Source organism: Corvus hawaiiensis, chromosome Z (genome assembly GCF_020740725.1).
Source record: "Corvus hawaiiensis isolate bCorHaw1 chromosome Z, bCorHaw1.pri.cur, whole genome shotgun sequence".
Lineage (NCBI taxonomy): Eukaryota > Metazoa > Chordata > Aves > Passeriformes > Corvidae > Corvus > Corvus hawaiiensis.
Window position 1 is genome coordinate 11,046,690 of NC_063255.1, and position 126,052 is coordinate 11,172,741.

Genomic DNA, 126,052 nt, shown 5'->3' on the forward strand with positions numbered 1-126,052 from the left:
TTAAGTTTCTCTTTTCCACAGCAGCAGAAATTGGAAATCTGTTGCTTCACACACGCAAGAAAGAATATTTTAGTGAGGTCTGTATGTCTGTGTGCAGATTCCTGCAGAATTCTTTCGCTTTTCATTGTGTTGTCTGGCTGAGCCCCTACTAACCTCCAGAGGGCCTGGAGCCAACGTGAAGAAGAGTAGACACTGCACATTATAACACAGTCATGTTCTGACCTGTCCAGCCCTTGCAAAAATTCATGTTAAAGCAGCTGGTTTGTGGACAGGACAGGGAATATTTATTTCTATAAAGTACTGCTTTTCTCTATTGCCCTTAAAACTTGTAACTAGAAGACTGAGTATGTGAAAAAAACCCCAGAACAAGTCAGATTTATATTAAGGCAAAGTGATGGTACGCTGAGTTCAGTCTATGTGTCAAGCAAAGGAGCTGCCCAGCACTGTTGTGGGAACCACTGGGGCTTTGTTTTGTCATCGGGGTGATGCTCTGGATTTGCAAGTGAGCCTTGAAACTCAGACTCCACTTTTGATGAGAAATCCTTGTCCCTTAAAAAAATACAGTAGATGACCCATAGTGCTTGCAGTGGTTGTTGTGGGGATAAGGCAGACACAGCCATGCTTCCAGCCCCACACTAGTCTTGTTGGCAAGGGTGCAAGCACTGTTGTTTCCTCCAGCTGCTCATCTTGAATGGCCTCATCCCTCCCTCTGTTGTGCTGCTGGGATCTGTCCTCCCTGTTACCTATTTGACTCAGTTCATGGCCAAAGACTTTTAGTTTGGTCAATGTGTATATTTCAACAGGACTCAGGACGTCAGGGAAGTGCAACCATACTTTAAGGTCTTGAAGTCAAAAAAGCAGGTGCTGAAACCTTCTTTGTTAGACTATAACCACAGTAGGTGTTTCAGTGGATGAAGGCATTATTCTGATTACTAAGCTACTGCATCCGATGAAAAAGGGTAAAAAATTTTTTAAATGAGAAAACACTGCTAAGATACTGTCAGGTTGTCAGAAGCAATGTATTAAAGCCGCAGCCTTTATGAGCAGCTGGAATCCTGCAGCATATGCAACACATAGGAGGGTGAATTGCAGGCTCTCCTGCCTGCTCATGAGCAGAAGAAGGAGGCTGGCCAGAGAAAGACTGCTCCCTCTGTCCTTTGCATTGGTTTATGGTGCCTGGGGAGACGCGTCTGATCCTATTTAATCCCTCAGCCTATTTAATCCTGATTTTTTCTCCAAGAAACTTGGGAAAATACTTTATGGCCTAGAAGCTAAAATGTTTGACTTTGTATTGCAAAGAATAATGAATTTTAGTCTTAAGGGGATTGTACTCCTATTAGGAATTCCTGATATCTTTTATTCACTCAGTTCATATGGATCATTACAAACTTAATTATCTTGGTAATCCTGAGCTGTGCTGCATTTAATGAAACTGTTTTTAACAAGAAGAAAGTCGCGATGAACAGCAACTAGGGCCCAATCCTGCTGGCAGAGAATTCTTTCAGAAACTGATGTCTGATTTCCAATCCCTAGCTAGAAATATTTACAGACTTTTGGGATGGTTCACTAGGTACAGTGCAGACATGAAATTAAGGTCTTAGGTGCATAATTTAATTTGCCATGAAGGCCAAGGGTGAGGCAGCAATTCAAAGCAGAGAGATGTGGAGATGAGTCCAGAAAAACCAGAAGGAGTTAGATGGCAGCAGAACAGACACTCTCTAAAGGAAAAGCAAGACCAGCTCCTCCACCCCATTGTCCCAGAGAATGGATGTTCAGGGGCAGAGATAAATCCCAGAACCTGGTTTCTACACTCGGATTCCTTTCCTTTCTTTGTTACCACCCACATTTTCCGTTCTATTGTTCTATCTCCTCTCTCACCCTATGTTCTTGTCCTAGAAGAAAAAAAATCCCTGGTTTCAGCTAAGAAGTTTTATGTTGTTGGACCTTGAGTAATGACCACATAGTGTTGCATCACATCACAAAGTGGAGTGGAGAAATGTAGACCATGCAAACGCTGACTTCTCACACATAATTGTCATTTCTCTTTCTCTAGCGTTTGTGCCAACCTCATCCTGCCTCTTGCCCTACAGAAGTCAGATGCACCACCCTTTTGTTTGGGGCTGAGACACTGCCCTGTACCCTGTACTACCCAACCTGCAAATGCCAGGCTGAAATAACTGCACTGCTCACAGTGATCATGGGTGCGTGTAATTAAAAAGGAACATGACCTCTCATCCACTGAGCAGGCACTGACTGCAGCCTGTGAAATGTGGCTGGCATACTGATTTGAGTCATGTGCTAAGATCTCATTAGTCCTGCTGACTATTTTCAACACCTTTTGAGAGTGCTTCATTACCATGCAAACAGCAAGAGCTTGTTTGGAAAGCCTCATCCGGGATGCAGACATGCATCTTTCATGAAACATGACTCCAGTTGCCAAAAGTAGTGATACACAGGACTCCTTTAAACACAGGACTCCTTTAACATATGAAACATAGAACTCTTTTAACATTAGCGCTTTAGTATAAAGTATAGATTAATAAAAGTTGGCTGTTGGCTGCTATACTCGACCGCAACTGCTTTTGCAAGACAAGAAGCCTGGCCCTGGAGGGGGCTGTGACAATAACTGAATAGGAGATGCTATGCCTAACACTAACTGCTCTTGAAAAAAAACAAACCCGAGTGGACTAGGATGATAAGGGACTGGAATGCGAGCTAATGGGTTTGTCTCACCGCTTGTCTGCAGAGCAAGGGCCTAACCCCTACAGGCTAAGAGACAAGGAGGAAGACGCATGCTAACTGCTGTTTTAATGGCAAATATAAGAACTGTCACAAAAGGGTAGAAAAATGTAATAGGAGAGTAGGAATATAATCAATACACAATTATAAATGAAGTATAACAAATATAGCAACAAAGTGTGTAATAGTAAAACTAAGTGTGTATTAGCAAAATAGATGTGATAAATGTATTAAGAATAGCGTACTGTGTTTGTAACTCTAAGATAAGGAAACCAGTCATGTGAGACCCCTTAGGGCTGTAACTTTAAATAAATGACCAAAACAAGGGCAGATTATGAACTGGTAAATGTATAATTACAAACTTGTAAACATATAAAAAACCTCTTTAAGATGACCATGGTGAACACGCACATGGAGGTGTTAACCCCTGCATGCTCCTGGCCTGACCAATAAAGGTGTGCTTTACTTTATAGTACCTTGCTATGGAGTAGATTCCTTTGAATCAGGAGAACTGACCACTGCTAACACTCTGGAGTTCCTGTTGGAAAGTCTCTGAGTCATCCATCATCTTTTCTATTTAAAAATAGAAAATACTTTTCATCTCCAGTGGCTTAGAATATAAGTAGGTGCATCAGCTATTAACCAACCAATACCAGTTTTGCATCCAGTGGATGCAAATTTGGTGGAGTATTTTCATCATCTCACTGATTTTGGACTATTCTTCAACAGGCACAGAAATAAAAATACTTAATTATTGCCTAATATGATTGCCTAATACTTAATAAGCCTAATACGCTTAAGCAGTCATTATACTTCTATTTGCTTTCACTATTTTCTGATTTAATGCAGTTCCCATTTCTTTAAGCATGTTTTAAAAAATGTTTACTACAGAGCATGAACTGTTTCATTTATTCTTTTAAAACTAATCATACAGCAAAGAGATGGGAACTATGTAATAGTACGTATGTGCTGCTAGCCATATCAATTACAAAATGCCACTCTAAATATCTTGATGGTAAACAAACTGTTGTAAAACCTGAGAGTTTCTTTTTATAGGAATTAATTTCCATACCTCGACAAATTAAAAAATACTTTAATATCTATTTAGAAACACTATTTTCCTCTTTTCTCTCAGTTTCTAAATACCGTGCATGGTAGTTCTGAACTACATCCTAAACGGCTTACACATACAAGCAGATTGCATCTTCTGTTTCTGGTGGTCCATTCTAAAATCCCGCAAGCACTATCCACTTCTGATTATCTCATCCATTTAATTCCTGCTATTTTCATTGATTTTTCTGTGTATGGACTTGTTTTTATTTACCACTATGTGATAGCCTAATAAATAGTCAATGAAAATAACTTTTTTATTTCACTTGATTTTTTCTTGCATTTTTAACAGTTTTTACCCTGCCTTGAACATTCCTAATCTGTCTGTGCTGGTTACAACCCAAGGGAGATCAGACATCATCTGGACAATCTTCTGGAATGTTTTGTCTATTATTACTTTTTAGTGAAGATTTTAGTTAGACTAAAATTTTCTATTCATACAAAGGGCTGTATTTTCTGACAAAACTAAGTAGTCATGGGAATATCCAACTGCCTCAAAAACATCACATACTTTTTTGATAGGGCTAGAAAACACAGGAGGGGAGAGGTTGGTTTGGGTCTTTCAATTATTTTTTTTAACCAGAGTAGATATTTTCATATGGATAAAGTCTTTTTTAATCATGTCAGCACTATTTTGGGAGGTTACAAGGATTATGATCAGCACTGAAGCTTCCTTCTGCATTGCCAGTGGTAAGCCCACCGCTAAACTATCTTGTTTAGCTTTTGTTTTCAATAAAACAACAGTTTTCTACCAAGAGAATGTGCTCAAACTCAAATGCTTAAATCAAGATTTCTCTGCAAATTCTTAACCATGTCAAACATGGGACCTTCAAGCCTCAGAGATGCTTATTCATGACAAAATGTTCATGACCTTCTATAGAAACCTTTTAAATGTCATCAGGTTGGTCTAGAAATAAAAAGCAATCCCTTTCTCACCTTTCCCTGTACCAAATTTGCTGACTTTGCTGTGATCTTATAGCACTGGCTATGAGAAAATAGGGTTTTTCATGTTCTGCCACTTCTGCTTTTGGTAATGCCAACACAACCAAACTTGCTTGTTTTTAACCAGGTAAAAAAGTAGCCACTGGTGTGCCTTTAAGCAAGTATTTTGGGTGAGACACAGCAGGATTCTGCTTGACAAAGTTAAAAAAGAAAAAAAGATAAAACAAACCTTCTTCCAGAAACCTGAAAAATACTCTTCAGAAAGAAGTAGCTAAGGTGAAACTGATTTTCACCAGAGGACTGGATACAAAGACTCGAATTTGCCTTTTATCCTGTTTATTTCAAGTTTCCAGAATTTCATTAACCATAACAAACTGTCTTGTCAAACACTTTAATTATTGTATTTTCTGTATATTTTTGTAATGTCTTTGCTTTAGTTATAAAGTATACAAGTAAAAACATGTGCTGTACCTTTATATTAACCCATCATCTTCACAGTCATTGTAATTTACCACAAGAGAGTTGGGATAATATTAACATCAACCTGACTTTTGTCAGCTGCTCAGAGCAAATATTGTTTCTTCTCAGATTCATTATTGGCACAAGCAAGGATGCTCAGGTTTTCTTAGTAAAGAATAACAAATCAGAATGCAGAATAAACCACATTTTCTTCTGCTTGAAATTCAGAAACGTTTATTCTTTCAGAAAAAAATGAAGCAAATATTATTTTCCTGTTTGCACAAGGTTTCTCACTAGTGAGGAATTTTGTAATCTGACAGGACAAATACTGCTAAACAGAAATTGCTTAATAAATGCAGGGTGAGATTGTCACAGTAGCCAGGCAAAGTATGAAATGACAACAAAATACCTGTCACGACTTCTATTCACCCATATGGATATTGATTAAATTATCTCATTCGATCAATATACTTTGACTCCTTGAGATTTTTCATGCTTTTCCTACTTATTATACCTCTTAGCCATGAGAAGTAGCAAAATTGAGAATATCATGGATCCACTGTGTTCTCAAGTAACAAGAATATAATTGGGAACCCAGCTGCAAACAACTGGAAGGGCTTTACAGCCCAAATGTTACTGATACAGTCCCTGAGAGCCTTGAGAATTGCAAACATGGGATGGCAGCCAAGATTTGTTCTGAGAAACTTCTATAACAATAATAGAAATGGGTAGTAAGAAGAAGGAAGAAACCAAACTTCAGAAGAAGAATCCACTGAAAAAGTTCAAGTAGTTAAACAATATTAATTCTTCAGTTCAAAGCCTCATTTTGAATTCATTAACAATAAATTTAAAGTAAATACATCAGATGTAATAGGAAAATCACAGAAATACAATGCCCCATTAAGTATTTTTTTCTTTTACCTTTCAGAATGGAATGTACTTTATGGAATTTACAGGAAAAGATCCTGTTAGTCCTTTGTTATTCACATGATTAAAATAGATGCCAAGAACATATGAAAAAGCAAAGTATCTGACTGTTGAAATGAAAAAGTGTAACAGTGAATGTATACTGTTAAAATGTTATTTTTTTAGGAGAATAAAAACAACAGTAAGTCTTTTTTAATGGTGTAATTAATTTTGAATGCTGAAGGAACATTCCTACTGGCTAAATTACTCTTTTGCCATTCCAGGGAAGCAGAGGTGTCTCTATTAATCCATACTGCAGACTGGAGAGAACACAATACATGATGAACAGATAGCACAACTTCAATTTTCCATCTCTTCATGGCATCTTCAATGAGCTCAGCATTGCTGTGAATAAAAGAGCAAAGATGGTAATTTTTTGCATCTTGGCTCTGCTTTTAATTTTCATTTTACTTGGTATTTTTAAGCTCTTAGATTATTTGATTCCTGGAAGCTACTTTCTTTAACAGTTCGGACTTGTTATGTATAAAGATTTCAGTAATATATCTGAAAATGTGATTTTTTGTTTTTCACTGTTTTTAAACGGGAACAGAAGTTTTTATGGACACTCTGACTTTGATTTACAGGCCGCCATTATTTATAAATCAGTGAAAATTAGTAAAATGGCAGGTTCAAACTAAACCACAATGAGCTGCTCTTCAACCAAGATAAACGGTTTGCTTTTTTTTAATTAAACAAGCAGATACAAAGACAAATGCTGAAGTCTCATACCACCAAAAAGCTAAAAAAATTACCTAATTATTTGAAGTCAAAGCTTCAAAGTCAGTGTTTCTTAGTTTGCTTGATATTTCTGACTTTCTGTCCCATAGAAGCCTTCTTTCCTATTCCACTTCCTTCCAAATTATTTAAGCCTGTGATTCCCAAATTCATAGAGACACAATGACAGATTGTTATGCAGTTACATTGCATTAGGAACACAGGCAAACCTCTTAGAACACGATTAGTGTGAGACGTGTTAGAGTGGACGAGCTTTTATGAAGCAGAGTATCCATGGTTTGAAAATTCAGACGATGAAGAATCTTACTTTGGGCATTAAGAAAAAAGAAGATACAAAAGCTCTAATTACTTGAGAAAGAAAATGCAAACGAGTTTCTAGTCAGCACAGAGAAGGATATTTACAGTTCTTCAGCAGAGTAGAAAGCATTATTGAAAGGTTTTTTTAGATATTATTATACATATTAATACATTTTAAAGTGACAATGAGCTTGCTGGTATTTGTTTTATTTTCCTCTGAGGTATACCCAAAGCTTCAGAGACCATAAGAGATCAACAACAGCATTAACAACATGTTTAACCTTTCAAAAAGATGTATACTTCAGTTTTCTCTCAGAAAAGGTAGGCCACATAGTGAAATGGACGAAAATTTAGCAGCAATTTTCCAGAAAACCAGTGCAATCCATGAATCACTTTGCCCCTTAAATAAAAAACCTGAGTTTATTCAAATGTGTTGATAGAAATATTCATTGCTTCTTACTGGAATGCTCTTCAGAAATCTTGAAATTTTTACTAAAATGTCTTCCTGTTCTTAGAAGATGATGTAATATAACATCTTCCACCTTCACGTGAGTAACATCTTCCGCGTTTTTAGCGAGGTCTATGTCTTCATATCCAAAATATGGATTTGTCTTTTTTTTTTCTTCATGTTTGCTAGTACCAGTGATTTTAGGGCAGATTTACATCTTCGTACACAGGATGCAATACTGCAAAAACCTGACAGGCCTTGGTGACTGTTTGCGGTCTCCTTCCCCTTTTTAATGTATTGTTCAAATCAGACTCAACATCGCCCCCAAGGTCAACCATCTGATCACATTTCCCCAGTCAAATCCCACCTTAAGAGCTTTTTTTTATTGCAAAAAGCGAGTCAGCAAAATTTCCTTCATTTAAATACCTCAGAAACAGTCACTCAATTTCCAAGAAATCGTGGCTGAAGGAAGAGCTTCTCATCATACTTGCTATGGAAACTTAAGACACAAAGAGAAGGGAGGGCTGTTATTACTCCTTCCCTGAAGTTTTATTTTCAAAGCCAGCTATTATAGAAGCATTTGAGTAAGAACACAAGCTACAGGACCAGAGCTGACCCTCATAAGAATTCAAGGTGAACTGATAAATTGAACCTGTCTCAATTACGGCTCTCTCCAGGCACTGCTTTTGACAGCTCTACCATGTGAACCTCTACACATTTATAAACAACTTTCACGAAAATGGGTGACGCTAAAGTTGAAAAGACCAGGCTAGTTCTAACAGTTCAAAATGGTTCACATAGCTTTATCAGGTTCATTCATTCATCCATCTGGAGGCAGCCACACAAATACTTCATTACTGCCAACACTAAGATGTTTCTCCAAAGTCAGGCTGGGGATGAGAATAGAAGATACTACTTTGGATCGTCTTCAAAGAAGAATAAAAAATTATTGCCAAAAAATTAGATTTCCATGGCGTGCTCAACTAAGGCGCACAGTTTTTTTTTTTCATGTGAGCGACCCATTGCAAAAAGAGACGTTCTTAGCAAAGGCAGATGAAGCTGGCAGGGATGCGAGGGATGCCGGGTCCAGACGCGGGGCACTCAGCCGAACCATCGCCAAGGTCAGGGAGATTCTGCTGAGGCCCAGGGACACCAGCCGCCAGCTGGGGCCCCGAGCGCCATCCCAGGCACGGACGCCCGGCCAGCGCCAGCCCCGCGCTCCCGGGGGGTTCTGCTGCCGCCCCTGGCCCGGGCCGGGATGGTGGGGCCGGAGCGCTGCGACCCCGGGGTGCCCGGGGCCGGGGCGGTGCGGACCCGCCACGGCCGGGCCGTGACGCCGCTCCCTCCCCAGCCCCGCGGTAGTCGGGGCGGGATCGCCAGCCGAGTGCCCGGGCCGAGCCCGCCGCCGCCGTCCGGCCGCGCAGCGCCCGGTACCGGCCCCGAGGGCTCTCACGCCGCGCCGCGGGGAGGCGGCGGGGGCTCGGCGGGGCGGGGGGAGGCGGTGCCAGGCGGGCGGGGCCCGGGCTCGGCGGGGCTGTGGCAGTGGCAGTGGCCGGGACTGGGCGAGTTGGAGCGAGAGGCGGCGGTGGCACAGCTGCGGCGGCAGCATGGCTTCGTCGCAGGGGAAGAACGAGCTGCTCTTCGCCGACTGGATGGCAGCGCTTCCCGGCAGCCTGCACAGCACCCCGCTCACCAACCTGGCCATCCCCGGTGGGTGCTCCCGGCTCCCCGCCCCGCGGCCGCCCTGCGCCTGGAAGGGGAAGCGGTCGGCGCGGTTCAGTGCTCCACGCCGCTGGGGAGGCGGCGCGCCCCGGCCGTGCTGCCACGGGGCTCCGCGGAGATCTCTACCGCGCTGCCGCGGGGCTCCGTGCCCGTCCTTTGCCGCGCTGCCGCGCGCTGCCTGTGCGAGGGGGGTGGGAGCGAGCCGGGCAGGTGCGGACACAGGCGCCGGCGGGACGCGGCTCCCGCAGCCCCGCGCTCTGAGCGGCTGGGGGCGGCGGGTGCGGAGTGCGTGGCTGTACCTGGTGTCGGGGTGAGAAGGGGGCCTGTTCCTTCCTGTACCGCCGAATTGGCCGATCAGTAAACCTCCCCTGACTTAAATGCCACATACTGCCCTTTTCCCCGTAAAGTTGTGCGGCGAGGTCGGTCGGAGCGGGAACGGACGCAGGGCTGCGGCTGCGGGAGGGGAGGCAGGCTGCGGCAGTGTGCGGCTTCATGTCATGTCGCTGTCAGAAAACGCTCGATCTCAACACAATTTTAAATAAGATCAGGGATGGCAGGTGATGATGCTCAGACTATGAACTCTTTCCTGCCCTCTCAGCATTTCTTTTTTTTTTTTTTTTTAAGATATTAACTACGGTTGTAGACTTAGGCAAAACACATGTTAGAATGCAAACCAGTAATTAATTCAGATGATCTCTGGTTTGAGGGAGCACCTCAAGGTTTTGCAAGACCTCTTTACCAGCATCCTTCCTCTCTGAGGTGTCTTACTGGAATGAGGTTTTGGAGATGCTGAAGCTCTAGTGTCTTTTAAGCTTCTTATGAGAACGTTCACTTCTTGCAAGTTTTGTGTAGTAGCTGCTCATGTTACACCAGTTTTACAACGCTAAAGATACTTTAAGACAATGTAGCTGATATTTGCAAAAATGTGTTTTCTACAGTTGCATTTAGACACAGGTGTGCCCTTCTAAAATTGCCTCTTAGTTTCTTGCAGTTCACACAAGCTGTGTCTAGCATTTTACTTGCTACACGGAGTGCTGCTGTTGGTTGAATAAATCCTGTATAAAATTCTGTCCCTCCAAGGCATAGGAACCCAGCATCTGCAATTGTTACATCAAATTCTATTGGATCAAAATCTTTTAGTTTTAATAACTTTTCATTAGCCCACACACTGCAGAATGCTCTTATGGAATATTGGCACGATGAGAAATGAATCTCTTTCAGATGCATGGTGGCTTTTCAGGTTAAATGTATTGTTTTAGAGACTTTTTCCTGGTTTGAGGAGATATGATGAAACATAACTTGCTTCCAGATGCAAAAATTGCCTTTTTAATGCATCACCGTTAAGTGGCTTCCTCTGCTGAAGGAAGCATCAGGAGGCTGTTACAGGTACATCCATCTCACCAAGATCTCTCAGTTACTTTCTCACAGCCTCTTTCTAAAAACTGTGCACAGTTTTTTGCAGTGGACATTTCTCAGAGCTTTCACAATAATAATACAACCTTTCACACCTTGTTAACATGTTTAAATTAAAAACAAACAGACCAACATAGAGCAGGCTGGGCCAGTTAATCCTAATATAGCATTATGCAGTGGGCAACTTGTGCAGGCTGTAAGTGCAGAGACTGATCCCACGGCAGCATGATTTTGTTCATGTAACAGCCACACACACAGTCTTGCCTTTGGTGAAATTAGCAGAAAAACTTACATGATTTGAGTGGCATAGTGTTAAGACCTTTGAAAATTGTCCTTCTATTAGTGTAAATTGACACAGACCTCTTACCTACCTGTCTCACTTTTTAAATGCCAGGTTTGGCAAGTAGAGTCTTATGGGGAGGGTGGCAATATAGCCCATATGAATTTGTCAGCTAGGGAGCATGGCACACAGATTATAGGTAGTAGTGCAGTTTAAATACTACCTTTTAACATCATTATTATTATTATTATTTTAACATTATTATTATGTTCAGCATACAATGTAGACATACACAATATTAGGTACAAGGGCTAACATGGGATTGATTTAATCCTTTAAGAAGAAATAACCTTTCAGACATTCATAATATTTATTTGAAAGTTTTCTCCCATATGTCTACAGGTGAGCATCAATGATGTGTGCATCATAGCTGTTAACATATAACTAGAATTCAAGAGGTTAATGCAAGGACTGTGTGTAATCCAAACCTTCATGTGTCAAATCTTCATAGTTTTAACTTGTGAATTTTTCACTGTTTTTGAAGCTAGTGTTTAACTACTAATGTATTCATAGAAATACTGTCATATCATGCGAACAGCATTTTATTTACATTGCCTTTTATTTCGCTTTACCAGAAGAAGTTAACAGTGCATTCTTTATTTTTTTTTTCCAGCAGGATTTAAACTTCCCTTGCACAGTAGGAATACTGATTTTGACCTTAATTCAGCTGGATGAAATTCAGTTCTGGAGCCAGAGCTAACAGTCAGTCCAATGCTAATGTTGAAGAAAACAAACTCTTAGCTTGAAAATGTTAGAATGAATTTTCCTTTACAAAGGGTGATCCACTGTATTAGGGGAGAAAAGTTTTATTAGAAATCATCAGTACATTTCTCATTGTCTAGAAGGAATGCTTGGAACTGAGGTGATACTCTCTGTTGTCTTTGCACGGATATGCTTGTATCATTGTAACTGTTGCAAAGAGAAGCAAAAACCCCCATAATATTCTGTCATGACTGTATTTAAACAATATTGTTGAAGGAATGTTCTGTTCATAATATTTTTTAAAACATTGATCACACCCTTTTATTGTTCAGTTGCTAAGCTTATGCAGGTACAAATTTATACTACTTACCACCCCTTATACTTTCGTAAATAACAAATCTGTGCTGGATTTTGCTAGTATTTCAGTTAAGTTCTTCTACTCATTTCATTCTCCACAGTTCAAGCTAGGTCCTTTTGTTTTCCCAACTTCAGGAACCCGCTAGATGAGACAGAAATCTCTAATATAACATGTGCCAGCTTTGTCTGTCAGAAACTTTTCCATTTGAATTTCTTCCAAATATGAGGATGATGCATATTCTATGAGGTTTTCTTCTTTCTTTGAGCTGACTGTGTCTGTGTTCTCTATGCTGCAGGTTTTCCTCAAGTGATAATAGTAGCAAATAACACCATACACTTTTTAGAAATAAAATAATCTGTTAGTTTCCAGAAAATGCCACACATATTTAATCTTCTATTGCTATGACAATTAGAATAATTAAAGGATATATTCTTAGGACTTTGGGCCAAGGTGTATGTCTTCTAGTGTTTGCAAACTGCCTCTTATGTTGAAGGCTCTGCCTGGCTAGGCTCTCAACTGTTTGGCTAATAAAAGATGGAGGACTGTGGATTCTGGTCTTTGCAGGGGGGATGTCTTTCAGTAGTTGGTAAAATGGGCTTTGTCGGTGCCTGTGACACTTTGACCAAGATAAGAAATAGGTTTTCGTAGATACTGCATGTTTATAGGACTGAAATCTTTGTGCCCCCAAGTTCTGCCCCCAGGTTGAGGCTAAAAGGTGAGGTATGGAGAACCTGTGTATTCTGCTGTGTCAATGCACTCTCCTAATCTGAGCTGAGCATATCAGTTACATGCAGTGCAGTAAATAGACATCAGTAGGCAGTATTTCCTTATGAATTGTTCCACTTACTGGTCAATAAACTTTCTTATTGACAGTCTTTAAATATATGTCTAGTTTAATATCAGAGTTTTTGTACAAATAATTTGCGTAATCTTTGTTGCCTTTTCTCCTGGTGCTAATATTCCAAGATTCTGAGAAGTCCATAAGAATAATTTATGATGGAAAAGAGTATTTTCTCCCTCAAGTAATTCATCCCTCAACCAAAACTGGTGCTAGCCTAAGATCAGACGTATGAGCAGTCTTGATGCATGCTAGGGACATGTCTGCCCTACATATAGTGTAGTTAAAATCTTCTAAATGGATTAAAGACCCAGAATATCTCTTGAGTGCATAACTTCGAAGAGCTGTGATGCTTCAGGCATTTGTTTCATAGGAGAGTTTCTGATATCCTTGTGCAGGTGCGACCTCTGACTTCAGCAGATGTTCTTGTCACTCAAGGGTGCAAGATGAACAGTACAATTTTCATGAAAATTATTTGCACAGGACCTCATTGGCTTTCGTTGTTTTTCAGATGAGTTTTGGGGGTTTTTTTGCATTTTGACATATGAAGTTCTTTGTCCATCAGCTGGAAAGCAATTTCTAGACATAGCAAAACTACCTTGGCTCATCTTTAAGAAGCAGTTGTCAAGTGAAAATTTTAACATTATCTCTCTTTAGAAGGAGACTTTGAGGCTTGACATTTGTATTTCCCACTATCATCACACTTTGAAAAGAAAGAGCAAGACCTCATAGGGAGTTACTTTACAAAGAGGAGGATGTGTTTTAGTGTCAAATGTCAAAGATGTATTGGGATATTGAACATGGTATGGAGAGACTTGGGAAAAGCAAGTTAATGCAGTTGGAATATTTTAGCCATTTTTGTGAATGATAGCACTGCTGCATTACCGTAACAGCTCTGTTTCAAATATTTTAACTTCCACTGTAATAGCTTGCAAATGTTCAAGTGATAATTTTGTTTCTTGGACAGGCATGTCTCATTTTCAGCCCCATGGGGAAATTCTTTCATCTTAAAAAAGGCTAGAAGTTCTTCCTTGTTGGTTATGCAGATGCACAGCATTTTCACTGTTTAAATGTTCTTAGGAAACTCTTTAATTTTGAGCTTGAATAACCGATGATTTGGACTTGGTTTAAGAGTGAAGGGTGATTGTCTTTGAGAAGTGGGACCTCTTTCACCCTTGTCTTTCTGCTAGCGGTCAGCAGAATACCTCTGCTTCACTTGCCTGGGTCTAATTCTGTACAAAATTAGCTTTGCCTAGAACTGTAAATGAATGATGCAGGTAAACTTATAAATAAAACTATAATGCAAGTTGCCCATTAGCTTTTGACATGTGTATGTACCTAGGAGAGTTCTTTCTTTTTCTGCTGTGCCTTCCATTCCATTTTCAGTGCTCTTCTACCAGAAATAAGTACCTTATGCTTTCTTTTCTGATCAGAAAATGAGCAAATATCCTTATAACTGACCTTCTTTTAGGATAGCTCTTTTTAAATTTGTTGATGGTCTTCTTTTTTACATCAATCACTTTTATCCACGAAACAGTTTCTCACTGGCCTTGCACATGCTAATGTGTCATTTTCAACCCCTTCAGAAACATTTCTGTGTGATACAGTTTCCTGTGGCATTTGCCATTAATTTCTCCTGCTGTGACACGTTTCTAGCACACACAAAATAAAACTGTTTGGTTACTCACACTGCCGTAAGAATCAAACAGTTCAAGCCCTTTGGTTACTTGCCCATCTGCTACCAGAGGTAATTCGAAACTGCCTTTGCTTGGTTTCCCAACAGGGTCTGTTTATTAATCCAGCAGTCTCTGTCTACTGTGTCTCCCGTGGCTCAGTTCCAGCAGAACTGCCTTCTCCGACCTGCCTTGCATCCTGCCACTGTGGCAGGTGTGGCAGAGGGAACAGCTTTGTTGCCATCTGGAATTATTTCTGTCTTTCCAACTCAATGAACTGCTGGGTTTTTTTCTCTCATCTGAACATTTCTTGACTGTTCTGTGTATCCAAACTGCCCTTACCTTCTGACAGTCTCTAACTTTGTGCTTGGTGTGTGTTTTATGTTTGGTAACTTCCTACAGTTCTTACTATAGTGCAACTTGAACTCCTGTCTTTCACGCAGAATGGATCTTCCTTTGAAGATGCTCAACTGTGAGACACACTCAACTGTGTAAGTAGTTTAAAATGCAGGTCCCAAGTAGACAGAGTTATGCAGACTGCAACTTTAAGTCCCTAAGAGTGCTATGCAATCTCTTCTACAGTTCTGTATAGAAAAAAAAATGAAAATGTTCACTACTTTTTTAGAAATTAATTGTATATAATTTATAAATACCATTCAGATTTAGTAGACAGATTTGTGTTTAATTGCTCTACTCCTCAAAGAGCAGCCAGTTCCAGGGAAAATGACTTTCGTTCCCATTTTGTCCTTTCTTCAAAGCAGGTTTGAATTATAGGTGCTTAATTTGTGAACATACCTCCTTGTGCAATCTCTACAGTATAGCCCATGGGACACTGCAAACAGTATAATTGGGAAGAAATGTGGTTCAAAACTTGAAGTTTTGGATTTTAATCTAAACTTTTGCAAAGTTGAATGGTTTTTCATTTGACCTACTGTAGCAAACCTTGGTTTAATCTTTTCCATTATTTTTAACAGCTATATAGTGTCAGCTAATAACTGTACAGAAAGGCTGAAATATATTATTTCATTTTAGAAAGTCCAGGTTTCTATTTTTCTGTCTATTTTAATACCATCTCAGTTTTCACCATAATCTAATTTGAAACAAATTGCTAAAACAGTTTTCAGATGCTTTGCTGTCCTTTAAAATGTCTCTGTTCATATTAAATAAAGTTCCTCTAATCTCTTACCTGGTTAGCTCATATACCTCATGCTTAAATACTTAGTGTTTCAACTGAGAAAATAAAATACTGCAGAATAGCTGAAAAAAGATAGAGGATGGAAAGAAGAAATGGATTTCCATTGTTGTGGTTCCAGGCTTTGCTCTCCTCTGTGTGTGTCACTTAGGGTGTTTCAGATGATTGGAGATACATGACACGTGCTGCTGCCATCAAGGCAAAAACCTATCCATGAAGTCTGCTGGATTATGAATTTTGCTTGTAATTTAAAAAAGCCCAGATAAAGGGCACTGAACTAATGTAGCCTTCAATAAATTCTGTAGCCTTTTTTTTTTAACAAAACAAACTCCAGTGAGATGAATACTATACTTCATGCTTTACCTTGTTGTCATGCTATCATCCATAGTGTTTTTGTGTTTGAATAGAAGATTTTTAAAAATCCTATTAAACATTTGGCTTTTATTTATACATTGGCAGACATGCAGCTTGGTTTTATAATTATGAAAGATTACCAAACTGTGATTTAAGTTAGAGTGGGAAAAATGTAGAATAGATGAATTATGTGTAGTGCTGTGCAATCAAATTGATGCTTTAGAGCTTCCAAGGTTATTAGTTTGTTAGTTTTGCTAAATCCTTCTGTTAGAACTTGAACCTTCAAAATACACCCTTCAAAAACACATGCTTCAGGCTAGTCTGGGTGTTCACACCAAAACCAAATGGCATGTTTGTACATCTCCTGAACCACCATGTGAATGGAACTGTCTTCTGCTATTTCACTCAGATGCCTGCCATTAAAAGAGAAATGGAAAAGTTTGACACATTTTCATTAACTGTGAAGCTGCTGAATGATCTTAAGACAGCTGCTAGAAATCTCTGCCATGTTTTCTGATTTGTAGACTGGGTCTGGTAATCTCAAGGAGACCACTGATACGGAGGCTGGCCTTGCTCTTAGGAGGAGAGCTGGGTTAGGAAGTCTGCTCAGTGAGTTACGGAAGATTTCACTGACCCCTGGACTGTGCTTTGGAAGAAAAGGTGCTGTTTTACACTTCTCAAGCTCTAAAAGCTTTTGGTGGAGTATTGCTTTCCATCCATTGTGAATGCTACCCAAAAGTTGCTTTGTCAACATAGAAGTTTGAGCAGGTACTCATTCTAGGTGCTAGAACAGGAATTGCAGGAGATTTGCTATTTTGGGATTAGTCTTCTTTCTTTCTGTTGAAACCCTAAAATTTTGCAAGACTGTTCTAATTGCATAGATCATGTTCACAAATACTGTATCAGAAGCCATGCAAACTGGGGTAGTGGTGTCCCTTCTGTTTCATTTGTGAGGATGCATGTTCCCATCATGTGATCCAAAAATGTGAGACGCTTGGATGGGTTCCCTCAGACTTGAAGTGCCAGCATCTCCAGAGGGGCTCATCTGTGTGTGGTGGCCAGATCAGGAGATCACTTTGCAGCTCCTGCAGGAGGCACGTGCCAGTTGCTTTTTCCATTGCTGGAAAGCAATGAAGGCTGTGTTGGCACTCTGCATGGCACTGCAGTAGCCCAGAATCATTCACTGGGGTAAACAGGGATTGGATGAACCTGGTTTTGAACAGGAATTCTGCAGTCACTCCAAGCCACAAAAAGGAGGAGGAGGGTATTGATTGGAAGAGGCAAAAATCTAGCTTGGACACTGAGTAGTGGATGTTGTCATTGTTTGTATTCATCTGTATCCTCAGTGCACTAAAAAAAAACCCTTTTAGGGGGGTTGCATTAGTATGTTTTTCGTATAGAAAAGACTTGTATGTTTAAATTCAGAACACCTATACCATGTATGTGTATCCAAATCTGGAATTGTCTGTTTTGGGCCATGTTTGTGTATTTGTTTGTTTGTTTTGTTTTGTTTTGTTTTGTTTTTAATTCTTCAACTTCTATAGTTCCACCTTGTATAGTTCTCTCACCATTTCCATGGTTAAAGCAAAACTTTGCCAGTAGTAGGGAAATATTCAGTTTTGATGAACTGAAATCTGCAAAGCATTGCTCAGTGGGAGTTCCGGCTTCCTCTGCTTCTGGTGCAAAATGGACAGCCGTTCTTTCAAGTGGAGAGATCACCTCAAAACAGCTGCTGTCCAGGATGGGAATGGGGAACACATGTCTAGACATGCTTCAAGGCTTATCTAGGAGTGCAGGCTCTTGCTGTGAGAGGGAGCTGGACGCATGCTGCTAGCCAAGTGTTATTTAGTGCATGTGCCTAGTGAGTATTTTGAGAAACATTTTATAAGTTGACAATACATAAGGAGAAAACAAGCCAGCTTCAGTAATTTTTGGATGTAGCTGTATTATAGGGGAAACAAGCCAAGGGACACTGTGAAGGACATGTACAGCACACGTACAAATGAATGCTGTTGCTTCTAGTGTGCATGAGGCAGGATTTCCTTTAGAAATTGTAGTGTGAAATATGGAGAAAACTGGGATTTCTAAGACCAGTTTTAATGAACTGGCTGGGAATGCTTCAGACTCTTCTCTCTGAAAATAGAGTATGAACCAATAAAATGAACACTGACTTCTTTGAGAGCTTAGGATGATGTGCTGGTGGTACTGCAAAGAAATGATTGGCTTTTGTGCCATTGTGTATTTGGCCCTGCCACATCCTCCTGCCCTGCAGGGGTCAGAACAAGTCACTGTAGAGTTGGGTGGTCTGGTCCATGTTAGGATTTCAGTTCCTAGCTGCTTGTTAATATGCTTTGTACCACAGAATTCTTACAGTTTCCTTGGAGGCTGCATCCTTCACAAAACCAAAAGTAATCTCTGCTATTGGAAAGTGACTTCAGTTTGCGGGCAAGCCCTGTTTGTACCTGGATAAATAAACACAAAGAGGATTGAAACAGGGTTAAATTCGGTGATGTGAAGGTGGAGGTCTAGGGCCAGGGGGAGAAGTGTTGTGCTGAAGGGCGATCAATGGTGCAGTTAGTTCAGTGCCCTAGCTCTGGTGTCATCTCTGATCTGTATCATGGAAAAGGCTCAAGGCCAAGGTGAGAAAAAATGAATATTCCCCCCTATGTGTATACATTTACTCTTCTGGCCTGTGTAGTTTTCAGAACTGGATTTTATCTTTATTTGGCATTGCTTTGCCAGATGTACTAAGAGAGACAACATTTCTTAATCTTCAAACCATCTACCCTAGGCTGTGAATTAGCTTGAATTTTCCTTCCAAGAAGGAAGATGATGGTGTTTTGTTGTCATTTTTAGGTTTAATTAATTGTTTTTGTATTTCAGAAGGTATTCAGAAGTGCTGATAAAGAAACTAAATTCCTTGAAAGCAGCTTCTCCAAGTCAAGTGAGAGATAATAGCTTTTCATTTTGAAATTGCTATTGTCTACAATAGCATGCTGTTCCTGCAATGCAGAAGCCAAGAAGGAAAATGCAATCCCTTTTACATCTCACTTTCCATCAGGTGTTACTTCAGCTCTGTCTTAAGTGTGGGATACAGGCCAGAAATAGTTAGGGGATTTATAAAACCAATAGAGACATGGAGAAGTATTCTATGTGGAAATCGCATTTGAAAGTAAGTAGGGACAGGCTAACAGACCTGGCTTTCTGCCTGCTACATTAAAACAGTGCTTACAAGTTACTATGTAAGACAAAGTAATGTGTTTTAAAAATTCACTCCAACTTACAGGCAAACCAGGAAAGATCCAGGAGGAGAGAAGGGAAATACTATGTTTAAAGTGAACTTTTTTCCCTAAGTTCTACTAAGTTCATTGTTCTGCTGGGTTCTTTTCCTCTAGTTTGGTTCTCAGCAGTTTATTGGATAACAGGATTTACTCAGTGAGAGGAGAAGTTTTAACAGGAATCTAACTGAGTCTGGTTTCCCACTGCCATATACCATGTGTAAATGCAGATCTGTATGAAATGTCACTAAATCAGAGCAGGAATGGTATTTTTACTTTGTACACTATGCAGGGTGGAATTGAATCTCCCTCAGTTAGCTCTTGATGAATAAATTGCTCTGAGCAGCTGAAGAAAGCAATGCGGACTAGATGATGAACTTAAACATGGCCCTCTAAACCACCCAATGTAATGCATTTGTCAGAAAGAAGAGTACCAGTTTATGTTGCTTATAGTTTTTAAGTGAACCATGATTAAATAGCTACATGAAAGAAAAAATAATCTATCTTCAGAGTGAAAAAACCACAAGCTTTATAGTTCAGCTTTATCCAAAAATTCCATTGTCTTTGCTTATGATCTAAATATAAATCAGGGAACAACAAGAGAAAAGCAGGTTCTGGGATTTTACCTATTGCATTGCAAAATCAGCTGACATATACACTGTGGTGACTAATGGTGCTATATCAGGCCCTTGTGTACAGAAGAGGAGGAAATAGCATATAGTCTAATTGATTATTTTGAGACTGAAATACCACTAAGTAATATTTTGGGTTTTATCTGTACTGTAATGGTGTTTGAGCTAGGAGGCCTTTCACAGACTTGCTCCTTTTTACTGTAGAAAATACTGTGTATTTACATTTATTTAATAAACATTTATGTAATAACACACTTTAATATTTAGCCCAAAGTATTTCAAAAACAAGCTAGCTTATTTTCGAAGTCTTAACATATCTTTTAAGATATCTTTTAATTGAAGTCTGGAGAACTCTTGGAACAAGAGTAGGTAAAGGTTAAAATTTCTGGGTTTTGTCTCCCAATGCAGATGTAGTGATTTTTTTTCCTGGAATTATTATGGAATTGAGATAGACATTGAAACAGAAAATACTCTTCAAGAAAGAGCTTTAAAATTTGGGTTATTTGAGGCTGTGTATAGTTGTTTCATAACAGCAGTATTGGTCTGTTTTCTGAAGCCCTGGATCACCAAGGCTCATCATGTTTCTTTTGAACAGCTTCTTCCAAAAGACCAGTCCTCTTGCTTTGGTCTCTGATCTAGGCTGGATTTTCATGTTGTATTGCTGTGTGATGGCTTGAAAACATTAGTTTAAGTTATGCTGGGGAGAACAGAAGAGTAGCTGTCAAAAACACTGCATGGATTTCTGTACTGCACTGAAGGTAAGGACTTAACAGAGTTTTTGATACCTGGACTGGGCACAGAGAAGAGTAGTAGAGCTGAAGATCCTTGAGACATCACAGTGCAAGTGGCCAGACGTGGTGACTTGGACATTAGGCCAGGTGAGTAGACACAGCTCTATACCAGCATGTAAAAACACTGGTTACTGGTGGTGTGGCTGGTCCAGGACAGGGCTTCTGACTTCTGGCTTTTGCTGATGCTTGAGCCAAAGACATAGGCTTAAAGCTTGTCTGAAAGAAATGGTCAGAGCATGGAAAGTGTGTGCATGATTTAACCATCTCCATAGCCTCCATACTAAACACAAATTATAAAGGATTTATTTTCTGTATTATGACAGGATGTTTTCCATGTTTCATTGACAGGAAAACTAAATTACTTGATTAAAATGGGGGATGCTGAGGCAGGAATAGAAAATGAACCTGTGTTATATAGATCTTAATTTAGTGACTTGACCTTTAAACCACGCATTTTCCTAAGCATAGAGGAGAAAGAGGATATCCAAAGCTTCTCAAGACAGCAGACACATCTGATTTTTATGCCTTGTACATGAGATTAGTGTGCTTTGCACTATGACATAGCAGCAAGGAAAGGAAGCATTTTTCACAGGAAAGCGGCATGTGTTCATCAAATGTGATGGCATACGGAGCACTGCATTGCATTTTCCGCCTCTGAAGTGGTCTCTGAAAAGAAGGACCAGTCAGAGGTGAGACCAGGCTGTAAGCGGTTTGGCAGATCTCCATGGGTTAGAGGGTGAGCTGCAGGAGATAAGGTTTCTGGCTTCACTTGAAAAGCAAATAAAGGGTTACAGCAGCTCCAGCCAAATGGAAGGTTTGCAAGCTCTGCAGAGAAAGGGAGGCCAGTTAGCAGCACATTCTGAATTACATTAAGGGTGCATGTGGTGTCTTGGAGTTCTATGCAAACACTGCGTCGGCACTGCACTGGATGTTCCCTAGTGCCATCCGGCAGCACTTCTTCCCCTTTCAGTCTGGGAACCACAGACAGCTGATTTTATCTGTGTCCTTCAGTCACCCGTGCAAAGAACCAAAGTGTGGGATTGTTTCCTGATGTGAAGGTTATTAAGCAAGTTGCATATTGCTGTAAACTTTAATGTATTCTGGTGGGGAGAGAGGCAAGGTGTGAGCACTTGGAAGCCTCATAAGCATTGCCTGAAAGCATGAAGGCACCAGTAGTTTCATCCGTGCTCCCAAAATGATGCAAGAGAGAGAATAAAGTTAAAAAAAAAAAGGAAATAAATATTCTGAAGGCTGGAGGATTGTAGATGAGGCATTTAGGTTACTACTCTAAATCCCTGCCCGGAGACTACAGGGTGAGCACTGCCAGATTTAGCTTCATCTCTTTGCAAAGCATTGCTTCAGAAAGCATCTAGAGCATAGCCCAGGAGTCTTTTGTTGGCGGGTTTTGCTTTGAAGACTTCAGCAAAAGTTAAAGAAAATGTGTGCTCAGAAAGAGGGGACACAGGTATTAATTACACTGCTGTTGGAGAAAATAAGTGAAATTTACCGTAACAGGGCCCACATTTTACTGCTGAATAACAGGATATACCCAGGCATTTCACCAGCTGCTAAGTTTTTTGTGGGCTCTGAAAAGACTATTTTACTTCTGCTGTTCTCATGTGTGTTCCAAAGACATGCATTGCTGCAGTGCCCTTATCTAGTAAATTTTGTACTCAGGACCCCTGTTTGGAGAGAACTGTCTGTATACCATTGCTGCCCAGGCCTTTCTTTAAAAAATATGAGTGTGAGAGAATTTGCTGTGAAGTTTTAGTAAAGTGAGTGATAAATCATGCAGGTAAAAGGTTTCTGCAAGCTCACAGCAGAATGGGGCTGTGTTCTGACAATTTGGTGCTGTGATCAAGCAATATTGCAGTATTGAAATGCTTCATGAGCGCCAAGCTAGGATATTTAAAATGAAAACTGTTGACAAAATTTTTTTATAGTTTGAAATTTTTTATAGTTTGAATTTAAACCAAGCTATCAAATTACTGAAGCCCTAAAATGATGTTTGCCAGGAGGCCTATGCCTGCTGTTACATACTTCTTGCTGCTCTTCTTGGCAGTGAATTTATGATGACTTTTAAAAAAATATGCTTCAAGGAATTTCTTTGGGGATGAAGGGTGGGGCTGATTAACGACTTTGTCAAAACAACAGGTTAAAATTTCTTTATAGTTGTCCTGTTATGTATGACACTTGCTAAAAAATCCAAAATAAATCTTGGTAGCAGTGTTTGAATCCAGTCAATCTGAATGGCTTGCTGGTGAAGGCAGCACTGAACTCGTAAAACTGGGTAGTGAACAGGTTGCTTCTTCATTGCTACCATGTTTGGGTCCTGTTTCATTTAAAATTTAATATTTTAATTTTTAAATTAATATTTCACCAACAACCTAGATGAGAACAAGCTCATTATTGAAATAATACCAATATAAAGAAGCACATGAAAACAGTGGCCTGTATTGCATCACAGAGAAATGAACTTGATTTGGATAAAAATAAACTGAAAGTCAGGGGTTCTTTTTAGAAGGAGGATTTAAAACATGTTAAATCCAGGAAGAGACTTGGAGGGTGGCAGAGGCTGGGATTCTGACAGGTGAGGCAGCTGGGAAGAAATCACCACTGCTGGTGATTTCTGAGCCACATGCTCAGAAATGTGATGTTTAATGTAGAGGTGGTGGATCTGGTGTTGCTGCAAATGAGATATGGTATTCACAGAATAAGCTGGGTTGGAAGGGACTTGCCAGGCCCTGCACAGGACCATCTCTAGGAATCACACGTTACACTGCGTGTGGATAACGTCAGATGGATTCCAGGAGCACCGGTCATTGTCTGTTGCAGCTGATGCACCTCTCTGCTTCAGGTTGGCAGCATGTTGGTGAGGGATTACTTGTGAGGGAACTCTCCACAAAACACTTCCAGAGACTTCTTAAGCAATGAAAAATGTTCATCCATTCCTCATTGGTTTCTCTTGAATTGAGATTATGTTCTGGCAGAAAGCGTTTAGAAGAAGTAGTTTAGAGAGTAGCAATTAAAATGCATTTATATTTCTTCATCAGGGACAAGTTTGGAAGGGTAGTGTAAATTTAGTTTGCTGCTAATCCATACTGTGGGTGAGTTACCACAACTGTTGTTGTATAAAACTTGGTGCTGTGAATGCCTTGGTTAATGGTTTTCCCATGCTGTATGAAAAGCCTGGGCAGGCACTGGAAGACTGAGTTTTTTTACACAACTTGACTTGCTCCCTGAGCTCTTCTCTGCAGGGGGCATCTTAAACGCTGTCAAAATGCAGTACTCTTTTATAGTGAGTTTTGTGATGAGTAGCTGGTAAAGAGTCTGGTGTCTGGTGATGAGAGTCTGGTAAAGAGCCAGCATCTGTGAACTTGGAGCCTGTGTCTAGGTTGCTGTGTGTGTGGCAGAGTCTAAACTAATTGAATTACAGCCTGATGATTATGCAGAAGTCACTACTTACCAAGCAGCAAATTTTGGATTCTTTGTCTCTTACCAATGAGGTCTTTTATATGAACCAGCCTGCTGATAGCACTGTTTACACTATAAGAAACCTCCCCTAAACTGGAGGAGCCTCCAGATGGGCCTTAATTAGTCATTGGTGTAACTCAGGTAAGAAGTAAACTTATATTTTTGTTATTTGCTGGAGTCAAAGCACATTCTCTTCTAGAAGAAAATGTATCACAGGGAAGACACCAGGAAATACATTAACACTTAAAAGTAATACTACTTTTCAATATACAGTAATACTTTGAGGTTAGCTGTCCCTGACCCATGGGACACACCTGACCACATGCTGTATCAGGGCAGTTCCTTAGCTGTTGTCTGTAGCTCACTTTCCATCAGATTCCAGCTAGGCAGGCTCAACTATTATTTTTGGGTACTGCCTACACTGTCATTGCTTCTCTGGCAGCATTTCATCCTTAACCTCTACAAGATCCAGGCAGAAAATTTGATCTCTCCATGTGTTGTTCTGGGGTGCTAGTCATGTCTTGTGTTGTAGAAATATTCCATAAGAGGAAGACAAACAAAAGGTCTGGTGATGTGGAAAAAATAACTAGTGTCTCCCTTTCTGAAGCTTTTTTTGCAATATGTACTGAAAAAAATTCCTGTTACTTTCAATTTGGACAGTTTCTGAAAATGTGCATTAAAATGCTGGGGTACGTCTTGGGGAGTCCACATGATACCAAATTATCTTCTTTTTTAGGCAGCGATGCTGACTTTATGAGCTGTCCCTGTATCTGCAAAAGAAAGAAAGAACCAAGCCAAAACCCCACAATCACCACAGTATTTGTTACTCTGTTCATTCTGCTTAAACAGCCCTTCCACCCTTAATGCAATCCTCTTTTTACCCTCATAAAGGCATTATGCTTTTGAAGGCTGTTCAAGGTTCATGTATGTGACAGTGTCATTCTGTATAAAAGTATGTTTTTGACTATGCTGTTCTCCATAATCACAGTTCTCTGGTTGTCTAGGAAGAGGGTATTACTGTTTAGTATGTCAAAGTTGAATTTCAAAGCCTCAAAAAGAGCAAATGATGAGGAATTGCTTACCCCAGTCAAAGGGAAGAGGAGGAAGCTGGCGATACCAAGAGAAGATGCTGAGATCTTTGCTCTGCCTGTGCATTTCAGCCTCTGTATCCTTAGTTGTCAGTTGAAGATGATGTCCCATAAGTTATTCCATGAGCTGTCCCTTTAAAGCTTTTAATGACACATTTCATTCCGATACTAGAAATTATGAAATCCTGAAGAGACCATTTGCTACATCAAGACCATGAAGAAAGTTGCTGTTAGAGATCCTGTGAGAGTCATATTTTTGATGGAGCTGTCTCTTCCTAGAGGGTATGAAAATGTTTCTGAGTCTGATTAAAGAATATGAGCAATGATTTTTCAGAATGGCTTTCTGGTAGGAATATAACTATCACAGCATACTCTGGGGGTAGTCAAGAAGTGAAATATAAATGTCATTTTTCTCCATATATATTCAGCTTGAAATTAAACTGCATGTTTTTACCGATGAGACTGCTAGAACAACTGATAGATTGAGAAATCTGTTAAAAGTGAGATCAGAGTTCTTTCCAGAAAAAGCACTCCATCTTAGTATGAGGTTTCAGAGTTGCTGTAGGGTCTATTGAATTGAATTATTCCATGGCTTGAATGGACTTCCTCCATGCAAGGCAACAGTCCAGCATCATAACCATTACCTATTGTGGCCTTAGAGGTCTGTAAAGAATCCTTGATCTGAAATGCCCTTACTGTTGTTGTCTGTTTTCCAGGAAATGCTGGAGGAAAGGAACTTGGGAAGTAAAAAATGCATTTCTTCATCAGCAGTTGATGAAGGACAGCAAAAAAAGAGTAATCCATTTGGGATGGAATGTAGGCATTCTCTCATTCAAAAATGAAAGTTTTACTTAAGTCATTTGAAAGTGTATTATTCCAGTAATTGCAAGATATATCAAGCCCAAAGTATTTATTTCAAATGAAGACATTATGTTTAAAGTGACATATAAATAGTGTACTGCAATCTCCCCATTGTCCTGCTCTCCAGAAGTGACCATACGCAGACTTACAGGGAAGAGCAAGAACAGGGGCAAGCAGATCTGCTAGTTGTTTTGTATACTCTTGCCATTTCCAGCTACTAAAACTGACATAAATTTTGCATTTGTTTCACTGAAACACTTCTAAGTCTTTTGGTGCTGCTGGATGGAGAGATGCATGCGTTTTCAGGACCATGGAAAATGTCCATCTAGTTCTGTTCAGAAAGCCTCTCAAGTCAAGCTCTAAGGATTTTTATTCTGTGAGTTTTTCCATACTGTGAGGGTTTTCTAACGTGTCTGGGTCATTTTATGAATAGTGCATTTTTTGTAAAGGATTCATTTGCAGGGAGCTGAATGCCCTGTACAGAATGCTTAACTTTAATGAAAATACACATATTAAGATTTTTCATTGAAAGCTTCCCTTTCTGTGATATCTGAAATACAGATTTTTTTTTTTTTAATTTTGGTTTTAACTGCTTATGTTATATATTTCAGTTTTTGGTGAGTATGGACTTAGATCAGAAACAAGATTTGTGGGATGAAAACTCTTGGCAAAGAGCCAAGATGACCTGGAAATACTCAAGAATTAAAGAATGTTCCAGTTTCCAGTGTTTTAAAGCCACTTCTCTTGTGGAGCTGGTTGTTGCAATCTATGTTTGTTGAACAGCCTATTCTAATATGATTTTGGTGTGAATCTTTAGATGCTGCATGTTAATCCTGTTGGGTTTTTCTGTTCTGTAAACCAATCATGTAAAATTACTTTCTTATAAAATACTGACTTTCAGGCACTCTTGAACAATAGAATGTGTAAGCATAGATTGATAGTTGAACACACATGTTGCAGTGGGGATCCTGCAACACGCATATATCAAACCAGGAGTCCCGTGGAAAGGAAAAATATATATGGACAGACAGATTCTTGATAGCTGTTTCAGAGAGATGTTTATTTCTCCAGCCGCATGGCCGGAGCTCTGCTCAGGAACTGTTCCAGTCACGGGACCAAGGGTCCTTCTGCCCGCGCAGGGGACACAAACCAACCAATGGGAACGAGGCTGAGCAGGGACAGCGAAACCCCGTGTCTGTGCCCTCAGGGCCCCTCTCCCAGGGCTACACGGCGGGGGAGGGACCCCAACACCTCACCCGTTTTATTTTAATAAAAAGAGAATGAAAACAACTGGATAAACATAACAAGAACAGTTTCAAAACAAAACAAGCCACCCTCCTGAGTCTTTAAATGTCCAAACAGATTCTCTGGAACATCTTAGGGCTGACAGAAGGGAGACAGAACTCTGAGCATGCTTTGTGGGGAAACTGAGGCAGGAGAGGGTTTGACTTCTTCCCTCCCCCTTTTCATCCCCCACTCGGCATTGGAAAGGGATTTTTGGGGAAACAATTGGCAAAGGCATGGTTTTGTGAGGGAAACCATGGATGAAAAAACGGATTGGGAATACACTGGGGGTAATAGGACATAGGGTAAAAGGGAAAGGTGGGATTAGGAAAGGGAAACTGTAGGGGGGGCTTACAATGGAGATACTGTCTAACATGACTACGATTTTTTGCATATATACTGCCTTTTACAGGAACACCATCAGGCCCAGTGACCTGCGATGCTTGTAACCCTTTTCTCCCTAGTACAATATTAAATTCCACCACCTCTCCATCTCCCAAGCTTGGGATGCATTTTTCAGGGTTATTCTTTTTAATAGCAGTTCTATGCACGAATATGTCTTGCTGGTTGTCATACCTTGTTATAAAACCATAATTTTGCTTAACATTATACCATTTTACTATCCCTAAGGTCTTAGTTGCTATGATCTTTTCCTTTTTTCGAGTGGCTGCTGTTTTCTGTCTCGCTGCGTCTTTGCTCTCTCCTTCGGTCGCTCCCGTGTTGGAATTCTCGGGGCTGCTGGTGCCTGCGCGCTCTTCCCGGGGTCGCGTTCGGGGCTGCGCGGGCCGGGCCGGGCCACGCCGCTCAGTTCTCCGTGCGTCGCCTCCTCTGGTCGCAGCTTCGCTGCCGCTGCCGGGCGCTGCACCCACGTCTCGGCCGGGCCCCCGAGCGATGACTCCCCCGCGCCCCGCTCCAGCGCGCGTCTCGGCCGGGCGCGGCTCCGTTCCACCGCCATCGCCGCCAGCCGCCGCCCGCGCGCCGCCCCTCTCGGCCGGGCGTTCACGGGGCTCGCTCCACCACGCGCTGCACAGGACCGAGCGGGCACCGCCGGGTCCCGCCGCTCCTCGCTCCGCCACCGACACTGCGGCTCGCGTGGCTCCGCCCGCGCGCGGGAACTGCCTCGCTGCTGCTCTCAGAGCGCTCGGTGCACGTGGCCTGGGCCGCACGGTCCCTGCGCCAGGCTTCCCTTCGCCAGGACACAGCTGACATTGCTCAACAGTCTCGGTAACTAAATAATATTCACGAAAATATTCTTCCATCGGCATATATTTTGACTCCAGTATTAACTGTGTCCAAACGGTTTTCCAAAAGCCCTTGGTAAGAATTAAATCCCAAGAAACATAGAAAAAGTTCTTAAACAACCATGCCAGGAAGTGTTTCAGTTCTTTTTGAGCTTGAATCAAGCTAAAATTCACAAATCGTTGTTCAAGAATCATTTTAAGTTTAAGATAAATGTCCATATGCGGCTCTGAGAGCCAAGAGTCTTCCCACGGTTCCTCCATAGTTTAGATACGGAATAGCAAAGCAAAACCAAGAAGAGGAATCCAAAGTTTCCAGGGTTTACTCACACAAATCAGTCGCTTAGGGATCGGGGATCGTTCTGCTCACAAATCTCCACCATTTGTTGCAGTGGGGATCCTGCAACACGCATATATCAAACCAGGAGTCCCGTGGAAAGGAAATATATATAGACAGACAGATTCTTGATAGCTGTTTCAGAGAGATGTTTATTTCTCCAGCCGCATGGCCGGAGCTCTGCCGAGGAACTGTTTCAGTCACGGGACCAAGGGTCCTTCTGCCCGCGCAGGGAACACAAACCAACCAATGGGAACGAGGCTGAGCAGGGGCAGGAAACCCCGTGTCTGTGCCCCCAGGGCCCCTCTCCCAGGGCTACACGGCGGGGGAGGGACCCCAACACACACATAAAAAATTAATATTATTTCTTAGTGACTTAAATAATATAGGAAATATTTTATGAAATAGACATGTCTTGTAATTTAGGTCTAACAAAAAAAAGCCCTTTCTGTTACCTGCATGACCTGGAGAGTGTGGTAGTCTCACCACTTTGCAGAGACCTCTGTCAGAAACCAAACCATTATTACTTCTTTTTATTAAAAAAATAAAGTTTCAAAAAATTCTTCAAGAGGCCGAGGCTACTTCTGACAAGGTTATGAAAGGATATTTCACCACAATGCCAAGTTTGCTGTCTGCTACAGGAAGAATTTCACCTGAATGACTAAATGATTGCTTCACCTGTATGTACCCTAAAGCACTGAATAATTTTTTGGCTTTTAGGAGCAGAAATTTGGTTTTTAGGAGCCAGAAGCAGGCAGCGATATGTGAAAATACTCACTTAGACATTAGATAGAGAATAAGGGGGTGGGACAATATTGCTTTCCAGACTGAACTAGGAGCTATAGTTGTGGCACAGTTAATCAAGGACATTAAATCATGGCTTCAACAATTTCTTATAACTAGATTTTTTTTTCTTACTTTATTTCTTCCCTTCATAGTTATTAGACTTATTTGCCTTACATAACAGATAGTGCAATCACACTGACTTGTAGAATTTTTGCTTTCCTCTTACTGTCTTTTCACATTAGTTGTGGTATTTTTCATCTTCAGTATTTTAAAAATCATACTTTTATTTTGTAGCATTAGAATTAGATATTTTGTCTTCTAATCCATTTTTGGAAGAAACAATAATGTTTGGTAAGGGTTTTTCTTTGGATGTTTACATTTCCTGCAGCAGAATAAGATGTCAAATATGGACTGTTCAGAATGAATTTATAAACATAGACTGTAGTGGGGTAGATTGGGTTAGACAGAACAAGGTGTAGGAATAAGGTAATACATTGTTTTCAGCAGTACTTTTATTCAGTTTTTCTGTCTAAAGTATAATCCTTTCATCATCAGAATTGCTTAGGTAGAGCTTTGTTCTCAAGGTGTTTTATAGAAGCTTAAATTCTGAATGCTTATTCATATGCTCAAAACAGGAAAAGTCAGAATGTGAATAGGGTGCAGTGTGGCTGTGACCCTGGTTCAGTAGCTTACAAACATTTGGGAAATAGTAAATTAAAATTACAAAAAGGTTGTTCTTGAATGCACTGACCAAGTGAACTTCCCTGAACGCTTGCATAACCTTTCTTACACAAAGCAATTATGTGTGGGAAAGCAATTTGTGGGAGTTTACTCACTGCTACTCATAGGAGGATAAACTGATGAATCTGACTGATAAATAGGCTGCGAAGTTCAGACAGTACTATTAGCCCCAGCCAAATTCTCTGTTGCAAAGCAAACTGTGGACTAAGATACGTAATATGAATAGTGAATCCTATACTTGGAATATGTGTAAGGACCCGACGTGTGAACAGCTGAGCTTTAACATAGTGAATAAAACCATACAAGCAATATAGAGACAGGGAGCCTTTTTGGTAAGTGATCAGCAGAAGAGTAAAGTTAATGAAAACATTTTAAATTCCTTGTTTATGACTAGCACTGGCCTCAGAAGAAACAAATATCTGTATATAGTTTTCAGGCTTCCACATGTTTAATGTCAAGTGAAGATTAACAGAATGCAAATATTTTTCTGTGATACTTGGCATATATTAAACAAGTGCTTTTTGGGATTTTGGCTGGCTTGCTCAGGTAACATGGATACATGATTTTACTTCCATGGGAACTGGTAAAAGTTTAAATTTGAATTTCTAAATGCATCTGGAATCCATGAAACTGTGCTCTCAGGAAGTCAGAATTAGGTCACTGCTAAGGTCCACATACACATTGCCCTAAGCTGATCCATTTGAACCTTAAGTAAATGCATGTGGGCTCCCCTGTGAACAAGAAGTTTTTTATGCTTTCAAGGCATTTTGAAAGTGACCCCATTCTGTGACCATGTTCAGGGTGCTTCCCTCTTCCCTAATGCGGGGCAGACTACTTGAATTCCTGGAAAGGGCAGTGAGTGAGATTAGTATGCAACAAATGATTGCAAGGATCCATCCCAGCCTTTTGAAGGTGTCTGTGTACATGTTTCAGGGTACTCTTTAGGCTCACATTCAAAGGAGTCTTGCACAATTTTTAATTCACATACATATATAAATACATATGTATGTACGAATATTATTTTTAATCTCTGTGTGTGTATATATATATATTTACATAAGTGTGTGTGTATACATAATTCATTTGTTCATGACTTTTTCCAGCTGTCAAGTTAGGCTTTCACCTATAGTGATCTGCTCAATTAATTATCCTCTGTGTACAGGTCTTCAGGGTAAAGAGGTTAAAACACAGTATGGCTTTTCTGCTCCGAGTTCATCAGTATTTAATTGTTATACTGGAGCTGGCAATATTCGGTGTCCTTACCCTTGTGTTGGACACCAGCTGTGCCACTAATCTGAGAGGTGGTTATTGAAAGTACCAGAAAGATTAACCTTCTCTTCATCAAATATTGTAACCATCTGAACACAGAGCTTTGTAGCTTACTTATCTCCTTGAATCTGAGTGAAAGGACTAGCATCAGTCATTCTGGGCTTCAAGACTACTCGCTCACTTTTACTACAAAGAGATGCTTTAGTCGCTGGTGTTTCTTTCTTGAATTATAGAAGTTAGCTCTTTGAAACACATTGTTAAAAATGGACTCAGGACCAACCTGCCCCTCTGTCCTCTGAGAAAACTTGAGTATTCTATCTTGGGTGTTTTACTTGAGGGCTTGAAGATCAAAGATCTGCTCTATATTTGGGCACAGGCCTCCCATGCTGAAAGGAGTTATTTTAAATCTTGTTGAATTTGTGCAGTTGCTTAGAACTGTAGAGCCACAGAATAGTTTCATTTGGAAAGGACCTTGAAAGCTGATCTCATCCAAACCCCCTGCGATAAGCAGGTGCATCTTCATGAGCAAACACTTGCCAGAGATGAGCATGGTCTCACTTTGAGTCAGGTCCTCGTTAGATCATCCCTCCATGTAGGAGAGCTGAGGAGGGTTACTCCTCCTGTGTGGGGTACAGGTAGGCCAAACCAACATCAGCATTAACAGAGATTTGAAATTTCTCTCCATTTTTGGCTGCCACCAGTAGTTTTCTTTCTCTTCCTTTGCAGTGTTTTTGTCCGTCCATCTCTTGTCCTTGTAGACTGTAAGATGTCCAGGGCAGACACTGCCTATAGCTTAGCAAACTTAAGTTCTACACAGAGGTAAGTTTAGTAAAATTTCTAATTCTTTAAAAAAATCTCAATAAACAACAAAACCACAAAACCCTCATGAAATAAACCAAAAAAACCCAAGCCAAAACCAAACAGGATAATGAACCACACTTGGTGTTGGACTGGTTGCTGGCCTTGTTTGGATGAGTGAGTGAGAGTGGAGATCTCAAGAACTGAAAAATTATCCTGGGCTGAGTCCTGATTGTTTCATAATCTGCTGTTTTGAAAATGAGATAAAATTTTTCCTCCTCAGGAAAGCAGATTTCCCCTTCAACTTATAAAGAGCAAGGTTTCACATTATGTAAGTGTAGCGGGCAGAAACACTGGGCAGAAACACCAATTAGGTGTAGTGGTTTAGTTTGAAATATCCATTACTTACTTATTTTGCTTCTGTGAGATAAGAATTAGGAGAAAAACAAAGCAGGCACAAAACTTAAAAGAATATAAAGAAGTTTATTAACAGACCTAAAAGAAAGGGAAAAAAGTCAGACTAAACCTTCAGAACACTTCTCTTTCTCCACCTTTCTCCCTTCTCCCACTGACAATGTAAAAAAGACAACCCTTGAGATTCCCAGTCAGTTTACCACCTCTATAATAATCTCTTTTTCAGTTCACTTAGGGAGAGTAGTCTCTCTTGCTCATGCTATGGAGACATCTCCACAAGAACAGTTCCCTTATGGCTTCAGTGTCACAGCGAGACAGCCGCCCGGGTTGGTTCTCTGCTCACATATGAAAGTCCCTTCCCCGGACCTAACAAGCTTTCCCCACAACTGTTTTCGAGGGTCCAGTCTTGAGCTACTGGGGTACCATTTTAAGGTTGAGCTGTTCAGAAGCAAAGGTTCTCTTCACCTATCTCTGGGAGCATCTTCATCTCTAGGAACAGAGGTCTTCTTCTTCCCTGCGAGCAAGGGTCTTCATCACTTTCATCTCTCTCTGTTCAAGCTTCTCATCAATTACAGCTACTTCAACATTTGCTTATTTCAGCACAGATACTTTTGCTCACAATTGCAATTTGAATGCTCCACCCGCCATGCTTTCATGAAATTACAACCGGTACTCTGATGTATCACAGTCCATCACCATAGCTTTACAACAGAATTTCAGCTTCTAGGTTTGAAGCATGTCCTCCTTCTCCTCCCTCAGGGTTTCAGCTCTTCCTTCTTCACTGACTTTGGTGTCTTTATGGTGTTTTCTTCACTTGCGTCCACCTTTCCTCTTCCTCTGACTTGGGAGAGGATTGATGTCTGCAGGCTTCATCTGTTCTGGAGGAAACTTACAAGCACTAAAAGGATTAATCTCACCTGGTCCTGCAGCTGGAATTTGCTTATTGCTGTTGGTCACATGAGCTTTGCCAGGCAGCAGGCTCAGATGAATCTACGGCTGCACTGGAGGTGGGGGGGAGCCGGGCTGCGCCGCCTGCACGGAGCAGGGCTGCGGGGCTGCCCCGCACTGAGGGGCTGTGGGTGGAACAGGGCTGCACGGCTCCAGGATGGATGTCTCCCGGCCGGCCCGGGCCGAGCAGGGCCCGGCCCGGCCCCACTGGGCTGTGCAGGCCCCTCAGTTACCTGTCCAAAGGCCAGAAGCAAGAGAGGTTTCCCGGGCTCTGTTTGTTCTTAAACGTGGATCACAGAGGTGTGTCAAGCTTCTTAAGTGGCTTAAAAAGTTGCCAGTATTCAAACTAGCCAGTTGATTTGTTCTGTCAGGTCATAGAGGAAGCTGTAAGCACCTCTTTGCAAGAAAATCACTTCCATGGCTGATGGAACCTTCTTTACCTATGCTAAACCATGACAGTAAGGTAATCACTTGTTTAGTAGATATAATAATTTGTATTAATCATTGCATTGACTCCACTGGATGTGTATGGATGTGTTTGCATATGTGCACGTATATTTTTCTGTGTTTTTTTCCTTCAGATGACAACTCCCTTTTGAAAGTTCATAAGGGATGAAATTAAACTTTATTTTGCAAGCTGCACAAAGAATATGGGACAAATTGAATGATAGATGAACAAGCTACAAAAGGAAAACCTGTTTAGAAAGTTTTTATGTCTTTGTAAGAAACCCTGAAAAGCTCAACAGTCCTTTTTCAGAGTAAACATTACTACCATTTTCTCTAATTCTCTATTCCTCTCTTTTCTCCGTGTGTGGCAGTGTTGGACACATGGGTGCCCTACACCAGGTAGTGCAGATGCAGTTGAGTGGCAAGAACCCATGTGGGACCTCTCAGAGAACATCCATAAGTTGTGCCTGCTCAGGTATATTATAGGGATTGCTGTACTGTTGGCCAGAAAAAACCAGCATATTTGTCAAGGCAAATTATTTACTAGATAATATCTTTACCTCTTCACCCCTTGTAAATGCCAGGGAAGTTAATTTAAATTGCCAGATCCCATAGTGTCTGCATAACTCTCATTTAAAAGATACATTACGGTTATTTCCTTTCTCTCAATTTATGTTTTCACTCCAACACCTGTGCATGATCTATCTGATTTGGCTGGAGAAATCTGGTAGGGGGAAGAAAACTGGATATGGGAATTGTGTTTTGCTGTGGGGTGGCTTTAATTCCCCAGAAGTTCTTTGTGTGTGAGGTGCAACCCACTTTCCTGCTGCAGGTTCGTACCAGGCACTTAGAACATCCCCATGCTTTGAATTTACATGTTTACAAGATTACGCTTCAGCCCAGTAACCCTGTCAGAGACATGTTCCCTGTGAATGACTTGGAGTTGATGCTTTGTCTTTTGTGATGAAACTCTAGGATTTAGGGCCACCAATCAAATGCCATTTGTCTGCTTCCAAGCGTCCTTAGTAGCTAAAACATCGCTTGGGAAAGCACTGTCTCTGTGTGGTCAGCAGTGCAGGGTGAGCTCCTTCAGGACTTCTGACCAGCTTCAGAGGCAACCTTCTGTGGACTGCGTGAATTTTGTCTGTAGACTAAATTGTGTCCTCTGAAGCAACATAACTTTTAGCAATGAAACAGGCCATAGCTTTGGAGGCCTTAGGCAAATTCTATGCCCTTCTAATTTCTTCAGTGAAATGCTTGGTCATGCTCTCCAGCTTTGCTGTGTTTTGTAAGGACGTGTGCTGAGGACATTCTCTACTGAATGGAACCTAATAGGGCATTGAAATATTGATGAGTGAAAGGTCAATTTTTAATTCCCCGTCTATCTGAACTGATAGAAATTCAGTGTGCTTCTGTCCAAGAGAATTGCTGACATGTGGTTTAATGCATATGTACGTTAAACAAGCATGGAGCTACAGGATTTTACTTTGTCAAAGGCCGAGGGGTGCTTTGTTTAATAGAAGAAAATCATGGAATTATTTCAGTTGTAAAAGACCTCTATGATCATCAAGTCCAACCATTAACCTAAAACTACAGATTCGCCAGTAAGAGATGTCTCTTAATGCCATGTCTGCCCATATTTTAAATACCTCCAGGGATGCTGACTCCACTACTTCCCTGGGTAACCTGTTCCAATGCTTGCAACCCTTTCAGTGAAGAAATTCTTCCTAGTACCCAATCTAAACCTCCCCTGTCACAATTTGAGGCCATTTCCCCTTTTCCTTTAATTTGTTACCTGGAAGAAGAGGCCGACCTCCACCTGGCTACATCCTCCTGTCAGGGAGTTGTAGAGAGCAATGAAGTCCCCGCTGAGCCTCCTCTTGTCCAAGCTAAACCACTCTACTACCTCAGCCACTTGTAACAAGACCTATGCTCCAGACCCTTTACCAGCTTTTTTGCCCTTCTCTGGACATGATCCAGGACCTCAAAGTCTTTATTACCATGTGCTATTATTTGTAGTTGTGCCAATGTCCCAAATTCTGCTCTTGCGTACCTTTGATGGTCACCATGTAATGGTGCACCCATTGAGCTAAACCAGCTATAAGGCCTTCAAAAGCTCATGCCAGAGATCATATATTAATACATTATTATTGAGCACATCTGAAGAATAATATCATGTAAACACAGATATAAAACTTATGTAGTTGCACGTTCGTTCTTTGTGCTCAATCAGTGGCCTGCAGTCTTGAATACTTGCATTTCTGGTAGTGTCTTGGGAGACCTGTGTCAGCTGGAGTGATGATTGTCTCACTTTTGTCCTCATTTGTGATGGTTTTGCCTGATTAAAATGCATTAATTTTTATTATGTTTGCATTTTGAAATACATGATGATGGTCACAAATCCTGATTTTTATTAGTGAGATAGAACTTGAGAAAATATAGTGGAAAAGAAATGTGAATACCTGCTTTTCATGGTCAAGTATTGTCTCACTGAAATGGACGAAACACAGCTAAAATATTGGAACCTCTTCATGCTCCAAGATAAAGTAACACTAAAAGACTAAAGGACAAAGAACTTCAGAAGGTAAGGAAATGTTTCCTTATGCCCCAGGAATATATATTATTCAGTGACCTCCCCTGTGCCTGACTGAGCCAAAATCCATCAGAATCAGTGGTCAGGTTGTGTTTGTGTTTGAGAGAACTTGGATTGTATTTGCATAAACCACAGACTCTCAGTAGGTTTGGCCACAAGGAGAAACTGCTAATGGTAGGTCACCAAAATATCTGCTTTACTGGGGGCTGTCCAAAAGATTGGTTCCATTTACGTATTTGCCATCAAAGCATTTCTGTGAGGCCATCTCTGGCATTTTAAGTTTAGCTACTCTGCTGCCAGAAGAGATAAACTTGGACTGTTTTTCTCTTGCCTTCTTAATGTTTTGGTTTTTTTCCTGCAAAACTGGGGAGATGATTGCTGGTATATGCACAGTAATAAAGCTTGTCAGACACAGACAGTCAGAATTCTTCTGAATTCACATTTAATTTATTCACAGCACAGCATGCAGCAGAGCTGATGGCAAGTTAATATGCTGCACTTTAATGAGATAACTGTTTGCCTCCCAGGTTTTGAGGTTTATGCTAGTTTTATTTGTCAACCTGGCCAAGGCCATAAGGAATCACAGCTCTACACTAAAATATTTTATTTACTTAGCTGATGCTTTTGCCAGAGGAGAAATCGGTGAAGTAATTAAATAGCACTGTTTTTATTTTAGAATAGGAATTGGGGTTTTTTTGAGTTTACAATATGTCCTTGTTATAGTTCTGGCTCACAAATACTATCTAGATAAAAATATTCTATTCAAAATTTTTTCCAGTTTTGGTGGAATTAAATTTCCACCTGTCTTTGAATTCATCCCCTCTTCTCATTTCCTTTACAGGTGTATATTTCTGGGGTGGAGGGGCAGGGTGAAAAGTAGTATCAAATGCAAGTGCAAAAACTTCAGTGTGACAGAGACCTGCAAGGTCTCCCATTCAACAATAGATGATACGGCTCCACTCAGGTTTTGAATTCTAGTTCATGCCAATTGAGTTATTGTGTTACAACTTAGTCTTTTAGCAATGGCTGTTCCTCCTCATTAACTAATTGCTGCATCTATAATGAAAAGATGAACCCTAGTCAAGCAAAATGAGGTTATGATGTATCATTAATGAAACCATTTCTGTGGCACAGTGGGAACATGCAGGGGTTGGGAGGCAGCAGGGTGCACCACCCTGCAGGTGGCTGTGGGGTTCCAGTCCCTGCCAGGATAGGTGGAGAAGAGCACAGTGTGTGGACACAGTGTCAGTCAGCAGTCCCACAGTCTGAACTGCAGGTACTAGTGTAGGTGTCCTCTGAGAGCCTTGCATTACTTTATCTAAAGCCAGTTAAAATGTAATTTAAATCTTGCTTGCACTCATGCCTCTCTTTGGCGGGCTCAGAGTCCATCAATGTATGTTGTTGGATTCGGTGATCTTAAAAGTGTTTTCTAATGTAAATGATTCTGTGATTCTATATAGAAACATTGCTTCTGTACACAAGAGTGCTTGGAAAAGGGTCTTTGAGACAGAGCTAACATCTCTTGCGTGTATTAACCTTTAATGTCTTAAACCTGTCAAAGTGAAGGTCAGATTGACCTTTCAATTCACCTTTGCATTATGTTTTCTGCAAAGCTAAAGCCACCTTTTGCAGGAGGAATACAGCCAGGTTAAGAAACTGTATAGTTATCTGTCCATTTCGTGCACCCTTTGTGATACAAACCATTATCTGTTTGGCTAAGAATGCATAAATAAATAATTACTGGGAAATAACTGATAGATTTATGGAAAAATGCTGTAACAGACTTCAGTTGAAATAAACCTGATGTTGGTTATAATCTCCTCTTGTTTCTTTGCTGCTAACAGAAGGTTGACAGAATTGAGAGGGATGGGGAGGGAGTGTATAGGAGTGGATATGCCACAGAGCATAATCAGTTTTGGGAAGAAGGAAAATCAAATTTTGTCCAGCCCTGTGCTGAGACACTTCAGAAAAATACATGCAAGGTCTATATTTGGAAATATCAAACCATGTTTGGCATTCGAGTCAGGTAATACAATCCATAGAAATCAAAAGATCGAGCCGACCTTGTGGGTGTTTCTTTAAGCAAATTAAGAAAATGTTAATTTCCAGTGTTGTGCAGGTGGGAAGATGCACATAGATGAAATATCAGCACATTTACCAATGTGTAGTGCTTTTTATTTATAAATGTATTTCTTTTCTGTTGGACCATGAGGCTGTGTCTCCCCTTGGATGCCGATAGCGTATCAGAGTGAAAAGTTGGGCATGTGAGCCGGGAGGGCTGGTGGAGGTGACTGGGGGAGAGAGGCTCTGCCTCCCAAAAAGTGCCACCTCTGTACCCTGAGAGTTCACACATCTTCTGTGATTTCTTTCCCATCTGAAAAATGGAGCCTTTGATATCAGATCAGGCTTACTTCAGTAGTTATGAACTTGGCAGAGGAAAATGTAAACTTCTGCCACAGATAGCTGGGTGTTGTTACCTGTATTGTTAAGAGCTGGCAGCTGAGTTTATTGACCAGGTATTAAGGGGATTAGCTTAATAAAGAACTTGCAGCTAACAAAAAATATTAAAGGCTTAAGATGTGTGGGGTTTTTATTTGTCTCCTTCTGTTGAAGAAATTTTTTAAGGACTTAACTTGTGTCTAAGGGTGTTGATTCTGACATTGTTATTTCTTGATGCATTCATAGGGTATCCAGGTTAATTTGTTGCTGGCAGTGGGTGTTTTCATCTTAATGAGATATTTTTTCCCTCGTTTTGTCTGTTACCAGATTATTTTGGCAGTGTAATAGGGTTTGCAGTGTAGTGCTTGGTTTTTTTGCATGAATGTTTAAGTGTTTGGGAGTACTTTTCTTGTTTCTGTTGTTTCCTGTGGAGTTGAGTTGGTTGAGTGAAACAGATGATTTCTCAGTGTTTGAAGTTCTCTACTTAGTTGTATATAGTAGTTAAAAATGAGTAATACTTAGAGATTTGGGGGTATAGGTCTTCTGGGCATGGTGTGCAAATTCAAGAAGTGGTAATGTGACTTCATTTTTCTTCATTTTGGACAATCTCCATTCAGACACCAAATTCAGTATCTTCCCATATGCAGTGGTTTCCTTATGACTGTGATAGTCCCAGGCACGTAGGAAAGGTAATAACTTTTGATGACCAGCAGCTATAATTGGAAAAAATTGGATAAACTTTTAGCTATAGAAAGCTTTCTCCAGGCCTGAAATGGAAGCAGCAGACTTCAAGCTATGTACAAAAATACAATCTGACACTAATACTAGTGCCATCTAAGAATATACGCAGTCTGAATAGCTCAGTCTGTGAAACCTTGAAGTGTTACTGTCTGGATATCAAGTGTATTCCAGCCTGGGTTGTGCCGACTGTGTTCCAAGAAATGCTTTCCCTCAGTACATCAAGGGCTGACCGTCTGGGTACTGTTCTCATGTCATGGTGGGAGAAATACTAAATTGGCTTGTGCTATTTTAGTTTGTCAAACAGAAAGTGTTATGGGTGATACACTGTTTCTCCTTACAGGATTTCTGTCTCTCTGGTAGCTTACAGAGAACACTTGGAGGTTGTGGTGGATGTCTCTGAGCTGTGTGAGGCCACATTCATTCATTCCTTCACCACTCATGTACCTCAAACATGCAGAAGAAGGGTGTGTTTCCCTACAGGTGTTCCTGCAGGACCTGTGGCAGCAACTCTGGTCTTGTAGGCTCTCTCTCCTTTTGTCTTTGTGCATGCCTCCCTGCCCACAACACCAAACACTGGATGCTCAAACCTGGTTCCAGAACCCAGCTTGCCTCTGCCCAGCTGGTAAGTCCTGGTATCTGTGGAGAGCTGGTTCTTGCCTGCATCCCTTTAGTAATGGCCTCTGCTCTTGATCCTGAGTCAGCATTTCCCACAAAACACCATCACCTTTTATACTTCAATGTATTACTGAGGTGGAGAAACACTGTTTCAGACTGGGAGTCTTACTCCAGTCAGTCATGGTTTAACCCCAGGCAGCCACCAAGTACCACAAAGCTGCTTGCTCATTGCCCCACTAGCAGGATCAGGGAGAGAATTGGAAGAGTAAAAGCTGTAAAACTCAGACACAGAGACAGTTTATTAGAGAAAGAAAAGCCCACATATACAAACAAAGCAACACAAAGATTTCATCCACCACTTTCTGTGGAAAGTCAGGTGTTAAGCCAACTCCAGGAAAGCAGGGCTCAATCACATATAATGGTTACTTGTGAAGACAAATGCCATCACTCCAAATATACCACCGCTTTGTTCTTCTTGCCAGCTACCTTATATCCTGAGCATGATGTCATATGGTCTGGAATATCCCTTTTGTCAGCTTGAGACACTTGTCCCGGTTGTGTCTCCCCACACCCTCCCATGCTGGCTCCTTGCTAGCACGGCACTACGAAAAGCAGAAAAGACCTTGGCTCTGTGTAAGCCCTGCCCAGCAATAACAAAAGCATCCCTGTATTATGTCTCTGTAGAAGTTTCTCCAATTCCTACCTAAAGCAGAGCAGGCATGCTCCTTGTTGAGGACTTCTTCAGGCTGCCCCATACAGGTGTAACTGCTAAAATTGGACCTCAGTGAGACAGAAAGGAGGTAAAGCTTTCTATTCATTACCTGTCTGCCACAGAGGGGTTTTCAAGGTTACAGTTTTAGACTTTAAACTTCTACATTCAGTGTAGATGGACTTAAATTCTTTCAAAGTACAACTTAGAGCCTCTCAGGACTCTAACTTGCCCATTAGTAATACAGGGATAATATTTCCCTCTCCTTAAATATTCATTAATAGCAGAGATATGTATGCTGGGATACATCTCACCTAATTTTAGCTGACTGAAGTGGGTTGTTTTTTCTCATTTGAAGAGGGAGAAGAAGAATCACCTTCTCTAATAAAGTATCTTAGCTTATATTTGTCACAGATATGTGAACAAGGTAAATAGACACCAGAGGTCTTTCACCTCAGAAGGAATTTAGACGACCATTACCAGTTTAGACAAGAGGCTTCATTTTAATTGGTTGAAACTTGATGAAATAGTTGATGTGATAAGCATGGGCCAGCTAAGTGAATGTGCTTCTGTGTCATGAAATTAAATACCCAATGAATTGCTGCTCCTGCAAACAGAACCTCTTCAGATAGGGGAAGTTTTAGTGCTATAATTTTGTAGTGATTTCCTAGTTTGTGATTTATAATGGTGGGGATTCAAATCCATCCTGAAAGTCTGGTGGTCTAAATATCACCATACAATTGCAGGGGCAAAATCATAAAAGCATATCTTTCCTTTGGCTTGGTTTCAAACAGGGTGACATAATTTTTATCAAACTGCCTCTATTAATGCTTTAATTCAGCAAACAGATTGCTAAGTAAGGTTCCTTATCTAGCCAAAATGTCAATCAGAACCGTATGCTCCACAGAGTACTGTACAAATTAACATTTAAACATTGCTAGTGTAGTAATTATTTTGAGCATCTTTTTTTATGACAGTCAGAAGAAAAGGGATGACTTTTCAATGAGTTTCCAGACTCTAATTTTCTCCCTATATAAGTGCTCTACTGACATGTCTTTCCCCTCTGGCTGTGCAGTGTTTCTCTGCTGCTAATACCCAGCTGGGAGCTCCCTGTCTTAGTTATTGAGCTGCCACAATAGAGGCAGAAAGGATCCAAACAGCCTTTGTGTATGTGGTTTGAATGTTCAGGGGATTTGATGAATAGACAAACATATGATTTGAATGCTAGGGAGATGATTTGATGGCAAACAAAAGGTCACATACCAGCAAAACTGTTAAATGGTGGCACGAGGGTGGGAACTGCTGTTCTGCTCACTGCTCGTTTTCCTCCTACACTGAGGGCCAGATTCTGCCTCCATTGCAGCTGCTCTTGCTGCACAGGATAGGGGAGCCTTTTGAGTGATGTGCCTGTGTGCAGCCACTAAAAGGAGCATGCAGCAGACAGGGTGGATTTCAGCACAGATTGTTTGCCTCCTATCCCTCGTTATGGGCTGTTGATGTGTGGCATCATACACAAACCCATGTCTAGCACCTACATTCTCACTTGCCTTGTCATCATTGAATATGTCATTAACTGTCCAGAGTGTAGTGCCCTTTTGTGCCTGTCTTCTCCTGCTTGGCTGGTGCAAATCAGTCACTGCCATGAAATCTGGCTTGTTGTATGGAAATAAGTGGACTATCTTGTTTCTGGAGTACTTCAAAGGATGCTGACTTGTGAAAGAAGGAAACAATTAGTGTTTAATATGGATTTGTACCTCATCACAGATGGGTATGTAAGATGAAATAAAGCAAAAGGTGGAATGTATCTTCTGTCTTTCTGGGTAGCTAAGCACATGGAGCGAGAAGCTCCTGTGCTTCAAGTACACTTCAGCAAATATAGAAGGCATTGTATTGCCAGTGTCTTCTCAAACAATAGAGCTTGCAATTTGAAAGCCTTTCTTCTCAAGGTTTTTTGCTGATTATTCCTTTGCCTTTCACTTACCTGCACCAAGTTTGTTTTTTGTTATTACTGCTTCAGGAAGATTACATTTCACCCAGCAGATTCAGCAAATGAATAAAACTCTGCACTTGAAAACTGAGCTCAAATCAAACTGCCTGGCACAATGCTTGGAAATCAACAGTGGATGTTGAAGAACTGTATGAGACCTGAACTTCAGGAACACCAACAGCTATATCACTATTACAAAGGGTTGAAATCTTTAATTTCAATTTTAAAATTGTGTTTCTTCAATAGCAGTATTACTGCATGTTGTAGTTAAACACCAACAGGCTTAAAACTGTCTTACTTGGAAGAGCCTAGATGTCATTGACTCACAGCAATAGACAGAATCCCACAAGTCAGGGTGTCAAAGGTCCTTGGGAGCAAAAAGACAGAATGATACACCCCAGAGTTTTTTTCAAAAGAACTGAAGATTGGTTTCTGCATCCTGTTGAAATGTATTTGAGGAAAGTACTAGTCCCCATAGCAAAGGAGTGATTTTTTTTGTCTTTTCTTGTTTCCAATGAACAGAGATTTTAATGCTTTTACCTAGTAGTTTGTAAATGATTTTCAGAAAACCAGAGTACATAAGTGGAAGACAGGTATGTCATGATTCATGATGATGGGAAAAGATACCTTACTTTTGCATTAGTGAATTCTGTAAGAATAAAGTGACTGCGTGTTGATAAAGATGCACAACTGCTTCATAGCACGCGCATCACAATTTTTTCTAGACAGTGATTATAATTTGTGAATTAGAGCTAATTAAAGTATGTCAGTAACCTAATGTAAAAAATGGCTGATTGCCAGTTGTAGGAAAGATTTTGGAACTTCCTACAAATTTTAATCTTGATTAATATATTTAGATTTAAAGACATGCACTCTGATAAGAGGTATTTATTTTTTGTTTATATGTCAGTGATATTGTTAATAACAAGATTTACAGACTAGGTGTTTTCATAGATGAGAAACAATTTGCCATGCAATTATTTTTATACTTTCTTTTTAAAATACTAAACATTTTAAACGTATGCAAGGGTGAATGGTTTACTGTCATGAGCACAACACAAAACTGAATTTCTGTGAAAAGGCCTCCTCTGATGTCTGTGGGATCTGTCTGATTGCTGACGATGCTACCAGGGTGGAAGGGGTGGGCAATGTCCTTGCAACACCATCTGGAGCATCGTATTCCTGCAAGGGCAGGGTACAGGCTCTGCAGCTGCTGTCGTGGCTGGTTTTGGCTGGATGAACTGGCAGCAGTGCTGAGGGGGGCCTGGCTGCCCCTGGTGTGCATGTGTGCAGGGTGAAGGGTGGTACTGCAGCTGCGCTTTTGTGGGTGAAGGCGACGTTCTTATGGTCCATGATGGGTATTAATGAGAATGTTGGGAAGCCACTGACTGAATGTCTATTTGCACCAAGCACTGCCCCAACTAAAAATCCAGCAATACCTAACTCCTATATGGCATTTCTTACTAGAACACCTTTAATGGGGGAGAGTGTACTATTACCTCAGTATTGCAAAAATGACTATTAAGTGATGAAGAGATTTCCACCAAAGATGCGTGCTGAATTTGCCTTTCACACCTCACTCTGGATCACAGCTGCGTATTGGAGGCATGAAGGGTCCTGGGAGCTTTGGCTGCACATGCCCTGCAGCTTCAGTGATGTCCCACCAGGAGGGAAGTTCTGCATCCAGTAGAGAGGTTAAAGTTGTGGAAAAGCTTTTTAAACAGAGTTAAATGTGAAGATCTGGGTCTCTAGCCAGTTGGTCCTCTTTAAGGTACTTGCAAGTGGCTTGCTGTATTGTTATTTTATCTAGTAGAGCTGATCCTAAAATGAGTAAATAGGACTTTCTTTTTCAAAATATCTTAGTTACTCAAAATTTTTCCAATTACCAAATCAATATATATCTCTATAACTGAAGGAAAGGTAGAGAGGAAAAAAACCCAAACCACTGATCATAGTGCAACTTTGACAGTCTCCTTGAAAAACAGCACTAGCAGCATTGTGGAACAGCTGCCATTGTGTTTGGGCATGAGGTGCAACCGTCGAACAGAGATACTGTCTGCCAGTGCCATTTTAGTGAAGAATTATTTAAAGATTTAAAGAAAAGAGTCTCCTTCCATGCAAACCCCTCACATCCTTATGCACCTGGGTCAGAAATGAGCAAGTCCTTGCACATATCTTGAAAATATTCAGGATGATATAGAGCTAAAAAGCAGAGAGGAAAGGGATGTTAAGACAGTTTGATCTGTGATATTCCTGACCAAGTAATAAAGGTAATCTCTATCCGGAAGAGAAGGTGACACATAGGTTGTTTGAGAATTCAAAGGAAGCATGGAAGAATATCTGCTAGCATCACCACTAAAGTCAGCTTTACTAATATCCTCACCATTACCAGTATCACCAGCTATGGAATTACTGCAGATAACAATATTTTGACTTCCAAGCTGTGTAAATGTCAGACTGAAGCCAAAGCACTGTTAGTCTAGGTGGACTGCAGTCATTGCCGTTATGTCCAGAGAAGACATGGCTTCTTTTTTGGGCATATGCAACGCTCAAACCATTCAATTTTCAGATGATTTGAAAGGCCCTTAGTAAATGCATTTACTAATTTTAAGTTTTATTGAATTAAAGTTAGCTCTTGAAACTTTGAAAACAGCTGAAATGAGTTAGGGGATGACAATAGTATCCAATTACATGTTAAGAAGATACTATGAAATGATGGTATTTTACTTACTGTTAGTATAAAACAGCTAAACTAATAATTGCTTTTGAAGACACAAGAATATCCAGTGTAAATTAGATGTATCCTGAGTCTGGAAAAAGGACAGATCATCTGTCTGTTTTTTCAGTTAATCAGTAGTACCACCTGTGCTTTTTCATTGACTTCTTAATGCTGAAGTCTAACACTAACAGCCAGATCTGCAGCAGTCTAAATTGGCCTAATGGGTCATTACTGATAAATGCCAACTGGGGGTCTGGTGTGGACTGTAGGCTGGAAACTTAAGGAATGAAATAGTCTAAATGCTGTCTTATAACTGGTTTCATTCATTTCTTGTAGCTCTCTGTATTGTGCAGTGGCTTATTTGATTGCTGTGTTGGATCCAGCGGGGATAATGTTAGCAGCAAATAATGCAAGAAGGACTTACTGAAATTGGATTGCTGGGCGTTACAAGGTGTTTGACAGGAGTCTAGGTTGATTGATCATGCGGACCTTTAAATTGCCTCTTTAGTGATGGTAGAAGAGATGCATAGAAGACAGGTACTGACAGTTTGAGTTCTCTCTATTCTGTGTATCTTTACTTGTCTTTATTCTGTTTGCAAAATGAAATTAAAAGTGTCTTTATGTTACTGGGCTGGCAAGGACGTACACCAGGTGATGAGGCAGATAGATACATTTTGCAATCCTAGCTAAGACTCTTCCAACAGTGGCACTGTTGATGCTTTTCCCGTATCACAGTGTGGTGGTTGGTTTTGATTGTTTGGTTTTTATTTCATCTACAGGCTAAAGTAGCATCCAAGTGTGACCTGTTTCCTGTCTGTCGATTAGATTGATACCTCTGGTGTTTTGCTATGTTTTCTGTTCTTTTGTGATATATTTTCATGGCTAAAAGCACAGCTCGCCTGTGCTTATATTTCCATTTAGCAGTAACCAAGTAAATAGTTTTATTTAAAGTTGTTCTCTGGGTTCTCCTTTTCCATCTGGGTGCATCTCTCTGCTGTTTACCCCTATAAAGCCTCTTGGCTCATTGTCTTCCAGTCTGGGTGCCACCTCACAGCAGGAGGCTATTTTTCTGGCATTGATCTAGTGTTTTACAGGTGTTGCAGTTGCTTTTCTTCATTCAGTGTGTAGCAAGTCACATTTTTATTTTCTGTACCTGCTCCTAGAAAGGATAGCTTACAGTGGCTAAACATGACTGGAGAACTTCCCTGAAAATCTGAGCAGCAAAGTCTGGTGCAAGAAGGGGCTGAGAGGCATGAGGGAAGCACTGTCTGAGGAGGACGTGCTCTGACACCTGCCTTGAGCTCTGGGCGCCAGCACGCTCGGAATGTGTTGTTGCCTGATGGCTCAGGAAGCCTTGCAGCTGACATCTTATGAAAGCCATGACTTGAATGCTCACATACAAAAATCTTTGAATACAACTGTTTTCCTTGTTATGCAGCTGGATGTAAAAGATGAATACTGATTATGTGGAGGAGACAGTAAGGCTTCCTAGGAAGGTTTTTTCTCTGTAGTTTCTTTCTGAGGCAGTCATGTAAATCAGTGGTGTACGTAACAAAGCAGAATCTGTGCTGTTATTTGAGGACCTCTGGGCATGAGAAGGCCAGTGACACCATGGTGTGGTACCCTGGCAGAGGGGTTATGTTTATGGCCAGCTGAATGAGCCTGTGTGGTTCCTTGTGGTGATGCTGCTCCACTTGCCCATTCTCTTGAGTTACAGCAAAGGAAACTGGCTGCGTGGGAGCCCCTGGTTTGGAGGGGTGCTCCACTTGAGCATGCATAGCTGATAAATTCCTAAAGTTTAGACTTCAGCTGCTTAGGAATGTTTTTGTGGAGTTTGGCAGGAAAAAGTGCTTTGGGAGAAATGACATAGTGTTTTCCATTGGTATCTCAGGCTCTAAGGGAAATTGCTTCAGTGTTTCCCTCTAGTGTGCATGAAGTTGAACATTACAATGTCTTTGCTTATAGTTGAGGAGGCCTTGGATGAGAGAGACTTCTTTTGGAGCACCTGGTCTCAGGAGACAAGTCTTGCATTTGGCAGATTGGCTAAGGGAGTTATTTTGCTTGTAGCTCTTTATCAAATCTGCCAAGCAGTGCACAAAAGTAGAACAATGTCTGATGTGAATGTTTGAGGCAACCAAATGATAAGGAAAGGTGCATAGCAAGGCCAGTGGTCAAAATATAAAACACCTGACAAGCTTCCCTCTTCCTCCTCATACTTTGCAGTATTTTACATCCTTTTGTTATCTCTCAGGCTTGGCACGGCCAGTCAGCTAAGTCTACATGGACAACTTTTTAAAGTGATATTTTAACAGTGTTTCTTTGTGAAAGCTTTTGCAAACTGATTCAGAAAAGGGTATAATATTTCTCCCATCTGCTTTTTCAGCTTTTCTCCCCAAGCATCAGGTGAACTGCTCGGATTTGCCTCAGTTTTTCAAACTCAGTGACTGAGAAAAAGAAAAAACTCTAGCCTGGATTTCTTGTATGGTAATAGGAAACTTTATCCATACTGTCTTTAGGACATCCCATTATAGAGTTCTGGTAAACTGACTGCCAGTGCACTTATTACAGTGCAGGAAGAGTCCTTTTTCTCTGCATTGCAGGTGTTCTTGCAGCACAGTTTGATACTTGTAAAATTGAAAAATCTTGCCTTTTAAATTTCTTGTGGCGATCCATCTCAGATGGCAGTGGCTGTCTTGTAGGGATCTTAAAAGTAACAGAAAACCTGATTTAAGGGATCATTCTTCCACTGGCTTTGCAATGCAATTTCATTTTATCCAGATACACCTCTTGGTTTTCCTTTTCTCGGCCTTAAAATTATGGGGAAATATGCATGTGCAAGTAGTTTCTGTCAGCTACAAGATCACTAGAACTGTTAAGTAGTGATGCTCAGATTAAGTAGAAAATACTGCACTTTTTTCATTTTGTTGGGTTTTAAAAATTATTACTGATTTTTAAATAGAGAACATAACGAAATAAGAACTTTACTGGGCCTACTAGATGTGTCAATGCACTCATGAGTTAGGAAAAGGTGATATTGTGTATGTCAGAGAAATAAAAAAGGAGATCAAAGAAGAGGGCATAGGCAAGAGATGAGGAAAAGGCAAAATCAAGTATCCAAAAAGTTCTCTGTTGACAAAAAGGTACAATAGGTAGCAAGAGAGATATCACTGTAATCAGAGGCAATTATTTTAAGGGAAATTTCTCACATTACCACGAGTATTAATGGATGTTTTTCATGAAAGTAAATCAAATAAAATGTCAAGAAGCAGAGGTTGTCTGATTTGATGCTATTTTATGTGTGAACATTGAATTACCTGTGCTCTTTGTGTGCATGGAGAGGAAGAAATATGAGCACTCTCTTTCTTAGGAGCCATCTCAGGTGCATGCAGTCCTTCAAGGCTGTTCTGTCAATGATAGCATTTGGATTATGAACCAGAACTATGCTCACTGTTGGCAGATGCCATTTTGCATGCTCAGCAAAGCTGCCGGGGATCATCACAGCCTCTCACTAGTCCCAAAGCTATTGGCTCACAATTCTGATTGCCCAGGAGATATGACTTGGATGCTGATGACATACTCAGACTGAGCTGGTGCTGGAACAAAATACGCCCCAAACTATTCCTGGCACATTAATTTTATGCTTAGAATCAGATATATCTCTTCTATTTTTTCCTCCCTTTTTCCTTCCTTCACATTCTTGTCTGCTAGTCCCTAAATTAGGAAGAAAAATAGCTATTACAGTACTTCTGAGACTAGTGTTTAACGAAAATGTGAGATCTGATAGAGATCTCTCATGCATCTGAACACACAGCAGTGAACTTGCAGAGCAAAAAGAAAAGATAGAATACTAGATTTGTTTGCACAGTTCGCAGAAAAGCAAAGACTTGAAAGAATTTTCATTTATGGAGTTTGGGTAATAGACAGTAGCTACAGCTCTGCTGCCATGAATTTTATTTCCAAGTGATTAAATAGTTAATTTGTCTTCAAATTATAGTTGTGCATAAAATACAAGGTTATCTGTAATGCTTATTAACGTGATCTAGAATATTCTATTCAGTTTTCATATATGCCGTCAAATGCATAAACAGGAAGACCATGGTAGTCTACATACTACAGCACTCGACCTGCACCATGCAAGCTGTGGTGGTGTGTCCAGTCTACTGCTGAAGTTACAAATTCTTATGGTCTTAAACCATATGTTTGAGGTGCTTGGCCAATCCTGATGTAAAGATTATTTTTTAAAAACTGTTAATTTTTTTTAAACTTGCTCTGCCAAAAATTAAGACTTGATTTACTAATTTTTGTGAGTTTTGGTTGAAGTTTTTCCATGAATCCTCCTGGTTTTTAGCCTGATAGGTGAAGGGAGCCTTCTTCTATTACAGAATTTGTGCTATGTGTCTGCTCACAAAACTTAGTGAAACCATGTTTACACTTCCATCTGACTGAACAAATAAAAATAACTTTTCTAGAGGCTTGTTGTGGGCAAGTTTTAAAAGTTTTAAGCCTTCTGCACCTTATAAAATTTTCAGTGCAGTGCACAAGTGTTCAAAAGGGAGCTTTTTTTATGTGGTATACAGATGAGCAGTGCCTTCCTCTTTCACCTTTTCTTCTGTGTACAGATGAGAGGTTTAGATCACATTTGGAAAAAAACAGTGGAAAAGACACACCAGCTGAATCTCTCAGTTCTCAGCATGATCCTTTCCACTTGTACACCTATAATGCAAAAGTGTTCCCCAAGGTTCTGTTTGCCTTTGAGTGCCTGTAGGAGTTCTGGTGGCCTGACTGGTGCTGGGCAAGCAGTGGGGTCTGGCTCTGGGAGTGGAGAGCACTGCTGCTGCCCCGAGTATGCCCCACTGCCCTGAGCCTGCCCTGCTGCTCCTGCAGCGCTGGGTGAGGGCTCTGCTGCCCTGGGCAAACAGGAGAATGAGTCTGCTCTGCCATGTGCTGTGTCCTGACGTTGCTGCCCTTTTTCTGGTTTCCAGCAGTGTTAATCTTACATTTGCCTGTGTAAAATCTGCCTTGTTTAGAGCCTGCATCTGATTAACTAGTTATTCACTTAAAGGTGATCTTTTAGAATATGTAATCTGGGACTCCTGGAAAGTCCGTGCCGTCCATGTACTGCTGCACCATGGTGCCTTCTGAGTGCTGGCTGCATGAAGCCTGCAAGAAAAAGTTTCTTCACTTCACCCTACACAAACAATTACAAGACAGTAAAGAAGTTACTAAGAGGGAAAACGCTCAGGAGGGCAGCATGTGCTAAACTTCTATTAAAGACCAGTTTCTTTAGAAAAGTGGAGCTTGTGATGGCCATGGTTGTGAATGTGCTCACACTATTTGGAGAGCTAGAAATATAATTACAGCTTGTTTTTTCTTATTTCTTTACTTTTCAATACAGTATTGAGAATTTGAAAAGTGGAATTAACTGCTGCAGTGTTCTAAAAGGAACAGGAGCTGGTCTTTGTGTTGGCAGGAGGGAACTTTGAGAAACTGCATGTGGGTACTATTCTATACATCAAACGTATTAATAGGAATTGAATAATGAGTAACTTAATCAGATTTATAGCCAAGCTTGCCTGTCATATTGTGATAATTACCAGCTACCCTGGGCCTTAATACCAAGTAGATCCCTCCCCACCTCCCAACCCATTTTATTTTTTTAGAAGTGAGTTCTTTATCGGAAGGAAGCCGTGCTTAGGCAAGGCACTGGTCTTGGCTCAATCCAGTGACCAGAAACACTTGCTAGTGCAAGCACTGCAGTATTCCATAAGCTGTTTCCTAAGAAACAACTTCAAATGGTAACATCTTTGGCCTCAGTCAGGAGCAGTTCATCATGGTCGTGGAGTACTGGCAACATCAACAGTAGTAGGCTCCCCTTGGAAGCAATTACAGCCCTGTTCAAATGTACAAAACAAAATGATTCTCAAGAGTATTTCACAGATGATAAGGACATGTAACAGGAACAAAAGTTGTTCTTGTTGCATGAAAATTTTATTTGTTTATAGGGAGGACAAAATAAAGTCATTTCAGGTCTGACAGTTGGTCACTAGATAGGGAATGCCTTTTCCAGACTGATGGCCTACCAGTTCTGCTTTCTTCCTGGCTAAAAAGCTGGTTCAGACAGGTGTTTTGGAGAGTCTTCAATAATCTGTTGTCAACTGTGGATATTTTATTTGGATATATTTATGTGGATTTTTATTTCAGTCAGAAGAAGGAGGGATTGGACCGGATGATCTCCAGAGGTCTCTTCCAAACTCAGCTGTTCTGTGAATCTCTGAAAGATAAACTCTCTGTTCTGCATTACACTGAACAAGGAGCAGATGCTTCATGCTGGGTTTTGAATGTTTTGTACTTTGCCACGTGCAGTTCTAGGCTGTGTCCATCGATCCAGTAGCTGATGAGTCTGCTGAAGTTGTGCTTGGATGTTTGATGTGGATTGAGCGGCTCCAGCTGAGATGTTTTGGCTGGGAAATGCTGATTTCCACCCACGGCAGAAGTAGCCTTAGAAACCCAGGCAGAGGTTGGCAAAATATAATACAAAGTAGTTCTGGTCACCCTTGCAAGCAAACTGTGTTAAAATGTGTGCATGGTGGTTACTGCACACCTGCCTGGTTTCTCAGATTGTCCCTTTGACACACAGCTTTGCCTTCAAGAGCAGTCTCAATAAAGCAGCACAGTGCAGACTCTCAATGCTGTGTTCCCAGGCATAGGACCAGGGTCTAAGTTACAGTTATGTGCAATTCCAGTGGCTGGTCCAGAGCTCACCTGGTGGTGGAGAGAAAATGCAAGAGGAGGGTGGGGATGGAGGGAGCGGCTATCAGTTCTGGTAAGTAATGGGGCAAGAAGGAAGCAAATGTTTCCCTTCATTTTTGTTTCACACATTGTAACCAAGGTCTTCAAGGCAGAATGAGATACAAGGAGTGTGCAATTTCTTGGAGTATATCAGCATATATATATATATATATATATATATATATAGTATACATGTACATATATGTAGATTTTTAATGTCATGCGAGTATTTCTGTTCTCATGACTGGCTCAGTATCTGGATTTTTGCATTACCTGAGGTAGTGTGTACCTCTCTTCCCATTCCTTTAGATTATGGACTCCTGAGTGTGAATAGGTGACTAAGCCCTGTGAACTTCAGCTGGGGTCAGGGACACACAGGTAGTGATGAACACTAGAAGAACAACTGGAAAGCGAGGCAGTTAGCTGTGGGGACACTGAGAGACTGGGTAATCTATAATCTCTCTGTTTTTCCCAGTTTTGGTTTTGTTTTCCTGGGTACTGTTGTTACCAAACAAAGCTTTTATCACCCAAGCAGTTTGCATGCTAAAGGGAACTGGACTGTTAAGTCTCAATTGCATTGCTCTTGGCAGCACCTTTTGACTTCCTGAGATGTGCTATGGCTTTGATGAAGAGAACAGTGCTCAGGCATCTCAAAGAGAAGGCAGTATACAATACTGAGGTGCACTGGCTCTAGTGTTCATGACTAGGCTTTGCTGTTCCTTGAAGTGTTAGTGCAACTAGCTGAAGATTCATAGGGCTTCTCCCTTGACTGATTGATTTTTAAGGTCAAAAAAGGCAGGGAGAACAGACCAAATGAGATTGCAGGAACATCTGCGCCAGTCTCCTGTGTACCAGAGGTCATGGACTTTGTCCTAGCTATTCTCTACATCATCCAAAAAACATGTTCTCTGCTGTCAGTCACTATAGAGCCTTCATTGATAAGGATGTCTTTAAAGAAATTATGTGGCACTGCATGTGGCATTTCAGCAATAGTCACAAAGGGATGACATCTCCTAAATAAAGGAAAACAACAACAGGTGAAGTTTTAATGACACCCAAAGCACTAGTAAAAGATTCCACTTCCAACAGCCATTGGATAACTCCTAGCACAGAGATAAGAGATCCATTGAAGAAGAGGAAGAGAGCAATACATGCTGAAACCTGTGAAATGTTGCATCAATTTGTTTGTGGATTTTTTCTGATACTTGTGGATCTTCAGGGTGTGATTGCTGCTGTCGGGAGCATATTGATCAGTGCTGTTCAATTTCAGGTTCAGTTTACCAGGCTGTATTTGCCAAGGGATGGCCGGAGAGGGCAGGGAAGCAAGGGAAGGCACAGCAAAGTTCAGCTACACTTGTCAGCTTTGTGAATGACATATTTAAGCTTAGCCACCAAAAATAGTAGCTCTGTGTAAATCTCTAAGAGACTGAAGAAACAATTCTGAACTAAAATGCATTCTCCCTTAGGGACTTTTTTCAGCACCGAGCCCAATTACTTTTTAAATCAGGAAGTTAGCCCTCCAGGGAAGCCATAAATAAGTCCACAGTGAGCTCTAGTGGGTTAAATATTCCCAGTTGCCCTATTACAGGAATCCAGGAAAGAAAACAGTAGACCGTTCTCCCTAGCAAAAGCACTAGCAGGTGTTTTGTAGCAACCTAAGTGATACTGCACAATTTACTCTTTAATATCTAGTTTATGAAAATTTAGTGTCTCAGTGGTTAAAACTGGCCACTTCTGTTCTTTGAATCATGGCTGGTGTGGACATTTTAAGTGTCTCTTGATAATTACTTATGGAATAATAGAATGGTTTGAGTTGGAAAAAATCTTAAAGATAATTTATTCCTACCCCTTTGCCATGGTCAGGCATAGGTTTCACTAGACCAGGCTACAGACACTATCCAGCACTTGGTCTTGGACACTTCCAGGGATGGGGTATCCACAGCTTCCTTGGGCAACCTGTTCCAGTGCCTCACTGCCCTCTGAGTAACACTGCCCTTTTCTTGACATCTAATCTAAATCTCTCCTCCTTTAGTTTAAAACTGTTCCTCCTTGTACTATGACTGTCTGTGTGAAAAGTTGCTCTCCCACTTACTTATAAAACCCCTTTAGGTACTGGAAAGCTGCTATTCAGCAGCCATCTCTTCTCCACTCTCAAGAACCCCAGCTCTCTCAGCCTGTCCTCAGAGGAGAAGCGCTCCAGCCCTTTGATCATCTTCATGATCAAAGGCATTCCTTTGGACTGGCTCCAGCAGGTCCCTCTCCTTCCTGTGCAGGGACCCCAGAGCTGGATGCAGTGCTCCAGGTGGGTCTCACCAGGGCAAAGCAGAGGGGCAGAATCCCCTCCCTCCCCTGCTGCCCACAGGGCTCTGGATGCAGCCCAGGACACATTTGGCTCTCTGGGCTGTGAGTGGCATGCCTGGGGCATGTCCAGCCTCTCACCCACAGCACCCCCAAGTCCTGCTGGGCAGGGCTGCTCTTGGTCTGTTCATGCCCAGCCTGTGCTGATACTGGGGATTGTCCCTGCCCAGGAGCAGCACCAATACTTGGCCTTGTTAAACCTCATCAGATCCCCATGGGCCCCTTCTTGAGTTTGTCCAGGTCTCTCTGGATGGCATCCCATCCTTCAGGAGGTCTCCTGCCCTGTTTTGTAGCAGACCAGCTTTCTCCTTGCTTTCTTTTGCTGCTGATGTATCAGCAGAAGCTGTCTGTTGCCTTTCCCATCCCTTGCAGGTTTCCCTTCCCAGTTGTGCCCTTCCTAATTCCCTCTGTGCCTTTGTCCTCTGTTCCTCCCAGGCAACCTGTCTTTGCTAAACCTTCTGTAGTGGCTTTTTAAGTTTGATGCCACTCAGAAGTTTCCCTTTCAGCCAAACTTGCCTCCTGCCTTACCTCCTTGTTTCTTTGCAGGGTGTTCATATGCTTTAGAGATGTTGCCTTTCAAGTTCATCCCTTTCTCCTGAGTCTCTTGACATTTAAGGTAATTTAGTTCTTCCAGGCTACCACTTACCAATTTCCTGAGCAAGCCAAGACAGTTGCTCTGAAATCCAGGATCTTTATTCTGCTTTTTGCCTTCATTGATTTCCTGAGTATTTTAAATTCATATTTCTCCTTGTAACCACTCAGTCCAAGGCTGTCATCAGCCTTCATGTCCCTATCCATTTCTTCCTTAATTCATACAACATCAGCAACTTCACTACTTAAAGGAATACCTGCAGAAAAAAAATTCTTTGATGCTCTCTGGATTTTCTGCTCTCTGCTGTTTTGCTCTTCCAGCAAATTCTCAAAATTCCCCCATGAAAACATGTAATTGTGAAGTTTCTTCCAGTTGTTTAAAGTCTTCATCCACTTTCTCTTCTTGACTGGGCAGTCTGTAGTATATGCGCACCATGTTAACCCCTTGTTTGCTACCCCCATCGTCCTGATCCATGAGCCTTCATCCTTGACTCCTTGGATCAGGGATATGTTGGGTTGTTGAAATACTGGGAAAGCAGTGTGAAATATTTTAAGAAAATTTTGGATGATAAGTAAACTGGAGAGAAAATATGTTTGCACACAAGGGGAATATCATCTTTTGTTCCCTGAATGACTTGGGATGAGTCATTTCCCCTCTTTACTACTCCAGGTCTCAGACTGTGAAGTCTCTGTGGTACAGACCTACCGTAACAGAGATAGATGATGTGAAAGAACTGCCATCTTCCAAAGATTGCAGACATAATTGCTTTTGTATTCCTGAATGTAACTTGCATCCTCTCTTCACGGAGGCTGAGGCTTGGTGATACAGAGAACCTGCAAGAACACTTTCCAATGCAAATGTAGGAAGGGAATGACCCCTTGAATAAAAGAAAGATTTGGAAGGAAACACGGTTGCTAAAAGTGTGTTTGTACCGGATTCTCTCATTACCAGGAATGTGGTCATTTTGGGCATGATCATGGAAAAGATCATGCTCTAATTTGCTCTGCCAAGTGTAAAGATTTTGAATTTCTGTGAGTTACACAAGTAAACTGCCTAGGACAACAGGGCAGGATTAAGGCAACAGGAAGTGTAGATGAGTGCATGATGAAAATAAATATTTAATTGACCCATTGAAATTACTTATACATGTGGAAAGACAAAACATTTGCTGTATTTTTTTGTCAGGAGGAATCTTTACATACTTTTGAAAAGCTGACACCCGCTTCATTTTGTGCCAGCCAAGTCAAGCCTTATTTCCTTTTTGTATTATGCTATAGGGCTTCCCTATTTGGGTTACAAAACACGGAAATTCTCAGAGCACTGTGCACATTTTTCATTACCATCCACATAGGAATAGCTATTTTTAGGCTCAAATATGTGCACAAAGTCTTTAATGAGAAAAAAAAAACTTTTCTGACCTATCCTACTTGCAGTGTTCATGTGTTTCTAACTGGTGTTTCCACACACACACACTTCTCTGAGTTTTTCATTACCAGTAGCTAAAAGCTACCCACTGATAAGTTGTTCACCTTAGTTTTCTGCTGTGAGAATTGTGCTCCCTTTCTTGACTAAAGTAGTTTTAAGAAGTGGTTTAAGCCAATATGCACCTACTGGCGGTGCTGGTCAGGTTTAGCCACCTATTACCACAGGCCTGGTTCCTACGGTATATCACCGTGTCCCGCAGCCATAGGGAGGAGGAGGAGAGAAGATCCAACAGGCAGGAATTGAGCAGCAAGATTGATTGATTTTAATTATTTTACAAACTCTTTTATAGACTTTTTTCTTCATAGTCTAACTGGACAAAGGACCAGCCACCCCTTGGGGGTGATTGGCCAAAATCCTAAAACATCCATTATCAAAATATTTTCTACTATACCATAAACAAGACTTTTCAAGGTTGCAGGTGGCTTGGTTGTTTACATTCCCTGCTACCTCTTCTGTGAGAGAGAAAAGTCTCTCACGGACTTAGAAAATAACAAGAAAATCCTCGCTAACAGCATTTTTGTACCTACCGCCACCACCTTTTCTGCAACTTCAGGTTACCAGTGTCTGCAGATCAGAAGACAAAAGACAAATGGTTTAATTAATCTTAATACCATTTTGAGCCTACTTCTCTAATCAGTTGATCATGTTTACACAGGTACTTAATCTGGCATAAAACCCTACAAAAATAAAATAGACTTCAATGCACAAAGTGAGGGTTTGCAAAATCCATCCCTTGCTAATATCAGTAGCTGTGCTTTGTTTTAAACAAGACTGGATTTACTTTGATTTCTAGATTAGTTCAGGTTACACTGAGCAGAACATTTAATGCATCTCATTGATTTTCCTGTAATACTGCTGATACACAGGTCACTGCTCTAATAATTTGTTTTACCATTAGAATTCTGTATGTAGATCTAGTCCCCAAGGATATCAATGTGTAACCAGATACTGCATGATCTAATCAGGTTCTGCAAGAAATACATTATCGCTTCAACACTTAGCAGTAGAAAGCTTCATCAAAATGGAAAAATTGTCTAATATTTAAAGCAAAATGCAGTTCAAAGAGACAACCACAAGAAGCAGGTGTGTACAAAATTTAAAGACATTTCTCAGATTAAACAAAGCCAAATCCAAGACAGAGTCTAAGATGTTTTATCATGACTCCATTTATTGTTAAAAGAAGAAAATGCTATAGCTGCTGCTTCAGTTTATAGGGTTTATTCCAGTTCAGGTAAAGTAGAATTGCTCCCAGAAATGACTGATTAGCTGAATTTCATTAATGTGATACTTACTTGCTACAGCATGCGTGCTTTGGAAAGTAATTTTGAAAAGCACCTGCAAAAGCTTTGGTAACAGGCAAGTGCTCTGAACTCATTTTGATGTAGGATTTGGATCTCTGAGCGCCTAGTACTGCAGTCCATTTCCAGAATACAAGTCCTGCTGACCTTGTTGGAGGAGTTTTGCAAGCAGTGTGTCTGTCTCAGGCTGAGCAGCAGACCTGCTTGCTGCTGCGAGTCTGACCAGAAGCATCTGCAGCTGGAATAGCAGGAGTGTGGCTCTGCCAGCAGCTGGACAGTGTTTCTGTGTAAGCTGCCAGGTCTCAGCACCAAGTGTTCAGCAGGGTGATGGTTGACAAAGGTGATAAGCATCTCCTAGGGTCAGCTCATCTCTCCATAAAGCTGCATTCTTGTAGATGTCTGAATGCTGAGCATAGTTAATGGGGGCTTTTGTTTTGAGATTGGGGTTTTTTTAAATGGATGTACCTTAAGAGAGAGAATTTTGTATAGTGAAGTGCCACACATATTTGTATTAAACTCTGTGTTGTAGAAAATGGTAACTCCTGTACATAGTCATGTTAATTTTTACATCCCATTCTTGTGAAGAGCATGCAGCAGAAATTTCTGAATTTTATCAGTGAAATGCAATGTTATCCTTGGCTTTATCTGTTGTACTTATTCAGCAAAGGAAGGTAAAGAATTTTAGAAGTAAATTTAAGAAGGAAAACAACATTCAGTAACCTTGTGGATGACCAGATGAGACTTGAAATAAAGATTAGAAAGGTTATGTTCCTTGGCATTTTTTCAACTCCTATTTTAGCTGGCTATAAAGCTGTGTGTGGAATGATGTTGGTTTGTTTTGGTTTTTTCCTTTGGTTCTACAAACTAGACAGTGCACAATCAGTGTGCAGGGCCAGGCTCTCCTCCTTGGCTCATGGGATTTATTGTGTGACTAGCTTTGCTACCACAATTACTTTGATGTTCAGAGCCCACTGGGTTCATTGAGCCTAAAGGCATAAGCAAGTGCTGGACGACAGTGACTGAGTATCCAGACAAGCTGAAACAGACATTACCTTTCTTTCAAGTTCCTACAAGGTGCTGGTGGGGCAGATGCTGCCAGACAAATGTACTGATGTTGAGAGAAAGGGCAGGAAAGGTGGTTGGTGAGTGTGGGTACAGGTCAGAAATTTATTTTCATTGAGAAAAAACCATTAAAGGCTTTTAATATAGGAGTATAATGCTGATAATTTTTCTCTCTTGTGTTTTTAGGGTCTCATGACTCTTTTAGCTTCTACATCGATGAAGCTTCTCCAGTTGGGCCTGAACAGCCAGAGACAGTCCAGAATTTTGTGTCAGTTTTTGGGACTGTGGCTAAAAAGCTGATGAGGAAGTGGTTGGCTACACAGACCATGAACTTCACCAGCCAGCTAGGGGCAGGTATACGGTATTTCGATCTCAGAATTTCCACCAAGCCCAGAGACCCAGACAATGAACTCTACTTTGCTCATGGTTTATTCAGTGCCAAAGTCAAGGAAGGTCTGGAGGAGATCAATGCATTTCTCACTGATCATCCAAAAGAAGTGGTCTTCTTGGACTTCAATCATTTCTATGGGATGCAGAAATGTCATCATGAAAAGCTTGTCCAGATGCTCAAAGACACATACGGAAACAAAATGTGTCCTGCTATATTTGCCCATGAAGTCACCCTCCAGTACCTATGGGAAAAGGAGCACCAAGTGCTAGTGTTCTACCACAGTCCAGTGGCTGTTGAGGTAGCCTTTCTGTGGCCAGGCCAGATGATGCCAGCTCCCTGGGCAAACACAACAGATACGGAAAAGTTGATTCAGTTTCTGCAGGCATCAATCACTGAAAGAAGAAAGAAAGGCTCCTTTTTCATCTCTCAAGTAGTGCTGACACCAAAGGCTAGTACGGTGGTGAAAGGGGTTGCAAGTGGTCTCAGAGAAACAATCACAGAAAGGTAAGTTTGTGGCTGGTAACGTGTGCTGGATGAGTGTGGGTAGAACTGTTTTTCTAATTCCATTTAAAGATGCTCTAGCAGATCCATTTCTTCCATGCTACTGTGGCTACTCAGAACTTGGCATAATCCTAAAATATTTAAAGAGAAACACATTGAAGGACATGCTCTTGTATCGTGAAAGAAAATCTGCCACTGAAGCCTAATGAGATATTAAGGGATTGGCTTAACCTTCTCTTTTTTCTGAATGCAGGTTTTGCTAATTTGTTTTGTTTTCCAAATGTGTCTTTTTTTTACCTTAAGCATTGAATATCTTGCCTAAGATTTCCTTACTGGAAAATCTTATCTGTGTCGCGGTATCCCATAGCAGTAGGGAGGAGAAGAGAGATCCAACAGGCAGGAATTGTGCAGCAAGATTGATTTATTTAATTATTTTACAACTCTTTTATAGACTTGTTTCTTCGTAGTCTAATTGGACAAAGGATCAGCCACCCCTTGGGGTGATTGGCTAAAATCCTAAAACATCCATTGTCAAAATATTTTTCTACTGTACTATGAACAAAACTTTGCAAGGTCACAGGTGTTCATAGTTTATAGAACTCTGCTAACATCTTCCGTAAGAGAGAAAAGTATCTCACGGGATTGGAAAGAAGCAAGAAAAATTCTTGTTAGCAGCATATTTGTATCCACATATCCGTATGATCTAGATAATTTAAGCTTTTATTTGTGCATTAGGCTTCGGGTATGGAATAAAAAATTTTTCGTTCTGGCTCACTAGCAAAGCCTGATGCTGCAGAATTTGCCTTTACACACCTCAAAGATGCATAGTTTCTCTGTCTCTATACCATCACACATTGTATCGAAGACAGCAGGACACCATCAAAGAGAATTTGACTCCTGAAAGTCTTTCTTCATTTATGATAGAGGAAAGAGACAGCAGACCATTGTACAGGTTCTGTACATGGAATAGTTTGTTGACAGGCCATTAGTTGTTACATTACAAAAAAAGCTGCCTGTGCAAGACATGCATTATTTATACCATTCTGACTTTGATAAATAACAGCCAATTTTGAGCTTAAAGGCATATATATGTGACTATGTTCCTGACAACTTGGTAGGAAAACTGAAATTTAATGCCAAGACACAAGAGCTATTTTCTTTTTCTCCTTAAAAATAAAGAAGAGTTGCAGAGTGTAAAAAACATTTACAATGGGGGTCACTGGCCTGCTAATGTTTTTCTCTCTGCACAGATGTGCCTGTGACAGGAAGGTCTGTGGCAAGCATATCCTGTTCTATGAGATGAAAGATGCAGTGTCTGCAAAGAAAACATGCCTCATATTTGAGAAAGGTTGAGCTATTTTTATGGCAGCTTTCCCAAGCAACTGTGAACTTGAAAAAATAGGTAAAAACTTTACCTGACATTGTACAACAATGACACGGAAGGTTTTATGAGCAGTGGAACATGATTTAGAAGTGCTACTGCACTTGCAGCTGTTGGTATATCCTTCATCTATGTTTCATGGGCTCCATTGGACTGGAGAATCTCCCTCTCTCCTCAGTCTGAAGAGCACTTCTCTATACTAAAATACTGCTTTGTTGATGGGTTTTACCAAGAAACATCTTGTTGTTAAGGGTTTTTCGCCTGGTAAACATCTTTCTGAGTGTTCTTTAGAACATGAAGTAGCAAAATCAGGAAGCGAACAGGTTGTTCTTAAAGCTTGTTGTATCAATAAAATAGCCATCAAACCCCATTTTCTTCATCTTTGGCTCATAATGTGCTTTTTTGAAGTTGTTTGGAAAATAAAGATTTGAAATAGATGCTGAATATGTTTGACTGAGCTCTGAATGTCCAGAGCCTTTGAACTCTTAGTAAGCCTTTCTCAACAGCAAATCTTGAAATTGTAACTAACTTCAAATGTCAATAAATAATTGGGCTGAAAAACCTGGAAATGTTGTTTTGCCAGATTCAAACGGAGATTTTTCACATGATCCTCAATTTTGTAGTCGTGTCTGCTACATGAGAAGTTGTTTCCTTTTTTGCATATTTCCTTTAGCCATTATGAGAGAAATAGACCTTCAAAATAATCTCCAAGTCTAATATTTAGTCTTCCAAATGTGGTATCTTATTTGGAATTTTTATTTTTAATACAAAAAATGCATTGTATGAAGAAACAGGCTTGGAATGTATGATAATGTAGATAGAAACTGAGCTTGTATTTTGAGTTAGCTGCTCTAAAAGTAAACATCAAATATATTCAGAACTGCTCTTCAGATGATTCTGTTAAAAAATAAATAGACAAGCAATTAAAAGATGAAGTACAATTTACACACTAGAATTTACACAGTTCTCTTCAATCTCACTGCCATAACGTTTCAGTAGCTTAAAATCCATGCAAAAGGTATCAAGACCTATGTTCCAGCTGTGCTGTTTTTGCCACTTTGAACCATCACTCAGTAAAGAGATTATTTTGTCTTTTTCAGAATAAATACCCAGATCAAATCCCATCTTTGTGTCCAGGTAGATAATATATGTGCTTTTTTTGCCAGTTACTGTATAGACTTATGTTATACTGTTTTCTCCTCATTAAGAAATACTGGTGAAGAGCCTTACATTAAGAATGCAGTTATCTTGCTTTTGGCAGCAGTTTTGTAACCATACTTGCATGGGGTTCTCCCCTTCCACTGAATTTTAAAAGATCTGAATGTAAATGAATTAGGTTGAATTTTACAAATAGTTCTGGTGTGGGGGTTGTTTTCCGGTTTGATTTGGGGTTTTTTCCTAAATCAAGTATACGTTTAAGAAATGTTTCTTTGGCATTTTAAAATAAAACATAGAGTAATTTCTTTTGTTTTGTTTCTCCATCTTTACAGTGGCCTTTTATATATTGACTTAGTTTTGAAAATAGAGCAAAGTTTAGATCCTCTCAGATGCAGTAAAACATACCAGGTTTTGATCTCTGAAGTTGTTTGTTAGTCATGAAACTGTTTATGAGAAGAGCAGTGGCTACCTTAGAGGGAGAACATGATTTCCATGGTCCTTGGACATCTGTGAGCAGGCAGATGCCATGCAGCAATCCAATCCACACTCCATTCTGCTGTTTTGTAGCTTATGTTGGGAAAGAGCACAGTGAAATATTCCTCTGTAGCCAAGACTGTTGGTTTAATGGCTTTTTATCATGTTTGCCCTGTGGTGGTGGAGGTCCACACAGGCACACTGCAGTAGAGCAGCTTTCCAAGGCAATATATTTCAGAAGGAGAAGGGATGTTATTCTGTAACTTGTTCCCCACAGCACAGATATGCAAGCTGTGAGGCCCACAATAACCTCAATTTAAAAAAAACAAAACATTTTCACGCTCCTAAGACTCAACTCAGTGAAGATATACCAGGACTGTTTTCTACTGATGTTTGCTCACAGGCTTTGCTGTCATCACAGGTAGTATTCTGTGGTACAGTAATTAGAAAGAAGGGGAAATTATAAAGTTACGAAGCTTTCTGTCCTGCACAAATACAAGAGGGAAAAGCCATTTCTTGTAATGGTCTTCCTAGGACCACAGTTCAGTGTAACAAATCTTGGTATCACTGATTTCACCTTCACTACTTGAATGAGGAGAATCGCTTGCATGTGTGCACATTATGTTTCTTGGATTTGATGAAAAACTTTGAGGACTCTCAGTATGTTTCCAGGCTTAACATTCTGTCACACACACAGTTTAGATGCCAAGAAATGCTCTTTAATTAGCAAACAGTATATGCCAAATGAACTACGTTTGCAGTTCTCATTGAACTAACTTCATAGTGAGGCAGCTGCCTTCAGTATATCTGAAAGGTGGTTGTGACACACCCTTTTGATTAGTGTAGAGCTGTTCTTCCTAAAAATCTAGTTTGCTTTCTGATTTGCAGTGAAATTACTAATTTTATCTATGACACTTGAGATAAACATGATACTCTCTTTGTTGTCTCTGTAGTTTAATAATATAGAAGAAGAATAGCTCTCCTTCAGGGGATGTAGAAATCCAGTGGTACTTTTAAAGCTTTCAAAAAATAGAAAGTAAACACATACCCCGCCAATTGTCACTTGATTTCCAAATTAATCTCTAAGGATAATGTTCCCTGTGGCTCACATATGACTAAATCCTTGCCTACCATGCTAAAGCTTCCTCCTTAGCAACCAAACCAAATTAAAAAAAATATATCCTGCACAGGAAAATGAACCTTTTGAAGTGGAGGCAAAGCATCCAATCCACACTATTAACAGAAGGGGTGGTAAGTAGGCCACAGAAGCTGTCAGGAGAAAATCCGTCTCTGGGTACAGTTATGAACTAAGCGGAGTCAGATTTAGCTGGCGAATAGGTGGATATTGTATGAAAAATGATCCCTGAAGTTTCAAGAAGTGGGATTTTTTGAGTCAGTTACTGATGGTGCCACACCTCTGTCAGCTGAATTTTTTAGTTTCTGTGTGGCAGGAAGAGTGGGAATTGATATTTTAATCCACACTTCATACTGACTGATGCCATTCTTAAACTATTTTATATGAAAAACAACAGAAATAGCAACTGTGGCAACTGTATTTTCCTAATTGTCTGCATCCTTCCTGATTGTAACCTTGATGTCTGTCTCCATTGTGGGCTGCAAGAGAGCAGGAGGCTCCAGTGAGCTGGTTCAGATTTAGGACTCAAGAAGCTGATGTGTCAGCTCTTTAGCTGCTGAGAGGTGTCTCTCACTAATGTGTGTGGTACAAGCACGTCTGACTGCACCGTGTTTGCCTTGGAACACGGCTGTCTTTTCCTTTCTTCTTTTGTTTTTTTTTATTTCCTGACCTCAGAAGGCACAAAATGTCATTCTGGTATATTAGTAGGCAATTCAAAAGCACTCTGGGCAATCCAGACAAATCCTTAGTATTTCTGTTCTTCCTCAAAGTATCCTTAATTACTTTTCCAGTCTTTCTACACAAGAAGCAATCTCTGTGTTTACACACAGAACAGCACAGGGAGATTTCATTGGAAGAATCTATCTACCACGTCAACAGGCCTGCTCAGTAAAATCCTGAATGGGCTGTGTATGTGTAGTGGCATTTCATCATTGGACCGTCTGTCTGCATGAGAATTTTAGTATGGCATTCCCACAGGAAGGGTTGTGTTGTTGCTTGATGGCTTTGGTCATGAACCTGGAATGGTATTAAATTGCCACAAAACAAAGGAGCACAGATTTTTAATAACTTTGCTAAAGTATTTATCTACATACCCACCAGTAGCCTGTGGGATTTGGTGACAGAAGAAGATTGGCATGGTGATCACCACAGTGACCTCTGTGATCAGTGGCTTGGCTTTTGGGTGTTCGTTTGGGGTAGTTGTCTTGATGTTTTCTTCTGGCAGGTATAGGTGTCTCACAGTTTTTCCCTCTGTTTGATGTGCTTGTGAGTTTTATCATATTGGGCACCAAAACACCTGCTTACAGTTACAGTATATGCTGTGTGACTGCTTTTAAATATACTTTATGTTTTCCTGTCACTGCACTCTGGGCACAGTGTGACCCTACACATACAGACAGCAGCAAGTGTTCTTCATCACAAAAAGGAAATGTTCATTCTCTCAGCTCCACTGCTGTAAGCTGTCACTAACATCTACTTGTCTCAAAGATTTCACACTTCAACTTACGGCTGCTGTAGTGAAATTGCAAATGTCTCATTAAGTCAGTTGGGTTTTCTTTGATCTTTCTGCATTACTCAGATCACTAAGGAAACTCAAAAGCTAATAGATGCTAACAAGTGCTGACCCCAGGGAAAATGCATTTGCTAATGCTGGGCCTGATCTGTGTAGCTGCTTTTAGTTCATTGTGAAGGAAATGGTTCCTTGATGGGTTGATGCTTCTGCTCTTCATTTATAAGGTACAAAATGAGCACAGAGATTTACACAAACAAGCTTTTCCAGATGTATTCACAAAATGGTGTTCAAGTTGGTAATAATTTTCTGTAAAGCAAAGATGTTTCATACAAACTTGAGCAAATACAAACTCAGTAGGTATGGCAACGTCCATGTTTCTGTGTTGTGTTAGCTCTTGCATGCTGCAAATCATTGTTTTCAAGACTATATAAGTAGATCTATAGGTACATCCTTGTCAAATTTCAAGCAGAGAACTGGACAGTTCTGGACAAACTATCATGCTCATTAGGTTTGGAAGTTTGAATTTTTAATCTTCTGTAGATGCTCCACAGTCCTAGAGGGGTAGGATGTGAATAGAAATTGTCTAAACAAAATCCTGTCAGCTCTTAAAACCATGTTGAGCATTCTGTATAATTTCTGATAGGTTTGAGCAATTCTCAGCAGCCTCTAAAGCCTTGGAGGGCTTTCAAATGCAATCTGGAGAGAATGCATCCACACTGTCCCTGGAGAGGTCACCTGCATACCCCAGCTTTTGCAGCAGCTATCTCCACTTGGCTGGTAGGAAAGGTTTAAGACAGGACAGGCTGTTAAAGAAGCCTTAGCTACAGAAACCCCTTAAATCTATTTTCAGAATTCACACCAAGCCTGCAATTAATTTCATTAAATGCTTCCCTGTGCTTACAAACAAGTAGCCTTTGCAGACTGAATGAACAGTCGGCCCTGCAGGCTGCAGCCAGGGACGTGTTGGATAAAGCATGCAGAGGAAGCAGTAAGGGATTCTGGCACACTGGTGCCACATTTGTACAAAAGATATCACTGCAACAGGGGGCTGGAAATAGCGAAGGCAGCCAGGCCAAAGGTCTTGCTGCTGTACCACCTTCTGTATGATGCAGAACTTGCATAGTCCATAAAAATGCCCATGCTTTTCTTCTGTTGAAACAGAGGTGGTACAGTTTTTTCCCTATGAATTTGGTAATGTCTGTGGGTTGCAACGTAATTTTTTCTTAAGGAGCCACTGTCTCTGTGAAAGGTGCTGGTTTCATGAATACAAATCCTGCAAATATCTAGCCTTCTTTTACTGATCTTCTCTTTACACCTTTACAGTTAGGCAAATGTTTTCTAATTCTATTTTCCTCCAGGACTGATATTTTTTCTTTTTTTTCAGGGGATGAGGGGAGGGCTAGGTCTAACATACAAACTTGATGTAGTCAAAGATTATAATAAGAGTTTGTCTGTAATTATAATGATATAATTGCATGTAATGTCCCAGGCTGTACAGTTGCCCTAGAGAGCACGGCCTGTTATATTAAAATGTCTTTGAGTATTTATTTCAGACACTAAGAAAAATAATAAAAGACATATCTATAAGATGCTGAATGATCATACAGTGGGATTTGACCTTTGGCAATATTTTAATACCGTAGCTGTTGATCTGAGGGTCTTTGTAACTAAGCAACTGTCATCCAGAATGTATTATATCATAAAAGAGTATTAAGATATGAAGACTAAGTAGTTAGAGTGAAATAGGAGCCATGGTGAGATGCAGGCACTTTCCTATTGAACATTCTTGTTTTCTGAGCTATAGCACAAAGGATGAACTTTACCATGATTTGTTCCATGGTGGGGTATTGAAACCTGCACTCTGCACTCTCAGCTCTGTGAGCAGGCACTGTTGTGTAGTAAATCAAGTATGATATTAGATCTTGGGTAACAGACATTAATTTTGCAGCTGGACAGCAAAGGAGGACTGTCATGGTTCTTTATTCCCTTCCTTCTTGGATTTAGAATCAAAGACTCATTAAGAAGAGATCTCCAAGATCATTGAGTCCAACCTTTGACCGAATACCTTCATGCCAGTAAACTGTACAACTAAGTGCCATGTCCAGTACTTTCCTGGACACTTCCAGGGATGGTGATTCCAGCACCTCCTTGGGCAGCCAGTTCCAATCCCTAATCAACCTTTTAGTGAAGAAATTCTTCCTGATGTCCAACTTGAACCTCCCCTGGTGCACCTTGGGGCCATTTCCTCATGTCCTATTGCTGGTTGCCTGGCAGAGCAGGTCAACCCCACCTTGGTACAACCTGTGCAGCCTTGTAGAGAGCAAAAAAGGCCACCCCTGAGCCCGTTTTTCTGCAGGCAAAACAACCCCACTGCCTCAGCCACTCCTCATTTGACTTACTCTCTAGACCCTTTCTCAGATCTGATGCCATTCTCTGGACTCACTCCATCACTGCCACATGTTTTTTGGAATGAGGGGCCCAAAGCTGGACACAGGATTTGAGGTGTGGCCTCATCAGTGCCCAGTACAGGGGGACAATCCCTGCCCTGGTCCTGCTGGCCACACTATTGCTGATCCAGGCCAGGATGCCATTGGCCTCCTTGACCACCTGGGCACTGCTGGCTCATGTTCAGCTGGTGGCAACCAGCACCCTGAAGTCCTTTTCCACAGTGCAGCTTTCCAGCCCCTCTGCCCCAGCCTGTGGTGCTGCCTGGGGTTGTTGTGACCCAAGATCAGGACTCAGCACTTGCCCTTGTTGAACCTCCCAGCATTGGCCTCAGCCCTTTGATCTGGCCTGTCCAGATCCCTCTGCAGAGCCTTCCTGCCCTCCAGCAGATCAGCACTACCACCCAACTTATTTACGTACTCTGATGTCTGAAACTGGCTTCTTTGCTTTTCCAGTGAGACCTGCTCAAATTACAGCTGTGAGGCAAGGCTGTAATCCCAAATGATTCCTGCAGGTATAGTAGTGTACTGTGTTGCTTGAATAATGGGGAAAGTAACGCAGTTTTGTGCTCGCAGCACGAGCTCTGGTGTGCCCTCGATCAGAGAGAGTCCAGCGGCGTTACTTCTGTGCGTCGCAGAAGCGACCTCGGCATCAGGAAAGGCACTGGCTGGGCGCGCTCACTGGCTTCTTTGTAGGGAGACATGGCAGGAGCCGATGATCTAGGCTCACGTTAGTTCGGAGATAAAGGAAGAGAGAGGGGGTTCTGGTTTGGCTTCCAACAGGTTTATTGTCAGAAGTTTAGCAACCAGAATATGGCAATGATCTTAAAACTTCCCGAGAGCCTTTTCCCCTTTTTATAGGGGGTTTGAAAACTGCAGGGAAAGGGGAAAACAACCAGTGAGTTACAAGCCGGGGGAGGATACAATTCAACATAGAGTTACAAGTCAGGGGCAGGATACAATTCAACAAGACCCAATGCGGGAAACCGGGAGGCAGGAGTTATAACAAAGAACCCATGAACAACCAAGTAAGAGAGAATTTTCCTGAACAAGGGGAGGCAGTTTGGACCTGGGCACAGCCCAGGGGGGATGCAGCTTAAGCTTCTGAACCGCCCCTCAACCCACCCTCCGAGTCTGTGTCTCGGGGAAACTTGATCTGCGGGAGGGTCTGGGATTGATTGGCATCTCGCTGCCCCAGCCCCGCAGTGGGCTGCGTCATAGCAACATCTCCTCCCTTTTTATTATATTGAAATGAGGGAGGGGACTTAAGGGATTTTAAAACCAAACACTTAAAAATGGGAAGGGCTAGTAAAATTAACAACACCATAAACAAAACCCATGCAATGTCTTTGACAGTGGAGGGAATCCGGCTGCTGAAGCTCCCAGTGCACAGGAGGAGCTGCAGCAGCAGGTGGGACAGCAGCAGGTGGGATGTCATCACTCAGTCAAGGGTGGTAACTTTAGGAAAAGTGTAACACAAATATAATTAACACAAGTACAATTAACTTAAATAACAATAGCTCCCTTGGGCTCCCCCTCTTTCAATAAAAACAGAGAGATCATTTTTGGGAAGGGAAACACAGCAGGGAGTCTGGGAAGGGGAGGGTTTCTTTTTCGGGCCTGGAGGAGGAGTCTTTTTCCTAAGTGGTTTGGTTTTTCTTCTTTTCCAGGCTGTGGCAGCTTCTTTCCTCTGTTTGGCATCTGTAGGTGGTCTCAAAAAGGGTTTGATCCACTTCCCAGGGATCCATTTTGGACTCTCTGGGGTGGAAACACACCCATAGCCTCTACCCCAGGTGACTAGGGGGTATGGGCCACGTATTTGTAAAGTATCAGGGTCCTTTATTAGGACCTCAGGTCTCTCACTCAGTTTATGTTTGGCAGAGTTTGTGAAGTGTCTCATGATGGGAGGGCTGGGTTCCTCATAGGAACAGTTTAAAAAGTTCTAAGTGAACAATGCTTTGGAAAGTCTTATGATGGGGGCAGCGATCTCATTGCCACCTTTTTGTTGTTCTCACAGTCTTCTTAGTGTTTGATGTTTCGTTTCCACGATGGCTTGGCCTGTGGGCGAGTGAGGGATGCCAGTGATGTGATCCACACCCCACTCACTCACAAATCTTTTTAATTCTGCGGAGGTGTATGCTTGGCTATTGTAAGTTTTTATTTTCCTTGGTGTCCCCAACACAGCGAAGGCCTGGACTAAGTGGTTGACAACATCTTTGGCCCTCTCTCCATGATGGGCTGAGGCAAAGGTTGCGCCAGAAAAGGTATCCACAGAAACATGAATATATTTTTGGCGGCCAAATTGGGGGAAGTGGGTGGTATCTGTTTGCCATACCTCACAACTGCCTAGGCCTCAAGGGTTAACCCCTTGACCTAATGATGGAAACTGATGTTTTTGGCAGTTGGGGCATGTGGCCACAATAGCTTTTGCTTGGTCTCGAGTGAGGTGGAACATTCGGATGAGCGCTGGAGCATTTTGATGGAACGTGGCATGGCTCAGCTGGGCTTGCTGGAATCTGTTAGGCAGATTCGCTAACTCGATGGGCATTGCTAGGGCATCTGCTCTCCTGTTTCCTTCTGCAATAAATCCTGGCAGGTCAGTGTGTGAGCTCTCATGCATGACATAGAATGGTTGCTTTCGGTGGGAGATCAGTTGAATCAATTTTGAAAGCAAATTATGAATTTTTGAGTTTGCAACCTCCTTTAGTAAGGCTCTCTCTGTCCTGGAAACTACACCTGAAACACAGGCCGAATCAGTTATCAGATTGAATGGCTCATTTAATCGTTTAAATGCTCTGACCATGGCTGCAAGTTCTGCCACTTATGGGGATCCTTCGACTACCTGCACATCAGACTCCCACTTTGGAGTGCAAGGATCCTTCCAAGTGATTACAGATTTAAAAGATGCACCAGAGCCATCTGAAAAGATTGTCAGGGCATTTAATGGGTTTCTGCTTTGAATTTCTTTTGGAATCAGTTTGAAGACCAAAGTAAACAGTCTGTGTTTTGGATGGTGTATAGAAATTTGGCCTGGGTAGCTGTCTAGGGTGAACTGAAGGTGCACATTGTTTTGAAGGAGGTTATCAAGTGAATCGGTTGTCAATGGTAAGTAGATGCATGTAAAGTCAGACCCTGCAAGGGTGAGGAGGCAGGATCTAACCTTCATCACCAGCTGAGCTGTGAGCTCCTGTGGTGTTGTGATACTTTTGGATGGCTGCTGTGAGAGGAAAACCCACTCGATGATTAACAGGGGATCACACTGCACCTCGTCCCATTGAAATATCAGCCCGTGGAGGTATGGCATTTCCCCTAATACAATAAATTGAAAAGGCAGACCTGGGGTGCAGCGGTGTGCCTGCTGGGACGACAGCGCTTCCTGTACCTTACAGATGGACTGTCTCGCCTCCTCTGTTAGATGCCTAGGTGATGTGAGGTCATCTTTCCCTTGCAGAAGGTTGAACAGAGGAGCGAGATCTTCTGTCATCAGCCCTAGGAGTGGCCTCACCCAGTTTATGGTCCTGCAGAGCTGGTGGAGTTCCTGCAAGGTCTTAGGGTTATCATTAATTTTGACTTGTTGGGGAACCACAGTCTGTTCATGGATTTTCAGTCCAAGGTATTTATATGGAGAGGTTTTCTGGACCTTTTCAGCTTGGATTTCAAATCCATTTGCCTCTAAGGCCTCGATTACCTTCCCTAATGTCCACTCTAAATAGGATTGGTTAGGAGCACACACCAAAACATCGTCCATATAGTGAAGCACTACTGCCTTTGCTGCTAACTTTCTGATGGAGAACAGAATGCGGGCAACATACCACTGGCAGATGGTGGGTGAGTTTTTCATGCCCTGTGGCAGAACTCACCACTAGTAGCGCTACATGGGAGCCTTTCGGTTGATGGAAGGAACCAAGAAGGCAAACCGGGGTGCATCGTCTGGGTGTAGTGGGATCGGAAAGAAGCAGTCCTTAATATCAATGACTGCTAGCTTCCACTGCCTAGGGAGCATAGAGGGTGAAGGCATTCCAGGCTGCAGGGGTCCCATGTCCTCAATGACTGCATTTATTTTCCGCAAGTTGTGTAGGAGGCGCCACTTGTCTTTCGCTGGTTTCGCTGGTTTTGCTGGTTACAAATACCAGGGAGTTCCAAGGGCTATTTGAGGGTTCAATGTTTCCCTTTTTCAATTGCTCCTCCACGAGTGCGATGAGCGCCTTTAACTTGTGTTTTTCCAAAGGCCACTGATCTGTTTAGATATGTTTGTCAGAGATTCAATTTAATTTCTGGAAGGGGCACTCCGCAGTGGCCTTTATTAAAAATTCTGGGGTTGAGATGGAATTTCGACTCGAGTCCCCCACTGGGACATGAGACCCCTGCCCACAGTGTGAACCCAGAGTTAATTACAAAAGGACGGACTGATGCTATCAGTCCCTCTGGACCCTCAATTTGGATAACTGCCCTGCTTCTCTGGGCAGATATAGATCTCCCCACACCTGTCATAATACCTTCTGCCAGCTGCAGCTCCCAGTGTGACGGCCACTTGTGGGAAGAAATGACTGTCACGTCTACTCCCATGTCCATCATTCCTGCCAGGCTGATGTCCGAGCCTTGGCAAGACAGTTTGCAATTAAGCATGTGTTTGTTGTTCCCAGCTACCTCAGCCCAGAAGACAGAAGGTTTGTAGTCCTGTGGCAGACTGCTGGGCACGAGAATAGCTTGGACCACAACCTGGTTAGCAGCAAGAAAAAAGGGAGGGTTAACACACTGGATGTTGGTAGTAAACAACCCTTGTGGCCCCACTTGAACAATTTCTGGTGTAACACAAATGTCAGCTAGTGTGTGTACAACATCTTTTAACACAAACAATATACAGTCTCTCAGATTCTCACAACTCACATTCTCTGGGGTGTTACCAAGTCCATTTGAGTTGCAGTGGTTGTGGTAACAATTTTTCTGGTGGCAGTTTTTTTTATTTGTTCCCCTGCATGGCCCTGCCAAACCACGCGGTCCTGTCAGTTTTTTGGCTGCATCCCAATGGCGGCAGGCGATGTCATTTGCCCTGGGGAGACAGCTTGGAAACCCTGATTAATTGGAGCCAGGACTTGGCAATTTTGGGCTAAGTGCCCTGGTTTGCCACACGTGTGACAGACCCAATTAGCATTTCTTTTGTCCTGAGAGGCTGTAGTTTCAGCAGTGGCTGCAGCTCCTATTAAATTCCCCCATGTTTTTAAATTTGGCTGGTTAATTGGCACTAATGTCATGCAAGCACGAATCATTTGGTTTAGGGTTGGTGGAGGATTGAATGGAAGACCCAAAATCACTCTTTTACAAGCTTCATTGGCATTAGTTTTTTGCAATTTGCGTTATAATATGCTCTCTTGTTTTTGGATCTTCCACTTGTCTTTCCACTACGAGCCTCAGTTTATCCATAAAATCAATAAATGGCTCATTTTGCAGTTGCCGAATCTCTGTATAATTCAATTGAGGCGCTAATTTAGGGGGCATCTAAGAACACTTGCTCTGCCACTTGCTTTACAGCATTCAGGACTGGCTCTGGTGTATTTTGAGCCTGGCTCTGTGGCTTGGCTAATAACCCCTCACCGGTAAGGTGATCTATAGAAACCATTGCATTGTTTGGATCCTGAAGTAAAATTGGAAGGAGCTCTCTTAGTTGTTCTCTCCAACTATCATCCCACATTTGAAATTCTGATGGGGAAAGCAAGCAGGAAAATATGCCTTTGATATCATGTGGCACCATCACTGCAGTAGTGAGGGTTATCTGCAGGAGGTTCTTAAAATACTGACTTTCCCTCCTAAAATCCTTCTGGGCTTTGCAAAGCTCTTTCAGCTCTGCAGGATCAAGAGGTTTCCATGTGGGATTATTGCCTGCTCTGTCATAGGTAACAGGAGCGGCAAAGGGATAGGAGGGGGGTGAGGGGACTCCCGGACCCAATTTCAAGACAGTGTCGGTTCCGGTTTCTACCCTGTGGGAACCGGAATTGGGGGTCGTGGGAACCAGGAAGTCCTCCACAGTGGGCAGGATTGGAGGACAAGGAGGAGTGGTCACAGGATGGGCAGCGATTCATGACGCAGGGGGCAGTACCCGACATGTGGGAGGAACCAGAAGATGTCATGTCTGGGGGTGGAAATAGGAAAGGGTTGGGGGGATGAGGGTGAAAGGGATTGTGGGAAGAAGAGGGGGGAGGGGTGGTCTGTGCCATGCAGTCTCCCCCATTATGTAGACATATGGAGTAGGGGGCGGATAATGGCAAACAGCATTTAGAACAGTTTTCTGGGCTTACAACTGGGGAAGAGGGCGAGGGATACGGGGTTTGGGAAGGGGTCGAGGCAGCCTGGCCAGGGTGGTTGAAAAGACCGAGAAGGGTCAGGGAGAAGGTAGCAACCCTGTGCCTTTGGGCTTTTTAATCTTTTCGTTTTTTTCCAACGAAGGGGAAGTGGGGTGAGGGATACGAGGAGAGGAAGGAGGGATATGGGAAAAACTGGGGGTCGGGTTTTGCGCTTTTCTTTTACTTTCCGGTCCATTTTATGTAAGTCTCGCAATACCAAAACTAAGGGGAGATATTTTTCTCCAGAGGTGTCTCCTTTCCAGTTTAAATCAGTAATTTTATCACTCACAGCCTGCCAGAAGGCAGGTGATTTTAAATTTGTGGGAGACGCTTGAAGAAGGCAAAAGAAAAGCCAGCGAACCAACTGTTTTATCAAACCCTTTGAAAATTTAAACCCACTAACTTCAAGAGATTTTGCAACTTGGAGAAAAACCTCTTTGGCATTAAGAAAGTTTTGAACCCATGGCTTTCTCAACACTTTTTCCACCTGCCACCCGCAAAAGGAAAAAAGAAACAAAAAAGTCTCAGGGACTGGGGATACTCACACAAGTTTCAGTTCGGCACAAATCAGCACAAATTCACAGTTACAGGCATCCGGTCCCGAAACTAAAAACACGGGTGGAGTCCTCCGAAGCTCGGCTGCTCTCCGAGGTCAGTTCAGTGCAAAATCAGTGGGAGTTAGCAACCTTCTCTCAGGGCACCACTCCTAAAACAGAGCGAGCTGCACCAAGGGGCGTTGGCAGCTCCAAAGTCACTTTTTTCGCTGTCCACCGACAGCCACGATGTCACAAGGATCCACTTGTATGAGCCCCACGCTTGGATGCCAACCTAACACAGTTCTATCCTCACTGCACAAGCTCTGGTGTGCCCTCGATCAGAGAGAGTCCAGCGGCGTTACTTCTGCGCGTCGCAGAAGCAACCTCGGCATCAGGAAAGGCACTGGCTGGGCGTGCTCGCTGGCTTCTTTGTAGGGAGACATGGCAGGAGCCAATGATCTAGGCTCACGTTAGTTCAGAGATAAAGGAAGAGAGAGGGGGTTCTGGTTTGGCTTCCAACAGGTTTATTGTCAGAAGTTTAGCAACCAGAATATGGCAATGATCTTAAAACTTCCCGAGAGCCTTTTCCCTCAGTTTTATAGGGGGTTTGAAAACTGCGGGGAAAGGGGAAAACAACCAGTGAGTTACAAAGCAGGGGGCAGGATACAATTCAACAAGATCCAATGCGGGAAACCGGGAGGCAGGAGTTATAACAAAGAACCCATGAACAACCAAGTAAGAGAGAATTTTCCTGAACAAGGGGAGGCAGTTTGGACCTGGGCACAGCCCAGGGGGGATGCAGCTTAAGCTTCTGAACCGCCCCTCAACCCACCCTCCGAGTCTGTGTCTCGGGGAAACTTGATCTGCGGGAGGGTCTGGGATTGATTGGCATCTCGCTGCCCCAGCCCTGCAGTGGGCTGCATCATAGCAACAGGAAAGGGTCATTTTTTCCAGTGTGCTCGCTGCTGTTTCCCAAGGTTTGAGGGGATATTGAAAAGAAACTTGCCTCCTTGTGAGCAGGCTTTTTTCTCAGAGCAATGTTTATTGCGATGCGTCTTGGATTTGCACATCTTATCAGAGAAAAGCAGCTCCAGGGGCACCTCTCTGTTCCCTGCTTTTGGCTGAGACAATGCTGAAACAGCAAGGACTTGGCTCTTCACAACTTTTCATACTCTCTCAACTATCTGTCCAGCTGTGTGGGGCTTGTGCCAATCACTCTGTGTCAGAAGGAGGATCTGCCTCTGCTAAAGGAACACTGTTGTCACATCCCTTCCTTAGCCACTTATCTTCATCTCTCTCCTCCCACACATGCTCTTTTTACTTAGATTTGCTTTTTTCCTCTAAGCTGTTGCAAGTAGTCAGCCCAGCAAGCTTCATTTCTACTTCAGCTAACTGTGAGGTGATGGTTAGGGTTTGGGTAATTAGGGTGAAAATATAAATCTGAAGCCAGACTGTTACCATCAGCCTTTAAAGATGGTAAAGATTTAGGAAAGGATATTTTGTGCCCAGGAATGCTGTTTCAGGCTATTGTCAAGTGCCAGGCATGTGATCCTGAAGCTCATTGTTGGAATGTCATCAAGGTATTTGTGTGTTGTCCAAGTCTGGTGCTATTTCCATGAAGAGTAGGAGCACATGGCATGGGGTGTGTCTGTGACCAGTTTGGTCCATCTATGAAGCAGCCTTCTGCTTAAGGTGAAGGACAGGACTCAGCTGAGACAGGTGAGTAAGGTCACTGCTGTGGCACTACAAATGAGAGCCGTGCTCCTGCCCTGTTTTCACACCAGGCACAGTGAGGTCTTCTGAGCCTGTTGCTAATTGCAGCTCAGAACATTTGGCTGATAATGATCTATCTCACCTAGTGGCATTTGCTGCTGGTTTCTTCTCTCCATCAGACAGTGTTTCACTGCTGTTGGTGTCTGGCTGTACTAGAACAGGAGACACATAAATCCAGCTGAATGGTTTTCTCTTGGTGGAAAGCACCCTCATTTGAGCTCTGCAATCTAAGGAATTTTTGTGGAGGTATTCATTCATGTGATGAACATCTGGTTTGGTGGGGTTTTTTTCCTTCTAAGCTGTTTCTCATAAGAAATACAGGTGGATTGTTGTTTGAGAAATATTTTTCAGCTCCGGAAGGACATTGCTTTGTCCTTTAATAACTGGAAGTATGAGTATCCAAAAGAGATCTACAAAGATGCAGAAGAGTCTAGAGGAGATACTGTATGAAGAGTGGCTGAGTTCACTTGGCTTGTTCAGCCTGGAGGAGTCTCAGAGGAGACCTCATAGCAGACTGGAGCTTCCTCACAAAGGGAAATGGAGGAGCAGGCACTGGTCTTTCTGTTCACCAGCAACAGGACCATGGGAATGGCATGAAGCTGTGTCAAGAGAGGTTTAGGTTGGATATCAGGAAAAGGTTCTTCACCTAGAGGGTGATCGAGCCCTGGAACAGGGTGCCCACAGAAATGGTCACAGCACTAAGTGTGGCGGAGTCCAAGAAGAGTTTGGACAATGCTCTCAGGCATGTGGTGTGACTCTTGGGGTTGTCCTGTGCAGGCCAGGAGTTGGATTTCAATGATCCTTGTGGGTTCCTTCCAAGTCAAGAAATTCTATGACACCATGAAATAATGTGTTTTATGGAGTGACACTCAGGATCAGTTACTGTAATTCCCTCTCAGTAACCTTCTGGACTCCTGTCCTGCCAGCATTGACTGTACCAGCTGCCCAGATCTTCTGAGAAGAAAGGGTGTATCTCTGGAGATACAGACTCATGCCTGCTTGTTGAATGTTTTGTAAATGGTCTGTGTTTTTCTCCAGGCCACTCTTTGTGAACTCGTGTTGTCTCTTAAGTAACATCTCTGTTGATGCATGTTATACCAATGCACTGGGTCACACTGATAGAGGTTGAGCTGTCTGGCAGATTTACCCCAGTCTGTGAGGCAGAGATATGCGAGGTCTCTCTGCCTGGTCTTTGATGCAAGACAGGTGCTTAGCTGAGACTGACCATCAGCCTCTAGTGTGAGAGTTTTATTGGAGGAAGAGGACTGCAGCAGCTCTGTGATGAATGTGCAGCTTGGTCTGTAGTCCACAAGAGGAGTGTGAGCTAGTGCAGGGGATCTCATCAAGCACCATGCCTGGCTGATGTGGCAGGTCTGCTTTTCCTTGTGCTGATGAGGCAGCATGACTCAATGTCATGATGATGGAGAAGGGAATGACTTCTCTTGGCAGCCTTTCCTCCCAGATATCTGAAGTGAATTGATATTAAGGCAGGGGAGTAAAACCACTGTAAGAGGAAGATCAGATTTGTGTTCTTTTTAGGTAGTATCTAAGTACATGAGACCTGATGAGATGCATCCCAAAGTCCTGAGGGAATTGGCTGTTGGAGTTGCCATGCTGCTGTCTGTGATGTTTGAAATTCATGGCAGTCAGGTGAAGTCCCAGGTGACTGGAAACGGGGGAAATGTTGTACCCATTTTTAAGAAGGGTAGAAGGGAGGACCCTGGGAACTACTGACCAGTCAGCCTCCCATCTCTGCCAGGGAAGATGGCGAAAGGGATCCTCATGGAAGTTACACTAAGTCACATAGAGGACAGGGAGGTGATTCAAGACAGCCATCACAGCTTCACTGAGGGCAAGTATTTCCTGGCCAACCTAGCAGGCTTCTATGGTGGAGTGACCACATCACTGGACAGGAGATGTCATCTGTGTCGACTTGTGTAAAGCCTTTGACATGGCCCCCCGCAACATCCTTCTCTCTAAATAAGAGAGATATGGATTTGATGACTTTGGTGAATGATGAATGGCTTGGATAGATATCCAGAGTGTAGTGGTTAACAGCTCAGAGTCCTCCTTATGGACATCAGTAACAAGAGGTGTCCCTCAGATGACTTTTAAAGATCCATTTCAACCCAAACAGTTGAGTTATTCCATGACCTCTTTGCTATAGTGTTTCTCAACCAAGTATCTCTCTTGGCTTCTCTCCAGAGGGATTTTACTTTATTGCTGATGCATGCTCTGTAGTCCCCTGGTAAATTTTTACAAGATATATAATGTATTTTTCAGTCTACCTTTTCCCTGATGGTTGGCAACCATGGTTCATTGCTGTGGAGTTCTTGTTAAATAAAATATGAGATCAATTGAAAAGTTATCAGTATTACTGGAAACATGAGACTTCTCACAATGTCTGCCTATTTTTAGTGCTGATCAGAACCAGTAAGAGTGCTCCAAGTAACCAAATAAATTTTTGTTTTTAAAGCTAATTTGAGACCACATCAGCAGAATATTGTTTAATATTTTATTTCCTTTGTTAGGAGTTTGGTCTGCAGTTGTTAGTATTTTAGATGTGACATTAAGTGCATGTTTGTGTGAATTTTTTCAAACCAGAGATTACAAAGCCATTTATTCTTTTTCCTATCAATGCAGCTTTTTATTGAAAACTGCAGGTATTTTAAAGTCTACTCTTTTTTTTCCCAGGAATTCTCCTTTCAGTGTTTTTCCCCAGGGAAAAGTCTATTTTAGCAAAATGCTTTATGTCAAAACATTCAAATTTCACTCCTATTAATTCTGTCTTGTCTTTAGATTTATGTTAAAGTCTTAATTGCAATATTTAATGCTGTTTCTATATACACAGCTTTTCATTTTTAAATTCAGAAATAGGTCTTGGACTTTATTTTGTGGAAAGGCCAACATTTTGGTTTTGCTTTCTAATATGAAACAAAATCACATTTTACAATGCTGGAGTCTATCAGAACAGCAGTTCTTGGTTTCAGGATCTTTGCTTTAGATCTATTTCATACCACAGCAGATATCTAGCACTGAAGCATTCAACTTTTGCCAACTCTTGGTATCACTGTTTATCAAGTGACATCTTTTTCTCTCATTCCTAATATCCATTTTGACTTTGCTCATGACTATTAGAACCTGCAGTTTTATCTGCTATCTATAAGGTGCATACCACCAGCCAAGCAATGCAGCAGTATTATTAAGTGTATTAATTAACCTGGTGTGCCTGATAATAAACACCGTAGGAGGATGGAGTTCTTCAAGGAGACTCTATTGTCTAAGTGATATTGTGCCACATTTCAGGGTCCTTTACTTTTTTTGCAGGAGAAATAAATCAGAATCTGTCTTTAATTTTTCTCTGAGAAAGTTCAACTGCTTTATTTTGGCTAAATAAAGAAGTTAAATGGCCCAACTACCTTCTCCAGAATCTAAAATTATTTGAACTCAAGGCAGACAACATGTTGGCAGATAGCCTAGAGGTAGTGATTCAGGACTATGCCATGTGGAAGAGTCTCACTTAGCTTTTTGACTGATCTGGATTTCACTGCCAGTCATGTTATGCTGCCACTGATGGTATCATCTAGACTTTTCAAGACAGTTAGCTATAAGGTTGAGTTAAAAGGAAAGATTACTATTATTGTTTGATTACAAAATGTGCCAGTAATGAATGCTAAAAAGGGTGTCTCAGAGGTTAGCAGAGCTATCTAACAGAATGAAAGAAGCAGATATTATTTCCTCCAATATCTCCCCAAAGCCTTCTCTTCTCTAGGCAGACTAACCCCAGCTCTCTCTCATGCTGTATTCATAGGAGAGGTACTTTAGCTCTCTGATCATCTTTGTGGCCTCCTCTGGATCCACTCCAACAGGTACATGTCTTTCCTGTGCTGAGGACCTCAAAGCTGGACATAGTGCTCCAGGTGGGGTCTCATGAGGGCAGAGGGGCATAATGACCTCCCTTGACCTGTTTGTCACACCTGGTATGGCCCAGTGCAGCTGGTAAATAATGCATAATGCAGTTGATAAAGTATTAAGTAGTGTATTATCAACTGAAATAGACTTTGGAAATCAGAAATTAAGTTACTTTTTAGAAGTACCAGGCTGTAGAAATGGTAGCATTCCTCAAAGATCCTGGTCATCTTTAATTTTGCCACTAAGGACCTTGAATTCTGTTGTAAAGAATAAGAGAGTTTGCTGATAACACAGAATAAGAGACTGTTGTTTTAACTGAGGAAAGCTGAGGGGTAACATACAGCAAAACCTGGATGCCTGCAGAAGACATGAGATGAAATTCAGTGGCATAAAATGCAGGGTGTGCCGGTTTGGCCAAATCTAGAAATACATCCTCTGAGAGAAGGGGGGTCACAACCATCCCTCCCCCACCAGGTTCGGGAAAAAAAATTTTCCTCGAAGGAAAGTGAAAGAGATAAAAACTATCTATTTAACAAACACACGGAAAAAGGATAATAATGCTAAATAATAAAACCTCCCTCTCTGCTGAGAGAAACCTGGGAAAATTTCAGAGTCCTTCCATAGATCTCTCTCTCCCCCTTCTTGGAGCTGGGACCGGGTGGTGGGCCCACCTCCAGGGCCAAGGCCTCGATGGAAATTCTTTTTGATGTATTCTGATGTTGAAACAGTCCAGCAGAGGGAGAAAAAAAAGAAAAAACAAAGTTCCAAGAAAACAAAATTTCAGCTCTCCATCTCTCTCCGGAGAAAGAAAAAAGAGCTGGAAAAAATGGCCGAAAGCAGGCTGGGTGCCTTCCCCACTCTCGCTCTCCTGCCACAGCTGAAAAAAAAGTCTCTATCTCTGTGTGACCTTGAACAAGCTGCAAACTGCTTTGAAGAAGTTTTGCTCAGGTTTTCCTCCCCCCTCTCAGGCTCAGTTTAAAGGCAAAGAAAGGCACAAAATTAATTTTCTGGGCATAGGGCAGCGATAGGGGATACACATCACAAAGTCACCCCAAGACACAGGGTCATATTGATGGGAGCATGCTCTTATAAGACAGGATCTTACCAGCTGGGAATGCCAGGCACGGTAGCTGCTGTAGCGTCACCCACGGTTGGCTAAATCTTAGGCCTTGGTGGAAACTGTGTGGAAGAAAGGGTGGTATCCTCTTGTTGTGCACCTAGACATTTACAGCATGCACAGAAAGATACTCATACTACCATCTGAGGTGTGGGTAGGATATCTTTTTGGATGCTCAGTGCAATTTTGGTCATCCATGCTCTGAGGAGTAGATAAAACTGGCACAGCTGCAGAGAGGTACTATTAACTAGAATAAACAGGGAGTGAATTGCTGAAGACGTCGAGAAAGCTTGTCTTGTTTATCCTGGCACAATGAAGCCTGAGAGGCTCTGTGATTACCTACTCTCTGTAAATATCATGGGAATAAATACCAGTGAGGGAGAACAGATTAGACTAAGGGCCAGCATACTTACAAGAGCAACAGGTATACACTGACTAAATAAATTTAAGCTGGAAGTGAGAGAAGGGCTCCTTAGAGTGAAGTTTTCCAGCAGTTTTCTAGCTGGAAAAGTGGGAGTGAGAAAACTGACTGCTTTTAAGATGAGCATCATCAGCTTTTGAAAGAGGAACAGAGTTCACTAGGTTGGCAAGTTCCTCCCAGACATTCTACAGGAGAATGTCATGGCTGCTAACCTCCCTTACCAGAGGCAGCTATGCATGGTCTTGTCCATGGCATTTGCTTTGTCACTGGAGATGGGAGGACAGGACCTCACCATGTTCTGCTCCCCACTGGTCTGCTTGTGGGAGCCCTGGGAGCACTCCGGTCTTGAGACATGGGATGGGGACTCCCACCTACGGGTGGGGAAACAGGTGCTCTTGCGGGTTTCATTCATGACCCCACTGGTTATTGAGAAGTCAGAGAAGTCTGTGTTAGGGACACAGTTCCCCAAGGTGGGACCACCTTGGCAGAAAGTTAACCTGGTGAGCCTGTCTCCCCCCCCGCTGTAAAAGAGCACTGTAAAAGAGCAGTGACTATTCTGTAATATCTCCTGGGTACTGTATTTTGGATAATTATAATTGGCATAGTAAAGGGTTTATCATATGAATGCTTTAGGCTTGTTAATTCTAGGTTGTGAGAAAAGTTAAGTAGAAAGAATGAGGAATAGCTCTGGGAAGGCTGCTCCTGGTAAATGATTCACAGCAATGCCCAGGATGCTATTTAGGAGGATAGTACCTCTGGGATCCAGCTGATTAACAAAGCTGGTTTAGCTGTGGGAGTCCAGAGCTAGAAGCCAGAAGATGTATAAATTATAATAAGCAGCTCAATCCTTCTCTGTGGAAAGATGAAGCAGTTTTTGTGGAGGAGTTAGTAGGTGTGTGCCTGTGGCCCAGGCACCAGGCTGGGGTTGTGGGGCACGAAAGCACTAGAAGTGGCCATGAGAGCAGAGAAATAACCATCCTTATTATATGTGCTGTGTATCCATTTGGTACATGCCTTGCAAGGCAAATGATAAAGCCAGCCTTGCAGATGAAGGCTGGGTGAAGAAAAAAATAAGACACCAGGAAGCAGAAGAAGTGATGCCTCAGGTGGAGAGATGTACAGAGAGGAATTTGTGTGCTAAATGAAATGTGCTGGGAAAACAGAATTGTAAATGTTGTTGATTCTATTTGTCAAATGGGACTAACCTGAAGACTAGTTGTATTTGAAGAATATATGTTAGAAAACACTTATGAATGATATTTTCTATCTTAGTATTTTAGAAATATTGAAGTGTTTTGACAGTTTTAAGAGACCAAAGAGTGAGAAAAGAATGTTTAATTGGCTACGCTGAATATGAGCTACACATTTAATATATTTTTAATTAACTAAAAAACTGTGTGTTCCTATATCATTTTGTTTCCACCATCTAATTTTCTGACTTGTTTTAATCACAACATCATTCAAATCAGAGCTGTAATTATGCCCAATTTCTGTTACTTGGATGTGCTGCCTGAAATCCTTACTATATTCTTTGCGTCTTGCTGTCCAAATAGCAGCAGGGATGAAAAACTAAGTCCCTTTTTCAGAGGTAATTGTTTCTCTTACAATTTTCCATTTAAACTTTGTTAGGTGGATTGCTTCATTGTAGTCTGTTTGCTGAATGTTTCATGAATAAAGCACGTTTTCACCTTTATTCTAAACACTAAGAAAATATTAAACTCCTGGGAACGATGTAAGATGCACCTCTTTACTGCAATTTTCTCTTTTATATATGGTTATTTTCCTTGCATTTTTCACCTTTGCCTTCCATATGAATTATTCTACATATATCTGTCTGAATAGTCTATTGCAGAATATTCTGAACTAGGTACTATGGCAAACAGTCGCCTGCAGATTTGTACTTTTCGGTTGTCTCTGTATTCAGTAGCAAAGAATTCAAATATTGTTGAGATTCACTTTTATTTCAAGGAATCTGCAGGAAGAAACAGTTTTGCAGGCTACACTATTATTCTGAAAAAAAATCCATGTTTTATCTATTTACTTAAGTAATTTAGATTTATTGTAGTAATGATTTCAGTGGAAACTGTACGATGATGTGTGAAATTATGTTACAAGTTGTATACCAGAGAAATAGTGCTGGCAGTCAGAAGTTTCTTAAATAAACCTTGCCCTCCACCTAGCTGCTCTGCTTTCTCTGCTAGTGTTACATACCTTTTTACTAACTTTCCCTGTTACTCAAAAGTGGGATTTTTGTAACCACTCTGCTAATTCATCTGTGTTCCAAGGCTCTGGGCAGGGCTAAATGCTTTTAAAAATCACCTCCTTTGATGTGGTAGATTCTCTTTCATTGTTCTCCATGTCAAATTTCAGAGTATTTCCTCTGTGTACTACCTATTTTTTTCCTCTCTAAATCTCTGTCTTCTTTATTGAATCATTCAAATTTTATATTTTCAAGAATGTGATTTTTTTAACAAGGAAATGAGCCAGCAGCAGCAAGTGAAACTCTGAAATGGTTGCTGAACAGTTCTATACCTTGAATCCCCAGCTAAGTTCCTCAGCAGGACAGCTCTTTGAAAGGTCCCAGATAACACATGGTGACAGCTCTTGGAGAAGACAAAGCCCTTGGCTGAGTCTGGTGGAGGAAACTTTGGCTGTGAGTTGTCTGGTACTGGCTACAACATATGTCTGTGACAAAGCAGTTCCGGCTCTGCAGTCTGATTCTAACACCTGATTTGAAAGCTTTAATACAGGTGTAGTGGTTTGGTTCGAAATATCCATTACTTACTTATTTTGCTTCTGTGAGATAAGAATTAGGAGAAAGCAAAGCAGGCACAAAACTTAAAAGAATATAAAGAAGTTTATTAACAGACCTAAAAGAAAGAAAAAAAGTCAGACTAAACCTTCAGAACACTTCTCCTTCTCCCACTGACAATGTAAAAAGACAACCCTTGAGATTCCCAGTCAGTTTACCACCTCTATAATAATCTCTTTTTCAGTTCACTTAGGGAGAGTAGTCTCTCTTGCTCATGCTGTGGAGACATCTCCACAAGAACAGTTCCCTTATGGCTTCAGTGTCACAGCGAGACAGCTGCCCGGGTTGGTTCTCTGCTCACATGTGAAAGTCCCTTTCCCCAACTTACAGCTTTCCCCACAACTGTTTTCGAGGGTCCAATCTTGAGCTACTGGGGTACCATTTTAAGGTTGAGCTGTTCAGAAGCAAAGGTTCTCTTCACCTATCTCTGGGAGCATCTTCATCTCTAGGAACAGAGGTCTTCTTCTTCCCTGGGAGCAAGGGTCTTCATCACTTTCATCTCTCTCTGTTCAAGCTTCTCATCAATTACAGCTACTTCAACATTTGCTTATTTCAGCACAGATACTTTTGCTCACAATTGCAATTTGAACGCTCCACCCCCCATCCTTTCATGAAATTACAGTGGGTATTTTGATGTACCATAGTCCATCACCATAGCTTTACAACAGAATTTCAGCTTCTAAGCTTGAAGCATCTCCTCCTCCCTCAGGATTTCAGCTCTTCCTTCTTCACTGACTTTGGTGTCTTTATGGTGTTTTCTTCACGTGGCTTCACTTTTCCTTATCCTCTGACTTGGGAGAGGATTGATGTCTGCAGGCTTCATCTGTTCTGGACAATCTTACAGCACTAAGAGAGTTAATCTCACCCAGGCCCCGCAGCTGGAATTCGCCTCTCACTGTTGGTCACATGATCTTTGTGGGGCAGTGGCCTCAGATGAATTTTGGCCGCGCTGGGCGAGGGCCGGGCTGGCCGAGCCGTGCCGCAGGGCTGCCTGCACGGAGCAGGGCCGCGGAGGGAAGAGGGCCGTGGAGGGAACAGGGACACGGAGGGAAGAGGGCCGCGGAGGGAACAGGGACACGGATGGAGCAGGGCCACGGAGGGAACAGGGCCACGGATGGAGCAGGGCCACGGAGGGAACAGGGCCACGGAGGGAACAGGGCCGCGGAGGGAACAGGGCCACGGAGGGAATAGGGCCGCGGAGGGAAGAGGGCCACGGAGGGAACAGGGCCGCGGAGGGAAGAGGGCCTCGGAGGGAACAGGGCCGCGGAGGGAGCAGGGCCACGGAGGGAACAGGGCCACGGATGGAGCAGGGCCACGGAGGGAACAGGGCCACGGAGGGAACAGGGCCGCGGAGGGAACAGGGCCACGGAGGGAACAGGGCCGCGGAGGGAACAGGGCCACGGAGGGAACAGGGCCGCGGAGGGAAGAGGGCCTCGGAGGGAAGAGGGCCTCGGAGGGAAGAGGGCCTCTGAGGGAACAGGGCCACGGAGGGAAGAGGGCCACGGAGGGAAGAGGGCCTCGGAGGGAACAGGGCCGCGGAGGGAGCAGGGACACGGAGGGAACAGGGCCACGGATGGAGCAGTGCCGCGGAGGGAACAGGGCCGTGGATGGAGCAGGGCCGCAGAGGGAACAGGGCCACGGAGGGAACAGGGCCGCGGAGGGAAGAGGGCCACGGAGGGAACAGGGCCGTCAAGGGAACAGGGACACGGAGGGAACAGGGCCGTGGATGGAACAGGGCCACACAGCTCCAGGGTGGCTGTTTCCCGGCCGGCCCGGCTCGCACTGAGGGGGCTGCGCTGGGTGTCCAGCGAGCAGAAGCAGCTGAGATTTCAGCCAAGCCGTGCTGTGGCTGACCCAGCTGGACCGCTCCCTGGGCTCCCAGTTACCTGTCCAAAAGCTGGAAGCAAAAGAGCTTTCCCGGGGTTTGTTCGTTTTTAAATGTGGATCACAGAGGTGTGTCAAGCTTCTTAAGTGGCTTTAAAAAGTTGCCAATATTCAAACTAGCCAGCTGAGTGGTTCTTTCGGGTCTAGAGGAAGCTGTAAGCACCTTTTTGCAAAAAAGCGCTTTGGTGGCTGATGGAGCCCTCTTTAACTAAAAACCCAAACTATGCTAAACCATGACAACAGGGATTCAAGTGTAATGGGTATATGAGTAAATCATAACTCTTTTTTTAAAGAACTAGAAGATGGGGGAGGAAAAAAACCCCAAACCTGTAGCTGTTCCCTTGATTGGTGACAGATATTTTGTTCTGTAAAGCAGAGGTTTTCTGTTTCACAGAAAGGGGAATAAGTTCCAATTCCTATTTCCCTATCCATGCATATTGTCACTTACATGAATTTCTTAATGTTTCTTGAACAGTCAGATTTCTACGTGGAACTGGGAGCAGGACAAACTGTCTCAAGCAGATAAAATATGCCTTGTCCAGGTGCCTGTGTAAATGAGTGTTCAGGTTTTGTGTTTGTGCTACAAGAGGTTGAAAGGAATGATGACTGAGCACCACTCTGACCTCCCTGATCACCACTCTGTGATCTCCAAGAGATAACTGATTAACATAGAATCATAGCATGGTCTGTGTTGCAAGCAACCTATTAAAGGTATCTCATGCCAGACCCTGCCATGGGCAGGGATAACTTCCACTAGATTTGGTTGCTCAAAGCCCCATCCAAACTGGACTTGAACACTTCCAGGGATGGGGCATCCATGACTTCTCTGGGCAACCTGTTTCCATGCCTCACCACCCTCAAGGTAAAGAATTTCTTCTTAATCTAAATCTGCTCTCTTTCAGTTTGAAGACATTCCTCATGTCCTATCACTACCTGTCCTTGTGAAAAGTCCCTCTTCGGCTTTCCTGTAGGCCTCATTTAGGTACTGGAGGGTGCTCTATGGTCTCCCTCTCTTCATGCTGAACAATCCCAATTCTCTCAGACTGTGTTCATAGGAGAGGTACTCCAGCCTTCTGCTTCAGCCCATCATCTTCATGGCCTCCTCTGGACTTATTCCAACAGGTTCATTTCCTTCTTATTTTGGGGACTCCAGAGCTGGATGCAGCAGTCCAGGTGAGGTTTCACCCCAGCGGAGCTGAGGGGCGGAATCCTCTCCGTCAGCCAGCTGGCCACACTGCTCTGGATGCAGCCCAGGTTGGCTTTCTGGGCTGCAAGTGCACATTACCGGGTCATGTTGAGTTTCTTATCCACCAGCACCCCCAAGTGCATCCCTGCAGTACTTCTCTCAATCCCATCAGCCCCCAGTCTGGGGGGTTGCCCTGACTCGTGTGCAGGACCTTGCATTTGACCTTGAACTCCATGAGGTTTGCACAGACCTGCCTCTCAAGCCTGTCAGGTTCCCCCTGGATGCCATCCCTTCCCTCCCGTATGTCGACTGCCCCACGCAGCTCAGTGTCATCAGCAAACCTGCTGAGAGTGCCTTCAATCCGACTGTCCATGTGACCAACAAAGATGTTAAACAGCACCAGTCCCCATACCAACCCTTGGGGAACACCACTTGATACAGCTTTCCATCTGGGCATTAAGGCGTTGACCACAGTTCTTTACGTGTGACTATCCAGAGAATTCCTTATCCACCAAGTGATCCATCTACCAAATCCATGTCTCTTCAATTTAAAGACAAGGATATCATGACCATGTCAAATGCTATGCACAACTCCAGATTAGAGATGCAGTTGATAAGCTTCTCTTAATTTGATCTGCTGAATCACTGAGAAAAACCAGCCTTTGAACAGAGACATCCTCATAGCAAGTAGTATTTTTCCTTTCAATCCATAGACTATTGTGTATTTTCTGTATTAGGGTAACTACATGTTTTACAAGGCCTTTCAGTCGTAATGTAAAAGATAAATGCCATATTTTGTATGGCAGCAGCTCAAACTTTTAGCTCTGGCTTTGCCACTTCAATTCCCTACTGCATTAACCAAGAGAGTAGCCAAAATACTATGTCCTTAATGAGATCTTTTATACTTCAGAGTCCACTGAGTCCTTTTCCTACTGCCTGTATTCCTAATGCTATTAGTTAATGCTCTAAGTGCAATGGCTAAAAACAGGGAATCAGGGAAAAATGGGATGATGAACATTAATTACCTCCAGAAACCACCATTTGCTATTAAATATCCCATTGCATTTTTGTACAAGATGTAGGTTTAACAAATTCGGCTGAACTGGTTTTTGAAGGGAGGGCAGGAATATTCCTTTTGAGCTCATTTCTGCCTCCCTTTATAAATGAAACCCAGAAAGGCAGCACCAGTTCAATCAGAGAAGGAAGACGTTTGGCCCTTGGTGACACTGCAGAGTATGCTGCTAAGATAATTACATTGAAAGATGCATCTGACCCCAGCATGCTTGTCTGTGTCATGTGTATAGATGCATTTCCAAGTTGTATAAAGCAACTGAGGATGACTGAATTAAAGACAAGTTTTCCAGAAGAATAAATTCAAGGTCGTTAGATACTACTGTAGGTAGTTCTTGCAACAGGGCAGCTCATGTGCAGTAATGTTAATTCAGGATCCAGGGAAAGAAATTCCCACCCAATGCTGCCCAGATTTGATGGTTTGAGTCAGTCTGACCTTGGTGGTGCCAATTTTATGACAATGCTACTGCTGCCTAAAGAGGATCCTAGGGGTATGGAAGTGCATCTGAGGAGTTCCTTTCCAGCCTTTTTGTGCTGAGCTCATGTAAATCTCTGTGCTTGAGTTAATTTGATCCTTGTTTGTCACATTTCAACAGTTAGGAAGGACCTGTTATAAACTAAAACTTGTCAATGAATTAGGGACAGAGGGAGAGCAAAACCACTTGTTTTGTTTCTGTTAATTCAGACCATTTCCATGTGCTGTATTAACTTTGTCTGTACAGGTCTATTAGCACAGCTGAGAGAATTGTAAATTTTATCAGGGAGTAAAAATAAATGGCTGGCATATAAAAGCGGAGGACCTTTTAAACTAGTTTTACCATAGAGAAAATTATGGTAGAATGATGTAGTGTAGAATGGTACCTAAGGCTTATCGTTCACAGGGGAAGTTATTTGCAGATGCAGAGTAAATCTTTAGCAGGAGCAGAGTGAGGGCATGGTGAACGCCCTTGAGCAGCATGCCGTAATGCCATTATTTCTGGGTACTCCCACTGAAGCTAATGAGGATGCATAAGGATATCTATATAGTGGTGCTCTGAGTACAGAGAAAGGTTGTGACATCTCCCTCACTGGGGGCTTGTAAATAGATTAAATTGAACATTTACCAGGAGTGATCTATATCACTGATCTTTGTGTAGTTGATCCTGTTCAGGGTGGGCTGGATGAACGTGAATGACTTTTCAAAGTTCTTTCCAGTCGTGATTTTCATGCTTCAGTGACAAACGGGTAATCCACTGCTCCCACTGAAGCAGTGAATTCTCAGCATCCTTGAAAAGCCAAGGTGAGCATATGCTGAATTACAGCTCTGAAATTCAGTGTTCTTGCAAACAGTGATAAAATTGAACGGAGAGGGGGGAAGTTAAGGAGTATAGGGATTCTGATTCAGGCTCGTGTAAGCACAGCCTCCTGCAGACGGGTGCTGGTTTTGTTCAGCAGTAACACCTCTTTGCAAAAGACTGCAAGGAGTAGAGTGTGTGCTTCACTGGAGAGGGAAGAAATGCCATGTCAGTTTGCCCTGTGCAAGGAGACCTGCTGCAGTTCTCACTGGTGTTACTGGTAACGGGCACTTAATGCTTGGCAGCATCACACCCTGTGAATGGGACCAGTTTCTCACTGTGGATTAGGTTGTACTGACTCCCTGCACTCCAGAAGAAAACCTGTTCTGTGCCTTTAATGATCAAACCCATTAAATAGTGAATAGACGTTCTGTTTTGTGTTTGAGTGGCTGCTTTTCCTTCTCCTCTCCCGTGAAAGCTCTGCGGAGAGGAGCGGCTGTTGCGCCATGGGAGGTCCTGTCTTAGAACACAGCTGTCATTAGTCTTCTGTCACATTGTCAGGCTTTCATGACTCAGTCATTAAAAAAAAACAGATAACCAACCCTCTTTCTGAACTAAAATAGCCTAAGAACAGTTTTTTAAAAGCAAATTTTAATACAGCTAATTAGATCATATTTTCTTTCTGAAAGCTTTTAATGGGACTCACGATTTTACTGCTTGAACTGAAGCTACTTGGATGCTTAATTATTATTTATTAAACAAAATTCAATACCACTGAAGTCACTTGAGAGCTTTGATAGATTTTAAAAAAAGAAGAAATACATCTTGAATGCTCAGTAGCTTTAAAAAGGACAATGCCTGTTTTGTAGTTGAGGTCAGTATTTCTCAGCAGAGCTCCTTTAATTCATCAGAAAATGGTTCCTGAAAGAAGAGAACAACTTAAAAATAAATATGTGCACATTTCTGCCTATATGAGCAAGCAAGCAGAACAGGGAAAATAGAGGTAATAAAAGAAGTGTCAAAGCTGAGCCTAGATTTTACTATGTTGTAAATGAAAATCTTTGTAGCAATGCTATATGAGAAAGTACGTGGCTCCTCACGAAAAAAAAAGGCTGAAAATGGTGATGTGGGACATGTTTGCAGTCATGATGTAAACCGTCCTGATACCCAGGTCATGCCCAAATTATGAGTACCTCTGACTGATATAGTGAGATACTACCTGGAGATAAAAGCTTAGGTCTCAGAAGAAATACAGCCACATAAGTATCTCTGTGTGGCTTTGCACTGTCCAGCATAGGTAGGTCCCTATCACCCAGATCTCCACTTTCCCCCTTCTCATGCAGTCTTTGGCAGGTGGAAAGGCTGCTCCAGAAAGCTGCTGGGCATCACGGGTGGTGAATTGGATCTGTCTGCTTATGCAGAGGGGCAGTGATGGTGGCTGGGGCTGGACCACAGCCCTTCCCGTGAGGTCCTTCCACATCAGTCAGTCACATGGCTTTACTCCCGCCATCCTGGTAGTGAGGGGCAGCAGTCTGGTACCTCCTAGTTTCCAGTTAGCAAAAAGAAATTAGATACTCTACATATTCCTTCAGGCCAGAAAATTTATCACCAAGATTACTGATCTTAATCCATGGTCAAACCCAGGTAACATGCCATTCCCCTCCTTCCCTGCCAGTGCTCAAGCCCTCCAGCGCTGTGTCTTTGCACTCCCTACACTATTGGTACCACTAGCTCCTCTGCTTCCACCAGGGATGTGGAAAAGCAAGTTGACTTCTGATGCTGCTTTGTGGGGCAGTGCTGCACTGGCCTGGCAGGGTTGGATCTGTGAAACTCCAACCTAGGTCAGAGGCGCTGCAGCAGGATGAAAAAAGTGCCTCAGGTAGTGAAATGAGAGGACTTCTCTCTTTCTCCTGGCACAGGTCTTGCAGAGGAGCACACCTACTCTCCTCCCTGGCTCTAAGCAAAGACAAGCAGCATCTTCTGTGCATGTGGCTCTGGGTTACATAGTGGCTTTGGAACCCGTAGGGGTTAGAAATTATTCCTTTTGAGAACTGGGATTGTGGCTATAAGGGCTGGACTGTACCAGCTGTGGGAGGCACCTTAAAGCATGGATATTCTCCATAGGAGAGCCAGGACTTGCCTAACACAGAGGCAGTGATGCTCTTAGGGTTTGCAGGCTGAGAGGCTTGTGTGTAGATGCTTGGGCATAAAATCATTCCTTACCAACCTAGCAAGATGGATTGGGTTTGCGTGGCATGGTTTTGGTAGCAAGGGGTGCTATAGGGTGGCTTCTGTGAGAAGTTTCTAGAAGCTTCCCCCATGCTTGACAGAGAACCACACAAGAATATCTATGAAGACCACGGTACATACTGGGCTTTTGTGAGCTCAGTCATGTAGGTGGTTTATTCTCCTGACTAAAACCCTTGGTGAGAACAATCACTAGTTTGAAGCACAATTTGGAAATTACAAGGCAGGGTGAACAAGGTTTGTACTGCTATCACAAAGGCACCCTGAGGACTATTAAAGCAGGCTTATTCTAATAATTATTGTGAGCGTGTGACATATTTGTGCTGAAACAGAGCAACATGTGGTTTCTTAGTGTCATTGGTGTAATCCACTTTCAAGATGGCACTAGGGGAGGAAGATGATCCATATGGTTTTTTATTAATTTCTGTCATAAACAGAGCTACAGAGCCTAGATCAAATCTTTAAGGTCAGTGGAATCTTTTCTTCAGCTATCTCTTTTCTACAGGATTGTGTTACTTGGTTTTGCTATGGAAATAAGCTTTTTGTTTGATCATGTGATTCATTTCTGACTTTAAATGCTCTCTAGTCTCATGAACAAAAGATTTCCGTGACTTTATCTAGCAATTTGCGTATGAGCAGAGGGTCATGCAACTATGTTCTGTGTGAAATATCAGTAAAACAAAAATAACCCGTTCAACTAACCAAGCCAACTGCAGATGAAAAGGCAAGGTAGGCTAACTTAATATAAAGCAAATCAAAAGGAGGCATGACTGTTTGGTGGAGTCTGACTTACTAAGAACACATTAAGAAAGGAAAACAGTATTTCAGTCAATATAGGTAAGTGTATGGATGGCAAACTCTATGGCGTGAAGAAAGAATTACATCAGAACTAGCTTCAGAACAAGTAAAAGACACCAAAATAAGTTAATTATGCCTCAAGGGGGAGTAAAATATCAAGGTCATCAACTTATGCAGAAAGAAGGAAGGAAAAATATGTGCCCACCTACAATGAATCAGTTCACCTTTAAACCTGAAACTCCTTGGGCTTAAATAGGATGGTATTAAATACAAAAAGTAACATACTGCCATCTCGTAAATTCAATCTGGTATCTCTGTGCAGAGTTCAACAGTACCTTTCACATGTGAAGGTGCAGTGGAGTTTACAGCTACTCTGAGCTGCCTTTTATCACCTTGGTGGTCTGTGCTGTTCTGCTGAGATCTGTCTGATTGCTTGCAGATCTTTTCAAGCACTCCAGGCATTGCTGGGTATTTAACACCTGACCTGTGCTCTGTTACAGTTCTACAGAGTGCAGCTTTTCAGGATTACATAAACTTAAATCTGAAGGTGTTGGCTGGGTTCACAAACAGCAGAATGCTTGAATTTGGTTTTATGGGCTGCTGTGCATAGAAGTGCTTCAGTCATACTGAATCAATGACTGAAATAAAATGTATTGCTTATATGTGGATCTCACAGATTCAAGTACATTTTGGTGAAATAAAGCCTTAGTATTCTCCTGTGAAATCATAGAGAGGAATTTTAGCTGCTTGGGTTTTATTCTGTATTAAATTATTTTTAAAACTGACTGATTCTAGTAGCCACTGACAAGTACAATCTCTGTCTGCTAATAGTTCTTTTCTTTAGATCTGTTTTCCCAAAGCTTTTGAGAGAATTAGGTTCAACATGTTCAGCTTCATTTAGATTACTGTCAGACCAAAATTTTCCGTGTACCTTGTGTCTGTGCAAAAGGCTGCACAATATGCTGGTTTAGGGGAAATCACATATTTATAGATCTTAGAGCAAAGGGAGAACACAATGTTCATCTAAACTGACTGCAGCCCTGCCCAGACCTTAGGTTCTTTTATTTAACTCAGCAGCTTGAGGTTGACCAGGAGTATAATTTTGGAACTATACCCAGGCTTGATTTAAAGACTCAAAGTGCTGCACAGTTTGCCACAGTCATTGGGATTTTGTACCAATGGTCAATTACCCTTTCTCTGAAAAATGCCCTTTCTCTGAAAAATGTGTACCTTATTTTTTTGGAACTCTGGTAACGTCTTTCTTCTAAAGACTGGATTTTGCTGTTTGGCAGCCTCAGCAGGACTAAGGAGCCTTTTATTTTTCTTATAGATATTTGTTGTTAGTTTGTATTTTCACAGAAAAATATCAGAAAAATTTCTTTATACTCAGAAACAGTTAGGCAGGTATCTTTTATACCCCAGTATTCCTGTGCTAAGGATTTGACATAATTAAAATGCGCCATCTTAGAAAAGAGTTGATGTGACTATGGTGCTTTTTATTTCAGTTACTAACTACGGATTTCTGATTAATTAATTCATGGCTCGGGTGTCAATACTGGTGAAGAAAGAGTTTTTGGTATATGCTGTACTTCTGTAGGAATCATGGTTGCTTCTGTGTTCCTCAAAAATACTATTTTCAACATTTCCTTGAGTGTGTCAAACATGCTTTGCAAATGGCTTGAGTTCTCAGTGGCTTGTTTTTCCATAAAAAATTTCCTTGGAGTCATATGGCGAGATGATATCAAAACGTATCTCGTCCATTCCCTTGTGCGTAGGCAAAATCAGTAATTACTCTGAGCCTGCATGATCTTCCTTCCATTCTTTTCTACTGAGAAGTTGAAGTACAATCAACATATTATTTCCTTACAGAATGAAAATTTAAAAGAGTTTTTAAAAAGCTTGAGCAGTAACCTGTATCCTGTCTGACTTGGTTTCTTTCCTTTAGAAACGAAGTAAGATCAGTTGGAGTCGCTGTCAGTAAATCCTGCCTTGATGCATTTGTCTTGCTGATTTATGAGTAATTATTGTTCCTCTTCTCTCCTTAGGGCTCTTCCTGCAATGATGGAGTGGGTCCGAACTCAGAAAGCAGGAGAAAGTGGTGTGAATATTATCACTGCAGATTTTGTAGAACTTGGTGACTTTATCAGCACAGTCATAAAGCTCAACTATGCTCTGGATGAATGTGAAGATGACACTACTTGATAATACTGTGATATGTGTGTTGTTGCATTATTCAGAATTTGAAAAAAAGATTGTATTCTAAAAGGATTATATTGTAACACACTCATTTTCTTGTAACACACTGAGGTGTTTAGGGCTTTAGTGGGTGGGCATAATGGAAATGTTTTCATCATTTATGATCATTTTTCATATTTGTGTTTCATGTGAAGAGCAAAACTAAACATGTTTACAGTGTTTGATAAAAGAAGGCCATTTACAGGTTCTCCATGAGGTACCAAATGTGATTCATGTGTCTTCTGTGGTTATGAACAGTGCCAAGAAATTTGTTGTTTTCAGAGCAAGGGGATGTATATATTGTCCTCTTCCTGCTCAGAGCAGGATTCTTCGTGGTGTGAGCATTGCAGCAGGAGACTGAGGACAGTATATCTGGCATGAAAATTTTAAGCTGCTACATTTCATCTGTTAGGTAGTTTAACTGATCACATTTATCAATGAGCTGCAGGTTTAAATGCCTTTGTGATGTAAATCCAAAGTCATGCTTCTAACACATGCATAATCAGTGGACAGTAAACATGATGTACTGTGTAGCTTGCACAAAGCACAGACTAAATCCTGCTTGTTTTTCATTCTCAAAATGGGGTTCTCCAATGTCTCTGCCTCAGGTCAAGTCAGCAGATATGTGATACTGGCCGAACTCTAACTGTAATCACAGAATGGCCTGGGTTGGACCCTTAAAGATCATCTAGTTCCAACCGCCTGGCTATGGGCAGGACACCTTTCACTAGACCAGGTTGCTCAGAGCTCCATCCAGCCGAGCTTTGAACACTTCCAGGTGTGGGCCATCCATGACTTCTCTTGGCAACATGTTCTAGTGCCTCCCCACCCTCACAGCAAAGAGCTTTTTCATAATATCTAATCTAAACCTACTCTCAGTCCTTGTCCTGTCACTACATACCCTTGTAAAAAGTCCCTCTCCACCTTTCTTGTAGGCTCCCATCAGTATGGCCAAAATTAGGTCCCTCCAAAGCCTTCTCTTCTCCAGACTGAATAATCCCAATTCTCTCAGCCTTTCCTCATAGGAGAGCTGCTCCATCCATCTAATCAACTTCATGCCTCCTCTGAACTCACTCCAGCAGGTCCCCGTCCTTCCTGTGCAGGGACCCCAGAGCTGGATGCTGTGCTCCAGGTGGGTCTCACCAGGGCAGAGTGAGGTGGGCAGAATCCCCTCCCTCCCCTGCTGCCCACAGGGCTCTGGATGCAGCCCAGGACACGTTTGGCTCTCTGCGCTGTGAGTGCCATGGCTGGGGCACATCCAGCCTCTCACCCACCAGCACCCCCAAGTCCTGCTGGGCAGGGCTGCTCTTGGTCTGCTCATGCCCAGCCTGTGCTGATACCGGGGGTTGCCCTTGCACTTAGTTTTGTTTAACCATATGAAATTCCCATGGACCCACTTCTCTAGCTTGTCCAGGTCCCTCTGGATGGCATCCCATCCTTCAGGTGTGTCATCAGCACCACTCAGCTTGGTGTCATCTGCTAATTTGCTGAGGGTGCACTCGAATCCTTTGTCTGTGTCATTAACAAAGATATCAAACAACACTGGTCACAATATCAACCTCCAAGGGACAGCTGCTGGTGGATATTTTCCCTGGTTCCAGCAGGAACACAGTTAGGCCAGCTTTGAGCACCACTTCTTCCCAGGATTAATCTTAAGTAAGAGCCTGATCCCATATCCATTGAATTTAATAGGGAAACATCTGTGTTTAGCATGGATTGAGCATAATGTAAGTGAGTTATCTGTACTGTAAGGTATGCAGTATTTTGTCCCATTGTGGAAACCTGACTTCTGCAAGACTGAAACTGCACTTAAAAATAGGTGCAGTCTAAGCTTCTCTTTAAGGCAGCTGTTAACAGAACACTTTTCCACTGATTTCAAAAAATCAGTGCCAGTTTCATCAGTCAAAAGTTCCTGTACTAAAGAGTGTAGTAGTTCAATTCTAGCTAATAGCAGTACTCTATTGTTCTTAAATTGTCTGTGGGATATAATACTGCAAAACATAAGATTGAAAATCTACTGAATGGCAGTGTTCTAGCAACAAAATCACTGATCATCCTAGTTTTAAAGAAACATATATAAAAAGTATATGGAAAACTTAGTAATTTATAAAATGAGAGCATTGAAACTGTATGACACCTAACTGGATAAAATACAGGCTGTCCTATCTCCTGGACACATCAATACACAGGTGCACAACTTTGGAAAGTAAAACATCTCATCTGTGCAAAACAATAGATGCTATAACATCTTACAAGGAAAATGCTCCTTGAAATATTGCAGGGATTTATGGTATAGAATTAAGATCAAATTTCTGTCGATATTACTAGAACTTTTGGTTGAGTGAGAGGAGAGAATGGCATCATACTGTCCTTTGCTATTTTCTGTCAGATGATAATGTCTACTATCTTCCACCAGAGTTTAGAAATTCAGAAATGGTCATATTGAACAGATGGGTAACAAGAGCATTATAGGGGGTTTGTTGGTTTTAGTTTAGGGAGTGGAATAAAAAGAACACTTCCTGCTATTTTGTACTGAGAGGGTGCCTTGGAAAAAGTGCATGCACATGTGAGTGTAGAATAAAAAATAATTTAAGTGGATATGTAGTATATTGACACATTTAAATGTATGTGTATAACACAGACATCCATGTACACTTGCATAATGATATTTAAGGTTCTGGACAGGATTAGTATAAATTTGTTTAAAAAAACCCATGCAGCTGTTACAAAGTCATGACGGCTCTTTCAGTAGCATTCTCTTCTGCAGAGGTTAGGACTGTAAGAGTCATCCCCAGTGAAATCTGTGATCTAAGCCAGTTAGGTTTTTTACAGCATTTAAATTTTATCCAGACTGCCTCAAAAATTTACCTAGAGTCACAACTCATGGTTTTGTTGAACAAAGGGTATGACTTTAATGCTTTCACCCACAATTAAGCAAGTTATAGAGTTACTTGGCAGACTCTGTTTCTGGTTTCCACAGGCTCTCCAAGTAAAATTTATGTAACAGACATGTAAAATGAAACATGAAAATTTATTTTTAAACCCACACCTATGTGGGTGTCCTACATAGAAATGTGAAAATGTTTGCTTATTTATAGACAGTGTGGTGTGAAATGCTCTTTTTTCCTTTTAGCTGGAGTTGGTTGTTTCCAGACTCCTCCTGTGATTCTTCAGCTGCTTAAATATAGTCAAAAGAGTTAATCTATCCTTCTAATATAGTAAAGTGATCTGAAGTCTTGGGTGGAGTGAAAATTAGGTTTCTTTTTTTTGGATTCTGGCTGAAATTCTTTTGCATCTGAGAGCATCAACACCAGGTTTCTGCTGGTACCCCCGTGCTCAAACACACACGAGACACACCAGGCTTTTTGCTTGCTCAGAGGTGTACTCAAGGCAAATGCTTTGCTGTATTTTAAAAAGTGTATGTGTGTGTACTTATATATATGAATAAGTATAGAGCTATCTAGAGTTTGTTAGCATTGTTATGAAATGTTTGCTTAGTGTCGGTTTTATTGTAATTCTCATTTGGAAATAAATAGAAAATAAAAGCAAAGCAAAAAAAATTCCTCTGACAAGAAACAATAATAGACAATTGTATCATTTGTCCATTAATGGGGAAAAATACTAGCAAAATGTTAAAATTCTGGTCAGAAAAATATGTTTTCATTTAGCTGTAAATCTTTCTATTGGAGAAGCACAGCACTTTATGGTAGGAACAGGTAAACAAACTTGCCTTAATTACTAAAAGAAAAAAGTGCATGTGGGGATATACTATCCATGCTCTTCTGAAGATTTCATCTGTGAGGGCCTAAAACTGTAAGTCCTGATAGAGATGCACTCCCTGTTGATGTTGTTTGGGGATCTTGCCAAAAAAGAACAAGCCAGAAAGTACTATGCAGCACAACTGGACCATTCAAGAGCCCAGTTTTGCCACCCATATGCAGCTAAAACTGTCTTTGATTTCAACCAGAAATGTGCTTGCAGGGTTGGGTCAGATGTGTTATTCTGACCTTATTAATTTGGAAGGTTTCTTCACGTGTATTATGAGGCATCTTGCATGGGAAATTAGTTGTCTGTAATCAGCCCATCAAGGAAAAATACCTGTCTACACTATTGATCTGTATAAGCATCTGCTTAATCAAACTGTCATGTCATTCACTGCCAAAACATTTTTTCTCTTCCTCTGCTTATTTTCCCCCTCACTATGTTCATGATGCATACCTCAAGTACTGTTGTTTTCTGGCAGTTTCATGTGATTACTCGATCCTTTCTTTTCACCCATACTTGAAAAATTGTGCCTGTGCTGCACACACAGAGTGTCTCAGCTATGTAAACCCATCTGGCTCAATTTTTCAGTTTACACATGCTGAGACATCTTTGTTCTGTACTGATCTAACCTGCAGAAATCCAGTCCAAACAGGAGGTGGTTCCTGGAGTGCAATTCCTGCCTTGTATGATGAGGGGTAAATCAGAATCAGACCACAGGAGCATAGTTTTAGGATTAGTGGGTTATTTGCATTCTTTTGCTGTTGGATACATTACTGGTTTTGTAGGTCCTGCCATTTCAAAACATTCTTTTAAACATACACATGTATGTATATACAAATATATATGCATGCATGGCTGAGAGGGAATGAATGATCCTGTATGCTGGGCTCAATCTTTCTGTCTATACAAATCTAGACAGTTTCTACTAACTTCAAAATGGTTACTCAGCCTTTACCCTGAGATGAGAGTGAGCAGATAGTCACTGTGCAGTAAGTATAGGCTGTGTTGCAAAGGAAATTTAAAATTGTGGAGCTTAATTCCTCAGAATAAAAAAAAGAAAGCAGAGTGCCCTGAAAACACAGTTCCAGTGCTGTTTATCCTCAATTTAGTATATGAAGCACTAGTTATTAGCAACTGATTAGGCTATTGGATGATTTCAAGAGTTCAGGTAACACCGTTTAAAAGTTTTAAATTCCTTTTCAGTGAAGTAAAAGCTAATAGTGTATGACGTATTTGCCATATTTCAGTGGTAGCTTCTGTGTTGCATACAGTCAGTGTTCTGAATTGTATATGTTTACCCAATGATGAGGTTAAAATATGCTGTATAGTATGCGTAATGTGTTGATTACAAGTATTTGGAGTTCAGTGGTCTATTTAGTTTTTACTGTGTTGCTGTTTCGTAGGTATGTGTGTATATGGGATTATGGATTGTCTACAGTGTACAAGGAAATAATAATTAATCCTAAAGGAAAAGGGCAGTTATGTGACCTGCCTTAATGCATTAGGATAATATTGTTAAATCTCATAGTTATCAGTTCTGTTTCAGATGTTATGAAGGGTTGTCCATAGAGCTGACTCCCTCACTTTTTGGCACAAAGGAGTTAAACTTGAAGTTACTTGGAGCTCACTTACATATTTGTAAATAAAGAATAGGATGTTTGTCTGATCAACTGCCTTGATTGTACAAGGTGGCAAAGACGTGGTTTCCAGTGTGTTACAGATCAAATCACTTCTGCGCACACACAACTCCTGCTGGTGTCAGTGGGAGTTGTGATCATGTAATTGAGTGGCCTAAAATTCATCTTCTGGAATACAGTCATGATAGGAGGATGGGGATATCCTGGCTTTAAGGAAGTGCCTGGATGCTATGCAATACTGCTCATGTCCTGTGTTGGAACATAGCTTTAAATTTGCAGGAAGAGCTTTGAACTTTGCTCCAGTGTAGGTTGGACCTATCAAAAAAAAAAAAAAAAAGAAAAAATCCTTAAGTAAAAATTGTGAATGTCACAGGCTGATCGGTGTGGCCTGGCCTGCCCAGGTACAGTATTCTGCTTTCAGGAACTGTGTCAGCTTTAAATAAAAAAAGCTATGACAATTTCCCTGTCCCTGCAGGACCTACTTAAGAATCTCTACATTGCCTACTGGTATGACTCCTGTACTATTCCCACAGCCAGGTCTAGCTCTCCCTTCATGGCTTATGTTTAAGACGCCTGATGCATGATGCCAAGGGTAATTAGGAGAGAGGTACTAACTAAACAGAGAGTATCCACCTTGTGCCTGGCGGGTTGGAGTAGGGTGCCTGCCCTCCAGCAGCACATTTGGTATGAGGTCAGATCCACCTGAACAGACTGAGGCAAGGGACAAGTCTGATTTCAGACCCTCTTCCATTGTCCAGTCAAAATGCAGCATTTCCCACTTCTCTCCTTTGCCTCTGCTTGGTGCTGCTTATCTGGACTTCTGCATGCACATCCCTTTACCTGCCAGCTGTGAATATTAGATATTTTTCAGCCTCAGTACACCATAGCAGTCCATAGGGTCGTGTAAGAGATTAAGTGTGTGGGGCTAAAAGATGGCAGTGAACGTTGTCTGATGTCCCAGGATGGTTTCTCTCACGCTCCAAGTTAGGCACACATATCCTCTTAAACAGGCATCACCTTGGCCAATGAGTATCTCCTTAGAGGGAGGTGCACTTAGGGGTTTTTTTCTGCAGTAAAATGGCATGTACTAATCTCTTCCTTTAGCTTTAGGTCCTACAAAGGTCAGTTTGATTGGAAGAGATTCCTCAAGTAGCTGTAACTAGTTTTGCTGTGAAGCAGGGATCCTTAAAGCAGAATCCTGGAATTATATGTAATTACTATTACTGAAAATAAAAATATGTGGTTAACAACACAATTTAAAAAGAAAAATAAAAATTATGTGGGCTTGCCAGGATGGTTAAGTTTTTGACTGCCTCAGTCATCAGTAGTTTAGTATCATCTAGGTGATGATTATTAGCATTAGTTATTGCCACACTGCCTCCTGACACTGTTCAGGGTCTCTGTACAGAAGCCTTATTATTCCCAGTGAGCATTAATGCATTTGAATGACTTGTCTCCATTTTGGTGGAAAGGACGATTGTGTAACATTGAGAACATGGAGCTCCCTGTGTGTTGTGCCCACAAAGGTTCACAGAGCTGCACCTTCTCGTTTTAGGATCTGTTTAATGGTACTTTAATAAATGTTGTGTTAAAAATGCCTACAGTTCTGTATAGCAAATGTGAATTTTTATGACAAGAATGTGTATTTAGAGTAAAAAAAAAGTAATATGAAATCTAGTTTCTTTGTATCCAGTGAAACATCTAATAAAGCTCTGGTACCTGTATTCTTGGTTTATGGCTTCATTGCTTCATTTAAGACTTTTCATGTAGGAGGCTTTTAAGCACAGTTTGGGGTTTTGGGGTGGAGCCATATATTAGACACAGGCTGTGCTGTTATGTTAGGGGTTAGGATCTTGCAAAGGTTTTAGAAGGTTGGTTTCTTGATAAAAAAATCACCACATTATTTTCCTGCAGTAATAGGAAGGTTTGCCTGTGTTCATTAAACACTTGACCCAAAATCTGAACAAACTCCTTTTCCATACATAACTGTCCATACATACAGGGACTGCCCTGTGAGGGCATTGCTGTGGGAGTGTCCTTTTCCCTTGGTTGTTACAGGGACCCTTCAGTACCACAGGATGCTGCAATATGTTCATGCTGCCAGGGCCACTGCAGACTCTCAGCCATCTCTTTTCCCCAGTGGGGCTCTCCAGCCCCAATTTGCCTCAAGCACCAAAGCACAAGACCTAGCTGTGTAGCCTGCTGGCTCGTGCTACTGGTTGTATCTGGAACCCAGGGACTGCACTTCCAAAATGTCTTGTTGTCCCCTGAGCCCTCCCGGCATTGCTGGCCACAGTGAGCGCTGCTCACCATCGAGGCAAACCAAACCCTGCTTGCCTGCAGGTGCAGTGGAGCAGGCTGGCTGCTGCCCCAAGTCTGGTTCCAGGATGTGCCAGTGAGGAGATGAGTCCCTCCATCTTCTCCCTGCTGTCTCCTATGGGGTGTGGGGACCCCCCTCGGAAGGGGATGCAGGCAACTTCCCAGCATGAGCACTCTGTACACAGGAGCACGGCCAGCAACGCAGAGTCCCGCAAAAGTGTGGTGTGGCGTGCTAAAACCTTAAAGCCTTTCTGCATGGCAGAAGCTTTAAGTTTCATGTTTGGGTTATTTTATCTTCCTAGCAAGGCCAGAAATTATGTTTTCCAGGACAGACTTCTTTTGCTCATCTCTCCTACTGCGTCCCAGGCAAACTGAGCCCAAGTGCCCTTCTACTCTTTGTGACCTTTCACTTGGCCCAGGTGAAGTCAAGTGCAGGCTGCCAGGGTTGCAGGAGAAGAGGACATGAAAGATGAGCAAGTCTCTCAGTGAGTCCCTGCAGAAACCCATGAATTAAATTTGCCTGCTGCTTAAAATGTCTCCCCACTTCTTCCTACCCCACAGGTACTGTCTTACCAACAGGAACATGTTAATTGCTCAGTACACAGAATAAATTTCCCACCATTGCTGAAGTGGTTACTAAACAGTAAATGTAGACTTTAGTTTGGATCAGTATCAATCAACAAAGTTTTTATCTCTTCTTTAAAATGTTGGAAGTAATACCAAATTTTCATATGGTTATTAAAAGCTAGCCAACCTGCACGCAAAGGAGTAAAAATCTGTAGGTCTTGGCAGTCTAGTGCTGCTGGACTAGCGGCACAAATTGCAGTAGGAGCTGGTCAGCTGGAAGGGGCATCAAACACAGGGCTTCAGTTTAGCATGATGGCTCTTTGTGCTTTTAGTCCCACATCCAATAGCAAGTGTTGAGGCTGGATGTACTCTACAGGCATCCCTGCTGGGAAGGGGCAGGGGGGTGTGGGGGTGGGGTTGGCACAGGAATATGCCCACAGAAGCTGCCTGCAATCTTGAAGACCCAGCTGCTCCAGTGTCCAGCAGCATTTTATACCCTTTAGCAGGTCAATATGCACCAAAGTCAATGCAAACATCTCAGCTCCCCCATCTCTGGAATATATTGCTTGTGCAGTCACACAGACAATTCCTCCTGCAACACCCACCTGGTGTTCCTATCTTAGACAAACTACACTGAACATCAGAGACCTTGGAAAGGGAGAGGGGCTATGCTGGGGAAGGGGAGGATGCACTTGAAGACCCAACCCTCTTGTGTCTCTATCACAATCACACAGATTCAGCCCAACCTGAAAGTATGGCCTGAAAGACATACCTGAGCACTTTCACCTTCAAACAAGAATATTTGAGCCAGATGAAGCCATGGAAATAGAAAAACTTAAAGACTGAACAATAATCTGCAGGCAGGTAGGAGTTTGCAGTGCTTCTTGCTAGCTATTGCTCCTTCACAGCTTTCTGATTAAAAGGAAGAGAGTTTTTAAAAACTCCTGCTTGATTTACAGGATGCACATGCTCCTTTCCCATTAATGTCATGCCATCTATGCAGATACATTCTGTTTCCTTGTTCCTGTATAGTTTCCAGGGCTGCAAGCACCACCCTCATTAGCAAAACTATTGTCTGAACAAACCACTTCCATTCCCTGAGTAGCCATCACGTTGCTGAAGCTTGAAGCTTGTAAAGTTTTCAAGGAAGAATTTGAGGGCATGAGCTGGGGTGTGTTTCGGATATGTCAGGTACCACACTGGTGAAATAGCCAGGATAGATCCTACCTAGGAGTACAAAAGCCTATTATTATTAGAGAGTGGTCTAAGTCCTATGGCTTTGCTTTTCTAGAAACTCAGAAACACGGACCCCATCTCCCAGTTTGCATTCAAGGTGCTGTGTTACTGGGTGATACCTGAATGAATTCCTTATTCCCAAGTTTCCAAGCCCTGCCTGCCTCAGTGCAGATCTGAGTTGCTGTGGCCAAGAACACTGACACCAGCCAGGGTACGGCACTTTCACCTTTCTCTAGTGCTGTACTCATAAATCTGGCAGTCATGGAAACAAGTCATCAGAGATCTTGCAAAGGTTTTAGAGGGTTGGTTTCTTGATAAAAAATCACCACATTATTTTCCTGCAGTAATGGGAAGGTTTGCCCATGTTCATTAAACACTTGACCCAAAATCTGAACAAACTCCTTTTCCATTGTGTCATGTATCTGCAACCCCATAAAATACATCTCTGCTTTTCCTCCAATTATGTTGCAGTGTGTGAGACTGCACTGGTCAAGACCAGAAAACCAGCTGGCCCAGAGACAAAACAGGTCTCCGGGTGGGACCGTCCCCTTTGCACAAGGAGCCTTCCCACATCTTAATATATTAATATATGCTGTTCCAGTGTTTTGGATTGGCCCGCTGGCCTCCGCCCCTTTATACCTTATGTGGTCCCTATCTAGAAAGTTTCCTTCTCCTGGTTCTCCCACTGGTCTCTGCTCTCCTGCCCACCCCTCTCTCTTCCCCATTGGTTGTTGTACCTTTGTCCTGCCCTTACCCTGCCTCCTGGCCCTCAGTCCATTGGCTCTGGTTTCTTCCCACCCCCTTCCAGCCCCATATAAAAGTTGTACCCTTGTCCTTCATCTTGTCATTTGTCCCTGGATCCTTTTTGTGTGGATTACGTTCTTGTTGCTGGAACCTCTTACAAGAGAACCTTCTCGCCTCTTCTCCCGATCGCCGCATTGTGGATGTGTGAGTGGCTGCACTATCTCAGGTGTGTGTCTGCGCCTTCATTTGGCCCCAGCGCCGAAGCAGCTCCCTCCTGTTGGGTACGCTTTTGGAAGGCCACAGCACTTGATCACCTCACCACGCCGGCAGCACAATAACAGCATTGAAAAACAGAAAGTGTGAAAGCTGCTGGAAATACAATATTCCGGGTATACTTTTACCTTCTTTAGACTTTGTTGCTCATATAGAGTCACTGCATGTTCCCGAAGTGGCCAATATATTTTAATAATCCCATTGGGATTGCATCAAGAAAAAGTGTCTGTTTTTATATTTTAATTGAAATGAAATATGCAGTTAACAGTGAATACAAACAGAGAATGTCTGCAGTCTATTTTCCAGGTTATTGAGAAATGTGCATTTGTCATCTGTTGACCTTTCAATCCTCTATTGACTGTTACCATCAGCACTGAAATAAACTTTAAATAATGGAGAAATAAAATTCATTTGGTTTGGCAGTCAAAAAAGCAAATCCCGGTAGGAATCATGGGGGAAAAAAAAGGAACAAAGTAAAGCACATCATCCAGGCATCATCAATACTGAGTGGAGTTTTGTTAGCCAGCATTAAGGAGCATGTGGCAGGCCTAAAAAGAGTCAGTGAGGGCAACAAGGATAAGCAAAGTTGCAACAAACTTCCAGCTCAGGAAAGATGAAGTCAGGACTCCTTGGACTGGAGATGACACTGTAGGAGGAGGTGTCATAGCTGGCTATAAAAACACGAGTGGCATGGCTGCAAGTGGTGGCCCACAAGCAATGGGATGAGACATCACCTGAATCTTTCCAGAGGCATGTTCAGAGCAAACGTAAAGAGAGGATTGCACCTGCTGGGTAGTTATACCACAACACTTCTTGCCGTGGGATGCTGGGATGGGTGTCAAATGTTTTCATCAGCCCAAAGGAACATTAGGCAGGTTCACAAAAAATAAACTTATTGAAGTTTGCTAATACAGAGACAGTGGATTCATCTCAGGGAATTCCTATGCTGTCAACAGTTTTGTGCGGGGGCGTGCTTAGGAGCAGTTTTTTCCTAACAGTAAGAAAAAATATTACTTTTGATAGTAAATAAAGAGTTATCTTTCACAAAAATCAAAATCTGATTGCACTTTTCTAGTGATAAATAGAAAAAGTTAGTTCATGTTACATGCATGTGAAGGTAAGCTCTGCTTGGATGCTCCCCCTTGAGCACCCTGCTGATTTGTTGTCATAGGGTCACAGATACTTCAGTTTCATTTATTTCCATGTTTAATCCTTCATAATACCCTTGACTAGACAGGATTATCAGGTGCTGAAAACATTTTCTGCGAGGAAGGGATCTTGTTGTGTCTTCATTCATCTATTTGATGTACTGATTTTCATAAGACTGCCTGGATATTCACATGGTCCGCATTTCTGTAACAGTATTTTTGTAGGCTAAATATTTGTGCATGTAATTTAGAGCAGAGTGGAGAGCCAGGAGTGCTGTATTAGCTGTAGTCACAGCTTGTACAGGGCCTGGTATCAAACCAACCCTCATGCCTCAGCTCCAGAGTCCAATCTAACAAGATACTGAGTCTTTCTGCCCCTGTTCAAGGAAACAAGGGCTACAATAGCCTTTTCCAGATGAAAAGCAAGCTTCTACCTGGAATGCTTTGGGGTGATTAACTACGTAGTTATACAAACAGGTAATCATATCCATGATTCAGGGACTTGGGCAAAATAGCAGCGCTGCAATTAATCAAACATTTTAGAGATGAGTTTGTTGCCTACTTGAATTATTGCATCACTAAAGCTCTAATATGGTCAGATCAGGTGCTTTTTTGTAATATGAGGATTATTACTCTGTACATCTGTTTGTGCAGACAACGCAGTCTGCAAGAAAATCAGGTAATCTATATTCTCCTTACTTACACAGTTAAATGTGCAAGCTAAACTTGGCTGAACCTTTTTTTACATCTGCATAATTGGTCTGTGTGTAGTGGGGAAAGCAGGAGGAAGCTTTTTCAAAAAGCTTCTTGCAAAATCTGACATTACCACTGTAAGAACTGACCACGTAGTCTGAACTGTGATTTTAGCTTGCAAGCTCACAGCTGACAGAGAGGTACGGGCTGGGGCCATTAGCTGCCCCCTCGCTGAAAAGCAGCAAGGCCAAGCTTGTGTATGTCATGGCTCCTGGAAGCTAATGGGGGGTTACACCACATGTTGCTAGCAAGTGCTGAAGTACACTGGGTGTTTCCACAAGGACTAAGGCTCATTACATTTACTACAGAAGAGGAGCATGAAAAACCCAGCCAGCCATTACAGAGTACTTAAGAAACAAGAAATTTAGGCTTTTGGCTTTTATTGGCAATAATTTATTAAGAGCTGGTGCCCTGGGCTACCCATCCACTCTGTCCAGAGACAAGGAGATTGGGTAGGATCTCAGGTTTCTAAGGGTTCAGGTAAATGGTTCTAGCTTTATAATATTTGGCTGCAGTTTAGCCTGATTAGGATGAATTAGTGACTTAAAATCAGAAAAATGAGCAGATGAAAGCAAATGCAAATCCATCCTTCTTGGGCTGTTTGCTGATGAAGGGAATAAACATTGCTGCTGCTGCTGCTGCTGCTCTCAAATGTCTGTCATTTTCCCTCTGCTTTATTTTTAATTAAACCTGAGTCCTCAATTAGGGCTAAAAGGACTTGACAAAGATAAATGTAAATCAACAATTTACGATGAAGCTGCTTTTCAGCTTTCAGGGCTGTTCTTTCTGTACGTTTCAAGCATCAGTTGTGCAAAGGCTGCAGTTAACAAATACGTATGTGTAAAAGTGCTTTCATTTGCCTGTAATCATAATGTTTATCAAAGGAGAGCTCTGAGGAGATTTTTCTCTAATGTTCTCTTTGTGCAATAAAGATCTGCTTTTGGATTAAATAAATACAGCTCTTAGAGAAAAAAAGCAGCTTAGTTTGAAAGACCAAGTTATTGATACTGAGAACTTACATATACTTTACTGAATTATTCAGTGAACCTCCTGCTACTTTTTTTTTAATTGGTCCTTTTCCCAGACATTCAGAAGAAATCTCTTGACCTTCAAGAAAAATTAAATAAATAGCTTAGAGAATTATGCTGACAATTTTTGTAACAACTTCTACTTCCATAGCATTGAGTAGAATAATAGACAATTGGATTGGAATATCTCACTTTGCATATCAAACAAAATTCTTGGACCTGCTACTGCTGTTAGTCACTCTTTTCTTCTCTTCCTTGGGCATGATGGACAAAACCAGGACAAAAACCTTATGCTGTTAACCAGTGGTGTGTCATGGCAATGTTTGGCAGCTCCTATTACAGACTTTTAGCATTGCCTAGGTCAGGTGAGTGCAGAAAAGTGTTCTAGTGGAATTCTGTGGGGGCAAAATATCAGTATTAACTTCTGGTCTGTTTTATCTGATGGGACCCAGTGCATGCTCAGAAATAGTTTATTAATGAATATAAATGGGAATTATTTACAGGTTTTAGAAGCTCTCTCCTACTTATAGGCAAGTGGTAAATAATGTAACATTAATGATCTGAGTGCCATTTTGATGCATTTGGAATTTATCCTACCGAGTTTTAGGAACTTTGTCAATTTTTTTTGAAAGTCCATGTAAAGGAGCTGAACCAAACTGTATTTAAAAATATTTGTCAGTAAATACTTTTTAATTTTATTTTTTATATATTTTTACTGTCTCTGAAAAAAAGAAGCAGTGATTCTGCCCTGTAAGCATCATGCAGGCATAAGTGTGAGCACTTTCATGTGAGTATGCACTTAAAGGAGAGAGAGGACCTCCTTCAAAGAGGAACTGTCCTGTGTTTTTATAATTTACAAGATTATGTATTAATTAATTGGGGTTTTTCTGTTTTGAAGCTTGTTTCCAGAAACATGTTTTTTCAACACGAAGTTGCTAATCTCTCTCATGTTAGACAAATATCTTTGTGGTGCAGGATCACTGGGCTTCAGCCCCAAGCAACTCCCCAGGAACAGGTCTATGTGCCAAGCTGGTCTGAAGCTCTTCCATTCTCTCCTCCTGGGGCTCTTGTGTTGCATAGAACACTGAAATACTGATGTGGGAAATAGAGTATCTTGATTTTAGTCCATACTCTCCTAAAAATTGGGCAAGTTGGAAGGGAACAAAATGGTTTGGGGACCTTCCTGTTGCTATTTTTGTGATTATGAAGGGGATGGGTAGCTTCAGATGAGTAAAGGAGAAGAGAGGACAAAACATGTTGGTCTACTGTTTTTTTCTCGTACATCTTTCCTTGAATTACTGTACAAAACCTCTGGGGCAGATGGTTCAGAGCACCTTCCAAACAGAAAACCTTCTGCAAGCAGATGTTGATTCTGATATGTATTTGCATATATGCAGGTGTTTGGGGGTCATGTGGCATCTTTTAACAGATACTTGTCTTGTGGTTGCCTCTTAGAGCATTTCTGGTGTAGGGTTGTGCCCTGGTTATGCTCTTTTGCCTGTTCTTGGGTTTTTTTCTCCTCTGCCCTGGAGCTTGCCTCACAGGCATTTATACCTCTGCAAAGTGGATAGGTAATACGGGTGCTTGAATTTGCAAACACTTTGTATTCATTTGGAAAAAGCATTAAGCCTTGGGGATGGGAGTTTCTCTGTGGATGAAGTAGCTGGGACAAGAGTGGTGGAGGCTCGGGGTCCAGCACATGGCCAGCTGCCCAAGGGTGAGAAGAAACAGCCTTCCCATCTGCCAGCAGAGGCTTTGCATCATTTGCAAAGGATATTCCATTTTAAAGTAAAATATGACTGCCAGTTTCTAAGCCTTCAAGCTGTTTTCAAAAACAGCATTTTTGACTGTTGTATCTAAGCTATGTTATTTGAGATCCTGTTAATTGCTTTTTTATGCTTGATGGAGATGGCTCTTCCATTTCTTCACGGTGTCTCAAAGTTTGTCTTCACGGGTGCACCTGGCTCTCCTGTCTGGGTAACACCTGCCTGATAGTTCCTAGTCATGTCAGGATATAAGCATGGCTCCATAGCAAGCCCCTGTGTCGCTGCTGTGTGTTCAGATGGCAGATAGAATACTTCCTTTGAAACACTTTCTCCATGCTACATTGATCCTGTTGCTTTGAAGGTGATGAACTGTGCCATTCTGACCATAGTTGTGTGCCACTGAAAGAATTTTCAGGAAATTCAGGAGAGATGTCTGACTCTGTAATAAGCTCATTCTTCAGGCTAAACTGGGGCTTGTGCAAATCTCAGCCTTTAAGGACCCACTTCTTGGTTATTACAAAATCCATGTTGCAGTTACTGAAGCAGCATATGTACTAGCTTATTGTCTGGGTCTCATCTGTGTTTATGTCTCACTTATGTTTAATCAAACTGAATCCATTACCCTGGGAATCATCAGTGGTTCAAAATACTCCTGGTCAGACTGAGCTTCATTTCCCATGGAAAGATTGTTTCACCAGTATTGATAGTTTTACCGGTATTTTGCAGTGGCTTGTTGTGAGCTGAGCTGTCCTCAGGCACATCTACTGGTTCTTCTGTTTTCAAATCCCAAGTCTAGCATGGACTTTTTCTTAGTGGGGGAAGGGAGAAGAAAACATCTACTTTCAGGACAGTGTCCCCTCCTTCCCCATCCTCTCCTGACCCAAAACTGTGCTCGTGAAACCTAAATGCACTGACTTCTGATAGCATTTAGAGGATCTGGGTTGCATCAGTCTGTGATAATTCCTTTCCCAGTGTTGCTCAAGGATGAAATCGGGTGAAAAAGGGTTTTTGACAAAGAATGTGTAATGTGGGCAGCCGTGAGGCTGCAGGCACAATTTACCTTAGTGCCACCAGCCAGACATTGAAACGTGTTTGTGTGGTATTTTGAACAAATCAAGACTTAAATCAAGATGAGTTGGTGCTTTACAGCAGTCAGCAGCTGACAAAATCCTACATTAAGACTTGCTTGTCTTGTCCTGAAGTCCAGTGTTGCTCTGCAAGTGCTCACTGCATTATTTCCAGTGCCAGCCACTGTTCAGGGTTGCATGACTTGTTCTGTAAGTCTCTGGTGCTTGATTCAGCGGTGTTGTGACCTAAAAGTGATATTGCCATGACCTACAGGTAACTCTTATGCTCATCCATAAAGTCTGACCATGTGTTAGCCCTGGACTTAGCACTGTGTTTGCTTTCCTTTACAGGGAGCGATGGTGGGTCTGCAAATCACACTCCTGAGTGCTGATAACAAGGTTCTGCTGTGACTTCTTACATATCCGGCTTTCATGGTTATCCCCGACGACTTGAAAAAGATTTGTTGTTGTTCATATTTATAAATTCTTAAGTGAATAGTGCAGTGAGACTTCAAGTGACATTTAAGAAACTAAATCAATATTATAGTAGCACCTCTTCAGCATTCTTGTCTTGTGTTAGGCAGAAAAGAGTAAGCCTGGTTATAATAAACATGCATGCATTCTCAAGGCTATATTTGTATCAAGTAAGTTGTGATTCCTCTTGGGAGAATATTCAGCACAAGCTCCCTCTTGTACAGCACTGTGCTGAGTGCGTCTTAACATATTCACCATGTATACTTGGTGCTATCTTTATTTAAATCTGGTAGTCCTGAAACTCCTTCTGGATCACATAATCTTTCATTTTAGTCAGATTGTGAGGATTCTAGAAGGGACTGTCTATATGCATAGCTGCTATGAGGCATCAACTGGTTCATGTTTAATTAGATAGCTCATATTCTTTTTTTTTTTTTATAGGCCATGGATCATCTCAGCTGTTTTCCTCAACTGTTCTAATTCTTCCACCAGGATTTTATGGTCATCAAAGCAGTAAAACCAAATTTCTGTCAGTAAAGCTGAATCTCAGCTAGTTCACTCATAAGGAAAAATGAAGCTGAGTTAATGTGGTGATACAAAACCCCTTTATTTACGTACCTTGTTCAAAAATAAATAAAATTCCTCTATGAGCTTGGTCATACAGAATGTGGTCCTCTTTGTTATCATATGCTTCTCCAAACTTCCTGCTCCTACTTGCTCTACTAATTCCTCCTCTTCATAGTTGTGTTACACTCACTGAATCTGTCTGGGAGACACAGAGAAGGTTCTCATTTGATTTTCTCTTATATTTTTAATAATAAAAAAAAATCCAGCCAGTATGATCACAAATTACCAAAAACATTTTAAAATGAAGAGTCTTTTACTGTTCTTCCCAATGTCTGTTTATGACCTTTCTTGTAAGCATGACCTTTCTAAGCCTCGTCAGAAGGAACAGCCTGTTTATACACAGAGATGGAACTGACCGTGGTCACAGCATTGCAGTTACACTGTGTCTATGCAAAATTCAGGTCACTGGCCATTTTCCTACCTCTGCAGAGCAGGATTAACACTACAGTGTCAGCTTGACATTAATGACTCAGATTGCCTTTAATGAAATGAAAGATATTTTGCATGACCTTGTTGGCCAGAGTGAATAGCAGAGAAAAGAAGGCAAATCTGTCATATGTGTTGCCTCATTTGTTTCTACAGGTTCCCTTAGGCTAAATTACTGCAGTGATGCCGTCAGCTTTCTTCACCATCATTAACAGTGCTGAAAACCCTCTCATTATGACTGTCTTTATACTGCAAAGGTGGTGTTGAGCAAGTGTTCACGTAATGTTCTGTGTGCCTGGCAATTGCAGTATGCTGATGCTGCAGTAAGTGTTCAGCTTGTTCCAGGTTCTTTCACCAAGACTGACTTCAGATGTTGAAATGGGAACTTGTACAGCCAAACCCACCATCTTGGAACATCCTTTCATAAGTCACCATGAGGCCAACATGCAGTTTGTGGTGCCAAGTCTGTGGTGCCGTGATGGCAGTGTGGAGCAGCCTGTGAAGGAGAAACCATAGCAAGCCTCTGTGCAAATAGGATTGAGTGAGTGCATATAGTGCTGGCTGGCTGGCTGGAGAGAACGGGACTCATGGAGGACAGTGGCAGCAGGCCATTGCTGCGTTATCATCTGGACAAGGAAAGATGAGTGTTATGGCTGTGGTGGTTATGTACTGTGAATGTATAAAGAATCTGGGAGCAGGGTTGTCCATGCCCATACACTGGGAATAGGTGGATTTAGTGGAGGAGGTGTGGGTGGGAAGGCAAGGCTCGAAATGCCTGCAGTTAGCAGTGTTGATGCATCAGGGGGCCAAGTGTGCAGTATTAGTCATGAGACCTCTTTCTCGTGGAGTTAAATCCCGGAAGGCACTGTAGGCTTGAATCTTCACCAGCTTCTTCCATCAGCAGACTTCTTGCATCCTGCATCCCTGTGGTTCACAAGCAGAGAACAAAAGCCCTTCTGGTATATTCCCCTGTCCTGCACAACATTGTCTTCTCAGTCTCTTGTGTGAGTTCATACAGCTGAAGTGAGTGAAAAGGGAAGTCCAGGCTGTTCCAAAACATGTCATGAGAAGCAGGCCTGGCTGTCAGTGATGTCTTTATCCAAGAAAATTAGTAACTTGAAGATCATGTAGGGGACATAGAGATGAACAAATCCTTTTTTAAAGGAGGTGAATAAACCCCTGAGTCTAAAAATAGATGAAGGGCAAGAAAAGTGAGTGACTTGGCATAATCCATAGAAAAGGAGATGTGGGACCAGGTGTTGTAATTTCTAGTTCATAAACTGCTGTTTGGTTGTCTGACTACGCTTCCCTGTGCTGCCCTATCTTGAATTTCATTAATTTAATTACTTCAATGACAGTAGGAGCAAGACCTTAGACTAGGATTTTCAGGGACAGTGTGGGGAGTCAGAGACTCACTGCTGGTTTCCAGAACAATTTTATTGCTTTTGAAACCAATTAGAAAGGTCAAGATTTCAGTTACTTGTAAATGGTGGCTTAGGGGATTTGAAGTTCCTTTATTTGCCTCCTACTTCCTAAGCAGGAGGTCAGAAGAATTATGTGGACCCTGGTCAAGCTGTCAGTTGATTGTTGTGTTTGTTGGCACTTGCATATAACCACTGAGTTCCGTCATAAATATGTACATATACCTCCTGCAATACATTTTTAAGACAACTAAGAATAAATGTAAAACCAAGAATTGTGTGGTGGTAAGACAACAAAATCACAGTATGACCTACTGGATCCACGCCTTGAACACCTCAAAATGTGTCAATACAGGTAAGGATGAAGATCAGACACTCAAAAATGACTCACTGAGGATCTACTGACACCTTGGGCAGGGGAAGGGACAGCCTGTGACTGCATGAATATTCACAGTGAGGGGCAAGGCAGAAGTTGGTTTTCCCTCTTCATCAGTCTAACTGTAGGGGTTTCCACCCATGTCTGTTGCAGAGGAAATAGCTGCATGAGTAGATCATGCAGGCATACTATAGATCCCCCTTTATTTTCCTGTGTATGGAAGGCTTTACAGCACAGCTCAGATGTAGCCAAGCTGGGAGCTGGGTCAGCCTGAGGGTCTGCCTGAACCATAAGACGTATAATAGCGTATAATTTTCTCCCCGTCTTCATACAGGTGTTCAAGGAGTCATGCATGCAGTTATCCTTGCATAGAGGCATGCACATCAAACTTACACTGCCAGCTCCACTCTGCATGCAGGTCACATGCAGATAAATGCACATGCAGCAGGTTCAGAATGCAACTCTCCTTCAAGCATGCAATGTCAGTGTAAAGCATGAGAGTTAGGGACTCACAGCTGAAACCCTTGCCATTAGCATGCAAATGAGTTCCAGTATCATCAGAGTTCCCTGTGCTTTGTCTTACCATAAACAGATCATGAATAAAACATTCTGAGTCATGGAGAAGAGTGCAGCTCCCATAATTGCAGGTGGCTGATACAAAGGTGGCATGGCAACACCAGCAGCTCCATCCCACTGTAGGACATGAGAGTGACAGAGAAACAGTAATGGTGACTCCACAAGCAGACTCGCCTTGAGAGCCTGTCTGCCTGCACTGAGGCACGTGGACCTGCAACCATCCCAGCTCTGCTGGGGTGTTGGACTGGGAGTTTCAGTCCATCCCAAGACTTGTGTAGAGAGCTTAGAAAATGCCTTTCTAATGCAATTCCTCCATTGACATTTGGCTTTCATTGGAAAGTTCTGGCCAGCACTGAACAGATGTGCATCAACACAAAAATTCATACATGTAAACATTTATTCATGTTTGCAGAACTGCAACTAAAAAGGGGGCAAAGCTGACTTTGAGAAAAAGAATCCTTTCAGGATTTGTGGAAAGCTGTGGTCATTGACCACTTGCATTGTGCACAAGGCAAAGATGTTACTATCCAGCAGGAACTGTGGTGAAACCTGCCATCTCTAAAGCTTTTCTACAGGGATAGGGACACTAATGGCAGAAGAAAGAGGTCATATTTAGTCCCAGGAAAAGAAAAGCAGAGCATAATTTCCAGATCTGCCCTTTGTATAGGGTTCACTCTATGAAGAAAAATCTGCTACTTAGAGGAACCTCTACTTCTGTTGTGGGTGACCTGTAAAACAGGCACACAAATACAGCATGCACACGCCTGTCATTCCAGCTGCAGTTCTCATTAGAACGATCTAACCACATACTTGTTCAAGTTACTTTCTAAACCCATCGTGATTGGTATTGTGTCATGTTTCTTGGAAGCAGCCTGCTTCAGGTCACAGAGTGTAATTAAAGGCAATTAATGCAATTACTCACAACTGCGCTACTGATAATGTTCCAGATGCCATTATAGCACTGTGCCTCCTGCTGCTGGTCCTCACAGGCTGTGCCTTTATGTTCTCTTAGTGTTGTCATTGTGGTTAAATCAGGAGGCTAAAAATGGGAATACAGTTTATTGCTCCCAACTCCCTTCTCTCTGAAAATTTCAAGTGTGCTAGGCAGAGCCTAAACCCGTTCGTTTATTCACTGACTGATGAAGAGTAAGAAAGAGAGAAGAGTGAAGACTGCCACTGAAAATTATCAGAGCTGAAAGGTTATAAAGAAAATATATGCAAAAGTGTTTTACAGTAGTCTGTTCTACAATTAAACATGTACTAAATGTGCTGATTTCTTGTAATGAGTTTTATAATTATGCAGTAACTTTTCAAAGGAACTATAACTTTAGGCAGTAAAATCTGAAAGACTTGAATTACCTGTGAACTTCAAACTTTTCCTTTGCAACCCAGCCCTGCCTTTCCCTTTTGTCTCAGTCTCTGCCAAGTAATTTACAGTTCAAGAAAGGCTAATGGAGCTATAAACAAAGCACAGATGCCTCTCACATTTCCTTTATTGTGCTGAGGTATGAAAGTAGCCACTGCTTCCAGAGAAGGGCACACGTGTAACTACAGAAATACCTCAAGTCTCCTGTTTTTCTGCAGAACAGGTACACCAGAAACCATCTTTCATCTTTGGTAGGGCTTGCTTAGGGGGCTGAAACCTACCTGAATTCACTCCCTGCCTTCTGGGTTTATTTTTGTAAAGTGAGTGTCGGTCTACTGGGATGATTGTTAAACTCGTTAAGTCTCTAAAGAAGGATTGACTACTGTAAGCTTGATTTCAAAAGCTGTCTCAGATAGATAGTGGGATATCTTTGGATCCCCTTGTGAGCCTGTCAATCACTGCAAGCACATTAGAGTTTAACATTTCCCACTTGCACCAGCATGAAACAAAAATATCTCAGCTGAGCTGAATGATGTTGAAACAGCTTTATAGCTATGCAGTTGTGACTGAGTTCATTAGTACCAGGTCAGGGCTACCTCCTGTTCTCCTGGGCCTTTCTCAAAATGCAGGTTCAGCAGTGCTGGAGCCTGGACAAACAGCACTGTCCTGCTGCAGCTGATGTCTACAAACATAGCCTGTCTCCAGGACCAGATCCTGCTGCTGCTGCTGGGACAGGGGAATGGGGTGGTCCAGGAAAGCCAAAAGCTATGGCAGAGAGGGCTTAGTCCATCTTCCTTCTTCCCATGGGGATGATTGCAGTAAAGGGAAGTCTGTGTCCTCGGAAAAATGCAGTAGGATCCATATAATGCTTTGTTTGAAGAAGGCTGAGTATGAGCAGACGCTGGTAGCTGATGGTCAGAATCACTGGAAGCAGGGTTTTTGATGCATAGAGGGGGATTTCAGGACATGAGTGCAAATGAGCAGAGGTCAGCAGCCTGTGCATGCACCTGGGCAGTTCACTCCCCTGTTGGCTGAAGCTGTGTTTGCTGGCTCTAGGGCCTTGCAGGGCAGGCAGTGCTGTCAGACACAGATAGGCTCTGTGCAAAGCTGAAGCTGATCTTCAGCTCTTTAGTAGCTAGCAATGTCCTGCAATGTATAGGCTCGGTCACAGATGTACCAGCCAGAGCAAAATCTTTCCAGACCAACAGCATTCATGAGCCCTGATGTTAACCATTTGCATCTCAACCGACAAGAGCCATGGTTTGACTTTTAGATCTGCTCAGAAATATCCCTGGTGAAAGCACATCAGAGTTGCAACAGAGACCTTGGGACCCCTTACAGCTCAGGGCTCATTTCATGCACTTCTGCCTGACACCAAATTTTGACTGTTTGTTCCACTGAGAGTGTGGCTCACAAGCACTGTGGAGAGCAGACATTTAGATGGGTGGTATGAGTATAAAGGGAGGTCAGAAATCAGGATCCTAAGACAGGATTTAGTAGTTCTAATACTAAAAGGGAAGCATCTTCTACCAACATATGGCATTGTTTCATTTCTGCTTTGTACAGTCCATACAACGCCCAGAAACCCTCAAGGCTTTCACCCTCTGTATGATTTTTCCTATCCAGATTTGCAGAGTATCAAGCATAAATCAGGTGTGTACCTACTGTTCTCAGTTTAATTTGCCCTCAGCTGCCCAACTTCTTCTTCCGTTCCCATTTCCCTCAAACCCACAGTGCTCGGGTGGACTAAGGAGTCCTCAGCTGGGCATTGGCACCCCTGGCCAGCCCAGCAGCACCATAGCACTGAAGCTGTCCCTCTATATGGGATCAGGAATGTCACCTTAAGTGTCACTGCAATGTACAAGTGAGCAGAAGCTTTCCTACTGAGTTGAATTACACTTTCTCGTGATATTTAGAGCACATTCACTACAGTGATGTGACTGTTGGGAAGGACAAGGTAAGAAATAACATACCACTGATGAAGGTGAGAGCCTTAATCCAACTGCAAATCATGGTAGCCCATTGATGAATGCAGGCTAGTTTCTATGAAATAACCACTGCAGCTTCCATAAGAGTGCTCAGTGTGCCATCATCCACTGCATCAGGTCTGTAGAGCTCTGCATCATGCATCTTTTCACAGCTATGCCACAAGTATGTTTGTTTGGAAAACGTCCTTGCAGCCATGCCTCCAAACAGAGGAGATCCCCTATGAACAGTGGCTATAGAACAGCCTCCATTTGAACCTCCTCTGTTTTGTGGGAATTGGTGTGAGGTGTGCCAGGGTTGCATTTCAATTGGTGCACATCCTGGTTGTTGGGGAATATGAAGACTAGGAAGACCTGCAACTTGAGTGGTTCCTGAATCCTTGAATCATCAAGTCTAATCCCATCTTCTGGTGTCGGAAACTGAAGATGTGAAATATTACTTTTAACAATCAATTATATGCTTTGATCTCTATCCACAAAGCCATTTACTAGTCAAATTTCTGCTGACTTGAGCCTTTGCCTTCATTTTGTTATTGTGAGGCTCCTGAACACCCTGGTGCAACCTGGCTGATGGAGCATACAGATAAAACCAGAACAGCCAGAGCAGTCTGACACATCCTTAATGTCACCTCACTCTGCATAGGCATTTACAGCAATGCTGATGTTTTTTTGTCCAACTCTGAGAGAAAGAGAGTATAAGGAGGACTTGTGGTCCTAGCAAGAGGAAGGGGAACTGAAGGTGTACAGGTGAGCTGTTAACAACCGTCTCTGGTCAATCAGTTCTGCTGTGTGGACTGGGGTTTGAGCTACAGCTCTGAATTTTCTTTGTCTGCCTCTGAGTCACTGCCAAACACTGACAGGCACCTCTGATCTTGATTTGCCACAGAAAGAAACAAGCTGTTTGTTCTCTTGGCTCTGTAATGTATTTTGGATTTGACTTAGAAAGTTCATCTCTGGTACAGAAAGACTCCTTCATCGCCTAGTATTCGTGGGTTTTTTGTGATGATAAAGTTACCAATCATACAGAAACTTCAAAAAAATTATCCGTGAATTGCAGAGATGAATCAGCAGAGCTCTTGGTAGGTGTGAATTTACAGGCCTTGCCTAGTGATCAAATAAACTAAAATCTCTTGCCCCATTACTTCTGATTCATCTAGTTTCTCAGTGGGTAGTTATAAAAAATTGCAATTTAAAATACTTATTGTATCATTGTTAAATGCATTTTGTAGTTTATATTTTGTAGTTTGATTTCATCACAGAAAAGCTCTGAAAAACTTTGTCTGTTGGTGCTCCCTACTGGTGAAATCTGCCTTCGGTAGAGCTGGAGGAATTTTGCTAGTTATTGTGTGATTCCACATCTTAATTGAATTAAGTCACCCAAAAAGCCTCTTTGGAGTTGTAAGGTCATTCACACATTGTAGGTTTGCAGGATTAACATTCATATGGCACGGGGCCTTTATGATGTGAAAAATGTACATTGCAGGAAAGAAAATCCTTTTTCCCTCCTGGGCTTTGTTCATGTCTGCCCTTGGTGTTAATGTGCTACATGAACTGTCCTAAATAAGATGAGATATGCCATTCTTGCTCTTTTTCTCACTCTGTGTCTGACAGAAAGCCAGACACCAATGCAGTGTGCCTGGCTCCCTTTCCACAAGCGTGCCAGGCTGGGGACAAAGCACTTGTGGGAAGGACTTGTGCACGCCAACTCTTGCCTGCAAAACAGCTGTACACAGCCACGAACCACAGATCTGTGCCCCATGGAAACTTCTGCTAATCGTGGGCAAGGCTGACAGGTTCAAATTCTGCAGAGAAAGGAAATTTGTCCCATGAGAGGCCCTGGAGGAAACAGCAGAGACCAAGAAACACCACTTTCTGCATAGAGGCAGTGAGTTTGAGCTGGGAATGGGTACACTGGGGAAGGAGCACATGTTGGGGGTACACCCAGTTCCCTTCACCTCTTCCCAGTGAGGTGGCTTTCAGGTCCTGTTTTAATCAAACAAGGTGACTTACTTTGATTGATAATTATCAGACTTGTTTGTTAGTAGTTATCATTGTTTATCAAGGATCCTATTGCTTCGTACTGTTCTTTTTAAAGCTTTTTCTATCTTTTTTTTTTCTGTCAGGCAGGATCTTATCTTCCTATCTTCAGTGTTTTCAGCAACGTGTTACCTCATTCAGGAAGCTGAGATCTACCAGCAAACTGTCTGGAAGTAAATTGAAATAAGTCTGTGGAACCCGTAAAGGAAAATTTCAATTTCTAGTAGTTGCCTTATGTACACACATTACTGGACCTCCCCTCCCCAGGCAAGAAAGCCCAGCACAGCAGATGGCTCCTGCAGTTGCCAAGTGTTATTTCCAGTGGCCTCGAACAGAGCCTTTCTCCCATGCACTTTCCATGACTTGGGTCAGCTTCTGGGAGATGGTTCCCAGGGAGCATCCAAAGCCTGTAGGCAGGCAATACACACCCTGTATGCAGCTTCCTTGCTGCAGACAGATGTTGCTGATAATATTGGTGAAATCAGATGTGGCACAAGCTGCTGCCTCCTGAACTCTAGGTATGCTTGCAGGTACACCACCATCTGATCAGAGCAGAGCTGGTTGTATGAAATGACAGGTATTTTTTCCTGTCTTTTATCTAGAATAATTGTTCAGCTATGGGGTACAAATGCCTCACAGCTCTGTTGTCCCTCCTGTTTGACAGCACTCCAGAAGTAGCATTTCTCACATAACTAAGCACAGATGCAGTATCCAGCACATTTTGCTGGGCGATGTTTCAGCGATTCCAAATCTGGTCTTGTTCACAGTCTCAGACCTCAGCATCCATCTCTCACTCCAGTGCTCCAGTGCCTATAGGCACCAAGAGTTAATTTGCTGAATGACTTGAACAGTGGCGGGGAGTAATTTAGGTGGCAACTGCAAATGGGAGACTGTGGTCTCACACTGCCATGTGACAGACACCATCTGTAGGATAAAGTGGTGGTGCAAGCTCATGTGCAGTGATGCTCGTGGTCCAGCCATGAACCGTGGGCCAGGTTGATGAAGCAGAACAAGAGAATGTGGCCAAAACCCTGCCATCCCTCCCCTGCATTCACCCATCGGTGGTCTTCCAATGGTGGCTGCTGCAGGCTCCTTGCTGTGGTGCAGGTGGTGCTCTCTACTGCAGTCAGTACCACCGAGGATGAGTGGCTCTCTTCTGGGACAGACCAGCTCAAACTCTTCATTCAGATGGTGTTTCCTTCTCCCTTGGAGGCTGATTTGGAAAGCAGGGTGCTGTGCAAGTGGTGGTTGCCTTCCCACCCACCCTTCATGATGAGGTGAGGTGGCTGAGCACTGAGTGAAGATGCCTGCATGCAGTGTTTCTGGTTGGTTCCAGTCCCCTCTTTTGCTCATAAGGTGCTGCTCAAGCATGGAACCTGGGACTTAGTTCCTTCATAATTTTGGGTCTTCACTGTGTGATAGATGAAACCCACTTTTTGAGCATTCCAGGCCCTGGCAGAAGGGATGTTTTTTTTTTCAGGGGAATGTGTTTATGCTGTGATTGTGCTGGGGCAGGCGTGTAGTCATGCTTCTGTCTGTCTGAGCCATTGCTGGGTACTCAGTGGGGATATCCATTGTGGCTTCTCAAAAGTGAAAAGCTTTAAGTTAATTTCCAGGTAACCTGTGGCTGAAGAAGTGATGAGGCCATGTCCTGAAAACGAAGGAAGGTGTTGAACTGGGGTTTCCCTCCTTGGCTCCAGCCCATTACCGTGAAGTGTGGTGGTGCAGGTAGCTCCGGCCACTCTGTCTCCTGAGGAGACCTCAGACAACCAGCTGTGGTAGTCAGCTACCCAAGTTTAGCATGTAACTTTGCAGCCATGCTGAAAACCCATGATTCCTTTGTTCTGCTGTTTCCATGTTTTCCCCTGATTGGTTAATGTTTTTCCCTTCTTGCTTTATGTATGAGGTTGTGTATATTCATTTTCCAAGTTTAATATGTATCAGTTCTAGAAAGTTCTTTGTTCCTCTGTGCCCCATTGGTTCCTTCCCTAAATCCCTCCTTTGTGTTATTTCCATTGGTTCCCTTGCACACAGCCCTGCCTCCTGTCAAGTATCCCATTTGCCGTATCCCTTATCCCCCGCCTTTCCAATCCCCACTATAAAATCCCTGGACCCTTTTCAGATCCTTGGCTCTCCATCTCACGCCCCCATTGTCTCCCTTCAATAAACCTTCTGCGCAGAAATTACACGGAGAGTCCCCTCTCTCTTTTGTTTTTTGTCTCTGCCTGCGTGCCTTCACACCCTGTTCAGGGACAGCCCCCTCGGGTGAGGAGCGCACCCTCGTCTGGCTGCGCTTCTGTGTGTGTGTGCCTGCCGCAGGGCAGTCGGGTGCGGCTGGACCTCCGGCCTGTCCTTGAGCTAGCACGCAAAAACCTGACAATGAAGTACAAGCAAGAGGGCTGAAACTCAGCAAAAAAGGTTTGTGCTGAGTCTTCTTGGTGGTGCAAGCAGTGGATGTGCATTTCAGAGCTGAATACCCTGAACTGTGCCTAATCCAGGGCAAAACATCTTGAACATATTTTCAGAAGCAGTGGCTAGTTCTGCTTCCTGCTGCCCTGAAGTTGCCTTGATCAGACTTGCACACACCCCCACACTCCCCAACCTGATGAAGTCCTTAGTCTTACTACTGATGCTCCAAATACTTCCTATTGTTAATTAAACTCAAGGAAACAGAAAATTCTGCATAACAGAAGTAATGCCTGACTTTGTTCATTCTAAAAAGCAGCTGGATCTGCTTGTCCAATCCTTGGACATAAATTGTTTTTCTCCACAGGTGTTGCTGTTTCACAGACTCGTCCATGCTCATACAACCCCTCTTCTCAAAGCCTTGACTCTGCTGTTCAATCCCACACCTCTTTCAGCTCCGCAGTGGCAGCCTGGGAGGAGGCAGGGGCCTGGGATCCATGGTGAAGCAGAGTACAAGTGACAGGTGCCTGGCTGTAAGTAGGGCTGCCTGCCACCACTGTGCTATGCCAGTGGCACTGCCACCCCTGTCCTCAGACAGCCCGGTGAGGGACAGCATATATAAGATGTTTTATGGTTCACTTTTCTTATTGCCACAGGATGTGTCAGAACAGCTCAGTATTGAAGCCATTCAGACTGCCTTTTGTGCTTACAGGTGTCTTCAATACCCCTTCTCATGGGGGGCGTATAGGGAGGAAAAACAACTCTCTGAATTATTAAATTAAGTTCAAGGTGTATTTTCCTCCCACTCCATCCTGATAGTAAATTTTTGTCTGCCATGTAGGGGTGAAAGATTTCTCTTGTGCTTTGTTTTCAGGAAGATTTTGAGGGGAAAAAATGTCTAGTGAATAGTACCACTTAAAGTTCTTAAAACTCCAGATTTCATCAGAACACAGACAGCTGAAGCTGTGTCTGTAAGATCAGTGTGAGATGAGGGATTCAGTGCATAAACTCTTGCTGTTCATTATCTGAAGAACTGAAGGGTGGTGGTAATGATGCCATGATGATTTTTGCCTTTTCTTTTCTATCCCTTTTATACCTTTTTACAACTTCTGTACTCTTAGTGCTTTTTGCCTACATTCTTGCACTTGTTTGTTCAGCTAAGAGACTAAACATTTTAGAAGCTTCATAGCTAGGGATCAGTGTGCCCCAGACGCCAAGGTCCTCTCCAGAACACATTCTGTAAATGAAGATAGAACCAGTCAGGGGAAGGTTCCTTGGGGAGGGGGGGCTCATTCAAGCCTCTCACTGGGGAATTTTTGATAGATATGCTAATTAGTAAGACCTATAATGTTATGCCAGATCTTTTGGGGGTGCATTGTGGTGTGCATTTCAG

At 42.1% G+C, this 126,052-nt stretch overlaps 1 protein-coding gene and 1 long non-coding RNA gene across 2 annotated transcripts; both read left to right on the plus strand.

Moving 5' to 3' along the window:
- Positions 1–9,228: 9,228 nt before the first annotated feature.
- PLCXD3 (phosphatidylinositol specific phospholipase C X domain containing 3) lies at positions 9,229–97,371 on the plus strand. Its single transcript, XM_048292133.1, has 3 exons — positions 9,229–9,406; positions 60,248–60,956; positions 96,473–97,371. The coding sequence occupies exons 1-3, from the start codon at positions 9,304–9,306 to the stop codon at positions 96,627–96,629; spliced, it is 969 nt and encodes a 322-aa protein (XP_048148090.1). The 5' UTR covers positions 9,229–9,303; the 3' UTR covers positions 96,630–97,371.
- Positions 97,372–107,063: 9,692 nt separating this feature from the next.
- LOC125319395 lies at positions 107,064–114,046 on the plus strand. Its single transcript, XR_007200715.1, has 3 exons — positions 107,064–107,319; positions 113,317–113,364; positions 113,881–114,046. It is a non-coding gene; the product is annotated as an uncharacterized LOC125319395 (long non-coding RNA).
- Positions 114,047–126,052: the final 12,006 nt, after the last annotated feature.

Coding starts and splice junctions, on each gene's coding strand:
- PLCXD3 (XM_048292133.1), top strand. CDS start 9,304: ATGGCTTCGTCGCAGGGGAAGAACGAGCTGCTCTTCGCCGACTGGATG. Junction 9,407..60,247: donor CACCAACCTGGCCATCCCCG/GTGGGTGCTCCC, acceptor TTGTGTTTTTAG/GGTCTCATGACTCTTTTAGC. Junction 60,957..96,472: donor AGAGAAACAATCACAGAAAG/GTAAGTTTGTGG, acceptor TTCTCTCCTTAG/GGCTCTTCCTGCAATGATGG.